Below are 130,716 nucleotides of genomic sequence, written 5' to 3'. Positions count from 1 at the left end.
ACAAAGAAGAGAAAGGGAAATCTCTCCCAGCAGCCTCAGAAGCAGCGGATTAAATCTGCACAATCAACTTGATGTACCCTGCATCTGTGGAATATATGAATAGACAACAAATCATCCCAAATTGAGGAGGTGGACTTTGAGAGCAAGATTTATGATTTTTTCCCCTTTTCCTCTTTTTGTGTGTATGTGTATGCTTCTGTGTGAGATTTTGTCTGTATAGCTTTGCTTCCACCATTTGTCCTAGGGCTCTATCCATCCGTCTTTTTTTTTTTCTTAAAAATTTTTTTTCTTAATAATTATTTTTTATTTTAATAACTTTCTTTTATCTTCTTTCTTTCTTTCCTTCCTTCCCTCTTTCCTTCCTTTCTCCCTCCCTCCCTCCCTCCCTCCTTTCTTTCTTTCTTTCTTTCTTCCTTTCTTTCTTTCTTTCTTTCTTTCTTCCTTCCTTCCTTCCTTCCTTCCTTCCTTTCTTCCTTTCTTTCTTTCTTCTTTCTTTCTTTCTTCTTTCTTTCTTTCTTTCTTTCTTTCTTTCTTTCTTTCTTTCTTTCTTTCTTTCTTCTTTCTTTCTACTTTTTCTCCCTTTTATTCTGAGCCGTGTGGATGAAAGCCTCTTAGTGCTGCAGCCAGGAATCAGTGCTGTGCCTCTGAGGTGGGAGAGCCAACTTCAGGACACTGGTCCACAAGAGACCTCCCAGCTCCACATAATATCAAACGGCAAAAATCTCCCAGAGATCTCCATCTCAACACCAGCACCCAGCTTCACTCAACAACCAGCAAGCTACAGTGCTGGACACCCTATGGCAAACAACTAGCAAGAAAGGAACACAGCCCCATCCATTAGCAGAGAGGCTGCCTAAAATCATAATAAGTCCACAGACACCCCAAAACACACCACCAGACGTGGACCTGCCCACCAGAAAGACAAGATCCAGCCTCATCCACCAGAACACAGCCACTAGTCCCCTCCACCAGGAAGCCTACACAACCGTCTGAAACAACTTTAGCCACTGCGGACAGACACCAAAAACAACGGGAACTACGAACCTGCAGCCTGCAAAAAGGAGACCCCAAACACAGTAAGATAAGCAAAATGAAAAGACAGAAAAACACACTGCAGATGAAGGAGCAAGATAAAAACCCACCAGACCTAACAAATGAAGAGGAAATAGGCAGTCTACCTGAAAAGGAATTCAGAATGATGATAGTAAAGATGATCCAAAATCTTGGAAATAGAATAGAGAAAATGCAAGAAACATTTAACAAGGATCTAGAAGAACTAAAGATGAAACAAGCAACAATGAACACAGTAAATGAAATTAAAAATACTCTAGATGGGATCAATAGCAGAATAACTGAGGCAGAAGAACGAATAAGTGTCCTGGAAGATAAAGTAGTGGAAATAACTACTGCAGAGCAGAATAAAGAAAAAAGAATTAAAAGAACTGAGGACAGTCTCAGAGACCTCTGGGACAACATTAAACGCACCAACATTCGAATTATATCGGTTTCAGAAGAAGAAGAGAAAAAGAAAGGGACTGAGAAAATATTTGAAGAGATTATAGTTGAAAACTTCCCTAATATGGGAAAGGAAATAGTTAATCAAGTCCAGGAAGCACAGAGAGTCCCATACAGGGTAAATCCAAGGAGAAATACACAAAGACACATATTAATCAAACTGTCAAAAATTAAATACAAAGAAAACATATTAAAAGCAGCAAGGGAAAACCAACAAAAAACACACAAGGGAATCCCCATAAAGTTAACAGCTGATCTTTCAGCAGAAACTCTGCAAGCCAGAAGGGACTGGCAGGACATATTTAAAGTGAGGAGGAGAAAAACCTGCAACCAAGATTACTCTACCCATCAAGGATCTCATTCAACTGAAAGCATTTCCTCTAAGATCAGGAAAAAGACAAGGATGTCCACTCTCACCACTGTTATTCAACATAGTTTTGGAGTCCTAGCCACAGCAATCAGAGAAGGAAAAGAAATAAAAGGAATATAAATTGGAAAAGACGAATTAAAACTACCACTGTTTGCAGATAACATGATACTATACATAGAGAATCCTAAAGATGCCACCAGAAAACTACTAGGGCTAATCAATGAATTTGGTAAAGTTGCAGGATATAAAATTAATGAACAGAAATCTCTTTCATTCTTATATACTAATGATGAAATATCTGAAAGAGAAATTAAGGAAACACTCCCATTTACCATTGCAACAAAAAGAATAAAATACCTAGGAATAAACCTACCTAGGGAGACAAAAGACCTGTATGCAGAAAACTATAAGACACTGATGAAAGAAATTAAAGTTGATACCAGCAGATGGAGAGATATACCATGTTCTTGGGTTGGAAGAATCAATATTGTGAAAATGACTATATTACCCAAAGCAATCTACAGATTCAATGCAATCCCTATCAAATTACCAATGGCATTTTTTTACAGAACTAGAACAAAAAAATCTTAAAATTTGTATGGAGACAAAAAAGACCCTGAATAGCCAAAGCAGTCTTGAGGGAAAAAAGTGGAGCTGGAGGAATCAGACTCCCCGACTTCAGACTATACTACAAAGCTACAGTAATCAAGGCAATACAGTACTGGCACAAAAACAGAAACATAGATCAATGGAGCAAGATAGAAAGCCCAGAGATAAACCCGTGCACCTATGGTCAACTAATCTATGACAAAGGAGGCAAAGATATACAATGCAGAAAAGACAGTCTCTTCAAGAAATGGTGCTGGGAAAACTGGACAGCTACATGTAAAAGAATGAAATTAGAACACTCCTTAACACCACACACAAAAATAAACTCAAAATGGACTAGAAACCTAAATGTAAGACCAGACACTATAAAACTCTTAGAGGAAAACATAGGAAGAACACTCTTTGACATAAATCACAGCAAGATCTTTTTTGATCCACCTCCTAGAGTAATGGAAATAAAAATAAACAAATGGGACCTAATGAAACTTCAAAGCTTTTGCACAACAAAGGAAACCATAAACAAGACGAAAAGACAACCCTCAGAATGGGAGAAAATATTTGCAAACGAATCAATGGACAAAGGATTAATCTCCAAAATATATAAACAGCTCATGCAGCTCATATTAAAGAAACAAACAACCCAATCCAAAAATGGGCAGAAGACCTAAATAGACATTTCTCCAAAGAAGACATACAGATGACCAAGAAGCACGTGAAAAGCTGCTCAACATCACTAATTACTGAGAAATGCAAATCAAAACTACAATGAGGTATCACCTCACACCAGTTAGAATGGGCATCATCACAAAATCTACAAACAACAAATGCTGGAGAGGGTGTGGAGGAAAGGGAACCCTCTTGCACTGTTGGTGGGAATGTAAATTGATACAGCCACTATGGAGAACAGTATGGAGGTTCCTTAAAAAACTAAAAATAGAATTACCATATAATCCAGCAATCCCACTACTGGGCATATACCAGGAGAAAACCATAATTCAAAAAGACCCATGCACCCCAATGTTCATTGCAGCACTATTTACAATAGCCAGGTCATGGAAGCAACCTAAATGCCCATCAACAGACGAATGGATAAAGAAGATGTGGTACATATATACAATGGTTTATTACTCAGCCGTAAAAAGGAACGAAATTGGGTCATTTTTTGAGACGTGGATGGATCTAGAGACTGTCATACAGAGTGAAGTAAGTCAGAAAGAGAAAAACATATCGTATATTAACGCATATATGTGGAACCTAGAAAAATGATACAGATGCACCAGTTTGCAGGGCAGAAATTGAGGCACAGATGTAGAGAACAAACGTATGGACACCATGGGGGGAAAGTGGCGAGGGGGTGGGGGTGGGGGTGTGATGAATTGTGCGATTGGGATTGATATGTATACACTGATGTGTATAAAATGGTTGACTAATAAGAACCTGCTGTATAAAAAAGTTTTTTAATTTTTAAAAATTAAGAAAAAATTTTTAAAAAGAAAAGAAACCACAATCTCAGTACCATAGACAATCATAAGCAGTACACAACTCACACCCTAAGCTTAAATTTAAAAAAAAGAGGTTTATTTTGAAATTGTTTTACTTACAAAATTTTTGCACAAATAGCACACATTTCCCATCACCCAGCTTCCTCTAATGCTAACATCTTATATAATTATAATTCAATTATGTAAACTCAGAAATTAACATTGGTACAATAGTATTAGCCATTTTACAGATCTTACTGAAGTTTCACCAATTGTGCCACTAAAATAGTACAAAGACCTCTAAAACATTACTCAAAGTTGTGGCAGACACAAAACACATATCGTTCGATTCCCTTTATATGAAATGTCCAGAAAAGACAAATCCATAGAGACAGAAAACAGATCACTGGTGGCCAGGGGCCGGGAGCATTACTGGAATGATGAAAATGTACTAAAACTGAATTGTGGTGAACTTTGCACAACTCTGTAAATTCACCAAAAATCGTTGAATTTTATACTTAAGATGGGCATATGTTATGGTATGTAAATTATACCTCAATAAAGTTGTTTTTAAAAAATAGTACAAAAGCCAGGCAGCCGGAGCCCTCCAATGTACCGCACCGCCGCCTTGACGGCGGGTACGGTGCGCCGCCTCTTGGCCGTGTCAGCGGTAACGAGAGCGGCAGGGGACGCGGCGCCGCGCAGTCCCCTGGGGACCCCAGGAGGCAGCCACAGCACACTCCACCAGGCCCCACAGCAGTCGCTGGAGCCGGCCGGAAAGGGCGGAGGCAGGGGCTCTAGCAGCGCCCCCTGCCCAGCCGAACCCTAGACCCCTCGTACCCCACGGACTTGGAGGGCTCGGCTTCACCACCACCCCAGGCCCCCGCTGACTTTGACTTGGCCTCTCAGTCTGCGGGTGAGGGAAGCGATCAATGGCCTTCCCACCGCACCCACTCCGGGGGCCTTCTCAGCGCGCGAAGCGCTTCCTCGCTAGGGAAGGCGGCGTAGGGTGCAGGAGGAGGGAGCACATAGAAAAAATATTGACTGGGACTTCCCTGGTGGTCCAGTGGTTAAGCCTCCGTGTTTCCAGTGCAGGGGGTCTGGGTTCCATCCCTGGTCGGGAAACTAGATCCCACAGGTCTCAACTAAAGAGAATGGACTTGAGGACACAGGGAGGGGGAAGGGTAAGCTGGGAAGAAGTGAGAGAGTGGCATGGACATATATACACTACCAAAAGTAAAACAGATAGCTAGTGGAAAGCAGCCGCATAGCACAGGGAGATCCGCTGGGTGCTTTGTGACCACCTAGAGGGGTGGGATAGGGAGGGTGGGAGGGAGATGCAAGAGGGAGGAGATATGGGGACATATGTATATGTATAGTTGATTCACTTTGTTATAAAGCAGAAGCTAACACACCATTGTAAAGCGATTATACTCCAATAAAGATGTTAAAACAAAAAGTTAGCATGTTACATAAAGACAGTACTTTGATTAAAACCAGGAGACTAACATTGATCCAAGACTATTAATCTACAGACCTTAACCAAATTTCAGTATGTTGTCCCATAACATCCTTTTTCTGGTCCAGGATCATGTGTCCTTGGTCTCCCCCAATCTGAGACAATTGGATGGGTCTTCAGTGTGCTTTCAGTGATCTTTCATAATCTCAACACTGATGAAGAATGTGAGTTATTTTGTAGATGACTCTCAATTTGGATTTTCTGATGTCTTTACATGATTATACTTTTTAAAAAGATTTTATTTTATTTGTGGCTGTGTTGGGTCTTCATTGCTGCGTGCAAGCTTTCTCTAGTTGTGCCGAGAGGGGGCTACTGTTTGTTGCGGTATGTGGGCTTCTCATTGCGGTGTCTTCTCGTTGCGAAGCACAGGCTATATGCGCGTGGGCTTCAGTAGTTGTGGCGCATGGGTTCAGTTGCTCCGCAGTGGGATCTTCCCGGACCAGGGCTTGAACCCATGTCCCCTGCATTGGCAGCTGGATTCTTAACCACTGTGCCACCAGGGAAGCCCTCTTTACATGATTAGACTGAGGTTATTCATTTGGGCAAGAATGCCACTGAAGTGATGTGTGTCCATGCTTCTTATCACAACCCTAAGCTTTCTGCACAAGGAAATAACATTTGTTATGATGGCACGTCTTGCTCTTGACTTAGCCCACTTGTTCCCAGCTCATGCTCCACCCTGTAGAATCACCTTGCAGATTCATGGCTCTGACCTTAGCCCTCCTCAGCCTGATTCTGTTTGGGCACCTGGGGTCCCTTATGCACCCCCAGGATCCCTGAGCACCCTTCCCGGGCAGCCCTGTCCCTCTCTGTTTTCCTTGTTGGATTTCTATCTCCCCACCCTTCCAAGAGTACCTGGGAGGAGATGACTGCTCTCTGCCTGGTCCCCAAGTCCCACATGTTGTTGATGCTCAAAGAAACATACCGATGAATGAGCAAATGACTGACTATCAAGTTGGCCTGGCTGCCTTCCCTCTATTCTCTCCCTGGAAACCATTGAACTTTTCACCAGCTCTACAGCTTTACCTTTTCCAAAATGTCATATGATTGGAATCATACAGTATGTAGCCTTTTCATATTGGCTTCTCTCACTTAGTAATATGCATTTAAAGCTCCTCCATGTCTTTTCATGACTTAATAGCTCATTTCTTTTCAGTGCTGAATTATATTCCGTTATCTGGGTGTATCACAATTTATCCATTCACTAGTGAAGGACATCTTCGTTGCTTTCAAGTTTTAGCAATTACGAGTAAAGCTGCTATAAACATCTATGTGGAGGTTTTTGCCTAGATGTAAGTTCTCAACTCATTTGGGTAAATACCAAGGACTACGATTGCTGGATTGTATGGTAAGAGCATGTTTAGTTTTGTAAGAAACTAGCAAGCTGTTTTGCAAGGTGGCTGTACCATTTTGCATTCCCACCAGCAATAAATGAGACCTCCTGTTGCTCCACATCTTTGCCAGTATTTGGTGGTGTCAGCATTCTGGATTTTGCCATTCCAGTAGATGTACGTGGTATCTTGTTTTAATTTGCATTTCCCTAATGACATATGATGTGGAACATCTTTTCTTATGCTTATTTGCCATCTGTATATCTTCTTTGGTGAGGTGTGTGTTAAGGTCATATGACTGTTTTTTTAAATTGAGTTGTTTGTTTTCTTACTGTTGAGTTTTAAGAGTTATTTGTACACTTTGGATAATAGTCCTTTATCAGATGTGTCTTTTGCAAATATTTTCTCCCAATCTGTGGCTTGTCTTCTCATTCTCTTGACAGTGTCTTTGACAGAGTTTCTGCTCTGTCAAGGACAAATTTTAATGAAGATAAATTTTAAAGAAGTCTGTATTATCAATTATTTCTTTCATGGATTGTGCCTTTGGTGTTGTATCTAAAAACTCATCACCATACCCAAGGTATCTTCTAGGAATTTTATAATTTTGCATTTTACATTTAAATCTATGATTCATTTTGAGTTAATATTTGTGAAGAAGGTAAATAAAGTCTGTGTTTAGATTAATTTTTTTGCATGTGGATGTCCACTTGTTCCAGCACCATTTGTTGAAAAGACTATATTTTTTCCATTATATTGCCTTTGCTCTTTGCCAAAGATCAGTTGACTACATATATATATATATATATACATATATATATATATATATAAACATCTTTATTGGAGTATAATTCTGATAAAGATGTTAATATATATATATTTTTTTTTTTTTTTTTTTTTTTTGCGGTACACGGGCCCGTCACTGTTGTGGCCTCTCCCGTTGTGGAGCACAGGCTCCGGACACGCAGGCTCAGCGGCCATGGCTCACAGGCCCAGCTGCTCTGCGGCATGTGGGATCTTCCCGGACCGGGGCACGAACCCGTGTCCCCTGCATCAGCAGGCGGACTCTCAACCACTGCGCCACCAGAGCAGCCCTGGAGTATATTTGCTTTACAGTGTTGTGTTAGTTTCTACTGTATAACAAAGTGAATCAGCTATATGTATACATGTATCCCCAAATCCCCTCCCTATTGCGTCTCCCTCCCACCCTCACTATCCCACCCCTCTAGGTGGTCACAAAGCACCAAGCTGATCTCCCTGTGCTATGCAGCTGCTTCCCACTAGCTATCTACTTTACATTTGGTAGTGTATATATGTCAATGCTACTCTCTCACTTCATCCCAGCTTACCCTTCCCACTCCCCGTGTCCTCCAGTCCAAAGATCAGTTGACTATATTTATGTGGGTCTATTTCTGAGCTTTCTATTCTGTCCCATTGATAGATAAATAGTTTGTTCTTTCACCAATACTACACTGTCTTGATTACTATAGCTTTATAGTGATTTTTTTTAATTTTATTTTTATTTATTTATTTTTTGTTGCATTGGGTCTTCTTTGCTGTGCGCAGGCTTTCTCTAGTTGCGGCAAGCAGGGGCTACTCTGTTGTCGTGCGTGGGTTTCTCATTGCAGTGGCTTCTCTTGTTGCAGAGCATGGGCTCTAGGCATGCGGGTCTCAGTAGTTGTGACACATGGGCTTAGTAGTTGTGGCTCGCGGGCTCTTGAGTGCAGGCTCAGTAGTTGTGGCACACGGGCTTAATTGCTCCGTGGCATGTGGGATCTTGCCGGAGCAGGGCTCGAACCTGTGTCCCCTGCATTGGCAGGTGGATCCTTAACCACTGCATTACCAGGGAAGTCCTATAGTGATTCTTGAAGTCAGGTAGTGTCAGCCCTCCAACTCTGCTCTCCTTCAATATTGAGTTGGCTATCTGGGCCTTTTACCTCTCTATGTAAAATTTAGAACCAGATTGTTGATGTCCACAAAATAATTTGCAGCAGTTTTTACTGGAATTGCTTTGAGTCTATTGATCAAGTTGGGAAGAACTGGCATCTTGACAATATTGAATATTCCTGTCCATGGACATGGAATATCTCTCCATTTATTTAATTCTTCTTGGATTTCTTTCATCAGAGTTTTGAGTGTAGCTTTTTAGCAAGTTTTGAAACCAGGAAGTGTGAGTCCTCCAAATGTGATCTTCATTTTCAACATTGGGCCATTCTGGAGTCATTGAATTTCTCTATGAATGTTAGGATCACCTTATCAATTTCTACAGAGAAGCCAGCTGGGATTTTAATTGGAATTGTGTTAAATCTGTATATTAATTTGGAGAGTATTGTCATCTCAACATATTAAATATTCTGATCTGTGCACATGAAATGTATTTCCATTTATTCAGATTGTCTTTAATTTCTTTCAACAATGTTTCATAGTTTTCAGAGTATAAGATTTGAATTTCTTTTGTTACATTTATTTCTAAATATTTTATTCTTTTTGATACTACTGTAAATGAAATGGTTTTCTTAATTTCATCTTTAGATTATTCAACAAAATGTATGGAAATACAACTAATTTTTGTGAGTTGCTCTTATATTCTTCAGGAGCTTATTTATTAGTTCTATTAGCTTTTTTTAAAAAAATTGATTAATTTTTGACTGCATTCAGTCTTCGTTGCTGCAGGCGGGCTTTCTCTAGTTGCAGCAAGCGGGGGCTACTCTTCATTGTGGTGCACAGGCTTCTCATCACGGTGGCTTCTCTTGCTGTGGAGCACGGGCTCTAGGCACGTGGGCTTCAGTAGTTGTGGCACATGGGCTCAGTAGTTGCGGCTCACAGGCTCTAGAGCACAGGCTCAGTAGTTGTGGCACATGGGCCTAGCTGCTCTGTGGGATGTGGGACCTTCCTGGACCAGGGCTCAAACACATGCCCTCTGCATTAGCAGGCATATTCCTAACCACTGTGCCACCAAGGAAGTCCCTCTATTAGCTTTTTAAATGAATTTCTTAGTATTTTCTATATACAAGATCATGTCATCTGCAAATAGAGATAGTTTTTCTTCCTCCTTTTGCATGTTTTCATTTTCTTGCCTAATTGCCCTAACTAGAAAATCCTGAAGTTGCAAAAGCCTTATCTTGTTCTTGATCTTAGGGGGAAAGGATTCAGTTTTGCACCATTAAGTATGATGTTACCTGTGGGTTTTTGTAGATGTCTTTTATCAGGTAGTCCTAGTTCACTGTCTGTTTTTATCATAAAAACAGTGTTGGGGGCTTCCCTGGTGGCGCAGTGGTTGAGAGTCCGCCTGCCGATGCAGGGGACACGGGTTCGTGCCCCGGTCCGGGAAGATCCCACATGCCGCGGAGCGGCTGGACCCGTGAGCCGTGGCTGCTGAGCCTGCGCGTCCGGAGCCTGTGCTCCGCAACGGGAGAGGCCACAGCAGTGAGAGGCCCGCGTACCGCAAAAAAAAAAAAAAACAGTGTTGGATTTTGTTAAGTGCTTATTTTACATCTTTTGGGATGATCATATGTTTTTTTTCTTTATCGTATTAAAGTGATGTATTACATCAATTGATTTTTGAATGTTAAACTAACCTTGCATTCCTGGTATAATTCCCACTTGGTCATGATATATAATCCTTTTTGTATGCTGCTGGATTTGATTTGTTAGTATTTGTTGAGGATTATTAATACTTTTCTTTAAATCTTTGAAATAAACTTTATATCATCACCTTTAGAATAAAATCAGTATTATTTTTCATAAATAGAAAACAAAACAATGTGATCAAATTCTGGCTAGATATTATTGTTTGTCCTGGGCTTAAAGCCCATGCTTTGTCGTTGTTGTTGTTAAAAACAGAATAGAGGGGACAATGCATGCATGCATCGATTAAAAAAAAGACTGATTTTTTGAGATATCAAATATATGAATATTTAAACATTCATGAATGTGTAATGATAGTTGCTTGCTAAAGGACTAACTTATTCTTCTGACAATTGACAAATACAAAGAAAGAAGTAAGCATTTGTCTTGTGTACACTTATGTGAGGGTCAGTCAGGTGTGGCCACAGGAGAGGCTCAGGAGAACAAAGTTCATTATACTCGCAGGTCCTAGAGACAGGAGGCAGGGCACCCCACACAGGGCCACATGGGAAAGCAGCAGAGTGGTCAGGAGGCAGAAGATAGCAGTGAGGGAGAAAAGTCTAGGTCCTGGGGTTCCCACAGGAAAGGCAAGGCAGGGCAGGGTAAACAGCTTATAACTGCCTAGTTGGGATACTGTTAGCAGGCTCTAAACTGTAGGGGTGGTCTCTAGCTGCCTGATGCCTGGCCCTGGGATGATTAAGGCAGAAGAACAGTGCCTCCTGAGGCGTGGGGCCCAGATAGAGGAGCTATTTCTCTGGATTGGTTAGTTTGCATATCAAAGGTAAGAACCCAGCTGAACTTGCTATTGAAACCATGTAACTCAGATTGGGACTTGAACTCATGGTCTTTTAACTGAGATCACACGCCTGGTCTCAGGACTTAATGAAGGTCAGGTTCTTGATGTCTCATCACAGAAAGAATTCAGTGAGAGACAAAGTGATAGGTAAGAAGTGGATTTATTTAGAGAGAAACACATTCCACAGACAGAGCGTGGGATATCTCAGAAGGCAAGAGAGACACCAGGATATGGAGTTGTCAGCTTTTATAGGGGTGGGTAATTTCATAGGCTAATGAGTGGGAGGAGTATTCCAGCTATTTTGGGGAAGGGGTGTGGATTTCCAGAAGTTGGGCCATCGCCTACTTTTTTATCTTTATGGTCAGCCTTGCAACTGTCATGGCGCCTGGGGGTGTGTCATTGAGCTTGCTGATGTGTTACAATGAGGCTCAAGGTCTAGTGAAAGTTGATTCATCCTCCATCTTGGACCTATTCGGTTCTAATCAGTGTATGTTGTGTCCTTTGGCTATGTCATTCTTCTAAAGGTTGTGCCCTGCCCCCTTCCCTGATGTTTCACTGTGGGGCCTTTAGGGACTTTCCACCCCCTCACTTGTTCCCGTAAACCAATTCTTCTCCCTATCGTGCGCCACTCCTTCTCCCTATCGAAACCAATTCTTCTCCCTATCGTGCGCCACTCCTTCTCCCTATCGAAACCAATTCTTGGAGTTTTTCAGTTGACGGGGACTTGCCAGACAGCGGGTAATTTTCCAGTTGCCCGTAACAGGTATACGCCCTAACCGCCACAATGAACAAACAACTATAACGGCCAGAAGGTGGGACAAAAGTTCCTAAGCCAATGAATTCAAAAGTCACCACATTTTCCCAATCATTGTGAGAATATACCCGCCCTATGAGTAAATAAACCTATAAAAAGTATGTGATTCCGCTTTTAGGGGTTCCACATCGGCCTCCTGCGTGAGGTTCAGGGAACCCCGATGCATCGGCTCCTAATAAACCTCTTGCGTGTTGCAACGGCTCTCGACTCTTGGCGGTTCTTGGGCGAGTTGGAATCCCTCGTAGACCGTTTGGGTCTAACATTTGGGGGCTCATCCGGGATCCCCGCTCGCCCCCGGGTCACAAGAACATCGGGAGTCGGAGGTATCAGGTAGGCTCGAGCCCAATTGTCTGTTTGTTTGTCGTTTGTTTGTTGCTAGCCGCCATTAGGAAAAAGCCGTGCGAACCGGCTTGCTGTGAAATCTGTATTGGACTCCTGGCTAGGCAGACGTGCCGAAAGCTGGTGTCCACGGGCCCCGGGGGACGCCCTGGTGGTCCATCTGGAAGGAGAAACAAATTTTGTCTCCCCTTCATCTGGTTCTGGCAGGTTATATAAGCTGCCATCTGAATTTGAGTTGGTTTCGGGTTTAAGTTCGCGGCGGCAATATCAATGTGTGTCTTTTGAAATTTTATTGTTTTTCTGTACTATTATCTTTCTTTTGACGGACGACAATGGGACAAACTATGACGACTCCTCTTTCTCTTACCCTAAGCCACTGGACCGAAGTTAGGGCTAGGGCCCACAACCTTTCGGTAGAAGTAAGGAAAGGAAAATGGCAAACGCTGTGTACCTCTGAGTGGCCTACATTTCAGACAGGGTGGCCACCCGAAGGATCTTTTCTGTTAGATAAGGTTGGGCTAGTCAAGTCTAGGGTCTTTAACACAGGACCCCACGGACACCCAGACCAGATACCATATATCCTGGTCTGGGAAGATCTAGTTCTCTCCCCGCCTCCGTGGGTCCGGCCCTTTGTTTCCTCAACAGGCACGTCTGCATGCGCTCCAGCACAATCGGAGATATTGGCCCTGAAGAAAACCCCAGACACGGAAAAGTCATCTGCCGCCCCGGACCCGCCAAAGGCGATATATCCTGACCTGCAGTCTGATTTGCTTCTTCTAGATTCCCCACCTCCTTATCCTCCGGCCCTAAATCCCATGTCGCCCCTAGGACCCCCAGCTTCACAACCCTCCGCACCAGTAGGGCCACCTGTTATGGCGGAAAGGGGGGGGGTCCCTCGGCGGGCACCAGAAGCCGGAGGGCTGTTTCCCCGGATTCTACTGCTTTACCCCTTAGAGAATATGGCCCCCCCGATAACCACGGGAATAGGCCCCTTCAATACTGGCCCTTTTCCTCTGCAGATCTTTATAATTGGAAGATGCATAACCCTACTTTCTCTGAAAACCCACAGGCTCTTACTGCTCTAATAGAGTCTCTTGTCTTCTCCCACCAACCCACCTGGGATGATTGTCAACAGCTCCTCCAGACTCTCCTCACAACTGAGGAGAGGCAACGGGTTCTCCTGGAGGCTAGAAAGAATGTGTTAGGCGCCAATGGACAACCTACCCAGTTGCCTAATGAGATTGATGCCGGTTTTCCACTCGTCAGGCCGAATTGGGACTTTAATACCCTGGAAGGTAAGGAGCACCTGAAAATGTATCGCCAGGCTCTGGTGGCGGGTCTCCATGGAGCGGCCAGGCGCCCCACGAATTTGGCTAAGGTAAGAGAGGTAACTCAGGGGCCCCAGGAATCGCCAACCGTGTTCCTAGAACGCTTAATGGAGGCTTTTAGATGATTCACTCCTTATGATCCAACCTCTGAGGAACATAAGGCCACCATAGCAATGGCCTTTATTGACCAGGCGGCCCCTGGTATTAGAAAGAAGTTACAAAGGCTGGATGGCCTACAAGGTTTCTCCCTTCAGGACTTAGTAAAAGAGGCAGATAAGGTATATAATAAGAGGGAGACAGAAGAAGAAAGGGAAGAAAGAAAGCAGAAGGAACAAGAGGTTCGTGAGGTAAGACGAGATAAGAGGCAAGAAAGACATTTGAGTAAGATACTGGCCACTGTAGTCAGAGGAGGAAACAGTAGAGACAGAAATAGACAGGAAGGGCGAACAACGGATAGAAGGCGGCCATTAGACAAGGACCAATGTGCCTACTGTAAAGAAAAAGGTCATTGGGCAAGAGAATGCCCTAAAAAAAGGAACGGAGGAAGGCCAACCAGAGATAAAATTTTAACATTGGAAGAGGAAGATTAGGGAAGTCAGGGCTCGGACACTCTCCCCGAGCCCAGGGTAACTCTTAAAGTGGAGGGGGAACCCGTCCAGTTCTTGGTGGACACCGGAGCCCAGCACTCAGTCCTCCTCCATTCAAAGGGCCCCCTTTCAACTAAAAGGTCATGGGTCCAGGGGGCCACTGGAAATAAGCAGTACTCATGGACCACCCGAAGGACAGTAGATCTTGGGGTGGGATGAGTAACCCACTCATTCTTGGTCATACCTGAGTGCCCATACCCTCTGCTAGGTAGAGACTTACTCTCTAAGGTGGGGGCCCAAATCCACTTTCAACCAGAAGGGCCCACCATAACTGACAACCAAGGGAGATTACTCCAAATCTTGACCATGAAACTGGAAGATGAACACAGGATATATGAAACACCCTCGCCTCCACAAGCTGACATGCAGGATTGGATGACTAGGTTTCCACAGGCTTGGGCAGAAACTGCCGGTATGGGAATGGCAAAATATCGGCCCCCCGTGGTGGTAGAACTTAAAACAACCGCCACCCCAGTGACGGTCCGCCAATACCCCATGAGTAAAGAAGCCCGAGATGGCATCCGTCCTCAAATACAAAGGTTGCTGGAATTAGGGATCCTGGTAAGGTGCCAATCTGCATGGAAAACCCCTCTTTTGCCAGTTAAAAAGCCAGGAACTAATAATTACCGACCGGTACAAGACCTACGAGAGGTAAATAAGCGGGTGATGGACCTCCACCCCACGGTACCCAACCCCTACAATCTCTTAAGTACTCTTCCACCTCAGCACACTTGGTACACTGTTTTGGATCTTAAAGATGCTTTCTTCTGCCTGAGACTTTCTTCTCTCAGTCAGCCTTACTTTGCCTTCGAGTGGAAGGATCCAGCCTCTGGGATGTCAGGCCAGCTGACATGGACTCGCCTGCCACAAGGATTCAAGAACTCCCCCACCATTTTTGATGAGGCTCTCCACCAGGATTTGGCATCTTAATAGAGAATCCAATCCCCAGGTAACTCTACTTCAATATGTCGATGATATTCTTTTAGCTGCTGAAACCCAAGAGGACTGCATCAAGGGAACTGAGAGGCTGTTAACAGAACTGGGAACATTGGGATATCGGGCTTCAGCAAAGAAAGCACAAATATGTCAACGACAGATTAGTTACCTGGGGTACTTGTTAAAAGGAGGACAGAGATGGCTTTCGGAAAGCAGGAAAGACACCGTTGCCCGGATACCGGCCCCCAAGAGTCCCAAACAAGTTAGGGAATTTTTGGGGACGGCCGGATTTTGTAGGCTATGGATTCCGGGGTTTGCTGAATTAGCAGCTCCTTTATATCCCCTGACCAAAAATGGCATCCCTTTTGCTTGGGGTGATAAAGAACAACGGGCTTTTGACCGAATTAAACGAGCCCTACTATCAGCCCCGGCTCTGGGGCTACCAGATGTTACTAAGCCTTTTCATCTGTACGTGGCCGAGAATAAAGGCATCGCAAAGGGAGTACTAACTCAGAAACTGGGCCCCTGGAATCGCCCGGTTGCGTACCTATCAAAGAAATTGGATCCTGTGGCAGCAGGATGGCCCGCCTGTTTAAAAATAATCGCCGCGGTGGCCGCTTTGGTCAAAGATGCTGACAAACTGACTTTGGGGCAGAACTTAACGATAACAGCCCCCCATGCATTAGAAAGTGTAATTCGCCAGCCACCCGACAGATGGCTAACAAATGCCAGGATGACTCATTACCAAGCCCTGCTGTTAAACTCAGATCGTATTAAGTTTACCTCAGCCACAGGACTCAACCCGGCCACCTTGCTACCCGACCCTGACCTGGAAAGCACTACCGTCATCCATGATTGTCAGGAAGTACTGGCTGCAGCACACGGTAGCAGACCAGACTTGATGGATCAGCCCCTCCCCAACGCCGACGTTACCTGGTTTACTGACGGAAGCAGTTTCCTAGAGGAAGGTAAGCGTCGGGCGGGAGCTGCCGTGGTAGACGGGAAAGAGGTCATCTGGGCAGCCGCATTACCGCAAGGGACATCGGCCCAACGGGCTGAAATAATCGCCATGACTAGAGCATTGGAACTAGCAGAAAACAAAAAGGTAAACATCTATACGGACAGTAGGTACGCATTTGCTACCGCCCATGTCCATGGGGCCATGTACCAACAAAGAGGGTTGCTCACCTCGGCGGGCAAAGAAATTAAAAACAAAGAAGAAATAGTGGCACTGCTAGCTGCCCTCATGCTCCCCACTAAAGTCAGCATCATTCATCGCCCCGGACACCAGAAGGACAATACCCCGGTGACAAGAGGCAACAACATGGCAGATAGGGTGGCACGAGAAGTGGCTCTACGGGAAATCATACTAGAACTATCAGATGAGAGTCCTGGGAAACCAAATGATAGGGGAACAATTACCCCAGCCATAACTAAAGTAACATTATCTCCTCAACAAGCAAAATCCATGCTACAACAGATTCACAGATGGACACACTTGGGAACCAAAAAGATGGTGTCCCTACTACACAAGACAGGTTATGATACCTCTGGATTAACCAAAATAGCTGAGCAGATTGCACGAGAGTGCATTCCATGCCAACAGGTAAACTCCCATAAAGGAAAACTTGAGGTCGGAAAAAGGCTCAGAGGAGACCGCCCAGGAGCCTATTGGGAGGTCGACTTCACTGAAATACGCCCTGGAAGGTACGGTAACAGGTATCTTCTAGTTTTTATAGATACCTTCTCAGGATGGGTAGAAGCTTTCCCGACGAAGGAGACAGCTACTGTGGTGGCCAAAAAGATCTTAGAAGAAATTTTCCCCCGGTTCGGGGCACCAAAGGTAATAGGATCAGATAATGGTCCCGCCTTCGTCGCCTAGGTAAGTCAGGGTGTGGCCAAATACCTGGGGACTGATTGGAAATTACATTGTGCCTATAGACCCCAGAGTTCAGGACAGGTAGAGAGAATGAATAGAACTCTAAAAGAGACCCTAACTAAATTGTCCATAGAGACTGGCGGTACAGATTGGACGGTGCTCCTTCCCTTAGCCCTGTTCCGGGCTAGAAATACCCCCTCCCGCTATTATCTTACTCCATTTGAAATACTATACGGGGCCCCACCTCCTCTTTTTACGCTAAGGGAAAAATTAAGTCCTGACTGCCAGAATAACACTGACTTATATGCTAGGCTGTTGGGACTCCAGTTGGTCCAAAAGGAGGTGTGGTCCCAGCTGGCAGAGGCTTACCGACCAGGAACACCAGCAGAGGCTCATCCCTTCCAAGTCGGAGATTCCGTGTACGTCCGTCGGCACCGAACCCAGACTCTAGAGCCTCGGTGGAAAGGACCATACATCGTCCTGCTCACCACCCCCACGGCTATAAAGGTAGACGGCATCGCTGCGTGGATCCACGCTTCACACGTGAAGGCCGCACCAGCATCTGCAACATCGGAATGGCGAGCCCAAAAGACCAGCAACCCGCTCAGGCTCAAGCTTCTGCGATCATCAGATTTATAACTTTAACTTTGTTACCCCTACTGACTGTGAGTAATTTTAGTCCTCACCTGCCCCAGCGTTTAACCTGGCAGGTAATTTCCCAAACTGGAGATGTAATATGGTCTGTTAGCCATACTGCTGCTCCTTGGACCTGGTGGCCAGACCTTTTCCCCGATGTTTGTAAATTAGCCATAGGAGCTCCCAATTGGGACACAGCACACTCCCATGATCGTCAAAATGCCCCATCCATACCCGGTCGGGCTGGCCAATACGGCTGCCAAAACTCGGGTACGCGACAGAAACTTAGCAACCCTACCTTTTATGTATGCCCGGGATTTCATCGCCATAGGTCCCTAAATTATCAATGTGGGGGAAAGGAACATTTTTATTGTAAAAGCTGGGGGTGTGAAACCACAGGAGACACCTATTGGAAGCCCACCTCTAGCTGGGACTTTATTAAGGTGACAGCCAATTATACACACCCAACCAACCCCTTAACTTATAGGCCTGAATGTACTAAATGGTGCCATCCCCTTAAGATCTCTTTTAGTGAACCAGGAAAAAAGGATAAAAACTGGATAAATGGCCATTCATGGGGAATCAGGTTTTATAAAGAAGGATATAATGATGGATTACTAATGACCATCAAACTAAAAATTGAAACCCCTACTCCAGTTCCTATAAGCCCCAACCCTGAGATAGGGCACTCTTCGCTACTTTTGGCCCCTCCCACAGCGTTACCAGAGATAAGAAACCAAACTTCTGAGCCAAAAGGAATGACAATCAAGCCCAAGACCCCCCCCCCCCCCCCCCCCCCCCCCCCCCCCCCCCCCCCCCCCCGGGACTGAATGCTCTCATTGGTCCAGGCGGCTTTTGAGGTTTTAAATGCCACAAACCCGGAGGCTACCAAATCATGTTGGCTTTGCTATGCTGCTCCTCCCCCTTATTATGATGCTATAGGATATAATTCTAATTATAATAATGTTAACACTCCAGATCAATGTCGATGGAAACAAGAGGGAAATAGTAAATTGACCCTGGCCTCAGTATTAGGAAACGGTACATGTGTAGGAACGCCCCCCTCGTCCCACCGACATCTTTGTGCCAATTTAAGCCTCCCACAGGGCTCAGGGTATCTCCTCCCTCCTCCGGATGGATGGTGGGCATGTAACACAGGATTGACCCCCTGCATTTCTTTAGAGGTCCTTAAAGCTTCAACCGATTTTTGTGTGTTAGTTCAGCTGGTCCCCAGACTCATTTATCATTCAGATTCATCCTTCCTAGATGAATATGAGGGCAGAGGAAGGTTTAAGAGGGAACCCATAACACTCACCCTGGCTGTACTCCTAGGACTAGGAATGGCAGCCGGGGTAGGAACGGGTACAACAGCCCTCATCCAACAACCCCACTATTATGATGCCTTAAGACAAGCTGTAGATGTTGACCTCCGGGCATTAGAAAGTTCCATAACTCAGTTAAAAGAATCCCTCACCTCCCTTTCAGAGGTGGTAATGCAAAACAGGAGGGGATTAGATCTGCTGTTCCTTAAGGAGGGCGGACTATGTGCTGCACTAAAAGAAGAATGCTGTTTTTATATTGATCATTCTGGGGCTATCACCAAAACTATGGACAAACTTAGGGAGCGCCTGGACAAAAGAAAACAGGAAAGGGAAAATCAAAAAGGATGGTTTCAATCATGGTTTGATAAATCTCCCTGGCTTACTACTTTAGTTTCCACCTTGTTAGGGCCCCTCATTATTTTATTGTTGCTTTTAACTTTCGGACCATGCATTCTGAATCGTCTGATAGCCTTTATTAGAGAACGCATTAGTACGGTACAAGTTTTAATGCTAAGGCAACAATACCAAAACTCGCAAAAAGAAACTGAAATTCCATGATTGAAATTAGTTACAAAAAAAAAAAAAAAGGGGGGGGGGGAATGTGGGGCCTTTAGGGACTTTCCACCCCCTCACTTGTTCCCGTAAACCAATTCTTCTCCCTATCGTGCGCCACTCCTTCTCCCTATCGAAACCAATTCTTGGAGTTTTTCAGTTGACGGGGACTTGCCAGACAGCGGGTAATTTTCCAGTTGCCCGTAACAGGTATACGCCCTAACCGCCACAATGAACAAACAACTATAACGGCCAGAAGGTGGGACAAAAGTTCCTAAGCCAATGAATTCAAAAGTCACCACATTTTCCCAATCATTGTGAGAATATACCCGCCCTATGAGTAAATAAACCTATAAAAAGTATGTGATTCCGCTTTTAGGGGTTCCCCATCGGCCTCCTGCGTGAGGTTCAGGGAACCCCGGTGCATCGGCTCCTAATAAACCTCTTGCGTGTTGCAACGGCTCTCGACTCTTGGCGGTTCTTGGGCGAGTTGGAATCCCTCGTAGACCGTTTGGGTCTAACATCACTATCTCCAAGAATTGGCTACCCCAAGGGGCAGTCTGTCACCTGCCAGAAAGGGATTTTAAGATGTCAAAACATTATAATAAACAAAAAAAATTTTAATACATACATATAGATATACACACGCAATAGAGCATTTATCTTGCTTTGCTTGTCAAACTGAGTATCGGGGCAACTAAAGAATAGATGAGAGAAAATTCTTTCTTTACAGATGAATTCTAGATACTATATGAAGTAGGAGTGAGCCTGTGATGACATCATAGATCTAGATCATTAACAGCTCCTGAAACCAATAGGTGGCAGGTTGAAAGGGACCTTTATAAGGGAGGAGACAGGCTGTCATCATCTGAATCCCTCAACAAACGTAGCTTTGCTGATAGTGGAATAACCAGTGATCACATTGCCTCCAGAGGTGTTGCAACAGAAAGCTCTCTTCCTCCCCTCCGAGGTCTTTTGGATCAAACTGCCTGTGTGCTGGAAGTAGGCAGGATAGAGGGCACCACAAGAAGCCCAGACAAACCCAGAATGTGGGTCCATTATAGAGGAGATTTGGAGACAAAAAGAAGTTCCCTGCTAAGTGTGCTGTACTGAGGGGTCATGTTACACTTCCTGCGGGGTACACACCAGGGACCTTGCTTTGCAGAAGGAATAGCTGAGGCTCAGAGGTGAGAAGTTTGTGCCCAAGGTCACAGGGACCAGAGAAGCCAGGGGCAAGCCAGGGACTTCCACAACTTGGCGGTTTGGGGTGGGGGGCTATGTCTGTCCTGCTCAGCACTGGGTGCCCTCAGCGTGATACCAAGCAGGGACATGTGGGGCTCCTGGGCACAAAGCCTTTCTGTGTCCCCCATTTCTTTGATATCAGGAAATAGCCTTCATTCAACCTCCATGACGTTCCCTGAGTTCCAATGGGCAGATTCAAGCAGTTGTTAATTAGGGAAGGGAGGGGATGCAAGATCAGGGAGAAAACAGTCAAGAGAAACAATAGTGCAGCCTTGGGGCAAGGTCCTGGCTCCCCATCAACGGCTACATGCAACAATAACTTTGAGCTGTTTTGCAGAATCCGAAACCCCCTCCAGGTGGGAGAAGTTATCAATTAAAATGACGGTATGCTGTCCACAAGCACGGAGACCCCAGACCAGTTGGACGTGAAGGTTGATGATGCTGACTCCTACTTACCTCACCACCAACCAGTCAGAAGAATATCCATGAGAAGATCACACCACGCCCTCTTTGAACCATTACTATTAAACTTCTCACTACCCTCTCCAAGATGGAACATACAGTTTTGAGGGCATTAGCCCGCTGTGGCACCATTTGTCTGGCAAAACAATAAAACTATTCTTTTCTACTTCATCCAAAACTCTGTCTCCAAGATTTAATTTGGTGTTGGGGTACAGAGGCTGGATTCGGCTTCAGGCACTTAGTAGGTGCCTGGTTCTTGACGGATGAGTTCAGATCCAGTGACTGCCATGGCTCATGCTCTTAACTACGACAATAAATCTTCTCTTGGAGGAACCTCTAACTTGTACAGGGTGACAACAGTAGACACAGACATCTTCCACAGAAAGCTCTTCTGACTGACCAGCAAATCTCTGCTCTTTGCAGCCATAGGTCCCAGGCTCCATGCTGGGTGCTAAGGAGCCTGAGGGATCCCACTCTGCAGTCTCCTAACTCTCCTCCTCACCCTGACTCATCAACTGGAAATTTCCTCTTCCTTCTGCTCTTCCTCCTCTTCCTGCCTCTCCTATCTTCCTCTTCATCTCCCCCTCCTCTGAGCATTAGCTACTCCTTGGACAAAGCAGCATCCCTGATGTGCACCCAGCAAGGAAACATAAAAAGACTTAGTGAATGAGACCCCTCAGCACAGCAACACTTAGCACAACAAGACTTTAGTATAAAGCTACAGTAATCAGAACGGTATCGATGCCGAAAACTTCTCTGTACACCGGCGCCAAACCGAATCTCAGAGACACAGTTTTGGGTGAATTAGAAAAGGATAGCTTTATTACTTTGCCAGGCAAAGGAGGACAAAGCAGGCTCCTGCCTCCAAAAACTATGTGTCCCCACCCAGGAAGATTCGATGAGGAGTTGTTGGGGTTTTTTTGTTTTTTAAAATTAATTAATTAATTAATTTTTGGCTGCGTTGGGTCCTCGTTACTGTGCGCAGGCTTTCTCTAGTTGCGGAGAATGGGGGCTACTCTTCTTTGTGGTGCGCGGCGTTCTCATTGCAGTGGCTTCTCTTGTTGCAGAGCATGGGCTCTAGGTGCGCAGTCTTCAGTAGTTGTGGCACACGGGCTCAGTAGTTGTGGCTTGCGCACTCTAGAGCGCAGGCTCGGTAGTTGTGGCGCACGGGCTTAGTTGCTCCACGGCATGTGGGATCCTCCCGGAGCAGGGCTCGAACCCGTGTCCCCTACACTGGCAGGCAGATCCTTTTTTTTTTTTAACATCTTTATTGGAGTATAATTTCTTTACAATGGTGTGTTATAACAAAGTGAATCAGCTATACATATACATATATCCCCATATCTCTTCCCTCTTGTGTCTCCCTCTCACCCTCCCTATCCCACCCCTCTAGGTGGTCACAAAGTACCAAGCTGATCTCCCTGTGCTATTTGGCTGCTTCCCACTAGCTATCTATTTTTCCTTTGATAGTGTATATATGTCCATGCCTCTCTCTCACTTCGTCCCAGCTTACCCTTCCCCCTCCCCGTGTCCTCAAGTCCATTCTCTACGTCTGCATCTTTATTCCTGTCTTGCCCCTAGGTTCATCAGAATCACTTTTTTTTAGATTCCATATATATGTGTTAGCATACGGTATTTGTTTTTCTCTTTCTGACTTACTTCACTCTGTATGACAGACTGTAGGTCCATCCACCTCACTACAAATAACTCAATTTCATTTCTTTTTATGGCTGAGTAATATTCCATTGTATGTATGTGCCACATCTTCTTTATCCATTCGTCTGTCGATGGACACTTAGGTTGCTTCCACATCCTGACTATTGTAAATAGAGCTGCAATGAACACTGTGGTACATGACTCTTTTTTTTTTTTTTTTTTTTTTTGGTACGTGGGCCTCTCACTGTTGTGGTCTCTCCCGTTGAGGAGCACAGGCTCCGGACGCACAGGCTCAGCGGCCATGGCTCACGGGCCCAGCCGCTCCACGGCACGCAGGATCTTCCCGGACCAGGGCACGAACCCGTGTCCCCTGCATCGGCAGGCGGACTCTCAACCACTGCGCCACCTGGGAAGCCCCATGACTCTTTTTGAATTACGGTTTTCTCAGGGTATATGCCCAGTAGCGGGATTGCTGGGCCGCATGGTAGTTCTAGTTTTAGTTTTTTAAGGAACCTCCATACTGTTCTCCATAGTGGCTGTATCAATTTACATTCCCACCAACAGTGCAAGAGGGTTCCCTTTTCTCCACACCCTCTCCAGCATTTATTGTCTGTAGATTTTTTGATGAGGGCCATTCTGACTGGTGTGAAGTGATACCTCTTTGTAGTTTTGATTTGCATTTCTCTAATGATTAGTGACGCTGAGCATTCTTTCATGTGTTTGTTGGCAATCTGTATATCTTCTTTGGAGAAATGTCTATTTAGGTTTTCTGGCAGGCAGATTCTTAATCACTGCTCCACCAGGGAAGCCCTGATGAGGAGTTTTATAACCATACTCCCTAAGGGTGGGGTTGCTGGCAAGATTAGGGTGTGTGCAGGGTCTCAGGTGGTCCAGGTCTCCTAATCTTGTTGAGCTTCTTTGGTCCCTTTAATCTTGCTTCAGGTGGTTTATTGGCTGCTCCTCCCTTGATTAGCAACTGTTCAAATCTGCCCCTGGAACTTAGGGAAGATCATGGAGGCTAGAGTCTTGCCTACAAGAAACAGGACAAAAAGTCCTATGTGCCTGGGAGCCCACAGGGCCTCGTTCAATTTTACTATGACAAAAAATTAGACAAACTAGTGGAATCTAACAGTCTAGAAATAAGTTCACACATCTTAGGGACAATTTGTGACAAAACTGAAAGACAATGTAATGCAAGATGTCTAGACTTTTCTACAAGTGCTGCTAGTGAAACAGGAGGGAAGAGGGTAGGGCACAACGTTTAAAAGAATGACATAGCCCGAGGACACAACATACACTGGTTAGAACCGTATAGGTCTAAGATGGAGGACGAATCAATTTCCACTAGACCTTGAGCCTCAGTATACATTCATTGCAACACATCAGCAAGCTAAATGACACACCTACAGGTGCCATGACAGTTCTGAGGCAGACCATAAGGGTCAAAAAGTGGGCAGTGAGGGGCTTCCCTGGTGGCGCAGTGGTTAGGAATCTACCTGCCAATGCAGGGGACACAGGTTCGAGCCCTGCTCTGGGAAGATTCCCCCATGCCACGGAGCAACTAAGACCATGTGCCACAACTACTGAAGCCCGCGTGCCTAAAGCCCGTGCTCCGCAACAAGAGAAGCCACTGCAATGAGAAGACTGCGCATCGCAACAAAGAGTAGCCCCCGCTCTCCCCAACTAAAGCAGCAACAAAGACCCAACACAGCCAAAAATAATAAATAAAACAAATAAATTTAAGAAAAAAAAAAGTGGGCAGTGGCCCAGTTCCTGGAAATCCTCATCCCTTCCCCAAAATAGCTGGAATACTCCTCCCACTAATTAGCCTGTGAAATTACCCAGCCCATAAAAACTGACAGCCTCATACTCTGGTGCCTCTCTCACCTTCTGAGATGGCCCACACTCTGTCTGTGGAGAGTGTTTCTCTCTAAATAAATCCACTTCTTACCTATCACTTTGTCTCTAACTGAGCTCTTTCTGTGACGAGACATCAAGAACCTGAGCTTCATTAAGTCTTGAGACCAGGTGTGATCTCAGTTAAAAGACTGTGGGTTCAAGTCCCAGTATGGGCTTTGGCTGGGTTCGAGTCCCAATCTCGAATGGTTACATGGTTTCACTGGGACACAGGGACATACAAATGTGCAAAAATGAAATTGCATCCATACCTCACACATATCCGAAAAGTACCTCAAAATGGATCATAGACTTAAGTGTAAAACATAAAACTATAAAAGCTTCTGGAAGAAAACACGGGAGAAAGTCTTTGTGACCTTGGCTCCAGTGATCCATAAAAGAAAAAATAAATTGGACTTCATCAAAATTTAAAACTTTTGCTCATCCAAACATACTACTAGTGCTGACTTAAAAAAAATGCACAGGGACTTCCCTGGTGGCGCAGTGGATAAGATTCCACGCTCCCAAGGCAGGGAGCCTGGGTTCGATCCCTGGTCAGGGAACTAGATCGCACACACATGCTGCAACTAAGAGTTTGCATGCCACAACTAAGGAGACTACCTGCCGCAACTAAGGAGCCATGTACTGCAACTAAGGAGCCAGCCTGCTGCAACTAAGACCTGGCACAACCAAATAAATAAATAGCTTCTAAAAATGCACAATGTGAGAGTTGCAAGTTAAGTTTTATTTGGGGCAAAATGAGGACTATAGCCCTGGAGACAGCATTTTGGATAGCTCTGAGAAACTGCTCCAGAGAGGTAGGGGAGGGGGTTTCCCTGGTGGCACAGTGGTTACGAATCCACCTGCCAATGCAGGGGACATGGGTTCAAGCCCTGGTCCGGGAAGATCCCACATGCCACGGAGCCTGGGCTCTAGAGCCCGCGTGCCACAACTACTGAGCCCACACGCCTAGAGCCTGTGCTCCACAACAAGAGAAGCCACAGCAATGAGAAGCCCGCACACCACAACGAAAAGTAGCCTCCACTCACCGCAACTAGGGAAAGCCCATGCATAGCAACAGAGCCAAAAATAAATAAAATAAAGTAAATTAATTTTAAAAATAATATATTAAAAAAATGTAGGTAGGGGAGGAAGCTCAATATATATGTGATTTTGGTGAAGGGGGAGTACATGCAATCAAGCACTTTTTTTTTGCAGAAGGTCTTGTGAGGGTTACTGCTAGTCATGAGGAGCAGACGTCACCATGAAGGAATTTAGTGCTTTTCTAGATATGAGGGGATGCAAGAATTGGGCTCATAAAGTCAGGTCCTGAGACTATCCAACTATATCTGAAGACCTGATCTGCCAGTTTTTCCAGAGCAGAGAGTGCCTCATTCCTGATCTCCACCCTGAATTCTTTTATTTATTTATTTTTGGCTGCGTTGGGTCTTCGTCGCTGAGCACAGGCTTTCTCTAGTTGTGGCGAGTTGGGGACTACTCTTCGTTGCGGCGCATGGGCTTCTCATTGCGGTGGCTTTTCTTGTCGCAGAGCACAGACTCTAGGCACGCAGGCTTCAGTAGTTGTGGCTCACGGGCTCTAGAGCGCAGGCTCAGTAGTTGTGGTGCATGGGCTTAGTTGCTCCGTGACATGTGGGATCTTCCCGGACCAGGGCTCCAACCTCTGTCCTCAGCATTGGCAGGCAGATTCTTAACCACTGGGCCACCAGGGACGTCCCTCCACCCTGAATTCTTTCAGGGGGTGTTGAAGGTCAGCAGCTGCAGTGGCAACTGATTTAACTGATTTGTAGAAGTAGATGGCAAGTGCCCATGGCAACTGCCAATTTGTAGTTGACACTAGAATAAAAAGATAAGCCATAGACTTAGAGAAAATATTTGCAAACATATGTTTGATAAAGCACCTGTATCCAGAATATATAAAGAACTCTCGCGTGGTGATCACTTGTAATGTTTAAAGATATTGAATCACTATGTTGGACACCTGAAACTAATATAATATACTGAGTCATTTATACCTCAAAAAAAAAAAAAAAAACTAAAAAAACTAAAACTCTCCTACCCTGTTAGCAAGAACACTGACCTGGGTAAATCAGGCAGATCCCTTTAGGGGCGGATGGAGGAAACACTGGCCATGCATTGCAAAGTTTTGACGAGGGCCCTGGCCTTGACTTCAGTCCGTAGGTTCTGGGTCTGAGAAGTGATTCAGGTCTGGAAGTGGGACAACAGATCGTGAATTTTCCCGGGGCGGCTAACTTGGCTTTCTGCTTATCCATCTCTCTTGGCTGCAGCTGTTTAACTGTCCACCCCGTCGACTGCCCATCTCTCCCGTCCCTAGGATCATTGTTCTGTGAGCTGTCCCTCCATATCCCAGCATCCTGATCTTGCTGTGACCATCATGGTCATCACTGACACGTTGTTTCTGACAGTTCTGTGCTGCCATCTAGCCTCTGTTATTTCTGATTGTTATCATTTCCATCTTTCCCATGGTACCCAGTTCTATAATGGCATTTCCTATCATCCATCCCAGACTGCAGAGGATGGCCACTATGGGCTTTTGAGCAATGTTCCTGCCCCCTCACCAGTGCATCCCTTGTTGCCTTGGTAAATGGCATTCTCTAGGGAAAGAGCAATACATACTCTCGGGTCTTTGAGGACTGTGGGATAGAGAATTGATTTAACACTGACACTTAGGGACCCAAAGCACCATCACTGGCTCCATTATTAGTGCAGGGATGTACTGTGGGGGTCAGGTGACAATCCAAGCGTGTTCCAGGCCCTCCAAATAGAGTCCTAGCCCAGGTCCATTTCACATGAACCTACTGGGTCCAAGACCTCTGGGTCATTTCCCTGGTTTCTGGATGTATCGTTAGAACGGTCATATGAGGCAGTTGGCAGTGTACAAAACACAGCAAACATAACAGTCCTGAGACTAATGCCCTTGCAACCTGCTTGCAAGGCTGGCCCTTGGCTGGTGTCTGGGAACTTCGATTTTGGGAGCGTTCCCACTACTAACTGATAAAAATGGCTCACTGTGCCAATCTGTTTGGGTTTATGTTGAACAACTGCTTTCCTTTTGGGACTCGAATTTTAGTTCATGCCAGCAGAGGGTACTTAGGTGACCAGCTGCCAGTAAGAACCCTGGGTGCTGAGTCTCTTATGAGCTTCCCCGGATGACAACATTTCACACGTATTGTCACAACTCATTGCTGGGGGAATTAAGCGAATCCTGTGTGACTCCTCTGACAAGGGATTCTTGGAAGCTTGAGTCTTGAGTTATCATATTGATGATGTGGTGTGAATTGGCCTGATGAGCAGGAAGTGTTGAGCACATCGAGGCTTTGTTAAGACACAGGCCCTCTGGAGGGTCACGGGCTTGTCCCCTCGGTGAGGTCACTAGGCAGCGGCATGTCAGACATCCCTCGGAATTAAATGCTATTGCACTTTGTACCTCCCACCACGATAAAAGGAAGACAAGACTTGGGTTTTGGATGCAGCATATTCCACACTTGGGGACATTGCCAAGACACATTTATCAAGTGGCACAGAAGGCTGTCAGCTGTGAATAGGACCCAGAGGAAGTAAAGGGCTTTGCAGCAGGGCCAAGCTGCAGGGCAAGCAAACTCCTGCTCAGTCCACAAGGTCCAGCAGGTCCCCTGGTACTAGAAGTAGACAGAGATGTGAGGTGTTTCCGGCAAGTCCCAGTAGGAGTCCTAGTGCACACCCTCAGGGTCCTGGAGCAAAGCTGTGCCTTACCCAGTGACTGAACACTGTTCCAAAAATGAAGCTAAACTTGACCATGGGACCTTGGGACATTGGGGCACCAAGTGACTATGTGGCCAGAGCAGCCTGTCACATGAGCTGGTTCTGTGGGACCAAACATTCACAGCAGTGGCCCATCACACCATGGAACGGCTGGCTTTGTGGCACAAGTAAGAGTCACCCACCACTGTGGCCGCAGCACTTCTCCCTTGGCCACTGTCCAAAGCCAGCTTGGGGAGGCACTCCCTCTGACCGGAGGCTAGTGTCCACAGGGTCCACATGGTGGCTTTTGGTACAGGAGCTCTTAATTTTACTATAAGACATTAATCCATGTTTTACATTATGGTTAACTCTTTTCCCATCTTGTTTAAGAAATTCTTTCCTACCCTCAGGTCATCAAGATATTCTCCTACATTACCTTATTGTAAAAGCTTGATAACTTTCACACTGACATCTTTAATCCACTTGGAATTAATTTGCTTATGATGTCAGATTGGGCTTGCATTTTTCCCCCCAAATTTTTTTAAAACATAATTTCATACTTAAAGAAAGTTTGCAAGAAGAATACAAAGGGGACTTCCCTGGTGGCACAGTGGTTAAGAATCCGCCTGCCAATGCAGGGACACAGGTTTGAGTCCTGGTCTGGGGAGATCCCACATGTTGCCGAGCAACTAAGCCCGCGAGCCACAACTACTGAAGCCTGCGTGCCTAGAGCCCATGCTCCGCAACAAGAGAAGCCACCGCAATGAAAAGCCCATGCACCGCAATGAAGAGTAGTCCCCGCTTGCTGCAACTAGAGAAAAGCCCTCACGCAGAAACGAATACCCAACACAGCCAAAAATAAATAAATAAATATATAAATACATAAAAAAGAAAAAGAATACGAAGAATTGCAATATAGCCTTAACCCAAGTTTCTATTGTTTTAATACTCTATTTGATCTGTCTCTTTTTCTCCATACACACAGACACACACATTATCTTTCTGAGCAATTTGAGGGTAATTTGCAGACAAAATACATCTTTGCTCATCAATACTTCAGTGTGTATGAACATTCTCATATAGCTACAGTACAATTAGCAAAATCAGGAAATTAATATTAAGACAATACTATTATCAATATACACAAATATTGAATCATTATGTTGTTACACCTGAAACTAATATAATGTTATATGTCAGTTATGTCTCAATTTTTAAAAGATAATACCATTATCTAATCAATAGACCTTAGCCAGATACTGCCAATTGTCCCAATGCTGTTTTTTTTAATTAATTTATTTATATTTTATTTTTTGGCTGCATTGGGTCTTTTTTGCTGCGCACTGGCTTTCTCTAGTTGCGGCGAGCAGGGGCTACTTCTTGTTGCGGTGTGCAGGCTTCTCATTGCGGTGGCTTCTCTTGTTGCAGAGCATGAGCTCCAGGCACATGGGCTTCAGTAGTTGTGGCACGTGGGCTTAGTTGCTCCACGGCATGTGGGATCTTCCCGGACCAGGGCTCGAACCTGTGTCCCCTGCATTGGTAGGTGGATTCTTAACCACTGCGCCATCCGAGAAGTCCCCAATACTGCTTTTATGGACTCCAGGATTACATGTTTGTTCAGCTGTCAAGAGTCTTCAGTCTCCTTTAGTCTGGAAGAGTTCATGAGTTCATGGATCTTTCTTGGTCTTTCATGATCATAGGTCAGTTATTTTGTAGAAATCTACCTATTGGGGTTTATCCAAAGTTTCCACAGATTATAATTGATGATACTCTTTGGGCAGGAATCTCAGAGAAGTGGTGTCTTTAGAGCACCAACCGTAATGTCAGTCTGTCCCATACCTGGGGATAAACCTGTGCTGTTAACATGGTGTCTGCTGGTTTCTATACCATAAAGTGAGAACTGCAAGAACTCTCAGCCCACCCTCCCTGGACAAACCCCTCACACTAAGAGGATTTGCCCAATCTCAGCCTAAGGCTGCACATGTCCCTGGGATGACCCAGCCCCCTTGAGTGCCAGGAAAACTCAAGGCTGACACAAGAATTTACCATTTGTTCCAGCCAACACCTGAAGCTAGGCTCTTGATCTCCCTGTTCCTAGAGCATTTATTTAAAAACCCTACAATTGTTAAGAACTTCTTCTTTCCCTTTAAGATGTATTTGTATCTCCTACAACCCAGGAGTGTCCTTCTCAAGGAGCTGAAAGTCATCCCCTTGAAAAGTCATCATGAGCTAGGCTGGGGCCTCTGTCTTCCAATCTCTGAGGGAGGAGAGAAATCTAACTTCAGTAGTGCCAGCTAGCAGACAAGGATGGCCTAATCACTTTGACATTGGCCAACCCTCTTACCGGCTTTTTGTAATCTTTCACTTCCTGTACTCTCCTGGAGTCCCCACTCTGTTACCTCCCTTACCTCATGTCTGACTTTGTTTATCTTTGACAAAAGTAACTTTTTTCCCACATTGAAATAAGTATCTTTGTAGGGCCACAGTTTGAGATTGTGTAAAAAATTCTGTTTCTTCTCAAACATTCACCCCTCAATTTTAACAAGTATTGGTGATTCATGCCTGAATCACTTATTATTTATTATTAGATGATTGCCAAATGGTGATTTTCTAATTCCATCATGCTTTTTACCTTTATTACTAAGAAAGAGCTTTCCCTTCCTCTCCACTTAATTACTTAACTGAATAATTGTGGATTCATAAGTTCTTAAATTAAAAATAAATTCTTATTTTACTTAATGGGTTATAATTCTTTATTGCCATTATTTATTTTGATGTACATATTGTCCCAGATTTGGCTAGTGGGTACACCTTTGAACTGGCTTCTGTATCCTTTTTACATGTCCCCATCTTCCTTTGAGCATTTCCTTATTTTCTATCACAACAGGATTCTCAGAGTGCATCTAAGTACTTTCCTTATTCCAGCTCTGGAATCAGTCATTCCTCCGAGGACAAGAAGACCTGTTCTTTTTAGTGGACAATGGTATTTAGAAACCAAGATCTGGGTCCAGGTGTGCTCACTGCTACTCTGATCTCATTGCTTCTATGCCTTCTCAGGAGAAAAAACTGGGAAAGAGATGTATGTATACACATACACACATACATACAGGTTGTGTGTATGTATGTATATATATAAATATATATAGTGTGCATATGTATATACACACAGATATATATAGAGATACATATATTTACATATATCTCTATGTACGTTAAAAACCATGAGTTTACACTAAGTTTTAGTTTTAAATCTAAAACCACAGGGTGCATTCTATCCCTCCTCCTTTCCATATTTATAACTCTATCTTTCTCTACTAGTGAAAAATCTGGCTCCCATTATCCACAATGTTATTTACTTACTTGCACAGGCAAGAGTTTCAGAATTGGTAACTTATGCCTCCAGAAACCTACAAGCTAGAGTTGTGTATTTGTTTAGCTTTCCCTTTGTCTTCAGCCTGAGGGTATGTAGTCCAAATGTTATACATTTGAAAAACTGGTTCATGTGTTTGTCATCCTTGTTGACTTTATTTATTCTCTTTTATTTGTGAATGTAAAACATTCACAAGTTTCCAAAAATCGGCTCAGAGAAACATCTCTGCTTCCATCCCATTTCTTCAGTCTTTTCATTCCATCCCCACCCGCACTCCTAGTAACTATCCCTTCAGTTTCTGGCTTATCTTCCCTTTTTTTCTTTTTGCACAAATGAGCAAACACATGCAAATTTTCTTATTTCCTCTTTTTTCTTATACAAAAGGTAACATACTAGATATGCTCTTCTGCACTTTGCTTTCTTTCCTAAGGAAAGAGATCTTCTTAATTCTTTCTTACGGCTACGGCTGCAGGCAACCCCATTGTGGGGAGATCCTGGAGTTTATCCAAAGATCCTGCTGCATGGGTAGTTAGGGTGATTCCAATATTTCGCAATTACAGATGAAGCTTCAGTGAATACTTAGTTGTATTTTTTTTAATATAATGATTTTAGAAAATTTAATTTTTATGAATAGCTAATACATTCACTTGAATAAAATATAAAAATACAAAAACCAGCTATCTTTATAAAATGAAATTATATCGATACTGATTTAAACATCATAGGCAGTAAGACTTTTTGATGACGTTCACCAAAATTCTCTACCTCGCAGTTTTCTTTTCTTTTTTTTTTTTTTGGCCACGCTGCATGTGGGATCCTAGTTCCCCGACCAAGGATTGAACCCGCGCCCCCTGCATCAGAAGCTCAGTCTTTTTTTTTTTTTTTTTTAATTTATTTTTTGGCTGTGTTGGGTCTTCGTTGCTGAGCGTGGGCTTTCTCCAGTTGCGGCGAGCCGGGGCTACTCTTCGCTGCGGTGCGTGGACTTCTCATTGCGGTGGCTTCTCTTGTTGCAGGGCACAGGCTCTAGGTGCATGGGCTTCAGTAGCTGTGACGTATGGGCTCAGTATTTGTGGCTCGCGGGCTCTAGGGTGCAGGCTCAATAGTTGTACAACGGGCTTAGTTGCTCCGCGGCATGTGGGATCTTCCCGGACCAGGGCTCGAACCCATGTCCCCTGCATTGGCAGGCAGATTCTTAACGACTGCGCCGTCAGGGACGTCCGAAGCACAGAGTCTTAACCACTGGACTGCCAAGGACGTCCCTACCTGACAGTTTTAAGAGAGTTTAAAATCAGAAGGAAACATTCCACAACACTGAAAATGTTCATTTCGCAGAAGCCCCACACACATGCTGGGAGGCCACAGTGCTGGGAAATAGCTGTTCTCATTCCTGTAGGCTATTCTAGAGGCTGAGGAGGGTGGGCTTTCAATTGACCTGTTTTGGGCCACAAAAGCCTTTGAAATGCTGATAAATCTACCCTCAACAAAAACATACTTAAATGTAAAACCTTCCATTTTTATGGATTGAGTTCCTCAGAAACAGAGGATTCGCGTGCGAGGAATTTCTTAGGAATTGGGCCTGGAAACATCAGCTGTAAAAGACAGGAGGAGAGTAGGGCAGGTCACAGGGAGTGTTGAGCTGTGATGTGGTTGCAGCCAAGCTTCAGCTTGCCCCAGAGAGGGCCCTGGAGCTGGAAAGTCCTTCAGAGTGGCCCCAAATTGGGGCAAGCAGGTTGGGCCTGTGCATCCCCCACACAGGGACCAGGCATTGTACGCGGGCGGCCCTGGGTCGGAGTTGTAAACTGGGGCCAGACAGCTCCCTTGCCAAGGTGATTCCCAGGGAAGGGATCCTGCTGCCATGTACCCATGGTAGCACTGCTGTGGAGAGGGTCCCTTGGTCCAAAGCAACATAAGATGTATTCTGTACTGGCAGGTCAAACACTCTGATCCCTTGGATAGCAGTGCTGGTCCCCACTCACCTGCAGGACAGGCAAAGCCACACCCGGACTTTGTGCCCATTCCAGGAGATATGACTAGCTGGTGCCAAGAACATAAACAACAAAGACATAGGAACTGTCACAGACTGGGGATACTAAGGAGACTTGACAACTCACTGCAGTGTGATTCTGGATAGGATCCTGGACCAGAAAATGGGCATATGAGACATTTGGTGAAATTTGGATAAGATCTCTCCATTTGGGACTTCCCTGAGCCTACAAGCCACAACTACTGAAGCCCGTGCGCCTAGAGCCTGTGCTCTGCAACGACAGAAGCCACTGCAATGAGAAGCCCGCGCACCACAATGAAGAGTAGCCTCCGCTCACTACAACTAGAGAAAGCCCGTGTGCAGCAATGAAGACCCAACGCAAAAATAAATTAATTAAAAAAACACATTTGTCCATTAGTTAACAGTCTTTGTTTCAATATTAAGTTCCTTTTTTAAAATAATTGTACTGTTGCTATAAAAGATGTTAACATATGGGGAAGCCAGGTGAAAGTATATAAGCATTCTTTGTACTATTTTATTTTTTAACTTAAAAAATATTTATTTATTTGGTTGCATTGGGTCTTAGTTGCAGCAGGCAGGCTCCTTAGTTGTGGCTCGTGGGCTCCTTAGTTGTGGCAAGTGAACTCTTAGTTGTGGCATGTGGGATCTAGTTCCCGGACCAGGGATCAAACCTGGGCCCCCTGCATTGAGAGCATGGAGTCTTAACCACTGTGCCACCAGGAAAGTCCCTCTTTGTACTATTAAAAAAAAAACTTTATTGAGGTATATAATTTATATACTATAATATTCAGCCAATTAAAATGTACAGTTCAGGGCTTCCCTGGTGGCGCAGTGGTTGAGAGTCCGCCTGCCGATGCAGGGGATGTGGTTCGTGCCCCGGTCCAGGAGGATCCCACGTGCCGCGGAGCGGCTGGGCCCGTGAGCCATGGCCGCTGAGCCTGCGCGTCCGGAGCCTGTGTTCCGCAACGGAGAGGCCACAACAGTGAGAGGCCCGCGTACCGAAAAAAAAAACAAGTACAGTTCAATGACTTTTAGTAAATTTACCCAGTTGTGCAAGCATCGTGATAATCTGATTTTAGAACATTTTCATCTCCCCCATAAGATCCCAGTCCCAGGCCACCACTGATCTGTTTTCTGGACGTTTCATATAAAGGGAATATACAATATGTGGTCTTTCATGTCTGCCACAACTTCACATAATGTTTTTGAGGTCTTTGTATTACTTTCACAACTCTTTTTGTAAGTTTGAAATTATTTAAAAATGAAAAGCTGCAGGGAGGGAAAAAAGAAGGAAAGGAAAGAAAAAAAAGATGAATGTCTTCCCCTTTTCAGCATGGAAGGGACCAATGTGCCACCAAGTAGCTAGTTGGTCTCCTCGAGGGATAGATTGACTCAGAGGCTTGGCATTGGTCTCTGTCACTGGCAGGATGGACATTCAGCAGTGACAGAGCTAGAGTAGCCTTGGTGAGTTGGGGCAATACTGCTGGGATCACGTGGAGCCTCCACCACTGCCATCATAGCTAGTCCATTCATAAGCCCCTTTTTTCAGCACCAGGGTGGTTGATGGCAGAAGTTGCCTGATGTTCATCGCAGCTGCAGTTTGGACTCAACTAGGCTGAGTTTGCAGCAGTCCAAGTTCTCTGGCAGGGACTATCTGCTATTTGTAGTGGCTGGTGGATTAAATGAGCATATGGGAGGGAGACCACCACCTCTGCATCCTATAAGGCTTTTAAAACGGTGGCACTAATCTCTACTTTTCCCTCTGGAATGCAACATTGTTTTTTATATACTCTCTTGGCTGGGAGGAGCAGTTTCCAAGGCTTCCACTTGGCCAGTGGGAGGGTTCTGTAATGATAAGGTGTGTCCACTCTGATTAAACCTCAGGGCTAGGGAAGTAGTCAGGTGCAGCTATCGATCCAGTGGTCCCATCGTGAGCTAGACCTGGGCCAGGGCTCCATTTCATGTATTGCTCTTACACCCCTAACCTAACTTGGGAGCCACGAAGACTCCTGGCACCCCCAGTTGTCAACGTCAACTCAGACTTCATATCCAAGTAACCTAGCAAAATCTAGGTATTCCTCCTCCCTGGGGTATGGTTCTCTGAGTAAATGACTATGGGTCCCTTTGGGGAGGACAGGGAGAATCATTACTGTGTCACTCGCAGTGATGGCTGCCTTTCTGGAAACTGGGCAGTGTTTTGTAACTTTTGTTTTGGGACAGCTTCCCTCAGCCAACCAATGACCCACTGTTGATTCCTTCTGCTTGTATAAAGGAAGCCAACCTCTTGTCAGCTGCCCTGCACTACACTGTGATCCATTAATAGCTCCCTAGTTCTCTGTGGGTTAGGTCCTCCAACCTGGCCGCTCATTATGATAACTGTTCACATCTGGCTTCTGAAATGTCCATGCTGCCACCTGGCCCTATTGCTTTAGGATTCCCCACAACCCCACTGCTATCAGGGAGGCTGGTTCTGTTATGCCTTCTACTGTCAGTCTGGGCCTTGGAGGAATGGCCACCCAGCTTCTCAGTGATGTGGTGCCCCTCTCCAGTGTGCCTTCTCTTTTGGGTAAATGGGATGTCCTCTGGGTCCTCTTGCAGAACATAATTGGCTGGTAGGTTTTGTGGCCCATCACAAATATAGTCTGTCCACTCTAGCATGTCCTTCACCGAGTGTGTGGAGCCCTGCCTCTATTGCCTGCTGCAGCAGCTCCTGCATTTCTACTTCCCTGAGCACAGGCCATGGCTTTCTCAAAGGTTCCAAGAGCCAAGCTAGGGGCGTATTATCAATGTTTCCTGGGAGTGTAGCGTTCAGGGTAATAAGTCCTGTGTTACAGCAGGGCACTCCCATATGGATAAAGCCCTCCCTGGACCGATTTCCTGTTAGCACTGCCTTCCCCCCACCCCAGCCCTTTCAGTCCCACACACTCCTGGCTCCTGCCCATCCATCTTGGCAAGGTCCTTCAGTGCCTTCGGCATATTGTCCCTTTCCTCTCTCAACAGGCCCACTTGCCGAGACAGGTTGTAATTACATCACCCTCATTATTGATCCAGTGGCCAGAAGGGGAGGTGGGGAAGAGGTCTGTGCATGATTTTTAAGCAAGACGAAGGCACCGATCCTTAAGAGGGAGAAGCAGGCTGTGTTTGCAGGCCCAGGGGTTGCAGGGGGACCTGGGCTTCCAAGGCTTTCTAAGGCATCAATCAGATGTTCCTATCCCAAGTGTCAGGGACCCTCTCCTTCCTAATGAGGACAGTGACTTTTGTGTAGGAGATTTGGTGGGTTGAAAGTTCAATCTGCCCTCTTAACACCTAAGGCCTGGCTTGATCCCCTCAGCTTTGTCTGCCCTTCTCAGAGCCTGCCAAAGAGGCCCTCTGATTTCACACTCAGTCTTTTTTTTTTTTTTTTTCAGCCGCTCCATGGCATGTGGGATCTTCCTGGACCGGGGCACAAACCCGTGTCCCCTGCATCGGCAGGCGGACTCTCAACCACTGCGCCACCAGGGAAGCCCCTCACACTCGGTCTTAAGCTGGTGCTTAATCATCCTCAGCTTTTCATTGTCTTTCTTCAATATATTGGTGACGGGCCCTAGGAATAGCCCCCTGACACCACAGTTCTTTTAAAAATTTGATTGTGGTAAGAAGACTTAACATGAGATCTGCCTTCTTAAATTTTTAAGTGTATAATACAGTATTCTTTTTTTTTTTTTTTTTTTTTTGCTGTACGCGGGCCTCTCACTGTTGTGGCCTCTCCCGTTGCGGAGCACAGGCTCCGGACGCGCAGGCTCAGTGGCCACGGCTCACGGGCCCAGCCGCTCCGCGGCATGTGGGATCCTCCCAGACCGGGGCACGAACCCGCGTCCGCTGCATCGGCAGGCGGACTCTCAACCACTGCGCCACCAGGGAAGCCCAATATAGTATTCTTGACTGTTGTTATAGAGCAGATCTCTAGAGCTTCTTAGTCTTGCTTCACTAAAACATTTCGCCTATTCATTAGCATCTCTCCATCTCCCCTCCCACAGCCCCTGGCAGCCACCATTCCACTCTGATTCTGTGAATTTGACTATTTTCAATACCTCATCTCATGTAAATGGAATCATACAGTATTTGCCTTTCTGTGGCTAGCCTTTTTCACTTAGCAAAATGTCCTCAAAATTCATCCCTGTTGTTGCATATGGCGGAATTTCTTTTGTTAAAGGCTGAGGATATTCCATTGTATGCATGTACCGCACTTTCTTTATCCATTCATCTATGGGTGGACATTTAGATTGTTTCCACATCTTGGCTACTGTGAATAGTGCTGCAATGAACATGGCTGTGCTAATATCTGCTGATTTCTGTACTTTCGGATAAATAAATGGCCAGAACTGGTATTGCCTCATCACGTGGTAGTTCTGTTTTGAGGGACACTCATACTGTTTTCCATAGCTGCTGCACTATTTTGCATTCCCACCTTCTCCACATCCTAACACTTTTTTTGGCTTTTGTTCCACAGTTCTTATAATTACTCCTTCCCTTAAACTTCTCGGAGGCGTAGGACATTGCATTCCCTTCTCCAGTATCCTATCCCGGTATCACCATGCTGAAAGCCTGTTAACTTCAGCAAGCTAGTGGCTTTTCCTGCCCCATGGTTACCAGTGATGGGGCTCTCATGGCCAGAAGCCAGCTGCAGCCAGCTCTGAGAGCACTCCCCACTCCTACTGTCTCAGGTTGGCTTCCCCAGAAGCAGATTTTGGTGAGTAGGCAAGGGCAGCTGGACTGGGCAGAGGGGTGTTGAACCGAGAGGCAGTCACAACAGAGGCCTCAGATGGTCCCACTGGCACCGTGGATCTGGGTGGCCCTTTCATGCCCCAAATTGAGGAAAGGGGCTGGGCCTTTGTACCCCCATATTGGCCAGGCTCCAGATGTGGGCTGCCCCTGAGTAGGGGGCATAGCCACAGGCAAGGCAGCTCCTTTCCACTGAAGGCAATTCCCAGACTCAGCTGAGAGCTGGCAGCAGCCAACATTCCTGGCATTTGATGGAAGGAGCCCCTCGGTCCTGAAGAGGCAGCTGGGCTCACACCTTGTCTGTAGTGACAGGATTGGGCTCAGACAAGCCTGTTCTCTTGTTCTAGTCTTCCTATAACACTATGGCAGGGCTAAAAAGTTGGATGGATGGAGAGAGGAGCCAACAGAGGAGGCTGGATAGGTTCAACAGAAGGAACGAGAGGCAGCAGCAGAGTTTAAGCGTCTTTTACTGCACAAGCAAGTATCAAAAAGAAGAAATGGCATGGGGGGAGATATAACTAATAGAGCAGATTTGGATTTTTTTTTTACTACTTGGGTGAAGGATTTTCTTGGGCCTCCAACTCCAAGGGTAACATGACATAGTAGGAAGGACGGCAACATTTGCAGCTCTTGACTTTGAAGATGACTGTATGTGGTTGGGCTTCGCCCTGCGTTAAAGAAGTGGGTACTTAAAGTATACAACCTATCTAGAGCCTTAAAACTCAAGATGAGAGATGGTGGAGGTGTCAGTAGTGATAAATCCAAAGGTAGGGCAGCTGCGTCAAGTGGAGCTAGATCCTTCACAACTTATTAAGAATATGTATCTCCAGCTTTTTTTCTCTGTAACCTTGAAAAATTCTGCTTTCCAGATACAAAGACAAATGGAGCCTTCTGCTTGGACTCCCGGCGCCGACCACCTAACAGCCCCGGAATGCATGGTGTGCCTGTCCGGCCAGGACCCGCCGTGTCACTTGTAGCAGAGGACTCTTCCCACCCGGCCTCATTAGACAGGAGAGGGAATCCTAAACCCCCTCACCCCACCCTCGGGCAGCTGTTGTATTTGTTGCCATATCTGTTTTTGCAGCAGATATCTTTTTCTCAGACACCATCCTATCTTTTTCTCGCACAGGTTACCTCTCTCAGAGTTTGCATTCCAGAACATTGATATCGAGGTGGAGCCGTGTGTTCTGTCCTTGCCATGCTGGATTTCACTTTGAGTGAGGGTCTGAAGCTACTTTTTCCAACTTCCATGAAATGGTCTGCAGGTACTGACTAGGGTCTGCAGCCCAGCTAACCGCAACCATTCAGAAGGCAAATTATCTTTGCCACATAAGCAAAGCCTATCTGAAAAGTGGCAAGTGCATCACCAGCTTTCCAGTAAGGCAAATTGATCCCATGTGCAGAAGAGCTGACCTGTTTCCAAGACATCACCTACCATTCTTTGTGCTGGTCCCGGAGTACCTGGAACTTTTAGTTGACTAGCCTTGGACCAAGTTCACAGGCAACCACCATTTTGCGTCTTGCAACACCTTTACCACTTCCACACCCTCATCAGCTGACTGGCCTTAAGGTTGTCTAATTGATAAAGCTGCTAATGATGGCAGGAGCAGTCCAACCCCAGGGATGAACGTGGGACCCCATCTTACCTTCAGCATCTCCTTGGGCTGGGCTGGCAGAGGCCCCAGAGTAGCACAGGCTTGCACTGCGGATGCTGCAGTGCTGGGGTCACCTGGCAGAGGGGCAAGGGCTCACTCTCCTACTATATGCAACATACGTCCTTTGTGCTTTTAATTGAACATGTGTTGGGCATCTGTTGATTTTACTTTCTCAGCGTTCCTCCCTTCCTGTTAACAGCAACCTCTTCCTTTGGGGAATTTCCTTTCCTGTTCCATGTGGCTGTGAACTGCTCTTCCCCAGAGCTCTGGCTGGCTCCCTTCCAGTACTCGGCCTCAGTTAGGTGTCTCCTTAGAGGGGCCTATTCTGCCCACCACATCTAAAGTCTCTCAGGCCTCCCCTCCCCCACGGCAGCCTCTACCTCATGCACTGCTTTAGTTTCTTCCTGACACCATTTTGAAATCATCTGTCACATGTTATGACATCCCCTTCACATGAGACTGAAGGTCCACAGAGCAGGGCCCTGCTCTCCTATACTGCTGCTACTTTCCCTGCTCCTAATACAATGCCTGGACATAGTGGGTGCTCTATAAACATGAGCTGACGGAGCTGTGCCTCAAGAAGCCTGCCTCGGTCACCACATGAGTCTGGCTTGTAACTCTCGACAGACTTGGGAAGGTGGCCAGGAAGCAGAGACTGGAACTGCCTGACCCTTGGCACTCCTGAGGCTTGGCTTGTTAAACACCTCCTCTGATTCTGGGAATTAGCCGGTAACCTAAAATACAGACTGGGGGCAGGGAATGTTCAGGGTTTTATTAGCCAGTTTTTCTGTTGGCCCCCAACAGGAAGCCCAACAAAACCAGCATTCCAAGTTGCAATGTTCAAAACCTTCCTAAATATTTAAAGTAACTATATTGTATCTCATCAAGAGGAAGTACTGCAATTTACTTAACCAATCCCCTCTGACAGCTCTTTAGATTCTCCTAGTTTTCTGCAGTTATAAATAGTGCTACTAGGAACACCGCTGTGCTATATAACCGTTTTCTGCACTCAGAATTATTTTCAAGGATGGCTTCTCAGAATTGGAATTTCTGGGGTGGACAGACGGCACAAATATTTTAAGGTGCTTGCTACCTTTTTCAAAATTTCTTCCCACAAAAAAGTTGTACAGCAGCCTGCCTCATCACACTGCAGTCAGCATTGAGGATGACTGAGGTAATCTGACAAGCAGAATCATCTCCCTTTGGCTCTGTTTTGTACTTCCTTCACCACTCATGAGAGCGTGTCCCCCACCCCACGCCAAACAACACACACATTCTGTGCATTCTCAGCCAAGACTTCATGAATCTTGTGTTCTTCCCTTCACTGTGCCTTATATACATGGCTATGTTAGGCTTCATTAGAGTAATTAAACCTTTTAATTCCATCACATGACAGGCTTCCTCCCTGAAGGGTGCTCTTTCCTGCCCTTCTAAGAGCTCCAGCTTCTCTAGGTCTGACCCGCTTCCAGCCTATGGCTGAGGTGAGAGGTCACTGAGAAGACTTGCCTTCCAGGCTCCCGGTGTGGCTTCTGTCATCATTTGATGCCCCTTCACAGTGTGACACTGACAAGAGTGGGTGGGTGAACATGCCAGAGCACACACTTTCTTACAATAAAAAAGAAAACGACACAAGACCTAGAGAACTGCACTGACAGTAAATCTAAGGGTTTAAGTAAAACATCTGAACTGCTAAGGATCTAAAGTATCCCTTAAGTCCAACTTCCCTCACATTAGACGTAAGGGCATGGATGAGGTCTAGAGAGGGGAGAGACTGGTGGCCCTGGGCAATGTCAGTGCTAATTTCCTAGGTAACACCAAAAACCAAACCAAACACCCCCACCACCAATGTGCATTAAGAAAGCAGCTAAATCACAAAGGAAATCAACTACCAAACAAAGCAGCTGTGTACTGGTCCACCTCCTGCCTGTGGCACAGCCATGTGAATTGAAATACATGGGCAGTTTCCATACTAGCAAAATAGTTTTATTATTTTATAATGATAAAACAGGAAAGTAAAGATTTCTTTTTGGTGTATACCAGAGTTAAGGGAAGTAGAAGAATAAGGGAATTAATAGGACTTTTATGTACTTTGATGACAGTAAAAAGTTAACAATACCGACTGTTTGACATAAAACTTATAGCCCCCAAAACACATATATAAAGGATCATAGTTTTAAAATCTATAAAAGTAAAAAATATACAGTCAGAAGCTCTAACGCTTATTCATTCTTTAATATAAAATTGTAAACATTTATTTACACAAAGCAAGTGTGTATAACAAAAGTCCAAGCACCCTTTTCTTTTGAGTCATGGCTCCTGGAAGATGGGGATTTGCACTGAAGTGGAGTTGTCTCCTTCCCTGACTACCCAAAAACCAGATTCATAAATAAAGCCACAGGCAGCTCCCTGGGGGGACTCCAAGCATCACATTTTATTGCTCTGACACTGCAGCAAGTGAGAAGCCTGCTGTCTGTCTAGGTGGCCCCAGGACTAAGGCAGGGGCAGCCCTCCTCACAAGGGGGAGGCAGAGGCGCGAGCGCCCAGGGATAGAGGTGAGCAGCAGCCAGAGGGAGACCAGGAGAGGAGCAAGGACCCACCACCAGCCTTCTGCCTGCTATTTTTGGTAGAAAACCCGCTGAAGTCACCCTCTTCCCCTTCAGATTGGGGAACTCACTCAGAGGGTGGAGTCTTCACTGGCTTTATGATTCATTCCCTTCTTTGAGAGTTATATTCAGTAACTGGGGAAGGCAGGGAGGGTGTTTAAAGGGGAAATGGCCCAAACACCACCCATGGTGGCAAATGGCTATTAGAGAAGAAGATCTGAGGGTCCAAGTACCCCCATGAAAGGCACTGCTGGTGCAAAATAATTACCAATGTGTGTACAACCCTTTGTCCCCTCAAAGCCACTCAAGCTGGTTGTGTGAATATTTTCCTTGGCTCAATTCTTTACATATGATACTCCTTGAATTATCCATTCTGAGGCTCCAGGGAAATAAAAATGGGGTTGTGGTTTTGCCAGAGACCACTCTGTATATACGCCACTCTTTTCAGTGTACTATTTTCTCTCCGACACCCCATTTAAAAAGGTCTCACCTTGTGCTTACCATGTTGCTTTCGTTACATCGAAGTGCTCTCTCTTCATTTCCCATAAACAGCCCACAGGTTGTTGTGGACTCTTAGCTTAGTCAAGACCTAAAAAGTCACAGACCTTAAGAGAGAAATCCATTTGAATCTTTAGAAAGGATGTATTAGTGTTACAAAACAATTCTCTTTAAAAAGTGCAAGTCATCTGACAAGGGAGTGGCAGAAGTAGTAAAACAAAGTGGAATTCCTTCCTCTGGCCCGGCCTGCGTCCTCCCTGCCAAACAGGGCACACCTATTTTTCTCCTTCCCACAAACCTTTGCTTTCTGGGGAAGGGATACCCAGCTCCTTACTATGCTAGGCTTCCCTAGGGAATTCTAATGACTCTTTCTTTTTCTCTCCAATCCAGTAAATCAGTGGCTTAAGGAGTTTTTCCATTTGGGCTGGAGAGAGAAAGAAGGGGAGGCAGAAAGAAAGGTTATGGGAAATGAAGACAGGGTGCAGGAAAGACATCTGTTCATAACTCGACAATGATCACCTTCCTAACACATTAAAGATGAGTTTTCGGAGAAACAACAAAAGAGGACACAGGAATCCCAATTGTTTCATTTCAGCATTTGGCCTGGGGGCCACCTGGGGTCTTGCTACCAACACATGGGAGGAAGGGATTCCTCAGCCCACATCCTCCTAAATGCCAGCCTGGAAGAACAGCATTCGGGGAGGAGGAGGAGCTGCTGGAAAGACCAGATCTGTGTCACTAACTGCTTTCTCATGGCATCCTGTTCCTTTTTGGCACATGCAGTCACAGCCTGCACTTACGGAAATGATTTTCCAGTGAGCCTCCCTTTGCCCTGAAAGCTGACAAAGAGCAGGAATAAAAAAGGCTCTTAATCAAAAGGAAACCCTAAGTTTCCAATGCCACTTATCAATTTAAACCACCACCTACCCTAATCTGTTTTAAAATCTTAAAAAAAATTTTAAATCTTTTCTATGCTACAAATTGCAAATAGTTCTGCTATAAAGTTTCAACAAAAATGTGTCCCAAAATTGGGGCAAGTGGAGAAATCTTGGATTAAGTCAACATGATAGCATAGATTTTTATAAGCCTGACATCGTGGGGTTTCACTGTTGGTTTTTTGGTCATTTGGATAGAAAACCACCTGCAGAACCCTGTCCTGCTGTCCCAAAACCAGATAACGACGCCAGCAGATGGGGTGGGGCCAGCCCAACATACCACAACTGCTGGCTGGGAGCCCTGGGCCCCACAGAGCCTGGGAGGACCAGGCCTCAGCCCCATGGCTCTAGCTCTACCTGCCCAGCTCCCCGGGCTGTGGGCTTTTGGTCCAAAGTAGTTGCTCTTTCTTGAATTTGAGAAGAAAAATATAGGCTGTATGAACACTGAAAACACCACAAATCCTCCTGTTACTGAGGCCCTAGAAGGTCGTCCAAATCATTCATCCACTCCTCCGAAGTCCTGTTCTTCAGCAGGGAGTCGATCAGGTCGGCATCTCCCGCCATGCTGGCCAGCCCGCTGCTACCTGGCTGCCCACTGTAGGCAAACGGCAGTTCTTGGCCTGCGGTCCGCACAGGGTAGGCTTGGGCGCAGTGTAGCCCTGCCCGGCCGCCCACTGTTGGGGCGGGGCTCTGGCTGAAGGCCCCCAGCTCAGGCCCAGCTGGGCTCAGGCCCGGCAAGGCCTGCTGTGGGGCTCCCTGGGGAGGTGCTGGGGCAGGGGCACTGGTCCTCTGCTGTGTGCTCACAGGGGGCAGCATGGACCCTGCTGCAGCTGCTGAGCTCATGGGGGCCATAGGCCTGCTGGGCATCGCCTGGGAGAACTGCGGGCTGGACATTTTCAGGTGGGCCTGCTGCATGTGGAAACTGGAAGCTGCAGTGAAGGGACTTACGGAGTTGTTCCCTGGGGTCTGGCCACTCAGGTTCGGCATTCCCTGATGTTGCCATGTGGAATTCTGGCCTCCCATGGTCGCCGATACCCTTGGGACCTGTGGCTTAGTTAAACCAGAGTTCAGGGTCCCCTTATTGTGCTGTTGGGAGATACCCGAGTTCCCCAGAGAGTTCTGCCCATAGGCAGCTGAAACCGAGGTGTTCGGGCCCACACTGGTCTGCCGTGGAATGTGGGCATGTCCATTGGTGGCCTGTGGCGGGGCCTGGGCAACTCTCTGGGTCATACCAGAAGCCATGCCATAGAGGCTGCCCTGTGGCATGCTTTGCGAGCCAGTGAACTGAGCCACACCCCGGTCCTGCTGGCCTGAGCTTGAAGGGAGAGAGGAAACCGAAGTGTGTCCAGGACCCATTGGTATCAGATTCCCGGCCTGAGGGAACACTCGAGGACAGCTGGAGTTAGATGGACCCAAGTTGTTCATGCCAGGTATGGCAGAAGAGGACCCTAGAAGACAGAGAAAATTCTGTCAGCTAAGCTAGCATTTCTTCACCACCACTATGGAGATACCTCCAAGACCCATGCTGCAGCTGCTATCCCACAGGCCTGAAAGGCAAAATCAGAACACCAGATACCTCATGATCCGTGGAACCTCAAAGAGAACCCTGGGGACAAAGGTTTCCCACAGGGTGGAATGGAGGCCGGTCTGGAGCAAAAAGGAGATTAAGACAGGCACAGAGGAAGGGGCAAACTCTATGGCTAGAATGTGGGGAGAGTATCTAGAGATAAAAGGAAGAGATGGTCCTGGCCAGATTCAGAAGAGCTGCAGCCACCATAGGAGGGGACAGGGTTGCAAAGCCAAAGGGTAACTGGACTGTGACTCTGGTTTAGACCTAGCTCGGCAGGGACTGTCAGGATCACTTAGATGAGGCCCACACAGTGTGGCACTGCAGGGCGGTGAAGGGAGGAAGGAGTCTGGACTGAAATCAGAAGATATTTACTGAGCACCTGCTCTGTGGTAGGTTCTGTGCTGGGGAGACAGCACAGAATGGGACAGAGAGGTCCTGTCCTCAGGGAACTTGCTATTTGGGACTCTGTCTTAAGCAGTGGATGCATGGTGACAGCCCTGACTGAGATGTTCTTTTGTTGGTAGGTGAGCGATGGTTCAGGGGTTGGCCATAACTGAGTACACTTTGTTTCTCCTCTTCCTCTCTCCATCAGCACCTAAACTAAAAACTGAGTTGAAGACAAAAGGGAAATGCTGAAACAGTCCACTTCTCTACCACTGATAGCCCATAACAACATCAGATGGGATGAAGGTAGGAAAGCTGGCCAAGACCCAGGCTTCTGAGACACCCACAGACTTCAACCCCTGGTCTCTGTTAGCACAAGCATAAAACCCCACTTAAGGGCTTTCCTGGTGGCGCAGTGGTTGAGAGTCCGCCCGCCGATGCAGGGGACACGGGTTCGTGCCCTGGTCCAGGAGGATCCCACATGCCACGGAGCGGCTGGGCCCGTGAGCCATGGCCGCTGAGCCTGCGTGTCCGGAGCCTGTGGTCCACAACGGGAGAGGCCACAACAGTGAGAGGCCTGCGTACCGCAAAAACAACAACAACAACAACAACAACAACAAAACCCACTTAAGTCTCCTCTGGAATGCACAGCTGTGGTCAACTTCTCTGGGACACTTTATAACGAGAACCACTGACCAAGAGAAGCACAGGTTTCGAAGATATTCCAAGAGCTAGGAAGGCAGGTATGGCCTAGATTTTACTGCATTTGTCAACTGAAATCTCTATTTCTGGAGCAACAGCCTGAGCAATGGCTGTCAGGTTCCCTCACATATCTGAGACAAGACAGCTGAGACCTCAGAATGCTTCCTGCCCCTTTCTGGTCAACTGTCTGCTGCTGATACTGCCATCCGTGACACCAATATGAGTAGACAGGAAGAAAGAAAAGAAGCAAAAGGCCATACAAGTGCATTAAGTCTCTCCTTATCTGGAAAATAGGAGAGGGTCATTTTTTGAACAGACACATAATGCTAGAAGCAAAGAACTTTCTTAAGAATTACAGAAGCCACTTCCTATTGATATTTTCCAACTACAGATGATTTTGCCTCAAAAGATTATACAGCCAAGGACCCAGCCAAAGCACTTAGCCAAAGTAGTCTGCCTCTATGACTTTCTTCTCCTGACGTGTAGAGTAACCAGAACGCTAGGCTCCTTATGCAGAATGGAGTTACAGGAGCATATACATCCATTTAGCATCTATAGCATAAAACTGGGCAGATAGCAGGAACTCAGCATGAGTGGAACAGACTACCTGCTCTGTCCAGTGCCTGCCTTCCCTTGCCCCACTCCACTGCCTCAGACACTCCTCACCTGTGAACTGTCCAACCTGTTGTGGGAAGGTGCTCTGTGTTGGGTCTTGGTACTGGGGTGGCGGGCGGGTCAGATGGCGCTGAAACTGTTGCTTCTCCTAGAAAATGCCAAGAACAACAGAAAATTACAAGACCCACATAAAACAAGAACAAAGTGATTAGAGAAAAGTAAACTGTCCAAGTTTGTTACTCAGAGGGACTCCTATGTAGATAATGCTCGTAATCTCATTTGGGGGGCTCTTAATAAATTGTAGTATGAGACAGAAGGATGGGGCAATGATTTAAAAAAAAAAAAAGGTGATGTATCAGTTAAAAGAAAAAAGAATGGCAGACCAGGGAAATGCAAATCAAAGCCACAATGAGATAGATATCACTTCACACCTACTAGGATGGCTAGAATCAAAGACAGATAAGCGTGTCAAGGATGTGGAGAAACTGGCCCCCTCACACACTGCTGTGGGAACGTAAAACTGTGTAGCTGCTTTGGAAAACAGTTTGGCAGTTTCTCAAAAGGTTAAACTAAAGAGTTACCATATGGCCCAACAATTCCATCCCTGAGTGTATACTCAAGAGGACTGAAAACCTATGTCCACAGAAAGGGGAAACAGCCCAAACGTCTATAAACTGATCAACAGATAAATAAAATGCAGCATATTCATATAATGGAATATTATTCAGCCACAGAAAGGAGTGAAGTATGGATACATCCTACAATATGGTTGAATCCTGAATGCATTTTATATGAAATGTCCAGAATAGGTAAATCTATAGAGATAAAAAGTAGATTAGTGGTGCCCTAGGCTTGGGAAGATGGGGGAACAACTTTTAATGGGTACAGGGTTTCTTTTAGGTAATGTTCTAAAAGTGGCTGTGGTGATGGTTTGTATAACTCTATGAATAAACTAAAAACTATTTGAATAATACACTTTAAATGGGTGGATTGTATGTCATGTGAATTACATCCCAATAAAGCTGTTATTTAAAAAATGGCAGAATTGAGGCAGTAATGTGGGCTTTAAAGTCATCCTCAATCAACTTTATTCTCTGGGTAGCTAGTTCTCTTATGTCTTAAGGATGTAATTTAAAATCCTGAGAACTCCTGTAACCTTGGTACCTGAACACTACATTTGGTGACCAAGTGGGTGAACTGCAGGACTGGGAGGGGGCTTGTCAGTCCTGATTCTTGAACCCCAGGACCTCAGGGATGTCTTCATTTCCCCACTTTATGTTCTCCCTTATAGCAATCTCTACCTTTACAAAAAAGCTGGATCCCACAGCAAACTGGTGGACCAAGTGAGCTCAGTGCTTTGGTAGCTGCTGACAAGGGACATGGAAAAATGTTCCTAACACATACAGTTTTAGCCACAGATTCGGCCTTCATTAATCCCCACTAAGTGACATAAAGCTGCTCTGACACAGGCTACCACTGTCTGAGAAATGTCACACTCCTGTTTCAAGGATACTCTAATACCGGGCATACAAACAATCACAAATCCACATACATACACACTGGAGCTTGTAGCCACTGCAGTGACTTGGGAGGCAGGAAAACATGGGAAGGGATGGTGGGGTTTTCTTCCACCTTTCCCTTTACCTGTTCTGCCAGAAGGTGCTGTTGCCTTTGCAAAAACTGCTGTTGTTGCAAATGCTTTTGTTGCTGCTCCCTCTGTTTCTGTTGGTCCAAAAGCAACTGATGCTGCTTCATTACAGCTGCCTGCTGCTGGTTACTGAGAAAGGAGGTGCTACTGTGAGTGCTGGCTACGGACACAGCAGGTGGCTGAGTCCCCACACTGGCAGCCTGGGTTGGTACAGGGACGCTGGGAGGGTTCTGGTCCTGTCAACACAGAAAAGGGGGTCTCAAGTCAGGTGGGACATACTGAAGACTATAAGCCCTGATCAGAGAAGATGAGCTGCATCCAGTGAAAACCTGGCTCAAGGCTCTCTCTTGAAGCCTCTTCTTCCCTGCAGGCGACTCCAGTGAAACCACCCTCCAGGGCGGGGCTGGAGACCAATAGCACTAACACCTGAGTATCCAGGCATGGCAATGAACAGTCACTAGCTGCATGTTAGGTTTGTTTCCTATGATTCACCAGTGGCAAAGGTGTGATTTTACATTTAAGCTTGTATATTTGTATACATAGTTCCAGTGGCAACTGTAGCTTATAAATGCTCCCTTACTGGAATGCATGGGTGTGGATAGGCCCCCAGAGGAGGAACTTCTGAGGGGCTCTGGTTGATGGAGATGCTACATTCTGAGTGTGCAAACCTTGGGCCCCTGGTGGCAGGGCTGTCCCTGAACCTCCTGAAATTATATGGTTTGTCCACATGTGTACAGCATTTTCCTGGGAAGAGACTGCTTGACTTTTGTCAGATACTCATGCTCAAAAAATACTGAGTACCAATGAGAATTTTAATGGATATTCTCTATTAATACCTGGACCTAAAGTGAGAGTCATGTCAAAGGTTACCACAATATTACCCCAACATCATTACTTACCTTTAAAAGAAAAGGAAAAATTTTAACTCATACAGGAAAAAGGCAAAAAGCAATTATCATTTGAACAAATTCAACTTTTTGAGCTTTTACCCAGTCTTTATTTATTTGTATGTATGTATGTATGTATTTGGCTGCACTGGGTCTTAGTTGGGGCATGTGGGATCTAGTTCCCTGACCAGACATCGAACCTGGGCCCCCTGCATTGGGAGTGTGGAGTCTTAACCACTGGACCACCAGGGAAGTCCCTCATTTGTATATTTAATCTTTCTACAAGATTCTAATCTTAGAGTAGACAGATTCTGAAGTAATCTCCTCACTCCAATCACCAGAAGCTTATGGACTACAAGAGTGCCTTGTGAGGTGCAAAGTACTACTGAAATGGCAGACATCACTGTGCCGCTCTTTCTTTAGGATGCTCTCAGTGGCTGTGTAGCAGTTTAGTGGCTGAAATAATTAGAAGTATGAATGTTTACACATGCATTCTTCTGCTGACAGATGCTTAGACTGCTTCCAGTTTTTGGCTATTAGAAATAATCATGCAATTAGTATCTTGTATGTAACTTTCTTCCTTTTTTTGGATTATTTCTTGCGGGGGTATATAATGTGTCAATGCTTACGAACATTTTTATGGCTTATGAAAAATACGAAAAGTCAAATTACTTTCCAAAAGCATTGTGCCCATTTACACACCCTCACTACTATCTGAACATGTCAATTTCCTCATGGTATTACTAGCATTTTTTTTAATTTTTAAAATTTTAGAGTGTGCTACAAATAGACTGCAGGCTTACAGTAGTGAAAGAAAGGAGGCAATGCAATACACCCAACTGCATGTGACACAACTATTGTCACACAAGTGTTAAAAAGTATCAATGGATCTATATATATATATGTCTTCTATAGATATAGAAGACAATCCAGGACACACTGTGTAGTAAGAAAAGCAAGTGCTAACTTTGAGGAAGTCCGGGAACACTCTGTGTTTGTTTACTATACAAGCCCTAGCCATGAGAAGGCTTCCAGTGGGGAGACATTTTAGAACATATTTGAATGTGAGCAGAAATGCAAATAATGATCATCATAGAATGGTACTTGACCATTCTCCACCCTACAAAGCCATGTGATTCTGCCAGGCTTGAGTGTTGACTGAATAACCTGTTAGGAAGCAGCATTCACCTAAATGTTATAAGCTTACTAAAACTTAAGGTATTTTGAACACACATGTTTGAAAAGTGGTATAAAAAAAAAAGAGCAGAGCCTCTAAGGACATTAAATGTGATCTTGCCACAAATAACTTAAGTTGTATGGCATGAAAGAGACACTAGACCAAGTGCAGGGGATTCCTCAAATGAGTATACAGTTAAAACCAAGTTACACTAGGGAATTTTACCCTATTTTTGTTTATTAAGAATCAATCCTCGTTTGCTTGGTCAATTTTCACTCCCAAGGGAGTCAAAGGACGAAAGTACCAGCTCCCTCCCTCCCTTTGTTCCACAAGTACCTGGGACCTGGTAACCACACTAGGATGGATGTGGATGCAGAGTAACAGAGTAAAGCCCCATGCTCACCTGGCTAGGTGGAACCAGTGATCGGAAGGGCAAATTTCCTGGCTTTGGTTTCATTAGAAATAAGGAGTTCTGCTCGTTGTTCAGATGAGACAGCTGCTGGGGAAGATAAGCCATCAGGGCCGGCTTGCTCTGGCCAGCCCCAGGGCCACCTTGCCCACAGTCTGCTTTGTAGTGAGAAAGGGGTTTGGTGTTGCCGTAGTCCAGCACGGATCCTTGGTTAGCCACGGGATTCTGATTCAAGTTACTTGGTGGCTGGTGACTCAGCAGGTTCACATGGCTGGGCTGGAGGTAGGGGCCTCCTGGCCGAGGGGAGCTCTTGTTCACACTGGGTATCATGAGCAGTTTGGAGCTAGTGAAGTCTTGCTTGTAACCGGGAGGGCTGGCAGGTTTTTCCATGGAATAAGGGACATTTAAGGGACTGTGGGAGGGGCCTGTCTGCTGCCACGTGGACATCTGGCCTGGAGCTGGTGCTGGGGCAGCCTGCTGTGGGTTCTGGAGCATCTGCTCACGCTTCTGCTTGGCAGCGATCTGCTGGAGTTGGTGGGCAGAGGACAGCTCTGAGCTCCCGCCTGGGCCCTGGCTAGGCAACACCACACTGGAGAGGGCTCTTTGTGCATTCTGGGCTTGGGCTGATGCTGACATCAGGTTGGGACTGGGATTGTCCACCCCAGGCTGACCAGAGGTGTGGAACAGGGGCTGAGAGCCCCCTAGGCTGGGTGAATCTGTGTTCACAGGGCCAGATGAAGGCCCCATAAAGGTCTGTCCTGCAGACCCAGCCCTCACTTGTGGAGAGCCTAACTGTTCTTGTTCAAAGGCTGCTGGAGAGAATTCTGTTTTAATATTAATGTCCTGTGCCAAGGGGGTCTGTGTGGCAGAACCAGAAGACTCTGGATCCTTCTTCTCTTCAAAGTCCTCATTAAATAGATCCTTCATGTCTTCATCAGGCACTGACCTGTTCAGCTCCTCGATGAGCTCCTTCCACTCCTGCTCATTAAGGTTGAGGTCAGGCATGAGGTTGCTCTGAGATATGGAGCCTCCGGCCCCTGTGATCATGCAAGGCAGGTCGTCCACGGGCTCCTGCTTCAGTTCTTTATTCAGGCTCAGGGGAAATGGCTCACTGGGGTTGCTGCCTCCATTCAAGTGGAGGCTCGAGTCTGCCAGACACTTCTTGTTGATGGAGTCCAGCCCCAGTGAATGCTTCCCGCTGGCCTGTAGGGCCTCTGTGCCAGGCTTGTCAGGCTGACCAAGGGGGGAGGCTGGAGGCAGGCCATTGGAAGAGACGGCAACTCCCAGAGGGGCCTCCCGGCGGGTCTTCTTATGCCCAGGAAAGAAGTCTCCATAGCCATTCTGTTGATCACCATTCTGAGGGGATGTGGCACTATCAAGATTCCTCTTCACTGTATCATGGAGATGCTGAAAAACAAGAAAAAGAGTGACTTATATATACACCACATATGAGGCCCGTCTGCTTCTCATGGTGACTTAAACCAGGGGCCTGTATCCCTGCAGTGTTCTCCTGCCGATTTTGCTTGCCCAGTTTACAACCCTCACTTCTGGGAACACACCCCCATTCCCCCTCCAGGGTTGTCTCTGCCTCTTCCTCTCTTGTGGCCTTGCCTGAGTGAAGACTAGCTCAGCTGTGGGAAAGTAATCCGGCTGCAGTCAATGTGTCAGTCCCTCGACTCTTGCAGCTCTTTTTGCAGGACACAAGCCTGATGCAGCCCACAGTCGTCTAATCTGAGGGTGTGACTGAGAATGGAGCTAATGAGAAAGAGCCAAAGGATACATATACATTCTTGAAGACATCATTTGCATCCCAGATCTAGGTTATACACGAGACCAGCCATCCCCCTGGACTTTTCACTTATGGGAACCAATAAATTCCTCCTTGTGTTTAAGCTGGTTTAACTTGGATTTCTGTTGCCTTCAGCTAAAGGAGACTGGGCTAGTATAGGCTCTTTTTCAGGCCTTTTTGGGGGCTGATCACAAGCTCCAGGCCTCCATCTTGGTGCACAGGCATTTTCATGCCCTTCCTCATCTTTCTAGGTGCCCTTGCCCGGCTCCACCCCTTCTCTCCAGGCTAGGCTGCTTCCTCATATGCCTTACAGGCCTCTGCCTTTTGGCTTTTGTCCCACTCTGCTCCCCACCAACCGTGAGCATCTTCTAATCCCCTGCACCCAGTCACCAGCCCTCCCAAACCCTGCCACTTCTTAACAAGACCATTAATTTGAACACAGTCATGTCTGTCTGGCAGTTACTTACTTCCCCATGTTCTCCTCAACTGGATTTGTTCAACTAACCTTATTAAGAGTCTACCGTGTGTCAGGGACAAGTGCTGTGGGGATATCAAGACAAATGAGGTGGTCCCTGCTCTTCATGGGCTTCCAATCTTCTAGGATATGGGACATACATGGACATGGCTACAGAATAAGACAAACACCATATGCAAGCCATAGAGCAATAAGCACCCTGAGAGTTCAAGGGCAGGAGTTTCATGGAGAGAACATGACAGGGAAGAGAAGAGGTGGTATCTTTCCGTTATTTCCCAGCCTCGTTTTCAGCTACCAGGACACAACTCTTCCACTAACAGAGGCACCTGCACTCAGGCTCTATACATGTCTGCTCCTTTCCTATGTTTACTTCTCCTACATTTTTGTCCTTTATCCCCCACTCTCAATTCCAACCTCCCCCCCAACCACTGGCCCTAAGCATTTATACTGGTGCTATTTACAACATTCCAATTACAGCTTTCATTATTAAAGATAAGCAGATTTCAGAGGAATCAGAGAGTAGCACAGGACACTCTGTGCTGCTTTCTTCTGCTGCAGAGAAGGGCCACAATGACCCACCACATCCACCCCAGGAGGCTGAGCACAGAAGTACCTGACCCCCTGGGCGGGGGTGGAGGGAAGGAGGGGGCCAAGGGCACCAGCTCTCAGCAGCAAACTACCTGTAGACACAAATGTGTAATGAGCAAGAAAACAAGGAGGGCTATTTTATCACTCCCTGAGTTCCAATTTTAATGTTCCATTCCCTCTCCTTCAAGATTTTCTTATTTCTTAACTGTTAAAGCTGACTGCACAGTGTTCTATAAATCCTGGCTAAGTATTTCTTTAAATGCATATCTGGGTACTTAAGTTAGCTCAGAAAAGGTTAGGAATGCTCAATAAATGGAACTGTAGGGCAGAAGTATAAGCAAAACATGATCTTAGGACTCAACTCAAGAACACAGCCCCTACGTATAGAGGGAACATATCTCAAGATAATAAATTTATGACAAACCCACAACCAATGTAATATTCTGTGGTGAAAAGCTGAAAGCCTTCCTGCTAAATTCTGGAACAAGACAAGGATGCTCACTCTCACCTCTTCTATTCAACACAGTACTGGAAGTCCTAGCCACAGAAATCAGACAAGAAAAAGAAACAAAAGGTATTCAAATTGCAAGAGAAAAGGTAAAATTGTCATTATATGCAGATGATATGATACCATACATAGAAAACCCTAAATACTCCACATAAAAACTACTACAACTGATAAACGAATTCAGCAAGGTAGCAGGATACAAGATTAACATACAGCAATCAGTTGCATTTCTTTACACCAACAATGAAATATCAGAAAAGGAATGTAAAAAAAAAAAAACAATACCTTTTAAAATTGCACCCCCAACAATAAAATACTTAGGAATAAACCTGACCAAGGAGGTGAAAGACATACACTGAGAACTATAAAACATTAATAAAGGAAACTGAAGATGATTCAAAGAAATGGAAAGATATCCCATGCTCTTGGATTGGAAGACTTAATACGTTAAAATGGCCATACTACCCAAAGCAATCGACAGATTTAATGCAATCCCTATCAAATTACCCATGACATTTTCCACAGAACTAGAATAATCTTTTTTAAAACATTTTTTTAAAGATTTATTTATTTAGTTAGTTTATTTTTGGCTTGAGTTGGGTCTTGGTTGCGGCACATGGGATCTTCATTGCAGCACATGGACTCTTCGTTGCAGCATGTGGGCTTCTATCTAGTTGTGGCATGTGGGTTTTCTCTTCTCTAGTTGTGGCACGTGGGTTCCAGGGCGTGTGGGCTCTGTAGTTTGCAGCACGCAGGCTCTCTAGTTGAGGCGTGTGAGCTCAGTAGTTGTGGCACATGGGCTTAGTTGCCCCACAGCATCAAACCCATGTCCCCTGCATTGTAAGGCAGATGCTTTACCACTGGACCACCAGGGAAGTCCCTAGAACAGATAATCTTAAAATTCATATGGAACCATAAAAGACCCAGAATTGTCAAAGCAACCCTGAGGAAAAAGAACAAAGCTGGAGGCATAACCCTTCCAGACTTCAGACAATACTACAAAGCTATAGTAATCAAAACAGTGTGGTATTGGCACAAAAACAGACATACGGATCAATGGAACAGAGGGTCCAGAAATAAACCTACACACCTACAATCAATTAACCTTCAACAAAGGAGGTAAGAATATACAATGGGAAAAAGACAGCCTCTTCAGCAACTGATGTTGGGAAAGTTGGACAGCTGCATGTATATCAATGAAGTTAGAACACACCCTCTCACCATACACAAAAGTAAACTCAAAATGGCTTAAAGACTTAAATGTAAGACATGACACCATAAAAATCCTAGAAGAGATCATAGGCAAAACATTCTCTGACATGAATCATACCAATGTTTTCTTAGGTCAGTCTCCCAAGGTAACAGATATATAAACCAAACCAAACAAAAAACCCAAACAGGACCTAATGAAACTTACAAGCTTTTGCACAACAAAGGAAACCATCGGCAAAATAAAAAGACAACCTATGGAATCGGAGAAAATATTTGCAAACGATGAGACTGACAAGGGCTTAATTTCCAAAATATACAGACAGCTCATACAGCTCGACAAAAAATGGGCAGAAGGGCTTCCCTGGTGGTGCAGTGTGGTTGGGAGTCCGCCTGCCGATGCGGGGGACGCGGGTTCATGCCCGGTCCAGGCGGATCCCGCATGCCGTGGAGTGGCTGGGCCCGTGAGCCGTGGCCACTGAGCCTGCGCATCCGGAGCCTTGCTCCGCAACGGGAGAGGCCACAACAGTGAGAGGCCCGCGTACCACAAAAAAAAAAAAAAAAAAGGGCAGAAGACCTAAATAGACATTTCTCCAAAGAAGACATACAGATGGCCAATAGGCATATGAAAAGATGCTCAACATGGCTAATTATCAGACAAATGCAAATCAAAACTACAATGAGGTATCTATCACCTTACACCGGTCAGAATGGCCATCATCAAAAAATCTACAAATAATAAATGCTGGAGGGCTTCCCTGGTGGTGCAGTGGCTGGGAATCCACCTGCCAATGCAGGGGACACGGGTTCGAGCCCTGGTCCGGGAAGATCCCACATGCTGTGGAGCAACTAAGCCTGTGCACAACTACTGAGCCTGCACTCTAGAGCCCGCGAGCCACAACTACTGAGCCCACACGCCACAACTACTGAAGCCCCTGTGCCTAGAGCCCATGCTCCGAAACAAAGAGAGGCCACCGCAATAAGAGGCTCATGCACCGCAATGAAGAGCAGCCCCCACTCGCCGCAACTAGAGAAAGCCCGCGTGCAGCAATTTAGACCCAACGCAGCCAAAAATAAAATAAATTTATCAAAAAAAACACAACACCCTTTAAAAAATAAAATAAATGTTGGAGAGGGTGTGGTGAAAAGGGAACCCTCCTATACTGTTGGTGGGGATGTCAGTGCAGCCACTGTGGAAAACAGTATGGAGGTTCCTCAAGAAACTAAAAATAAAATTACCATATGATCCAGCAATCCCACTCCTGGGTATATACCCAGACAAAACTATAATTCAAAAAGATAAAAAAAAAAAAAAAAAAAAAAAAAAGAAACATGCACCACTATGTTCACAGCAGCCAAGACCTGCAAACAACCTAAATGTCCGCTGACAGATGAATGGATAAAGAAGATGTGGTACACATATACAATGGAATACTACTCAGCCATAGAAAAGAAGGAAATAATGCCATTAGCAGCAACATGGATGCAACTAGAGATTATCATACTAAGTAACGTAAGCCAGAAAGACAAATGCCATGATATATCACTTATATGTGGAATCTAAAATATGACACAAATGAACTTATCTATGAAATAAACAGAACCACGGACACAGAGAACAGACTGGTGGTTGCCAGCGGAGAGGGGTTGGAGTGGAAGGTTGGGGTCAGCAGATGTAAGTTTTTATATACAGAACGGATAAGCAAGTTCCTACTGTATAGCGCAGAGAACTATATTTACTATCTTATGATAAACCATAATGGAAAATATAAAAAAGAATGTATATATATATATATATATATATGTATAACTGAATCACTTTGCTGTACAGCAGTAATTAACACATTGTAAATCAACTATACCTCGATTAAAAAAAAAAAATACATGCTCCCAACGCAGGGGGCCCAGGATGGATCCCTGGTCAGGGAACTAGATCCCACATGCCACAACTAAGAGTTCACGTGCCACAACTAAAGATCCTGCTTGCCGCAACAAAGATCCCGCGTGCTGCAACTAAGACCTGGCACAGCCAAATAAATAAATAAATATTAAAACAAAACAAAACAAAGAACACAGCCCCTACAACACAAGGACATGTGTGCTTTACTTTCATGTAGGTTTTTCTGCTTCCTGCTGCCACCTAGGGGTGAGAGGGGGAAAGGAACCATAATCCTAAAATGGACCCTTTATAAGATCCTTTGTTTTAAAAGTTTCCTTCTGGGAAGGTAAATTCATACCCATTTAGTCCGTCAGAAGGAAATAAAAATGAGTTGCTAATTTTAGGGGGGGTTATTCTTTCTATTATTATTATTATTTTTTGAAAATCATTTGTTCCTTAGTGTCAGGTTTGGGCTCTGTAAACCTGGGAGCTCAGTTTTCTATTTTCCTAAGGAGGAAGATGGACACCTAAGAGGTCAACGCACCTGATGAGTCAGCTGATTGTCCCAGATTAGAAACAGAATCCTTCTTTGCCATAACAGTTATAAAAGTTACCACGTCCTCTTTCAATATCCACATGCAAACAGCTGCAGACAAGTTCCAAAGTAACAACTTAATTTTGCAATACCGAATGCTTTTAGCCAAAGGAAACGCCAGGTCATTTTCTCAACTGTGCAAAAAATTTAACTGGAATGATATAGGTGGGCTTGGGAAGTGTGGAATACGGTGGCTCTGGCAGATTTTTGAGTCTTGATCATTTGCCGGAGTGCCTGATATGTGCAGGGCACTGCAGAGGAAGACAAAGATGAGTAAACCATGGAACCTGATCTCCAGGAATTTATAACAGATGGGAAAATGGTCTGAACTGATTATAAATTATTTAAGAACAAACACAGTAAGAGCTATAAAGCATACAAGACTGGCTGTCCTTGTGCTTGCCCTCAGTGTATCTGGTACTTCTGGGTACTCAGCTCAGAGGTTTCTGTTGTAACTACCTAATGGTCTCCTGATGCACAGGGTTTCAGGAGGATTCTGGGATAATGTGTTCTGGTGCTCATTTCCTCCACAAGGGGGTTTTGTTGAAGAATACTTCATGCTTGATGGTAAACTGGAGGCCTTGCATGCTCACCCAGTCAGTCCTGACTCCTACCCTAGCCTCCTAACCCATCATCTTCTACTCTGCGAGAGGGGCCCCAGGATATCAACGGTGAGTCAAGCTGGAGTTGCCACACCTTATGGACACCAAATCAGTATACTGTACCCACACACCCACTAGATCTCACTTAGTGAGGACAGTCCCTCACCTAGTCTCTACTTCCACCACCCACCAATGAAATTCCAGTGTGCTTTGTGGTAAAACTTCCCCAAATGAGAGTTCTCCCACTCTGAATTAACAAACAGATGTGGCTGTTTAAGACAGGGGTGGCTCTCTCATCAATGTTCCTTATGCACAATGTTCCTTATGTAGATGAAAGTATAGGTTGACAGGGACTTCCCTGGCGGTCCAGTGGTTGGGACTCTGCGCTTCCACTGCAAGGGGGTGCAGGTTCAATCCCTGGTCAGGGAACTAAGATCCCGCATGCTGTGTGGTGCGGCCAAAAGACGAAGGGAGAAAAAAAAAAAAGTACAGGTTGACAATATAGAGGTTCCTCAAAAAACTAAAAATAGAGTTGTCATATGTTCCAGCAATCCCACTCCTGGGCATATATCCAGACAATAATATAATTCAAAAAGACAGGGACTTCCCTGGTGGTACAGTGGTTAAGAATCCGCCTGCCAATGCAGGGAACACGGGTTCGAGCCCTGGTCCAGGAAGATCCCACATGCCGCAGAGCAATTAAGCCCATGAGCCACAACTACTGAGCCGGCGCTCTAGAGCCCGTGAGCCACAACTATTGAAGTCCGTGTGCCCTAGAGCCCATGCTCTGCAACAAGAGAAGCCACTGCAATGAGAAGCCCACGTACCGCAACAAAGAGTAGCCCCCACTTACTGCAACTAAAGAAAGCCTGTGCACAGCAACGAAGACCCAACGCAGCCAAAAATAAATAAAAAATAAATTTCTAAAAAAAAAAAAAGGAAATAATGCCATTTGCAGCAACATGGATGCAACTAGAGATTATCATACTAAGTAAAGTACTGCAGAAAGAGAAAGACAAATACCATATGATATCACTTATATGTGGAATCTAAAATATGACACAAATGAACCTATCTACAAAACAGAAACAGATTCACAGACATAGAGAACAGACTTGTGGTTGCCAAGGTGGGTGGGGGGTCGGGAAGGGATGGATTGGAAGTTTGGGGTTAGCAGATGCAAACTATTATATATAGAATGGATAAATAACAAGGCCCTACTGTATAGCACAGGGAACTACATTCAATATCCTATGATAAACCATAATGGAAAAGAATTTTTTTTTTTTTTTTGCCGCAGCGCACGGCATGCAGAACTTCTCCGACCAGGGATTGAACCTGTGTCCCCTGCATTGGAAGTATGGAGTCTTAATCACTGGACCACCAGGGAAGTCCAAAAAGGATTTTATAAAAAAATGTAATATATATGTATAACTGAATCACTGCTGTACAGCAGAAATTAACACAACATTGTAAATCAACTAAACTTCAAAAAAACAGAGTATAGGTTGAAACATATAAAATCATTTAACTTTTTAAGGTAATATTGGTAATTTCAACCTAATACCATGCTCACCTTTCTTTCCCCCATGAGCTCTTCTAGTACCCTGTATATACAGTGAGGACACTCAGGAACCCCGACTGTTGTTGGAAAAGATCCTCTAAAGGTAAAGTGGATCTATTTTCATGCAACATTAAAGGTTTCAATGATTTGAGGAAAAATCAGTGAGGTCCAAAGTAGCAACTCTGATAAGGCACTAATCTGAGCCAAATGCTACAAGGACAAGTCATTACTTCCTTAGTGTGCCTCGAGGACCACTCAGCACCTGCACCTACTATTCCCCACTGATTCAGAATCTCACTCAATCTTCAAAGGTACCCTGAAGATGAGTATCACTGTTTCTGTTTTACGGCAGATTAAAGTCAGATTACACGAGGTTTCCTAAAGTTTGAGCATTCAGAGGTCTTGGGAAGGATCTGCAGCAGATCCCCACAGCCCTGCCCCTCCCCTGGTCAGTCTGAGATTGGGCCCAAATTAATCCCACCTCCACCTGTGAAGCTAAAAGAGTTTGGTAAAAAACAAGCAGCAGGGAGTGAGTCAAGAGTTTCAAACTGTAAGGAGAACCTCCCTGAGACCAAGCACAAAGAGCCCTGTTAAGACGTTACCAGAAAAATGGGCTGTGCTGAAAAATATCTCACACACCAAGGCTACAAAAGATTCTTTGTAAAATATTTAAAGAAAAAAATGTTACAGAACCTTCTATAATTTGCTACTAAAGATTCCCACTCTTAAGACATTATGTCTTAATAGTTTGGTATCATCACTGATTAGAAGCACACTGAGTACTAAGGAGATCTGTAAGCACCACTCCTTGCCACTAAATCTGCCTACAAGGACATACTGAAAATGCCAAGTTTTGAGAAATGTATTTTCCAGAAAACTTTATAGTTTTGTGTCTAGACATTTTTATCACCTTAAAAATTTTTTTTATTTTGAAAGAATTATAGATTCATAGGAAGTTGCAAAGAGTACAGAGGGTCCTGTGTACCCTTCACCCAGTTTCCCTCAACAGTTGTATTTTACCTAATTATAGCAAAATATCAACCAGGAAGAAGATATGGGTAGAATGTGGGTGTACAGTTCTATGTCATTTTAGCAAATGACTATCACCTTTTTAAAAAAATTTTATTTAAAAAAGAAAAATTTTTATTTTATATTGAAGCATAGCTGATTAACAATGTTGTGTTAGTTTCAGGTGTACAGCAAAGTGATTCCGTTATACATATACATGTATCTATTCTTTTTAAAATTCTTTTCCCGGTTAGACTATCACCTTTTTTGATAAGAAAACTTTTAAAAAGCTCTTTTATAAAAAGCTTTTTAAGAAAGCAGGACTATGTATTTAACACAATGTAATCTCTTCCTGCAATGGTTATAAAGCAGAAAGTTAAAATTCACACTGTATACTGAGAATCAAAATTGATAAACAGATTGGTTCTCATGCTTGGCAAGCAGTCCGCACATTCTCTTTGCTATAGAAAAACCTATTTGGGAAGCCACGTGAGGCTCAGAAGGTTGCATGGTGTACATGAAAACAAAGCAGGCTACTGCTAACTGGCTGTGTGATCTTGGTTAAGATGCAATTCTTCTAGGATCTGCTTTCATGCCCTATAAAATTAAGATCCTGGGTAAAATGACCTAAAGTTCCACTCAGCTTTAAAGGTCCACATTGCTGTCCTGTTAATATCGATCAATGCCCTGTAGAGGGAGATACCCTCACGGGTTCATGCAGTGCTCATTCACCGAGATCCTACTATTTGACAGATAACGCCCTATACAGGCTGTGCACAAAATAATGGTGAATTCAGATATTCACTAGGTTTTCACTACATGCTAGGCAGAGCACTAGTTACTGGGGATAAAAAGGTAAAGAAGACATGGGACTTCCCTGGCGGTACAGTGGTTAAGACTCCGTGCTTCCACTGCAGGGGGCACAGGTTCCATCCCTGGTTGGGGAACTAAGATCCCACGTGCAGCAAGGTGCAGCCAAAAAATTAAAAAATAAAAATACTTTCACTTAAAAAAAAAAAAGGACAAGACATAGTTCCGGCTCCACCCCCAGAATCTGATGGAGAATCAATGAAGGCAGGCCCGAGTGTTATGGGAGGAAAGAGAACAGAACAGTGTGGGGATGGCATGCTAGACTTTCCGGAGAAGGGGATGCAGAGAAGTCATCCAGAAGAGGCGGAAGGCACTTCGGCTGAGAGGCAAAGGCAAGGATATACAAATGAGCACTGAATGGCAGTAGATGGAGGGAGGTAAGCAGAAAAAAATGAGTTGTTTAATGTTGATGAAGCATAAAGGGCACAACAGGGAGTACTGAAAGGGAAAGGCTGGAATGGACTATGACTGTCCCAAATGTGATTTAATGAAAAATGTTTAAAAATACACAAAACTAGAGAGAACAGTATAATGAATCCTAATATGCCCATCACTCAACTTCAACAACCATTAGTATTTGGGCATTTTGTTTCATTTCCATCTCCTTATCTTCCCCACCCCCCAAAAAAAACTGGATAATTTAAAAAACAAACCATAGGCATAACATCATTTAATCCACAAATACTTCACTATGTATCTCTAAAAAGTAAGAACTCTTAAACATATATGCATGTAACAACACAATGTCATTATCACACCTACAACATTAATAATTCTTTATCATCACCACCTCAAACCCATTAGAATGGCTACCATCAGAAAGCCAGAAAGTAACAAGTGTACAGAGAAACTGGAACCCTTGTGTACTACTGGTGGGAATGTAAAATGGTGCAGCCACTATGAAAACAGTATGGTAGTTCCTCAAAAAAAAAAAAAAAAAAGACTTACTGTATTAGCCAGCAATTTAATTTCTAAAAGAATTCCATTTCCAAAAGAACTGAACAGGATTTGTACATCCATGTTCATAGTAGCGTTATCCACAATAGCCAAAAGGTAGAAGCAGCCCAAGGGTCCATCAATGGATGAATGGATAAACAAAATGTGGTATACCCACAGAAGCCTTAAAAAGGAAGGAAACTTGGACACATGCTGTAACATGGATGAAACCTGAGGACATTGTTAAGTGAAATAAGCCAGCCACAAAAAGACAAATACTATATGATTCTACTCATATAAGACACCTGAAGCAAATTCGTTAAAGACAGAAAGTAGAATGGTGGTTACCAGAGGCTGGAAAGAGGAGAAAATGGGGAGTTATTGTTTAATGGGTATAGTGTTTTCAGTTTTGCAAGATAAAAGAGTTCTGAAGAGGATGGATGGCGGTGTGGTTGCAGACAATGTGAACATACCTCATGCCACTGAACTGTACACTTAAAAATGGTTAAGATGGTAAATTTTTATGTTACATGTATTTTACCAGAATTTAAAATTTTTAATTCTTTATTATTATCCTATATCCCGTCAGTGCTTACATTTCCCTGTCTCATCAATATCTTTTGCAAACAAAACAAATAAAACAAAATTAAGCATAATAAATTATGGAAAATTTCAAACATACAATACAGTAGAAAGAAAGTACAATGACCCCCATGTACCCATTGTCCAGCTGAAACAACACAGCCCATCTTGTCTTATTCACACCCTACCCATGCTCCCTGGACTAACCTAGGAATCACACCATTTCTCCTTAAATACTTCAGCATGTATTGCTAAAATATAAAAGCTTTTTAAAAGACCATCACCAAAGAACTCTCCAAGCACTTTAAAAATATGATCTAAAAAACGTTGGGACTTCCCTGGTGGTTCAGTGGTAAAGAATCTGCCTTCCAATGCAGGGGACATGGGTTCGATCCCTGGTCAGAGAACTAAGATCCCACATGTCTTGGGGAAACTAAGCCTGCGCGCCACAACTACTGAGCTCCCGCGCCTCAACTAGAGCCCCCGTGCTGCCAACTACAGAGCCCACACACGCTGGAACCCACGTGCCACAACTACAGAGCCCACGTGCCGTGAAGCCTGTGCCGTGGAGCCTGTGTGCCACACCTAGAGAAGAGGAAAAAAACCCCACACACCACAACTAGAGAGAGGCCCACACACCACAACGAAAGACCCCGTGTGCCACAACTAAGACGCAACGCAGCCCAAAATAAGTAAAATAAATTATAAAAATCTTATAAAAATAATAAAAATTAAAACGTTATTAGGGATAATCAAGCCACTTTACAGATGGGGATATCAAGACTTGGAGAGAGAATGTATGTTGCTGAAGGTTGCATAGCAAAATTAATGGACGATCTGGACTGCATGATGATGTTTCAAAAAAATATGGTCTACACAAGGATGATTCTAGTTAACTGAACCTTAATCACCTGTAAGCAGCATGGTGTTAGATTTTTAAAAAATACACGCTTTCAAATAATATAGACCTCATTTAAAATCCACCTCGGTCGCTAACAAGCTATATGATCTTGGGCAATATGCTTTACCTTTTGAAACTCATTTCTTTCATTTATATGCAGGGACTAATAATACCCATTCCACAGACTTGTGAAAAATAAAGTATGTTAGAAAAAAATTATGGTTAAGTACTTACCTTAAAATTTATGGCTAACTACCAAAATAATAGAAATATGGTTTTTAGCTTTAGAACCAGCAATAGAACAAAAGGGATCACAGAAAACACTATCAATCTATCCAAAAGTAGGAAAGAAAAAAGGAAGAATCAAAGAAGGGAGACAATAAACCAACAAGTACTAAAAGAACAGAAATAATTTCAAATATGTCAGTGATTATATAAACGTAAATGCATTAAATTCTCCAATGAAAAGTTAGAGACAAAAAAAAAGATAACCATAACACCATTACTGAATGTTAAAAAAAAAAATTGTTGCTACAGTTGGTTTATTCAAATCAGTATCCAACACACTGCATTTGGTTGACATGCTCATAAGACTTTCAATATGTTAACAGTTCTTTCTCCCTTTCTTCCCTTTGTCATTTATTTGTCCAAGACGCTTAGTCACTTGTCCTGTAAAATTCTCCACTTCCATAGTTGGCTGACTGTGGCCCCATGATGTCCTTTACAAGTTCTATCCTCTGTATTTTCTATAAACTGGCAGTTAGAAGCTCGATCAGATTCAGATTGGGGGGTGGGTGGGGCATAAATACTTATAGGTGATGTGTTGCATGTCATTTTAATGGGACCTTAGCAGATGAGGTCAGATTTGTCTTTTTATAAGCTCTCTATAATGACTGTGTGGTGAATGGATTTCAGGGAGGGAGGCTACAAGCCAGAGTAAACAAGTAGGTAATTGCAGAAATAGTTCATGAAAGAGATGAGGATCTGACATGGGTATGGGAAAAAAGAGATGATTTCAGATTTAGGGAGGAAGAAAAGTCAGCAGATACTGGAAACCGATTTCAAATTGAGGGTAAGGGAGAAAGGAGTTTCTATCTAGTTTGCATACATGGGTAAGATAGAGAACAAAGGAAAAGCAGGGTTTTTTGGGGGTGGGGGAGGGTTCCTTCAGTTTTAGCCACAAAGAAATGACTGGACCATCCAGGTAATGTCCATGAGGCAGTGAATAATACTGACTATGAGTTCCATGGAAAGACGGTCAGCAGCAACACATGCAGCTAAAACCAAGAGCAGATCCATTTACTCAGAAAGAGTGAGAAGCCAGCCAAGGGGCAGATAAAGAGCCCATACTGAAGACAGAGCACAAGGGACAGTGATGGGTTAAATGCATCCGAAAAGTACATTGGGTCTGGTCACTAAACGATCACCGATGTTGTTGCCCAGAACAGTTCCAGAAGAATGACTGGAGTAAAAACCCTTGACTTGAGACGTGAGTTAAGTAGAGAGAATACGGACTGTTCTCTTCCTAGTTTAAAAAGGGAGATACAGAGGACTTCCCTGGTGGCGCAGTGGTTGAGAATCCGCCTGCCAATACAGGGGACACAGGTTCGAGCCCTGGTCCGGGAAGATCCCACATGCCGTGGAGCAACTAAGCCCGCGAGCCACAACTACTGAGCCCACGTGCTGCAACTACTGAAGCCAGCGCGCCTAGAGCCCGTGCTCCACAACAAGAGAAGCCACCACAGTGAAAAGTCCGCACACCACAACAAAGAGTAGCCCCCACTCGCCGCAATTAAATGTGAAAGGGTTAAAGGAGGGTTATTTTGGAATGATACATGAGCTCACTTAAAGAACAGCAGATAATTACTTATCGATTAGACTAGATCTCTCTGAAATTCTCTGGAATTCTGTTATTCTATGAATGCAATCAGGCACAGGAATATGAATATGAAAAATGTATCATAACAACTACCTAAAGCATAAACACCATGATCTTCCTGTTTATGGGAAATTCTGACTTAATTAGGGACTGTGTATATAAAACCAAGGCTATGCCCTTCCGAAGCCAAGCCCTCCTCCACTTGGGTTCTCTACCCCATTTGGCCTCCTCAAGGTTCTTGCTCATTCAATTACCACCTTCTTCTCTATTTCCCATTCATCTCACTCTTTACCAGTTCCTTCCTCCCCTGAGCACTGACACATGCTCAGTACCTCCCATCTTTTAACTTCCATCCTACTCTCCATACCATTTAGCACAGTGTTAAGAGCACAGCTAGGCTGGGTTTGAATCCTGGTTCAGTTGCTTAACTGCTGTGTGCTCACAGAGAAATTGCTAAACATCTACAGAAGCTCTGGCTCCTCATCTAAAAAATAAGGGGTGGCGGTGGTAACAAGAACCACTTCCAGGGGGTGGGGAGGAGGGGCTGTGAGGCGCATCACTACCAGTTATTGAGCAGCTAACGTTCTTACTGTTCAGCTAATCCTCTTCCTTCGCTTCAGAGCTTCTTCAAAGAGCAGTCTCTACTTTGTCATACTCACCAAGGTGATCTCCTGGTTCTTAAATCCAAGGAACTCGTTTCAAACTGTATCTACCTGACCTTTTTCAGGCACTGAGCTCTGACCTTCTCCAAACGTCTTCCTCCCTTAAGGCCCACACAACCACACTGGACCTGCTCCTGCTTCCAAGGCCACTGTTTGCAGGCTGCTCCTTCTCATGCCTGCTCCTTCAGTGATGACACCTGCAAGGCATTCGTTCCTCTTCACTGCTGTCACCTCACCAGGCAACCCCGTCCACGGCCTGACAACCTGGCACAGGCACGCACTCAAATATTTACTAAGTGAACATTTCCCAAATCATCACCTTTGGGCCCAGCCCTCTGTCCTGTGCTCTAGACAACTGTAAACTGGTAATCTCCAAGTGGATATCAGACAGGATATCCTCCAAACTCAGCTCTTTGCCTTCCTCCCCAAATCCGTTCCTTCTCCTTACTCCCTGACTCGGTGCATGGCTCAATCCTTGACCTCTTGGATGATCAGGCATTGATTTCTGCTGATTCTACCTTTTTAATCGCTCTCCAGTAAGATCCCTCCACACCACCTCCATCTTAGTTCAACTCCTCATTATTATTATTTTTTTAACCTAGATTACTGAAGTAACTTCAGGCTGATCTATTCTCACTCTGTTCTAACCCACTCTTTATGATGCTTTCAACGTGCTCTCTAAAAAACACACATATTTGAACCATTTAAAATTCCTTACTTCCCCATCACTTACACATGAAGTTCCAATTCCTTAACCTGGCATGTACAGGCCTGTTTGATCTGATCTCAATAAACTCTGTTCAATCCTCTGCTGTTCCCTTGAAGCCTAGACTTAAATGAACTCCTTTCAGGACTGAGAATATATCTCTGGCCTGGCGACCTCCTACTAATCTTTTAAGATTTAGCTCAAACCTCAACTCCTCTAGAGCATTTTTTCCCTGGCCACTTACCCCAAACCTGGTCAAGTTCCTTATTCCATCCCTTAGTGCTCTAACAAACCTTTGTACTTGTATTCCATGACGAGTCATACTGCAAATACTCACTGATCTATTTCTCTACGTCTCCCTCCATCCGTGGAGGGCAAGAGCCCTGCCCTTTTCACCCCCAGTACCAAGTCCAATGCTCAGCAAGTTACAAGCACCCAATGAACATTTCTAGAATTAACCCTCCCACCTTCGCCATCACTCCCTTTCACAGTCAGTCTATTGTTCTTTAGCCCAATGGATATTTGTCCTTCAGTTTTGTGGGATCTCTGCCCAAAAATGGAGGCAGTACTGGTTCACCTAATCTCCACAACTACCTATGGGGTGAGCTTACAGTGAATGGAAAGTGAGTGCTGAACCAGGATTTGAACACAGATCTGTTTGATTCAAAGTCATTTCCCAAAGTTCAACTTCTGTGATTCCTTCAAATGTACCTCTTTTTCACCTCAAAACTTAATGTCTTTACGGGCTTCCCTGGTGGCGCAGTGGTTGAGAGTCTGCCTGCCGATGCAGGGGACACGGGTTCGTGCCCCGGTCCAGGAAGATCCCACATGCCGCGGAGCGGCTGGGCCCATAAGCCATGGCCGCTGAGCCTGTGCGTCCGGAGCCTGTGCTCCGCAACAGGAGAGGCCACAACAGTGAGAGGCCCACGTACCACAAAAAAATAAATAAATAAAATAAAATAAAATAAAACTTAATGTCTTTACTTATCAACTCTCTTCTTTCCCTCTTCTCGGAGAGGGAAACATCTCTCCTTGCAAAAATTAACTCCCTTCAGCTGCACCTTCTTATTCCCTCTGGACCTGCCTCATCTGAGACTTTTCCCCTTCAAATTCTTCCCCTCCCCACCTCAAAAAATAACTTCAACCTGTTTTGTTCTAGAGCAGTGGTTCTCAAAGTGTAGTCCCAGACCAGTAGCATCAGCATCACCTGGGAACCTATTAGAAATGCAAATTCTCAGGCATCAACTTCGGTTAATGAGACCCACTGAGTGAGAAACTTGGGGTTGGGCCAAGGAAACAGTTTTAAAAAGCCCTCCAGGCGTAGTCACATCAAAAATAAACAGGTGAAGCTAATTTTAATAATTTATTTAACCCAATATATTCCACTTCAAATGTAATATTTAAAAAAGATTTTGCATTCTTTTTTGGTACTCAGTTTCAAAATCCAGTACATATTTTACACTTTTGGCACAATTCAATTTGGACTAGACACACTTCAAGCACTTAACAGCCCTCCGTGGCTGGTGACTACAGCACTGTACAACGCAGCTCTAGAAATTAGCTTTGAACCTAAGTGTTCAGGACAGCACTAAGACGAAAGGGAGCGCCCCTAAACCTGCTGCCTGCTTCTGGCAGCAGGCTCCTCACTGCACACAAGGCTCCTCGTCACAGCCTACCCTCCTGTGTCAGGAAAGCTGAACTTCAACATACCAGGACCCTTTGTGCCTCTGCATGGGCGGCTTCCTGGCTGGGAAGCCTCTACGTTGCCCCTTCTCACTTTCTCCCAAACTGCTTCTCATTATCTCATTCAGGGTATTCAACCAAAATCTACTTAGAGCTCATCAAGCCAGCAACTGTCTGGGCCTTGGGGATATAGCAGGGAAGGAAACAGACAAATCCCTTGCTCTCCTGGAGCCTACATTCCTATCAACTTGTGCTCCCAAGGAAATAAAGCACAGAAAGGGAGTTTGTGGGGGCTTATGATTTTTTAAATGTGCTCAGTAAAGGCCTCACTGAGTGTGAGAAGTTTGAGCCAAAATCTGTGAGAGATGAGTAAGAGGTGCCATCTCTGGAAGAGGGTCCAAGCCTAGGGAACAGTGATACAGAGGCCGAGTGGGAGCGTGCCTAGTGGTGGTGGTGATGGGGAGCCTGAAGTGATGGTGCCAGAGGGGATCCAGGGGGAGGAGACCGAGTGAGAGAAGGCAGGAAGGACAGGAGTACCAGACTGCACAGGGTCTGTGGGCCCTGGTTAAGGGTTGGTTTTATCCTCAGGTGAGATGGAAAACCTGTGGCAGGGTCCAGCAGGGGAACAAGATCACTCTGGCTGCTGGGCAGAGACCAGATCATAGGAAGATTAGGGCAAACAGGAAGACTGATTAGGAGGCAATAATCCAGGTAAAAGAAACAATGGCTTAGACTGGGGTGGTAGCAGCAGAGGTGGTGAGATGTGGCCAATTCTGAATGTATGCTGAAGGTGGAATTGTTGAGGTTTGCTGATAGGGTTTTGCCCAAGGGTCTCTGGGAAAAGAGTGTCCCTGGCAGGCTCATGTGTGGCTAGAGCACAGTGAGTGATGACAGGTGGCAGCAGAGAGGTCAGGTTCACTGGTGCTATTCTGATGGACTCTGAGGGGAGAGGCCATGGGTGTGTGGCAATAAGGATGGAGGTGAGCAAGCAGAAAAGTGGATGTGCCAGGAGCACAGGGAGCTGTGTGGGCATCCCCCTGCACTCAACAGTAAAGAGCACCTAGTGCCCACCTTAAAGTCTTCCTCAATTCCCAGAGGCGACTGCAGAGTTTGCCACTGGCTTTTCGTGCCACCCTCTAATGCGGCACACGTAACACAGCACAGTGATGTCCAGTCCAATCCCGCATCTGTCTCTGCCAGCTCCAAAGGCAGGGTCACTCCCTCATTCACCTCTGGTCTTTTCAGCACCAGAACGGGACCTGACTCATTAACACTGCTCAGTAAACAGACCCCTAAATTTTGTTCGTTGGGATTGGCTAGTTTGCCAAACCAGCTCATACCTGATTTGATGAAAAGAGGCAGGCAGGAGATCAAAAACAACAAAATAAAAACAAACATTTAAAAAGAAATCTCCTAAACCAGTAAGAGCTACCATTTATTAGGCACCTATTCTGTGCTAGGCAGAGCAACTCTGCAAAGCAGGTATTATCACCATTTCACAGGGAAGGGAACTAAGGCTTGGAGAGGGTAAAGAGAGCAAAGAGGAAGAAGATCGGCAGTAACTGTAGCTCAGAAGCAGTATCAGAGTGTGTGTGTGGAGTGAACATGGGAGTGATAGCTGCTCACATCTTTTTTGAAAAAAATTAATTCATTAGTTTGTCTTTGGCTGCATTGGGTCTTCATTGCTGTGCGCGGGCTTCCTCTAGTTGCGGCAAGCAGGGGCTACTCTTCGTTGTGGTGTGCAGGCTTCTCATTGTGGTGGCTTCTCTTGTTGCAGAGCATGGGCTCTAGGTGTGTGGTCTTCAGTAGTTGTGGCAGGCGGGCTCAGTAGTTGTGGCTCGCTGGCTGTAGAGCGCAGGTTCAGTAGCTGTAGCGCATGGGCTTAGCTGTTCCGCAGCATGTGGGATCTTCCCGGATCAGGGCTCAAACCCATGTCTCCTGCATCGGCAGGCGGATTCTTTTATTTATTTATTTATTTATTTAATTTTATTTAAATAAATGGTGCAGTGGTTGAGAGTCCGCCTGCCGATGCAGGGGACGCGGGTTTGTGCCCTGGTCCAGGAAGATCCCACATGCCCCGGAGCGGCTGGGCCCATGAGCCATGGCCGCTAAGCCTGCACCTCCGGAACCTGTGCTCTGCAACGGGAGAGGCCACAACAGTGAGAGGCCTGCGTACCGCAAAGAAAAAAAATAAAAAATGTTTAGGACAAAGGTGTAAAAAGGTTATATTCTTTTTGCTTATTTTTTGGTTTTCCATACATTTGTCAACCCCTGATTCTATGCCAGTGTTCTAGATGTCTCTCGGGATGTGCATTCACATAAGACATTGTCTCTTCATCTTCTGGCAGAGTCTGTCCAGGAGTCCTCTGACAAGCTCTTGTGTGGACTGGCTACTGTCATCCTAAGGTCCCTCTTATCTCATATCTTCCTCCTTCTTGGTTCATTCCTTTGTTTTATGAAACACACTCTCCCATAATTTCCTAAGAAAAAGCATGTAGATTAATTTTTCACATGTCTGAAAATGTCTTCCTTCTACACATGCCCTTGACTCGTATTTTGTCTGGATAGATAAGTCCAGTATGGAGATCATTCTTCAGAATTTGGAAGGAACTGCACCATTGTCTTTTAGCTCCCTGTGTTGCTGTTGAGAAATTCTAAGTCATTCAATTTCTTAACATTTGTTCATCAACCTGACTGGGCTATGGGGTGCCCAGATATTTGGTCAAACATTATTGTGGGTGTGGCTATGAAGGTGCTTCTGGATGAAATTAATACTTGCATTAGTAGATGGAGTAAAGCAGATTGCCCTCCTGATTTGGATGGATCCAATCAAGTGGGATCCTGAACAGAATAAAAAGGCTAAGCAAGAAGGAACTCCTCCTGCCTGATTGCCTTGAGCTGAGACATCGTTTTTTTTTTTCTTGCCTGTGAACTCAAACTGTAACACTGGCTCTTCATGGGGTCTGGAGCATGCCAACATTCCAACTATTGGTTCTCCGGGGTCTCCAGCTTGCCGACTGCAGATCTTGGGACTTGTCAGCCTCTATCACTGTGTGAGCCAATTCATTACAATAAAACCAATCAATACTCCCCTCCCCTCCATATATATATGTCTCCTAATGGTTCTGTTTCTCTGGAGAACACTGACTAATACAATAAAGTACGCAAGGCTTTTATGATTTGACATGTTTACATCTCCAGGATTTTTGCTCAATACATCCTTCTCATATTTTCCTTTGCAATTAAAACCTTTTTGTTGTGAAAGGTATCACACATACATGCATACATCAAGAGTTAACAAGAAAATGAACACTGTGCATCAACTGCTCAAATTAAGAAACAACAGTAATGGCACTTTAGAACACTGGCACTCAAAGTATGGTCCCAGGACAGAACTAGCATCACCTGGAAGGTTTAAAAACTGCTGAATCTCAGCCTCCCCCTGCTCTGGCTTAGAATCTGCATTTTAACAGGGTCTCCAAGTGATTCACACGCACATTAAGTCTGAGGAGCTCTCCTTAGAAGCCCCTGTATCCCTTCTCTTCAACCCCTGACACAGATATCTAATATCCTGATTTTGTGTTAATTGCTTTTAATAATAGTTCTACCACCCTCATTTAATCTATCCCCAAACAACATACCACCTAGTCTTGAAAAGGGAGGGCAAGCAAACACTAGCCATGCAAGAAGCAAGCTGCACTGATCTCACTGGACAGAGGCTCCAGAAGGAGGTGAGCAGAGCAGTCTTGGGTCATGGTCTGACTTCTGCTTCTATGGAAGTTGACAAGGTCCCCTCTGAGGAAGTTGCAAGCGAGGTCATGAGTGAGTCTTGGGAAACACAGGTTTCTCCACAGTTGGGCACATGGCAAGACATGCAGCATGTAGACCAGGCGCTGGACATGCAGCAAGTCTGGTCAGTGAGAGTGGGCTGCTCTGTACTTCTGCTTCTGACCCCAACGTGGCCTACCTCCCACTCTCAGGGAAAAGCTGAAAACTTCCATGAGTGTCCTTGGCAAAGCATGAAAGGAGAGACATGATCAATACAAGCCACCCTGGTATCACTTATCATCCTCCTCCAAGTGAACCCTTGTCATTTTTTTTTTGTTGGGTCTCCTGTTTTCTGTATCTAATGTCTTACTCTTTCTTGATTTATTCTTTCAATATTGATGGAGTATTTCTTGCAGTAGCTTCTTAAAAAGGGTGACAGGTAAAATTTTTTAAATCCTTAATTTCTGAAAATGACTTTATTCTATATTCATTCTTGTTGTATACTTTGCCTAGGTATAGAATTCTAGGTTGGTAATCATTTTACTTCAGAATTTCAGCATTGTAATGTTGTCTTCTTGATTCCTATGGTGCCGCCAATAAGTCCAAAGATACTCTGATTCTTGATATATGACCTAGTACCCTACCCTCCCCATGCTGGAAGTTTGTATCTCTTCTTTAAACTGAATGTTCAGAATTTATAACTGGCGTGGGTCTATTTTCTTCCCCAGTGCTGGGCACAGTGTGCCCTTTTAATCTGGCAACTCATGCCCTTAAATTCTCAAATTATTATTATTTTTAAAATATTTATTTTCCTTATTTTTTTGGCTGCGTCAGGTCTTAGTTGCGGCACACGAGATCTTCGTTGAGGCACGTGGGATCTTTTGTTACAGTGCGCAGGCTCTTCGTTGCAGCGCTCGGGCTTCTCTCTAGTTGTGGCGCTCAGGTTACTTTCTAGCTATGGTGTGCAGGTTTTCTCACTCTAGTTGTGACGTGCGGGCTCCTGGGAGCATGGACTCTGTAGTTGTGGTGCGCAGGCTCCAGAGCACGTGGGCTCTGTAGTTTCCAGCATTCAGGCTCTCTCGTTGAGGCATGTGAGCTCAATATTGTGGCGTGTGGGCTTAGTTGCCCCACAGCATGTGGGACCTTAGTTCCCCAACCAGGGATGGAACCCACATCCCCTGCATTGGAAGGTGGATTCTTTACCACTGGACAACCAGGGAGGTCCCTCAAATTATTTTTTAAATCATTTCTTTCTTCTAGTAACTTCTATTTTTCAGATGTTCAACCTCCTACACTGGTCCTCTAATTTTCTTCTCTATTTTCGGCTTTGCCTTCTTTTTCTTTACTTTTTGGGAAAATTACTCATATTTCATACATATAGTTCATGCACATATTTCATATTTTTATAATATTTCCAAGATTTTGTTTTCTGAATTAAAAAATTATTGTTTCATAAATACAATATATCCTCCTATCCCTCTCATTAACATCTCATTGGCCAAAGCAAGTCATATATCCAAGCTCCAAATCAAGGAATGGGGACGTATACTCTGCCTGCTCTGAAACTATGGCAAGGGTGTAGGTGTATAATATGACCCAAAGAGTGAAGAATTGAGACCAAACCTCCACACAAGGGATATGACATATCCCCATGAATAACAGTGACTCATTCTAGCAGTGATAAGGGATGAAAGTCAGGGGAGAGGTGGAAAAGGGAGGGCATCAGTAGGCAAGAAGATATATAGTTAAAAAGTGCCCCAAGTACAGTAGTTCCCCCTTATCCAGGGGGTTGCACCCCCAGTGGATGACTGAAACCGGGGATAGTACTGAAATCTATACATTTCACTTAAAGGAAGCACTTTACACTTTCTCTTTGGCATCTCTGAAATTCCGGCATCACCACTCTTGTGTTTTGGGGCCATTATTAAGTAAAATGAGGGTTAGATGCACTTAAATACCGTGACTATCAATCTGATAACCCAGATGGCTAAGTGACTAAAGGGTGTATAGGGTATACAGCGTAAATATGCTAGACAAAGGGATGATTCATGTCCCCAGGGGGACAGAGCACAAGATTTCATCACACTACTCAGAATGGCACCTAATTTAAAACTTATGAATTATTTCTAAAATTTTGTACTTAATATTTTTGGACAATGGTTGACCTCAGGTAACTGGAACAGTGGAAAGCAAAACTGCAGATAAGTGGGGACCGCTCTAATTCTGATATACATGACACTCTGCCACAGAGTATCCTTTTTTAAATACATTTATTTATTTGTTTGTTTATTTTTGGCTGTGTTGGGTCTTCATTGCTGCGCACAGGCTTTCTAGTTGTGGCCAGTGGGTACTACTCTTTGTTGTGGTGCACAGGCTTCTCATTGTGGTGGCTTCTCTTGTTGTGGAGCACGGGCTCCAGGCGCACAGGCTTCAGTAGTTGTAGCACACGTGCTCAGTAGTTGTGGCTTATGGGCTCTTGAGCTCAGGCTCAGTAGTTGTGGTGCATGGGCTTAGTTGCTCCACGGCATGTGGGTTCTTCCCGGACCAGGGCTCAAACCCGTGTCCCCTGCACTGGCAGGCGGATTCTTAACCACTGCATCTCCAGGGATGTCCTGATATGCCTTCATTAAGAAGCCCTTATTAGGGACTTCCCTGGTGGTCGAGTGGTTAAGACTCTGTGCTTCCAATGCAGGGGGCACTGGTTCGATCCCTGGTCGTGGAACTAAGATCCCACATGCCAGCAAGGTGTGGCCAATAAATAAATAACTAAAGCCCTTATAATTGCTAAAAATTTTCCAAGCATATGGTTTGGAAAATCATAGTTTTTGTCTTGTAATTAATTTTTTAAAAATTGTGGTCACAAATGAACCTATCTATGAAACAGAAGTAGAATCAGGAACATAGGGAATAGATTGGTGGTTGCCAAGGGGTTGGGGGGAGAGGGTTGGATGGGGAGTTTGGGATTAGGAGATGCAAACTGGTATATATACTGGGAACTATATTCAGTATCCTGTGATAAACCGTAATGGAAAAGAATATGAAAAAGAATGTATATGTCTATGTACAACTGAGTCACTTTTGTACAGCAATAAGTAACACAACACTAATTCAACTATACTTCAAAAATAATTTGTGGTCAAAAACCATATCATAAAAGTTACCATCTTTTTTATATGTACAGTACAGTAGCGTTAACTATATGCACACTGTTGTGCAACAAATCTCTAGAACTTTTCATCTAGCAAAACTGAAACTCTACGTCCACTGAACAACTCCCACTCTCCCCTTCCCTCCAGCCCTTGACAACTACCATTCTACTTTGTGTTTCTAAGAGTTTCACTATTTTAGATATCTCAGACAAGTGGAATCATGCAGTATTCCTCTTCCTGAAATTGGCTTATTTCATTTAGCATGATGTCCTCAAGGTTCATCCATGTTTCAACATACGACAAGATTTCCTTCCTTTATAAGGCTTAATAATAGTCCACTGTATGTATACACCACATTTTCTTCATCCATTCATATCTGTTGATGGAAACTCAGATTGCTTCCACCTCTTGGCTATTATGAACAAGGCTGCAATGAACATGGCAGTACAAATCATGGTCTACTGTCTTACCTCTGTCAACTCCACCTCTGAAATGATCCCAGCCTAAAAACATACAGCTTCTGACTCTCAATTCAGAGCTCCTTCCACAATATCATTAACATTCGTTCAACAGATGCTTGCTGACTGCCAAATATGTGTGAGGTCTGGTGCTAAACTACTGGTCTTGCTCTCAGATTGCTCATAGTCTAATGGAGAGCGGCAAACACGCTAATTAAAGCTCAGTGTGATTGTTCTGGCATAGGTTTAAGTACCTAGCCTGGCTAGAGGAGGGACTTAGGAAAGAGGTCCTAGAGGAGATGGCACATGAGCAGAGTTCTGAATGGTGAGCAGGTGTCAGGCATTATGAGACTAGGGAAGGGCATACGTGTAAAGACACCTAGAGAAATTAGGCCATTTTCAAAGAACTGCATTCAAAGTATTTTAGGGACCTTGGAGTGTTGCACATGGGTTTCATTCCCATGGTGCCAGATGCCACCCCAATGACATGCTGCTCCAAATGTTCACAGTATACCAGTCTCTTCTGTTGCTCTGCTAGGCACAATGGTTCTTCACTGACTTAAGGGCCTTGAGCACTTAAATTGCCAAAGTTTGGCCTGCGAGTTGGGATGCTTTGAATTAAGACTGCCATAGAGTGGGCAGCAGGAGTGGTGATATTTTTCATTTAAAAACATCATTCTTCCATCCTCAACTAACCAAATAACATATAGCTCTTCAAATGAATGAATAAAATACATGCAGGCAATGCACAGTATTTTATGCAGGCAACAAAACTCACGACAAGGCTCCATGCTCTTGAACTCTCCCTTAGAATTCAGAAGTGAGATGGTACTCACAGGGTTGTATAGTATTATTTGTATTTGAAAAATGAAGCAAACTTTTTCTGACAGAAAGCTGATTAACTTGAAAATGGAGACTCATTTTGCCAATTAGGTAGACATTTTTCATACATTAAACAAGCTACAGTCACAGCTCTAAGGTTCTGATGAAAATATATCTAAAGCAAATAAAAATATTTTATCAAAAAATACTGTATTGGCAAAGGTGTATTGAAATGAACAGTATTTTGATTTTCCCAACCAATTTTGAGTATATTAGGTTAAACAAGGTCCTTCTAAGTGAAAGAATAACAGGTATAATCAACAATCAATTAATAAATGTAAAGCCTTTGTGTTTCATTTCTCCATAAATGAGAAAGTGAATGACTGATGACTAGATTATCCTTTTTTGTAAGTGAGATGGTTTCTAATTCTCTGCTTTCATTAAAGTTGAAAGTGTACCAAACCAAGCTGTCGTCTAATTGGTAAATTAATTTTGATGATACATATCACTGTGTGATTTTTGGCATACCAACTCAAATTTCAAAAATTTGATTAACATTGTATAATTAAATTTCTTCCTTTCTTTTATACTTATATGAACAAGGATTACTGGAACTTAAATGTATAAAAACAAACAAAAAATAGGAAAAGAATTAAGAACTATCATTTTGTCAACAAGTAATAATTCATCCACAGTTATGTGAACAAATTGAGGTGGGAAAAGCCTCATCCATCTCATTAAGGGAGGCATGTATAATAAACCTGTACTTTTTTTGCTTAATTATTTATAAAAATTTATAATGTGCTTGTTATTTGTTGTATACTAATTTACTGTAATTCTACTTACTGAAATAAGAAATATATATAACACACAGAACCTATAAATGCTACATACATTCTTTTGTATAAATCGACTTTTTTTTTGGCCACGCTATGTGGCTTGTGGGATCCTAGTTCCACGACCAGGGATCAAACCCGGGCCCTCAGCAGTGAAAGCATGGCGTCCCAACCACTGGACTGCCAGGGAATTCCCTATAAATCAACTTTAAAAAGAGCAAAAAGGGAATTTACTGTATAGTAATAACCTATAAGAGAGAAGAATATGAAAACGGACATATATGTGTGTAGGGCTGAATCACTTTGCTGTGTGCCTGAAACTAGCACAGCATTGTAAATCAACTATACTCCAATTTAAAAAAAAAAGAAAGAAAGAAAGAAAAGGAAAAAGAAATGCAAGTTCCAAGAAAAAGGAATGATTTAACATTTGTGTTAGGACTTCCCTGGTGGCACAATGGTTAAGAATCTGCCTGCCAATGCAAGGGACATGAGTTCGAGCCCTGGTCTGGGAAGATCCCACATGCCACGGAGCAACTAAGCCTGTGCGCCACAACTACTGAGCCTGCGTGCCACAACTAGTGAGGCCTGCACGCCTAGAGCCCGTGCTCCACAACAAGAGAAGCCACTGCAATGAGAAGCCTGCGCACCACAACGAAGAGTAGCCCCCGCTCACTGCAACTAGAGAAAGCCTGCGCATGCAGCAACGAAGACCCAACGCAGCCAAAAATAATAAATTAAAAAAACAGGGACTTCCCTGGTGGCGCAGTGGTTAAGAAACCTCCTGCCAATGCAGGGAACACGGTTTGAGCCCTGGTCCGGGAAGATCCTACATGCCGCGGAGCAACTAAGCCCATGCGCCACAACTACTGAGCCTTGCTCTAGAGCCCGCAAGCCACAACTACTGAGCCCGCGTGCCACAACTACTGAGCCCACGCGCCTAGAGCCAGTGCTCCGCAACAAGAGAAGCCACCGCAATGAGAAGCCCACACACCGCAACAAAGAGTAGCCCCCGGCTTGCCGCAACTAGAGAAAAGCCCACACGCAGTAAAATAAATAAATTAATTTTAAAAAAATAATAAATAAACCTTCTTAAAATAAACAAAATTTCTGTTAAAGAAAAGCATTCTTTAAATGGTTGATGAAAGCATATCACTAAGGTATTCAGGTTCCACTGGCGACATTTTAAAAAATGATATAACCATTTTATTTTTAAATGTTAGTATTTATAATTCTCTGGAAGTTATATCCTCTGCAACTATAAACAGCATTTTTACCCTTTTTCTTTTCTCTTTTTAAAATAGTTGATTCACATTAAACATATGTAGCACTTATGTGTTACATAAATTTATTTCATACATTTCACTTAATAAATTGTTACAGTAATTTAATATACAATTGATTAACACAACCAATGCATTATAATTTTTCATAAGCTTAAAAACTTAGGATGAAAAGTTCAAAATGTCAACATAAAATGTGTGAGGCAGGATTCACAATGTTTCAAAATTATTCAGTCCAAACACCCAGTATCAAACACAAAGCTTTTCGTGATATGACTCCTACCTTTCCAGTTTTATCTTCCAGCTTCTCTGGCACTTTAAGCCTTAAATTCAAAGATTTACTCACTGTCATAATTTTGTGCTTTTGCTTAGCTTCTCAAAGAAATCAAAATCCTATTAGATGTCCCCTGATAAGAGCTCAAGTCCGCATGCATATTAGCCTATTAAATGTTTGGAAATATCCTAAATAAAGGAAACTTTAAATTTGTTTATCCCAGTGTCACCCAAATTTGCTCAACTCTAGAACTGTTTTAACAGCCCATGAAATTAGCGTTTCATATAACGCCCTTTGGGAAAACATCTGGCAAAATATTAAGACCCATTTTAAAAGTCAAGTCTTTAAAACTTTCCCAACTTCACCCAAGGGGCATCCCTTTTCTAGTATTCCCACAGGCTTTTCAGCCCTCAACAGGGCTTTGCAAAGAACTGTTTACCACCTACTCCCCAAGAGACTGCATGACACACAGGTCTGGCACCACCACAATTTCTGGCTCCCAGCAGGAGCTCAATGTTGGTTGAACAAATAACCAACTTAAAGATGGAAATAGAGACTTCCTTGGCGATCCAAGTGGTTAAGACTCTGCTCTCCCAATGCAGGGGGCACTGGTTCAATACCTGGTCAGGGAACTAAGATTCTGCATGCTGCAGAGCATGGCCAAAAAAAAAAACCAAAACAAAACAAAAACACCCCCCAAAACACAAAACTCAAAAAAACAGGAAATGAAGAAAAGGAGTGGATAATTCCCAAGTTTCTACTTTGGATGACTAGACTAGGGAAAATACTCTTAAGAAACATAAGACTGGCAAGAAAAAGGGAGAGTCCCTTTTGGACATGTGGGAAATCAAAGTGGAAATGTCCAAGAGACAGCTGGATCTGAACCTTGGTAGAGATATCTGGTGAATCTCATTATTACAGGTGATAGATGAAGCCATGAAAGAATCAATGACAGGGATTTCCCTGGTGGTCCAGTGGTTAAGAATCCGCCTTCCAATGCAGGGGATGAGGGTTCGATCACTGGTCGGGGAACTAAGATCCCATATGTCGCAGGGCAACTAAGCCCGCAAGCCACAACTAGAGAGCCCACGTGCCACAACTACTGAGCCTGGGCGCCCTGGAGTCCGCACACCACAACTAGAGAGAAGCCTGTGCCCTGCAACGAAGAACCCGAGCGCCACAATCTTAAGATCCCACATGCTGCAATGAATATCCCACATGCCACAACTAAGACCCGACGCAGCCAAATAAATAAATATTAAAAAAAAAAATCAATGACATTAACCCAGGAAAAGAAAACTGAGTGGAAAAAGTAGAGAATTTAGTTGGTTGGGGACCATGAATGTTTAAAAAGTGTGCAAAGAAAGTTTCTCAAGCCAAAAAAATTGGAATTCCCTTCAATGCCTCTCATTTGCCCCCATCCAATCCATCTAGTCCATCAGCAACCTCTGTCACCTCTGCCTTAAGAAGCTGTCCAGAATCCATCTCCTCCTCTCCATCTGCACTACTACCACCAGCCCCAGCCTAGACATTGCAAAAGCTTTAACTGCATCCACTCTTGCCCAGACCAATCCCAGACATCCTCCATCTAGCACCAGAATGGCCTTTAAAAAATGTTAGATCATGTGATGTTTTTGCTTAAAATCCTGCTATTGCTTCTCACTGCACCTGATCTGATCCTTGCTTACTCATACCAACTGCATACCTGCTGCTCTGGCCACACTGACCTCCTTTCTGTCTTCATGCAAGCTCAGAAGGTTCCTGCCTCCGAGACTTTGTGCTGGTGGCTCTAACTGGAATGTTCTTTTCTGAAACTTTCAGCTGATTCATAAACTCCTGTCATTCAGGCCAAATTAAGACAAAGCTGCTACTACCATATCTAAAGCTGCTGCTACAAATCACTTAGTATCACATAACTCTTAAAATTTTTTCTTAGCATTTATTATAACTTAAAATTAATTTAAAAAATTATTGATCTCTCTCCGTAAGAACAGAGTTTCAATTTGTCTTGTTCACTGCTGTATCCCTAGCAACTAAAATATGCTCTGGCCCACAGTAGGTACTCAAATATTTGTTGCATGAATTAATAAGGGAAAGCAGGAAGGAGACAGAAAAAAAGTCAGAAAGCTGGAAAGAAAATCAGAAGAGAGTAGAAGCTAAGAGAAGAGTCTTAGGAAGGAGGAAGTCAAAAAGAACGATGACTAAGAAGCCACTGAATTTGGTAATTCCATCTTTGGTGTCCTTTAAGGGGGCAGCTTTGGAAAAGTAAAAGAGGTAGAAGGCAGATTACAATGGGGCAATGAGTAAATGGGAAGTACAGTGGAAAGCACAAAGGGAAGGAAGGAGATAGAATACTATTTTGAGGGTGAGAAAAGACAAAAGAAAGGAGAATATGTGCTCCTGTTTCAAGCTAAAGGGAAGGACCCAGTGGGAAAGGGGATACTGAAGATAAAAAAGGAAAGATGGTACTATGACAATGTCGCAAATGTTATAGGAAGAAATGGGATTCTAAAGCCACATTAGTCATCTTTTCTCTAAAATTATCCCACATGATTATAGAACAATGTCTGTTTTATGTTTAGAAAATAATTTGTTATTTACATAATTCCTACACAAGTTTGGTCTACAAAATCATTATTAAAATTTCACACATCTTTCTTAACTCTTAGAAGGTACACACTGGGTGCTTGGGGTAGAGAGCCATATGACAATGGATAGAATCTAAGAGGAGGGTATGCAGATGTTCTTTGTATTATTTGTGTAGTTATGTATAGATAAAAGTTAAAAAGAGAGAAGAAAGAAAAAGAGGAAAGAGAGAAAGGAAGGAAATTACACACTAACATTTTTCATGAACTTAAATGCAAAAAATCCTCGACAAAATATGAACATTTTGAATCTAGAGATGTATAAAAAGAGTTCTTAAACATAACACCAAAACACAATTCATAAAACAAATGATTATAAACTGGATTTTATCAAAATTAAATTTTTCTGTCCTGTGAAAAATCTTATTAAAAGGATAAAAAGAAAAAGAAAAAAAAGAGAGAGAGAGAGAAATACTGCATGCCTAAACTAAGCAGGAAAGGCAACTTCCATGAATGGTTGGCATGCAACCATCAAATTTCTTGGTAGACTATCACAATGACTTAAGGAGTAAGCAGCAAAAGTGTGACAATGGTGGATAAGGGGATGTGGCATAAACCTTTATAACATTTTACTAAAAGAAGGATTTCCCTGGTGGTCCAGTGGCTGAGGCTCTGCACTCCCAATTCAGGGGGGCCCGGGTTCGAGCCCTGGTCAGGGAACTAGATCCCACATGCATGCTGCAACTAAGAAGTCCACGTGCCATGGCAAGGATCCCGTGTGCTGCCACTAAGACCAGGTGCAGCCAAAATAAATAAATATTAAAAAAAAAATTTTTTACTAAAAGGAAATGTTCAAGCTATTGTAGAAGACTATTTTCATGACAGAATGAATGTATAAAGTGAGTGGATAATTCTCTATTATCTGGCATCCCTAATACAAAGAAGTCAATCTGGACTTCCCTGGTGGCGCAGTGGTTAAGAATCCGCCTGCCAATGCAGGGGACACGGGTTCGATCCCTGGTCTAGGAAGATCCCACATGTCGCGGAGCAACTAAGCCTTGTGCCATAACTACTGAGCCTGTGTGCCACAACTACTGAGCCCACGTGCCACAACTACTGAAGCCCACATGCCTAGAACCCGTGCTCTGCAACAAGAGAAGCCACCGTGATGAGAAGCCCGTGCACCGCAATAAAGAGTAGCCCCCACTCCCTGCAACTAGAGAAAGCCCCCGTGCAGCAATGACGACCCAACACAGCCAAAAATAAATTAATTTAAAAAAAAAGTCAATCCTATCATTAGAAAACTACTATTTGGTTTTTAATGAGCACACACAGTATGAAGAAAACCTAATGAGGTAATTCCTTGACAATTAGAGTAGAAAAAAGTCTGAAGCACTGTTTCTGATCCATCTCTAACAGTATCTACAGTAGGAAGATAGTGGTCAAGGTTTTGTTGTGGTGGAATATCCTAAGAAGGGGAAAAACATAAGCAGGAGGTGTACTCTACTAGTAATTTGACTTGATCCCTTTTCACTTGTACAAATGGTTTACCGATGGTTTCTGCTATGAAACGACTGCTTAAGAGTACTACAGGACATTTGGAAAAAAATAATAATAATATTCCTTATGCAAGGAATATTAATTAGATCAAATACATACACAGAATTGTCAAAAATAACAATGACTAAGAGGTACTTTCTCCCCTCCATTTCTCTGGCAAAGCTGTGCTCTCTCTCCAAGCCAAAATCCTACCAAGGCAAGGACTCTCCCCCTCTCTGAACTGAAGGAGCCACTAAAATGGAACAAGCCACTGTGTTCTTAGTGACACTGATCTTCCATTCCTAAAACCCCACTCCAAGGCCAAAGAGCTCACCTAGAATCACTTGGAGACTGAAGTGAAAAAGGTCCTCCTTCCTAGTAAGGAGGTTGAAGAGCAATTCCATTCTAAAGTTTAACTCATGAAATCCATGGGTCAAGGTTTAATGTGATAAGACATCAACATAACATGGCACACCTAATCACCCAAAAGAATGACTGACAGGCCAGACTCAAGTTCTAACACACTCAGAATTAATTTCTCTTCAAACAGCATGTCCAATTTCTCTCTAGTAGTTTAGGACTAAAAATATCATAGGGGATCTAAATTCTTAGTCTCTTTAAACAAACTGAATCACTACTAATATACATTCTAGGGGGTGGTTCAAGGTAACTATGTGAGTGTAAAATTGAGATTTTTATGAGCTTTTACTATTTACTTACACGGAATTACCACCCACAACTCTTTTTTAAAATTAATTAATTAATTCATTTTTGGCTGTGTTGGGTCTTATTGCTTCGCGTGGGCTTTCTCTAGTTGCGGTGTGCGGCCTTCTCAATGTGGTGGCTTCTCTTGCTGCAGAGCACTGGCTCTAGGCGCACAGGCTTCAGTAACTGTGGCACGTGGGCTCAGTAGTTGTGGCTCGCGGGCTCTAGAGAGCAGGCTCAGTAGTTGTGGCACATGCGCTTAGTTGCTCCGCGGCATGTGCGATCTTCCCGGACCAGGGCTCCAACCCGTGTCCCCTGCATTGGCAGGCGGATTCTTAACCACTGCGCCACCAGGGAAACCCCCCCCCCAACTCTTAAAAGTCTTTCCTTTGACTGTGAGCTGCACCCCTCCCTGTCTCCCAGGGCTTACAGTCTGTTTGCAAGACATGTCCTAAAGTAGTATGTGACGTTGTGCTTAAAATAAATAGCATAGACAATACATTTCCTAAATGTTTTGACAAAGGAGATTCTAACTGTTGTGGGGTAGGGTGGAAACTGGTTTTAAAGAGGAAGATGAGATGGCCCTGAAGGATGTCAGGATTCTGAAAGGTGATGGGGGAGGGTCCTGCAGGCAGCCTTTCCATTTATGAAATATTTTTCACATCGACACTCATTTCTTTTGAGTCTTACAAAAATCCTAGAGGAAACCAAACACATCCTCAGTTTACAGACAAGAAAAGTGAGGATGAGAAGACTTGACTATGTAAGACTTGATAACAATAAGCAATGAGATGTCCAGTAGCCCAAGCTAGTGTGGGAGAGAATAAGGAAAACAATTCAAACAGAGCATAGGGGCTGTGACACACCTAGCATTTAAAGGGTGAAAGAGACCGAACACCTTAAGACTAATTAGGGAAGAGTACTGCAACAGCCCAGGTGAGACCTTAACAAAGGCATGAATTTAAAAACACACAAATTAAATTGGCAACATTTGTTCTAAACTTTAAATTACCAAGAAAACAACAGCAAGGAACCTTATAATCAGTCTCAGGAAGGAAAACCTCTAACCAACAAATTTCCCGAATATCTACTGAGAACCCAAAGGGCATAATACTTTACCAACAAACTCTAATATCATCAGAGGTTTTAAACAGGCTTATAATGAAAACTGGCTTTGTCAACAGTATTGCTGGAATCACAAATTCACAAATTTCAGGGTTGCCTAAATAAAGAATACCTTTGTACACCTCAATGAGCAGTACTATGTCTTTACTAAGATTTCCAAAGATTCTTGATTTTCCATGCAGAACAGTTTGGTCAACTAAAGGCCGTTTTATTTCCATATTTTAAGCCCTGACCCTGCAAAGAGCAAGGACCCAATGAACATTTGCAGAATAAATGAAGCCACTATCACAGGCAACTTAAATGCCAGTCTCTTCCAAAATAAAGTTCTCAAAATTTCGGAATCCAGTCTGGAAGAAAAACCTTTCACCGACAGTTCGCCAGCCTTCCCACCCGGGACCTTAATGTAAGGTCCTTAGGGTCATGTTTTCCCAAAGTAACGCCACAGTGCCATTTCCCGCAGATGACAACCACTCAGTCCCTGCCATGTTAGCCTCCCCTGAGTCAGACCAGAGAAGTTGCGGGCACTAGGGAAGTCCCAAAGGGCCCTGGGCGGCGTCAGGGGCAGCATCTCCCGGGAAGGGGCTGCTCCCCGAGCCCTACTTACCGCGACCGGGAGGCCGTGCTCTGGGCCATCGGCGGCGTCGAGGCGGGGGGCCGGGGCGGGCGCCGGGGCCGGGGCCTGAGCTGGGGCCGGGGCGGGCGGCTGCCGGTGCTTGCCGGCGCGCTTGGCCTTGGCCTGGATGCAGCGCTGGTGGAGGGCGAAGGTGTGCTGGCGCTCGAGCTCCAGGCGCTCGGGCGATACGGCCTCATAGCGGGCCTCGCAGGTGCTGTGGTGGCGCCGGCACAGCTCGATGCGCCGGCGGAGGCGCTCCATGACCGCGCTGTGTCGCGGCAGCGCGAACTCCGCCATGGGGCAGGTGGGCAGCACCATGGGCCGCGGGCTGCACAGGCCGGGCCCGAGGCGGGCCTCTCGGGGCCGGCTGGCACGGCAGGCTCCGCTCCCCGCCGGCTGCCCGGCTGCCTCACGGCCACGCCATGGCCCCGCGAGCTGCGGAGCGGGCTCGCGCGCGGCGGGGGTCTTCCTCTGGGCCCCGCTCGGCCCAACCCAGGCAGTCGCTCGCTGCCCACCTCAGGCCTCGGCCTGTCCCCGCCGCCCCGGCCCCATTGTTTTCCGCGTCGCCGCCGCCGCCGCCATCTTAAAATTGTTTTCAGGGCTCTCGGAAAAGGGCGGGGCTCCGGCAGGCGAAAGCGGCGTCACAGCTGATGAACAGGGACTGCGGCCAAACAGAGAAGGAAGAGCGGGCCGCCCGAGGGGCGGGGCCTAGCACGCCAGAGGCGCGCTAGGGCTGCTCCCGTGCGCAGTTTAAAAGGAACTCTCAAGTGAGGCGGAGGGAAGCAGGTGGGCGGGCTTCAGTCCTCCTCACCCATGTAAGTGACCGACAAGAGCCGGCTCTAAACGCCGCCTCTAAACGCCGCCTCACGCGGACAGGCCCTTCCGGGTCCGCCGCGGAAAGACAGGCAGTCGGCGCGGCGTAACCCGCTAGATCCAGATGCTCCCGGCACCATAGCGCTTCATAATTTTATTCCTCCTGTAGCTTCTTAAATGGGGTTTTGATAAGTTAAAAAGTATCCAGGGTTTTTCAGTGTCAGCTGTTTTCGTTCGACCTCACGGCTCACATTCAGCCTCACAATTGGTAAGAATTGTACACGGGTGAGGTGAAGAGGTTTCTTCTCGCGCTGTTCTGAATCGAGACTATATAATCTTCCCTTATATAAATTTTGAACAAATTTCAGAAGTTCAATTACTACAACAACAAAAGCCCTAGCAGACAGGAAGAAGAGGATGTGAAGGAGTCTAGCTCCTTTTCTGGTGTGTGTGGGGGGGGTAGAACTGCAAAGGATGATGCTTCAGTAAAAAAAACAGGGAGCCTGGCCTGCAAGCTTTACATTTAAAAGATGGTCTGTTAGGTAAAACTGAATCTCAACAAAATACAACTAAAGACAATTACACTCTAGTATTATACCTAGTAGGCAAAGGGAGTGGGAGACTGTAGGGGAAAAAACAGGAGCAATGAAACTACAGACCGTCTCTGTTGGGCCAAGACAAACTAGAGACAGGTATTGGCACCCTAACTGCTAAAAAGTTAACAGGAGGTGCCAAAAGGCTGCACAATGAGAGACACCATAAACAGCTCAAACTTTGGTACAGTAACTTATTACTAAGCCAATGAAAATGTTTTATTTTAAAATCAGAAGAAAAAATTGAGTCCTTATTCAAATAGTACTTGTTCTTATACAAATGCAGTAAAAAATACAAGTTGCCCACCAAGGCAATCTCATGAACGCCATAACATAGTCTTGCTTTTACCATTCTTCAAACAAATTTTACACCAGAATTAAATAAATTTCTTTTCTAATGGGAAAGATAATTGTAACTAGGAGCAGTACATTTTGGGTACTCTTCAGTAAGCAATTCAAAAGCCTAATAATACTGCATAAAAAAGTTATGGCCTAATGTTCAAAAATATCCCTGAAATATGTAGGAATATATAAAAGATGGAGTCTGATTCTGAACAAAGATTTATTTTCTAATAAATGTTTAAAAGTCGAATGGTTCCCATAAATCTCAAAGAATAATCTACAAATTACCATTCCCTTTCTGAGCTGCTAAACCTATTATAGAACTGAAATACTGAACCCCAATCCAGCAGGAAAAGGATGCAAAGCCTACTTTGAATTATATTCAAATCCACGTGGTGAGATGTAGTAATTATTTCACCATCCATAATAGTTTCTGCAATATTAGAAAATTTCATGTAGTAGTCAATTAAAGGAAGATCAACCCACTATTGAACCAGTAAAACACACAAATTGAAGGTTATTATGAAAGAAGGTCAGTCAAAAGCAGATGCTTAACACAGGGCTTTAATGTAATACCATTTAGTAACGCAACAATTGGAGAAAAATGAAGAGTATTTTATGGATGAGAGAAACTGAGGAACACATCTGATGGAGTGGGCATTTTACAACAATGGGACAAATAACCAGCATGTAAAATCATAATGTAAGTGCCTTTTAAAGAGCTGAATACTGCTGCTGGTCATTCATTAATGTGTCAGACTTCTAATCAGAAGGCTGCACCTTCAACAAAGAGTGAAAAGAAAACCAAGAAATGACTCTTTGTTTTGTCTTTCTTTTTTTGGACAAACGTTGCTAAATTACCCTTGGAAAGGCAAATGAACAGTCTACTGATTTATACTTGTTATTCCACAGCTCAGCTGGAAGAAACCGTGATGTCAATGGAGGGTAAAGAAGGCAGATTTCTGGAAATGCAATGATCCCACACACTTGCTTCAAGGAGAAACCTGCAGACATATTTTCAGGTCTTGCTAAGTAACTGTTTATTTGCACTCAATACATTTGGGAAAGTCTGCTACATAGCTAAGGTCACTGTGACCACAGAACAACAGATGAAAAGATAAAGCACTGAACAGTAAGAAAAATGCATCCCACCCTCATAAGAATTTAAGTGAACCAGTAAAAAAACTGAAGATAAACAAAATAAACAGATACAGCCTTCATCTTTTATGAATATACTTCCTCCCCAATATCTCCCCAATATAAACACTCTGGAGTGTTTATATATTCAGTGCAAGGAACAGTATCATCGGTACATTTGAAACACCTCTGAAAAAACAATAAAGCTAAAAAAAAAAATCTAATTCTGAATACATTTCAGTGTGGTGTAATAATGATGTTATTACACTATAGTGATGGGGGAGCGGCTCTGATAGCACCCATCTGCATTCCACATGAAAAAACAAACCTAAGATTATTTCTTAAAAATTATACAAGCCACATACTTAAAAAAAGTTTTGAACAGGACTGCTTTATCATGTAATTTAAGACAGAACTGTTACATGAACTGCAAATAAAGACTTAAAAGATTTAGCAGCTACAAAAATCAGAAAACTCATGCTAAAAGTCACTTCTCCATAAATACTTTTAGCCTGTGTTCAATTACAGTCAATTCTGAATTGGCTCGCCTCTGGATTAGACTTCTAAAGTCTTTACACGGAGTAAAAGAAATGGTAAAGATGAAGGACACTATTCTATCGTGTACTTTGACCCTGGAAAGGTGTGGGTCTGCTTAATAAAGGAAGAAACATACACATAATCACAGTAAAGCTTAACACTATGCAGAGCTTATAAGCATTTTCAGCAACGGACCGCAAGCTGTGCTGTGAAGACAATGCATAGCAGAGAAGAAAGCTGGGAATTTGGGGAAATTGAGAAGGTAAAACAGTGTCAACACAGTGAAAGATGTGATGAAAACATCTGCCTTTACTCTGGTAGCGTTCCTTAAGAAGCCACCTGCTTGAGAAGGCTGGAGCCCAGACACTCCCAGGGTGTGAAGAATGAATGCCCGAGCGCCACATTATGCTACCTCCTCCACTAACTGCAAAGCTGTCTGGGAACTGAGCTGTTCCAAAGGCAAAAGAACACACATACTTCATGGCCTAACCAACATCAAGTGAAAAGTTTTTTTCTTTTTGTATGTCTATTTTTAATACAATTTTAACAGAACCTTTATATAAATTTGGGCTTCCATCCAATCACTCTCCTCAATTTCCTTAGGAGGAATTGAATAATGGAAGCAAGCAAAACAAGATTATAACCACAAATGACTGCACTTTAAACATGATTATCAATTTTAAGGGACAAAGACACGTGAATGTTTTGTAATACCAAACTTAAAAGACAAAATCAGTTACTTCAAATTCAGCCCCCTAGCATTTTTAAAGGTTGGTGTTATTTCTGCATGGACAGATTAATATATTAAATTAAGCCAAGATTTTTAAAGACTGACAAAGTTCTATCACTCTATTTTAAAAAACAAAGATGTTTAAAAACAAAAAAATACAAGTTAGTTGCTTCATGTTACATTTCACAACCATTATGTTAAATGCTTTCTTTCTACAGAAACAGGGTCCTTTATGTCACAACTGCAATTATTTACTGCTAGATGTTTAAAATTACACGGGCTAGTGTTCAGCTGGAACCTGTTGATGGTGACTCTGAAGGTTTTCTGAGTTTCAACCTAAGATGTGCCAGGTCCTCTCCTAGGACCCACACTTTGCAGGGGAAGGGCAGGGAGAGGAAATCACAGATCAAGTTCTTAAGATTGTTTCACTCTCTTCGCGGCTTTCTGTTTCTTGGTGATCTGTTCAAAATTTCATCCTCCTGTTGGTTGAAAAAACAAGAAATTCACTATAATTAGCATATTTTTTTAAAAAGTAAAAGTTCACCAAGTTTTCAAATGAGCCAGGCTGAGTATAACCCATCTGAGGAAAAACAGGAAAAGAAAAATGATTGGAAGAAAATGCATCAAAAACAATGTTGGCTCAAAGGTGGTGGGATTGTATGTGTTCTAATTCAGTCTTTGTTTTCTAAATCTAACCTATAAGCATTTTCTTTAAAAAGGACCAGACACCAGGCTTTCACATGTTATCCTGCTTAATCCTGAATAACTACTGGCCTGTGGACACATTAGTCGCACTTTGAGGCTGAGAAAGCCTCAAAGATTCATGAGGACTAAAGGCTATCAAACCTGAGTCCCACATAAAACTCAAGACACAAACTCAGTGCTCTTTCTACTCTACACACACTTATTGTGTGAGGAAGTTTGGGGTATATAAAAACAGACTGGTCCCTACCTAAAAGAACTATGCATTCTAGTTGAGACAGAATACGTCCACTGAAAATATAAACAACATTGACCTTTATCAACAGAAGGGCAGAGTTGTGGTAGCTGTAAATGGAAACTGGGTAGTTTCCAGAAAGGATCAGAATGAAACAGCAGTGCTTAGAAAAGGGACCTTGGTAGACTATTCTCTTTCCCTCATACCTCATATCCAATCCACCACAAAATCCAGATCAGAAGCTCACATCCTTCTCTCCTATCACCCTGCTCTGGGCCACCATATCTTGGCTGGATTATTACAGTAATCTCCTAACTAGGCTCCTTGATTCTCCCTGGTCTGTGAAAAACATAGCAGCCAGAGTAATCAGGTCTGATCACTCCTTTGCCCCAAAGCCTACAATGGCTGCCCATTTCACTAGGAGGAAAAGCCAAGCCCCTACAACAGCCTAGGAGGCCTCACCTAATCTGGAGCCTTCCCCATGTTCCTTTTCTCCACCCTCTTAATCTACTGACCGTACTGGCCATCTAGACTACCACTTCAGGCCCTTGTACCGGCTGTTCTCTCTGCCAGGAATGCTCTTCCCATGGACATCTCCATGGCAAAGTCCTTTATCTCTTTCAAGTCTTTGCTCAAATGTCACCTCTCCACTGAGGCCTACCTACCATCTTTTAACATTACATACAACACACCCCGCCTCCAGCATTTCCAATACCTTTTCCTGTACAACTTTTATTTTTCATACCCCATTGCTTTTTAACATACTGTTCTCATTTACTTCCTTATAACGTCTACTGCTTACTGTCTGTTTCCTTCCACTAGAATTTAAGTTCCCCAGATGTAGCGTATCTTTGTCTGTCTTGTTCACTAACAATACCTGGTACACAATGGGTACTCCACAAATATTTATTGAATGAACGAAAGAATGACTCCATCAGCAAAAGGGACAAAAATTTTAGAATGCAGTGATTTGTCCAATAAATATTTTTAAGGGCACAGTGAGGAGAGGTAGATGATGACACAGAACTGTAAAATAATAACCTGAAGTTGCCATCTTAGAAAGCGTTTTGTTAGTCTTTCCTTACCTTCTATTTATTACAGAAAACCATTTTCAGCACAGAAAATACTTTTGAGATTCAGATATTTGAAATTTAATTTTTTAGTGCTAAGAATTCCACTTTTACAAAATTGGCTGTAATGGAATTTTTACTGCCACAGCCATTGAAAATTACCCTATGAAAATACTCTCTACTTAAACGTACCTTCACTGAGTTGCTTGAAACATTAAGATACACTCTTCCCCTTTCTATTACCTCTGCTTTAGGTTTCCTATCTTCCTCCTCTTGACTGACAGTGCCACCATCTTCTTCAACGTCACTTTTTTGCTTCTCTTCTAAGACAGAAGACAAAGTAAAACAACTGAGCAAAATCTTATACTTGTTTTTGGTAACTAGAAAATCAGCATTAGAACACACCTCTAGAGTCTGAAACAATCTTGACAGTAACTTGCTTATAAGGGTTTGAAACGTCTTCTTAGGATGTTGGTTTAAAGCAGATATTTTGGGGTCTACTTCTTACCAAGTTTCTCTTCACCTTCCTCCTCCTCATCTCCCTTTTCCTTTTCCTCTTCTTTTTCTTCTTCGTCCTCCTTCACATCTGGTTGAGGAGCATCAGTCTTCTTGTACTCCACAGGACTGGGCTGTTTCTGAAATATTCCCCCAAAGCATGACAGTTTTGTTCACATTTTATGTATTACGTTACCATATAATTACTGAAGGCCTATGAGCAAAGTCCTGTACAAAGGCTATATGCTGGGGTAGATACAAAGAAATGAGTAAGATGGAATTCCTGCTTGAGAGCTTCCTCTTCACTGAGCATGTGTATGGTTCAAGGTAGAAGGAACAGTAGAAGCTAAGGGGTCAGGCAGGAATGTGCAAATCTAACTAGTCAAAGGTGACTGAGGTACAGATATGCAGAATAGTGGTGGGGGGATAAGGCTGGAAAGGAAGATTGGGGATCAGGTTACAAAACATCTTGAATGCAAGGTGAAGCATAATCCTCATTTAGTAGAAGTAGAGGGTCTAAACAAAATTTTCTTTTTTTTGATTGCATATAACAAAGGCTAAAGAATAAGGCTGTATCAGCCCTACATGTGTTTTGCAGGGGAAGGGAGGGTAGGGATGCTGAGGGAAAAATGGATAATGAGAAATCAAAGACTGAATTATAAAGTATTTGAATAGAAACAGCTATGCCAGAAGGAAAAGCTAGTTTGTGCCCAGATGGCTCAGTTTTATATCTCTAAGTTGTTTTTTTCTTTTCTTTCAGAAAGCTTCTGTCAAATGTGAAGGAGAGTAATATAGTAGGCTAATACTATTAGAAACCGAGGGGCTAACAATCCTACTTCCATCTGGGCACAATAAATTGCCACTGAAAGTAGTGAACAGGGTTTCAGAAGTCAACACCAAATGTGGCCCAGTCACTACTGAGCTGCTACAAAGAAAAACCTCAGGCAATGTATCTTAGTTATTTTTAACAATATAAGAGTGAATCAAAATAAAAAAACAAAGCAAAAACAAACCAGCAACAACTCATACCTTTCCAGAACAGCAGAAGAGGATGACAAGAAATACGGGCAGAGCTACAGTCAAAATGTAGACCACCCAGAGCCATGGGCGCTCCTCAGCTGCCTCAATCATCTGCCCCACTACACCTGGCTGAAAAACAAGACAGGACTCATTTCAAGTTTTGGCTTTTGACACTAAATACAGGCTGTACTGTCCCACTGTTCAATTACCGCATGGCACTACTCAGGCACCTTTTTCAGAGGATTCAAGCCTAGATGTTCACACAATGTAAAAAGGAAATAAGAGAAACATTTCGATTTTCCTGCTCTCTTTATCATCAAGGGGATTTCCCCTTCCTAGGTGTGAAAGTTGGCTTCTTAATCACCTACAAAGGTTTCCTTAACCTCAGGGGCCAGTGAATGAAGAATTTCTTGATCTCAATGTCTCTCCAATTCCCATCTTGGCCTTATGACCAATTATGTGAAAATTCCATTTATTGGGTAAACCAAGATTCAGTATTTAAGAGTGCATTAGCATATACCCTAAATGGCAAATTTTGTTAAATATCTTAAAAAAAAATTTTTTTTAATTGGAGTATAGTTGATTTATAATGTTGTGTTAGTTTCTGCTGTATAGCAAAGTGAGTTAATTATACATATATCCACTCTTTTTAGAGTCTATTCCCATATAGGCCATTACAGAATAGAATTGAATAGAGTTCCCTGTGCAATACAGTAGGTTCTTTTTAGATATCTATTTTATACATAGTAGTGTGTATATGTCAATCCCTGTTAAATGTATCTTAACACAATTAAAAAAAAAATACCCTACACATACCACAAATACGGACTCTAAAGCCATTATATTGGCCTAATGAAATCATGTCCAAAGCCCCAGTATTTTGTCTTTAGCAGACAAAGGTCACACTTTCTATGCCAACATCCCCCAAAAAGGGAAAAGACAAATCTTAGAAGATAGCTTTTCACAACAGAAGCAATTAGTTACCTGTAATAAAAGACATAAATGCACAATAAACAAGCAAGCACAAACCTCAGCAGCCCCATCCGCAGCTTTCTTCAGACCCCATCCATCATTGGCCCAATCGTCAACTACTCTTCTATCACCAGAAACAATAAAGTTGTCAAAAAAAATGTCTGAGGTCATAGACCACAGTTCTAAACCAATAGCACTAAAAGGAGTCATCTTGAAAGGCTCCAGATCTTCAAAGAAATCTGGATTTGGTATTTTCCGGGGTTTCCAGATTCCCTAGAGAAAAATATTTTAAAAAATCATTTCAGATAATGATCACCACAAATTTATGGTGAACCTAAATAAGAATTAAGATGAATTCTGTATTACCTGCGAGTTAAGTGCTGACTTTGTAAAACTTAAGTAACAGGAAGAAAACAATAAATGCTACTGATGCCTCTAAGACATCTGGACTCCAGCTACTTTCCATTTCATCCATGACCTTGATCCAAACACCTTGCTCTACCTGGCACATTCCAACAGCCTCCACTCTTATCAACTAACTGCTGGTAGGAGTGGGAGCATAAATCAGTACAGACTCCTTCAGTGGTGATTTAAAATGTACACAATCTTCAACCAGATATTTCACCTCAGATAACTACCTAGAGAAATAGTTACCACATATACTCAGACATTTACAAGGAAAATTACTGCAGCAAGGACTCTAAAAGCAAAAATGGCAATTCACCTAAATGGCCATCAACAAAACAGCTAAAGCGCAATTTTTACCTTATCTTATTGCTTGCACAAGTACATTTAAAAACAGAAAAGTATATACATAGTAGATACATAGAGATACAGACCTACACTTTACATTTTGAAGTGTGACAGAGTAGAAATTAATGATTTTAAATAATTTGACTAGAACAGAAACAGAAGTGAGACCAGGGTCTGAGTTGTTACATTTCCATAGTAAACTTAAAGCTTTAAAATATCACCACCTGTATTACCATCTCATTTGAGCCTCACAGTCTTTTTATAGTTGAAGATACTGAGGTCAAGCAATGAGCTGACTTGTGTTCCCTGACTTGTGGTCAGGGAACCAACTCCCATCATAATCCTCTATCCACCCTACCACAGAGATTGCCAAGTTGGATCCACATGGTAGCAGGGTGCCCAAACCACAAGTTTTCCATTTTTTGTTTGCTTTTAAACACAAGTTACAAAGCAATTATGAAAGTTCTTTCTAGTTTCTAGGTTTACCTTTTCAACACTTAACACATAAGTTTTCTCTCAATTTTGAAGTTTACTTTGTTTTCAATTCAATAGTTTGAATACAGGGGATCAACCTGGCAGCCTCACTATAGACAAAACTTCTATCTGAACACAAAGAGATCTATGAAACCACAGAGAGGTACAAACCTGGTAGTTAGGATTGTCAATCATGGGCGGCTTCCATTTGCCCTTATAATTAGGGTTGTCAATCATAGGTCGCTGCCAGACACCACACCCAGGAGCCGACTCACACTTAGGGTTGGCAATCTGAGGAGCCTCCCATTCTCCATCCATATCTTCATCCCTGTGGAGATACAAACAAACTACAAATGGGTTCTGCAGGACTGTGCAGGACTGTGAAAAGCTGCCCCAGGGCTTCCCTGAAATCCTGCAGAAATACTTTCACAATGTCGTACTACAGAGCATCATCTTGTTTCCACATTTCCAGTAGTAAGGGTTTTTCATGACAGATGCATTTAAAAAAAGAGATGAAAATGTAATCAATTTAGTTTGTTGAGCTCTACACTTAAATTTGAGCAGTTAGCTGTATTTAAATATTAACTTTTACTTCAATAAAAAAGCAGGCAATTTCAAAAGTTAACTAAAGCTCATACCAATCCTCTGGCTTCTCTGCATCTGGGTCAGGTACATATTCAGGTTCATCATCTAACCAGCCTTCAGGCTTTGTGGCTTCTTCATCTGGAATCTTAGCAGGGGCATCTTCATCCCTTAAACACAAAAGAAAAAGCCAATTACTGACAACATTTGGCCGGAGAATCACAATGTGGTCCCACTTTGTGAATCTTAAACAGTGCAATCTAAAAATATGTAGGCCTTACTTAATCAAAAAACTTAAAATAGTTCCTCCTATAAATATCTAAAATCATATACAAGGGCCTAGTATGCAGAATTTATAAAGAACTCTTACAACCTAATAATAAAAAGACAATTCAACTTAAAAACCAGCAAAGGATTGAATAGACATTTCTTCAGACATAGAAATGCCCAATAAGCACATGAAAATATGTTCAACATCATTAGCCATCAGAGAAATGCAAATCAAAACCACAATAAGATACCACTTCATACCCAGTAGGATGGCTATAATAAAAAAACTGATAAAACTAAGTACTGGCAAGGATGTGGAGAAAATGAAACCCTCATACATTGATTGTGAGCAAGTAAAATGGTACAGCCACTTTGGAAAACAGTTTGGCAGTCCCTCAAAAAGTTAAACATCATTACCATATGACCCAACAATTCTACTCCTAGGAATATACCCAAGAGAAATGAAAATGCATATTCACCCAAAAACCTATACATGAATGTTCATAGCAGCATTATTCATAACCACAGCCAAAAAAGGGAAACACCCTAAAGGTCAATCAAATAAGGAATGGATAAATAAAATGTGGTATTATCCACACAATGGAACAGTCTTCAGTCATAAAAAGGAATGAAGTACTAATCCATGCTTCAACATGGATGAGTCTTAAAAACATTATGCTGAGCAAAAGAAGCTAGACACAAAGGACCACATATTATATTATTCTATATCCAGAATGGGCAAATCCACAGAGACAGAAGGCAGATTAGTGGTTGCCAGGGGCTGGTGGAAGGGAGAAATACGGAGTAACTGCTTCATGGGTATGGGCTTCTTTTTGGGTGATAAAAATGTTCTGGAATTAGACAGTGGTGATGGTTGCACAACACTGCAAACATACTGTAAAACCACTGAACTGTACACTTTAAAGGGTGGATTTTTAGCATGTGAATTATGACTCAAACAGTTACTCTTAAAAGTTCATCAAGAAGTACCTAATTTCAAAGCTTTATGCAGTTATTGTTAGAGCCACTTTAGCTGGTAAGCAGAGACATCTTCTATTCTTGGTCAGGATTATGCTTGGTTTTGAAATTTGCTAGTTTAAAATTGTGTAAGAACTTAAACTTGTATATCATTCAGCTGATCTTTCAAGCTGAACATTCACTTCTCCACCCCCAAAATAAAACAGCTAGTTAAGGAATACAATACTGAACAAGGCTGAGTCGAAATATACAAATAAACTCACCTACTACACCAGTGCAGCATAAAAGTATCAACTAGAATTTAACTGTGAAGCCTAAGAGGATACTTACAAGTGGAAGATCAATTTTATCACTTCTCTTTGTTCACTTCCTGACATTTCCAAAAGTCACCATACCAGAGTTCAAAGATGGTCACATACAAGAGTACAACCCACCTGTTTTCTTTTCTTACCACTCTCCAATTTGCACCTTATGTAAAAGGCTACTCAATTTCCCTCACACGTGTTAAGCTCACTCCTATTCCTCTACTTTTGCACATGATATTCTCCTTCAACCAGGGAATACCATTTTCCATCTTCACCAGTTAGTTAACTCTTGCCCACTCCAAGAAACTACTGAAGTTAGGTATACCTGGTGCTCTGGTCACAAGTAACACATATTAGACCATTCACCCCATGCATGCCAACTTCAAGTGCCTGTCTCACAACTAGACTGGGAGTTGTGTAGGCAGCTGGTGTGCTTGTGGTTTTGTATTCCAGTGCTTAACACAGAGCAGAGATCTCCTGAGTATTGTTTAAATAGGAAAAAGGTTATTTTTCAAATTAAAATTTACAATTTTAGGACTCCAGCTTTAAATGTGAATTCATAGAAGCATTGGAAAGGCCAGGCCGAAAGATCCGAGGTTCTGCCACAAACCAACCGTGTCACCACAGGCAAACTCTATCATCAGTTTCAGCATTTGGTGGCTTGTAAAATGGTATGAGGCAGCCCAGATGATCACGATGGCCCTAGTAATCACTAGGTGGTCACTACTATTTTCAGCTATAGTAGTCTACATTTTTCCTAACATTTAGACTGCATCACAGATTATCCAAATTATCAGATTTCAACCACCATTCAATTGTTCAAGCCAAATGGAATGTATGAAATGCTCCACTGCATTCAAAGACAGGTCCCAAAGACTCACCAGTCATCTGGCTTGACAGCATCAGGATCTGGTATTTTTGGTCTTTCATCCCAATCTTCAGGCTTCCGGTCTTCTGGGTCCTCAATTTCACGTGAAGGATTTACAGGAGGCGTCATGTCATTTAACAGATTCCCACTGTTTACAACAGACTGGTCCACTAATATTTCAAAACTATTATCTGGATTCAAGACTGAAAAAATTAAATGCAATTTAAAAAAGTTAATTAGCCACTCATTCCCAAGCTCTCTTTACCACAACACAAACAATCATATTTCTAACAGAAAGCAGAAGTATGGAGTAAAGACCTTGGGCGTTAGAACATGGTCATGGAGCCTTAGGCAAGTTAGCACGCTTTTTCCTTATCTGTAAGTCGTAAATGTTAGTTCTTCAGGTTTTTAGGAATTAGAACAAATGACAGGTAAAATTTTTACACACCAAAAGATTCCACGTATGAACATTAAAAACATCAAAAAAAACAAAGGTACATAAACTAATGCAATATTGGTTTGACACAAATGGTTACACACCAGTCAACAGGCAAATAAGTTTATTTATTATAACTGTCCCCCAAGAGAAAAGGCCCATTTCCTCATTTTTTGAGTTGGTATTACCACTATGTTGCCCAAATTTCAAATTACACAAAATTTCAATTACATGTGGTTTATTAAACCACATGTCTACTCAGATTGTACTTTTGGAATCCAGTGAAGAATGCAAACATAATTTTAAATCCATAAAGGTATCTTAAGTGTGAATTATGCTAAAGCCTGGATCCTACATCTAAATGCCTAACAGGCAACTGACTAGGTCACAGCACATCCACAGTACTATGGAAAATGACAGAGTACTATGCTGCTATCCTCAATGACAATGAAGGTTATCAATGTTATCAGTGATATCTACTCTCACAGAAAGATTCTCATGCTTTTGTGAAGAGAAAAAGTGAAATATAGCATACTTAACTTCTAATAAAAATTACATGTGTCTATACATATATACATGTTTATTCACATATAGCCAAATACATCACAGTGTTGATATTTCAGATAATTTTAAATGTTTTCTTTTTGCTTTCTTTTTCCTTTTAAATTCCTATGCTGAATATATATTACTTTTGTTATAAAGAAGAAAGGTTATTGCATTCTTTAGGAAAAGAGGCATGTCTATATGTGATCTCAAAGCAGCAGGAAAAACTTCATTAAATAAAAAGACCCATTCCAATGTCCAAATGATTAAACTCAACTGTCTAGGTGTTGGAGCATCCAAACAAGTTCAACTAGAAGATACTTTGAAAAAAACTGTACACATATTTCTATTGTATGCCCTATAACTTAACATCCCATCAACAAGAAAATAAACAAAGGGAGGAAATGAAGGGTGAGGATCAAGCAAAGAAGCTCTTTATGGGACACACAAGCTTATTCTTAAAATTGTTTCAAACCCTAGCTCTCAATTCAACCTAAGGAAGAGACATTTTAGTGCTGAGAAATTAAGTTCTTCTCATAACTAAGATATTAAGTCAACAGAGATTCTTATTTGCAGGCTTACAATCTTTAAATTAAATGGATGATAAATGTGTAGTGCTATAAAAACCAAAATTTATTAACAGTTTTTCTTACTTAATGTATAAAGATGTGTTTTCTTATCAGTAAAATAGGTCTTCAGATCTGCATCTGGCCTCTTAGCATGCTTTTCTTCATATACACCCGTTTTGGGGTTTTTGTGGCGAAAGATGAAGTGCAATTTATAGTCCTCTCCACATTTATCTGGACCAAACATAATCGTGTAAGGGGTCTTGTCGTGGAACTGATCCTTCAGAAACAAAAATGGATTAAGTAACTCAAAGTGTTGAAAAGCAACCTTTCAAAAGTGTGATATGTCCTCTTATAAAATCCCAAATAGTGTCCTATTAAAGGAAAAGTTTATTCATTTATGAGGTTTGTACAGATACCAGTGAAAAGGAATAACCAGAAATTACCGGGAAATTTTACATGAGAATATATGAAAGTGCTTAAAAACACAAAATAATGCATATACCTAGATAGTTACTGCTTCTTTCATAAAACAAAGAAATAAGTTTGCTAAAACTAAAAATTACACAGGACAGAAACCAAGGATAAAACAAAACAGCTTTGAAATTTACATTTCAAATAAAAAGCACAGAAATGTCAAGGTCAGTATTTCCAGCCTCCAAAATATTTCAACAGCAGGAAAAATGGCCTTATTTTCACTGGTCTTAGAAAATTTTCTTTCCTTTTCTCTGAGATTCTTAAAAGGTAACTGTGGGAGGCCACATAAAGAAATAGGAAGTACCTACCAGGTTGAGCTCTGGGGTTTTGGAAAGTAGTTTCACATAGGCACCACCACATTCTATTCCATTTTGGAAATTAACCTCATACCTAATTTCAGAGAGAAAGGCAGAGACCAGACGGCATTTTGAAAGATCAAGTTTCTTAATTTATTTCCCTTTCCCCCACTTTGGTCACATGTTTTATCACAGGTCATATGTGAAGATTCCATCTTCTATTGTTATACTTACCCAATCCCCCAAAATTAAATAAGTAAAAGAAAATTAAATCTTAATGCAGATTCCCAGTAAATACTGTTTGCAAAATCCAGAAGTTCATTTGCTATCAGTAGGAAAAATAGCTGATTTATTTCAAAATAATTTACTGGGCATGAAAAAAATTTTACATTACAGGATGCTTAAATACATCCTAAAATTCCTACTGTAGCATGTAATTATTCTCATAATTTTTTTTTACATAGAGTAATAGTTTTATAATATAATGTCTTCACTTCCTAGAAAGGGTCTATCAAGCAATTGTTTCACTCACTGAATAATGAGAGGCTTGGTATCAAAGATGAAGGGCTTGTTCAGTTTAGCAGAGATAGCATGATGCTTGGCTCGAGACATCAATACAAGTCCTTTATCGCCTGGAAGTTTTGTTTCCTTCATTTCATCTACCTCCCATTTTCCTGCAAGACAACAAAAAAGGTCCCACTCCCTAATTAGACCTCTGAAGATCCTGAAATCGTAACAAACAAAACTCCAAGTTGTGCAAATCCATCATACTGACAAATGTTTAACATGTTCCATTTACCTCTGAGAGCTGGTCTATAAATATCAAACACACATAATTGACAAATGTTAGGATATGGTTTTTAAAAACCTATAGCACATTCATTCTACCAATGCCTAGAAAAGACCTTCCATTTCCAAAATACAGCACCATGGGTAATAAATCTCCTTCCATTTTATGGTGTAAAAATAAACATTAAACAGGTCTAACCCTATAAAATACAATAGAACACACAAAGAAAGCAAACTTCCAGTGAAAGATCTTAAAATGTATACATACTCTTTTTTTTTTTTTTTTTCCCCGGTACATGGGCCTCTCACCGTTGTGGCCTCTCCCGTTGCGGAGCACAGGCTCCGGACGCGCAGGCTCAGCGGCCATGGCTCACGGGCCCAGCCGCTCCGCGGCATGTGGGATCTTCCCGGACCGGGTCACGAACCTGTGTCCCCTGCATCGGCAGGCGGACTCTCAACCACTGCGCCACCAGGGAAGCCCTATACATACTCCTATTAAACTAGTCTTGAGAGATACTATGGAAATACATCAAACCTCAATCTGCTATTATATCTAAATCAAATGCAACTCTCACCATCATATTTGGCAATTTCGTCATCAGTGTCATCTTTCTTGGCTTTGGATAAAATCCACCTGTAATTAAGACATACCCCTAAGTTAAGATTCAAATTATAGTTGGCCTGTAAAAAGAAACAATGTAAACAATAATAAAAATAGGAACTATCCAGCTCTTCTTAGCTTACCTAACCACTCTACTTTCAAATTTTAAATGTCATTCAAGTAGTGATAATATATTGTACTCAACTCAAAAATCTGTAAGAAAAAGTACCAAACCCATGAAATAATTTCACCTTTTAAGACTCAAGAGAAAACAACTTTCTCAAAGAACAAAATACAGGGTGAAGGGAAAAGAAATGGAAGCAAGAACCACATGTTCTAAATCACTATTTTCCTAAAAGGGATGAAAGATATAAAATAGTTAAACATTTCACTATATAAAATAATATCCAAAAAGGAATATACTATTCCATCTTATTTATATGATGTCTGCCTCTAAGATTTTTTCCCCCTAAGAAACACTTACCCTGACAGAGTTCCTCTGTCAAAGCAATCAGCAAAATACACTTCCCCTGTTGGAACTGGAGCTTTGTAGGTGACCTGTGTTAAATATAAAAATGAATTAAGAATTGAAATATTCAGCAACACTCCTTTCTCAGTAGGATCTATTCTCTTGATTTGTTTTCAAACTTTCATAGCTGGCCCTTGAATTCAATCCATATAACTTATCTTTGGGACAATATAACAAAGGCTGACAGATCAATAAAAATTTTAGCAAATTTTGCTTTCCCTGTGATAAGGATCCAAAATTTACCTTCATCCTTTGGTTATCTCAAGAGGCAAAATGAATAGATTCAAAGACCACTTCAAACCTTTGGAGATGGAGGAGTGCTGGTATCTGCTTTCGGTTTTGAGTCTTCTACCTCTTCAATGACATCATCAAGGTCATCCTCAATGTCAATCACATCATCTTCATGTCCATCATGAGCCTGAACAAGAGCAGTTCCAAGGACCAGTAACACACACAGCAACCACTTCCCTTCCATGATCTAAATATAAAAAAGGGTACAGTTAAATGCATCACCTCCTTTTAAAAAAATTTTGTAAGACCACTAACCCCTCTCTTATTTATTTGTTTTTGTTTTTTTTTCTTTGCCGTACGCGGGCCTCTCACTGTTGTGGCCTCTCCCGTTGCAGAGCACAGGCTCCGGACGCACAGGCTCAGCGGCCATGGCTCACGGGCCCAGCCACTCCGCGGCATGTGGGATCTTCCCAACCGGGGCACAAACCCGTGTCCCCTGCATCGGCAGGCGGACTCTCAACCACTGTGCCACCAGGGAAGCCCTAACCCCTCTCTTATTTAAAATTAAGGCTTTCAAATCAGAACTTCATTGTAGTTCACTTTACAGATAAAGAAAGTGAATCCAGAATGATAAAGCGGTTTTCCTAAAATCAGTTAGTTAAAAGATTCAATTTCAATAAAAATTTCAAAATAAAACTCAAACATAAACAGGTGTCCCCATATAGAATATCATGTTGGCTACACAAATTTATGGTGTTCAGATACAATTTCAAACTAAATTCCTGCATTTGTAAAGAGCTCTACAATGGACAAAGCCCCTTTTACAGGTTAGTTTAAATGAGTTAAAACATTACAATGAAGTAACAGAGGAGCTAACTAGTCTCACATTAAACACTTAATTTAGATGCTGCTCCTCTTGTCCAAAGACCATCAAGTGTAGATATGGTTGTAAATTAGTGTTTTAAGACTCAACGAAAAAATATATTAAACCACAGACCAGCTATTTTTACCTCTTATTTTCTAAGCCTGTAAGTGCCTTATGTATTGTATTAGGCAGTCATGAATGGTAGTCGGTCCTTTTCCCAAAACCACAGACCTAAAGATACAAAAACTGAGCCACATGGATGCACAAAAATATTTGGTAGTGGGTAGTATAGAGTTTCAATTCTGCAAGACGAAAAGAGCTCTCTCTGGAGATGGATGGAGGTGAAAGCTGCACAACAATGAGAATGTACTTAATGCCACTGAACTTAATAATGGTTAATATGGTAAGTCTTATGATAAGCGTTTTTACTACAATACAAAAGATTTTAGGGGCTTCCCTAGTGGCGCAGTGGTTAAGAATCCGCCTGCCAATGCAGGAGACACGGGTTTGAGCCTTGGTCCAGGGAGATCCCACACGCCATGGAGCAACTCAGCTTGTGCGCCACAACTACTGAGCCTGTGTGCCACAACTACTGAAGCCCACGTGCCTAGAGCCCGTGTTCTTCAACAAGAGAAGCCACTGCAATGAGAAGCCCACGCACCACAACGAAGAGTAGCCCCTGCTTGCCACAACTAGAGAAAGCCCGCACGCAGCAACGAAGACCCAACACAGCCAAAAATAAATAAATAAATAATAAATAATTTTTTTAATTTAAAAAGGAAATAGCTTAATTTTTTTTGGTGTCTTATACATCAACTTATTCCAATGCTGAATTTGATGCCTAATTCCTTATAAACTCTATAATCCTTTAAAGTGAGTAACAGTATGTAGAACTAGATTTTCACATATCATTTGGTGGTATTTGTTTTATTTACATATCTTGGGTACTGTTTTCACAAAATGAAAGAAGGTAAAGTTCACTGGATTCCTAAATGCTTAGCATTTAGGCAGTGCAGAAAATAAAAGTGCTAAAAAAAAAAAAGTGCTAAATAAAATCATTGATAATGTTTCCTAGGACTGGTATTAGTTTTTAGGAGAAACTCTCAATGTCAACATTCTGCTCTAGTTTCTAATATACTAGGAATATCAGTAATTTCATTTATTCACTGGAAAGGCCTCTATTCTCTAATATCAAAATAATATACAATGGCACAGCAACATTGCTTTGATTTACAACTACAAGGAATTCTCTAAAACTAAACAGGTTGATTCAACACTTTTATCTAAATCAACTCTATACAACTCCCAAGTCCTCACAGAAACAATGCTATAAATGGTAGCTGGGTTCCCAGGGATAAGCTACAAAACCAAATTAGCCCAAAACATAGCTAAAACAATATATGCATACAATTGTTAAAACTTTTTAAAAGACAAAATGTGGTAAGCCTAGTAGTAATTAAATGAAGCAAAAAACCAGTGGATTAATCAGGACTAAGTACTGATGCTGGAACATCGCTGCTCAAGGAAAAGCTAATCAGGGAGATGAGCTAACTACTTACCTTTTAAAAAGGTAAGACTGATTTTTTTTCCCCAATAATTTTTAATTTGTTGATACATTACTGTTGTGGGCTTAACTGTGCCCCCCTCCCCCCATTCACATGTTGAAGTCCTAACTCCCAATGTAATATTTGGAGATAGGACCTTTAGGGAAGTAATTAAGGTTAAAAGAGGTCATAAGGCCTAATCCGATAGGCCTGGAATCTATATAAGATGAAGAGAGCCAGAAGTCCGTGTGCACATCAGTCCATGTGAGAGGACACAACAAGATGGTGGCCCTCTGCAAGCCGAGGAGAAAGTCCACACCAGAAACCAACTCTGCCAATGCCCTGATCATGGACTTCCAGACTCCAGACTGTGAGATAATAAATTTCTGTTGTTTAAGCCACCCAGCCTGTGGTACTGTTACGGCAGTCCAAGCAGACTAATACAACTGTCCTTAGGTTAAGCTTAATTTTATATAAGGCAGTGCTTCTCAAACTTTAGCATGCATCAGGGGGCTTTTTAAAACAAATCACGGGCTTCCCTGGTGGCGCAGTGGTTAAGAATCTGCCTGCTGGGGGTGGGGTAGTGGTGGTGGTGGTGGTGGGATGAATTGGGAGATTGGGATTGACATATATACACTAATATGTATAAAATGGATAACTAATAAGAACCTGCTACATAAAAAAATAAATTAAATAAAATTCAAAAAGAGAAATCCGCCTGCCAATGCAGGGGACACGGGTTTGAGCCTTGGTCCAGGAAGATCCTACATGCCGTGGAGCAACTAAGCCCGTGCGCCACAACTATTGAGCCTGTGCTCTAGAGCCCACGAGCCACAACTACTGAGCCCGCATACCACAACCACTGAAGCTTGCGCGCCTAGAGCCCTTGCTCCGCAACGAGAGAGGCCACCGCAATGAGAAGCCCGTGCACCGCAATAAAGAGTAGCCCCCGCTCGCTACAACTAGAGAAAGCCTGCACGCAGTGACAAAGACCCAACACCACCAAAAATAACTAAAATAAATAAATTTATTTTAAAAATTAAAAATAAATTTTAAAAATTGCTGATTCAGTAGATGTGGGCTGGGCCCAGTGGGCTAGGACTTCACATTTCTAACAAGTTCCAGGGGATGCAAAGGCTGCTAGCTCAGGAATCACACTTTGAGAACCACTGATTAGGGTTTATGAATAATCAATTTGTGCTTTGTTTTCCAGTTAATAAAAGCACTTTCACATAGGCACACTGTTTCGCATAAACCTCCCTTGAGGTACTACTCTAATTTTACTTTACATATTAATAACTAAGACTAGTAAAATGAAAATAACCCAATCATTTACTCATTATCACAACCAATAAGAGTCAAAGAATTCATATCCCATATTTCTATTACGCTAGACAAAATGTAGTTGAATACTGAGGAGGTGTGATAGAGACAGGACAGGAAGACTAGTCAGTAAGGGTACTAAAGGGAGTGGTCTGATAGGGGATTCAGGTAGGGTTTAGTGAGGGAAAGTGCAACTGCAGAACAGCTAGCCCTGGTTGGTGGACCAAAGATCCTGGGAAAGGAGGCATCTGTGTGGGGGAGGCAGAATGACCCAATGAAAGGAAAACAGTTTTCAGGTAGCAGAAGGCTACCATCCCTGTCAGGAACAACAAAGGGATAGGGAGTCTCCAGCAAACTTCAGGAAATGCACTTCGCTCCACCACCGTTTCCCATACACCCTGAGTTGCAGGACCCAGTTTTTCAGAAGTCTTAGGCACATATCTGTTAACTTTCGCATTATCCAGAGGGTTGTAAAGCTGTGGAGGAACCACTACTGCCAAACCATGGTAAACTGATTCTCATAGCTGTGCACTGATGATCCTAAGCCACTGCTAGTTTTACATGTGCTATTTCAACATTTGTAATTTGCCAAAACTCCCGAGAAATTGCTACAGCAAACAGGTCTAGTCCCAAGAGCCACTATGAAGCCAGCCCAAACATTTCAAGTTTTGTTAAAGACCTGATCACACTTACAAATAATTCAAGACAATATATTTTAAGGTGATATTAATTCTCTGCTTCATTAATGAAAATCCAATATTACCAAGAAACAAAATCTACCCTCATTTCAATCCTCCTACCCACACTCCTTATATCAAATGGAGTCCAAAAAGGATGTTGCACTATTACGCTTTCCAGATGAAAACATAGGAGAAATTTTAAGTGATCTTGGGTTTGACAATGAGTTTTCAATACAACATCAAAAGCAAGATACATTATTTGCACAGTATATCTTTTCCAATTCTTTTATTCAACCTTTTTGTACCATTATGTTTTGTTTTTTTAATAAATTTTTAAAAATTAAAAAAAGCAAGATACATGAAAGAAAAAATTGGTTAAACTGAACTTTATTAAAATTTAAAACTTCAACTCTATGAAAGAAACTTAAGAGAATTAAAAAACAAAACAAGGTAGGAGAAATATTTGCAAAATACATACCTAATAATGAACTGGTTTTCAAAATGTACGAAGAACACAACTCAACAATAAGAAAACAGGGACTTCCCTGGTGGTCCAGAGGTTAAGACTCCATGCTCCGGGACTTCCCTGGTGGTGCAGTGGTTAAGGATCCGCCTGCCAATGCAGTGGACATGGGTTCGAGCCCTGGTCCGGGAAGATCCCACATGCCGCGGAGCAACTAAGCCAGTGCGCCACAACTACTGAGCCTGCGCTCTAGAGCCCGCAAGCCACAACTACTGAAGCCCACACACTTAGAGCCCGTGCTCCTCAACAAGAGAAGGTACTACAAAGGCCGTGCACCACAACAAAGAGTAGCCCCCCACTCATTGCAACTAGAGAAAGCCCACGTGCAGCAACAAATATCCAACTCAGCCAAAATTAAATAAATTAAAAAAAAAAAAAGACCCCGTGCTCCCAACGCAGGGGGCCCAGGTTCAATTCTTGGTCAGGGGGCTAGATCTCACACACCACAACTAGGAGTCCGCATGCTGCAACTAAAGATCCCGCATGTCACAACTAATACCCACAGCCAAATAAATTAAAAAATAAATATTTTTTAAAAATAAGAAAACCACTCAATTATAAAATGGGCAAAAGATCTGAACAGATACCTCACCAAAGAAGATATTCAGATGGCATATGAAAAGATCAAACATCATTTGCCGTTAAGTAACTGCAAATTAAAACAACAATGAGGGCCTTCCCTGGTGGTGCAGTGGTTAAGAGCTTGCTTGCCCATGCAGGGGACACGGGTTCAATCCCTGGTCCAGGAAGATCCCACATCCCGCAGAGCAACTAAGCCCATACGCCACAACTACTGAGCCTGTGCTCTAGAGCCCTCGAGCCACAGCTACTGAGCCTGCGTGCCACAACTACTGAAGCCCGCGAGCCTAGAGCCCATGCTCTGCAACAAGAGAAGCTACAGCAATGAGAAGCCCGCACACCACAACGAAGAATAACCCCCACTCGCCGCAACTAGAGAAAGCCCGCACGCAGCAATGAAGACCCAACACAAAGATAAATTTTAAAAAATAAATAAAATAAAACAAAACAATGAGATACTACTATACACCTATTAGCATGGCTAAGATTAAAAAAACTGGCAAGGATGTGAAGTAACAGGAACTCTCATTTCACTGCTGGTGAAAATCCAAAATAGTACAGCCACTCTGGAACATAGTTTGGCAATTTCTTACAAAGCTAACTATAGACTTAGCACAGGATTCAGCAATCATGCTCACAGGTACTTGCCCAACTGATCTGAAAGCTTACAAATGCACAAAAACTCGCACACAAATGTTTATAGCAGCTTTATCCATAAGCACCCAAAACTTGAAGAAACCAAAATGTTCTTCAGTAGGGGAATGAATAAACAAACTGTAGTACACCCATATGATGGAATATTGTTCAGAAATTAAAAGATGAGCTATCTAAAATGAATTACTTTGCCATACAGCAGAAATTAACACAACATTGTAAATAAACTATAAACTATACTTCAATTTAAAAAAATGAGCTATCAAGCCAAAAAAAGACTTGGATGAATCTTTAATGCCTATTGCTAAGTGAAAGAAGCCAGTCTGAAAAGGTGACATGCTATAGAATTCCAATTAGATCACATTCTGAAAAAGGCAAAAACTCTAGATACCAAAAAAAAAAAAAAAGTCAGTGGTCGTCAGAGGTTTAGGGGAGGGGGTCAGGTTGAATAGGTAAGCACAGGGGACTTTTTTAGGCAGTGAAACCATTCTGTTATGATGCTATAATTATGGATACACGACACTATCCATCTTTCAAATCCCATAAAACTTTATAGCACGAAGAATGAATCTTCATGTATGAAAAACAATTTTTTAATATATTTTTAAAAACTTATTTTATTTATTTTTGGCTACATTGGGTCTTCGTTGCTGCACGCAGGCTTTCTCTAGTTGCGGTGAGGGAGCTTACTCTTTGTTGCAGTGCAGAGGTTCCTCATTGTGGTGGCTTCTCTTGTGTGGAGCATGGGACCTAGGTGTGTGGGCTTCAGTAGTTGTCACACGCAGGCTCAGTAGTTGCGGCTCGCAGGCTCTAGAGCACAGGCTCAGCAGTTGTGGCACATGGGCTTAGTTGCTCGGTGGCATGTGGGATCTTCCCGGACCAGGGCTCGAACCTGTGTCCCCTGCACTGGCAGGTGGATCCTTAACCACTGCACCACCAGGGAAGCCCCATGTATGAAAATTTTTAAAAAAATCACTGAAGAGGTTGAGTGATCCAAGGATGGCACACAGGATGTGACAAAACAATCTAACTGTATTACAAACATACAAAACAACCTCACTGAATGGGATGGAGGGAAAAGATGTCAACCTAAGTAACTCTGGAAATGAGTGGAGTCTGTAAAACCAGACTGTACAAAAGCACTGTTCAAGTTGAGTAAGTTGTTTCACGTGAATATACAGGTTAAGAATTCGAATACTGCTATATATGTATATCAAAATTTAACAACTAAATAAATGGATTGTGGGAGCCACTTTCAGTGTTGGGTGTGTGAATTTTACAGATAAGCAAGGGAAAGAGGCTAAAATAATCCTCATGGTAATTGGCGAGAGACTATAGTATGAATTCATGTTTATCTTAATATACAGAGGGTTACACAGAGAAGTATTTATAGATATGTGCATATATACCAGTTAGTATACACACATATATTTCCTTGCTCTGTCAGCTAAGAAACTGCTACACCCCAGTAGCAATAAATACACCTAGTAGCAAGGATCTTGGTTTCCAATATCATCTCGAATAAAAGGAAACAGTGTTCCTTGGCTGACTCTAGGATTAGGGCAGGAAATATACAAGAGGAGCCTGGAGCATCTTGTGGTGCCAGAAAGGGAAGTGTTCAAAACAAAAACAGGACACCCACAGTGATGGGGGCTATGTCAAAGGAACACAAGAAAAAGCAATGGCCAAAGCTGGAACAATACAAGCAACAAAATAAGTGGTACTGGATTATACCTCAAATTATAAAATAAATGCCCATGAATCTACACAATACAAATATATTATTGAGTAAATAAATAAATGAGGAAGAGACAAATTTCCCATGAAGAAATATTCCAAGTAACAGATGTAGATACTCCAATGTCAAGGAGGTGGAACATAACCCCCCACTCCTTACGTGTGGGCTACACATAGTGATATTGATATCCTTCCAAAGAGCACAGTATGGAAAGGGGGAAAAACAAAAACTTTACAGTGGAGAAACCTAGCAAACACTACCTCAGCCAGCTGATTAAGGTCAACATCCAAAGTAATAGGTCATGTTGATAGTATGTACCCTTGATAAAATGTGATGAAAACAGTACTTTAACCTCTGTGGTCTTCTTCCCAAAAATCCATATTCCCTCTCGTCATGAGAAAAACATCAAAGAAATCCCAATAGAGGGACATGCTACAAAATAATCTGACCAGTAGTCCTCAAAATATGTCAAGGTCATCAAAAAACAAAGAAAATCTAAAAAACTGTCACAGCCAAGAGAAGCTTAAGGAGACATGATGACTAAATGTGATGTGGTATCATGGAACAGTAAAAGGGCAGCAAGTAAAAACAAAGGAAATCTGAATTAAATATGGGCTTTAGTTGGTAATTATTTATCAATATTGGTTCGTTAATTATAATAAACGTACTATACTAATGTTGTTAATAATGGCAGAAACTGGGTATGGGTTATATGGGAATACTCTGTACTATCTTTATAATCTTTTTGTAGATCCAAAACTATTCTGTAAAAATTAGTTTATTTTTTTTAAAAAGATGTTCCATTATTATGCACCAAATGTGATTGATTTGCCAAAAACCAGTTATTGGCAGAATCAGGATCAGAGGACAAGTCTCCTGTCTCCCAATACCTTACTTGCTAATTCTATTCTGGTTTTGTCTTAGAAACACAAAATAATTTTTCACATTTTAGTGTCTAAAAAGATTTCAGAAGCTTTTTTCTCCCTTTAAAACCCTTCATTTGGGGACTTCCTTGGTAGCACACTGGTTAAGACTCCATGCTCCCAATGCAGGGGGCCCAGGTTCAATCCCTGATCAGGGAACTAGATCCCACATGCATGCCACAACAAAGAGTTCGCATGCCACAACTAAGGAGCCCACCTGCTGCACATAAGACCCGGCACAACCAAATAAAAATAAATATTAAAAAAAGAAAACCCTCTTCATTTGTCTTAACATTTACAGACTCCTAAGCAGAGAGCGTATTTCTCTGTTGTCACCCACTATTTCTAGGATTATCAATAGGAAATACGTAACAAGTAGCTCAACAAAGCAATTATGCTTTTAAAAAACAAATAGCACATCTCCCCCACCCCCAACTTGCCCAAAGCCACAGAGCAAGTGATTCCTAGATCCAGAATGCTCAGGAATAAAAGTGAATAAAGAAATTAGGTACCTTTAAACCGAGTAACTTTCCAGCAGTAAATAAACATTTACTACATTTTCTAAGTCTCTTCTACTTCACAGTTCATGCTCACTAAGCTACATTAGCTCTTCTAGTACAAGATTTCTCATATTCCTGAATGCCATTATAGCAGTTTCTCCCATAATTTTACTTTCTGCTTGAAAGCCATCATTTTCTTGGAGCACTTCATTTCCTGGTTTTCTTCCAAGAGCCATTTTCTCGCTCTAATTTTTTTATCACTGCAAGACCGTTACTCTACAGCAGTGCCCCTTTTGAGCTAGGGTACAAATGCTGGGTGGATGTCTAACTCATGACTAAGCTACTTAATGCCACAAACTGTCCCACAGTAGGCCCATTTAAATTCCTGTCTTGGCCAAATTACAAATTACTTACAGGCATAGACCTCCAGAAGAGCCAGCAATTAAAAATCAAAACCACGAACAAGAAAATCTTTTAATATTTATGAGTCTACTGAAGTGAACTTTTCTTTAAAATACCTTAAGTTATATGTAAATTTGAGTTTTTAACTAGAGCAAAGCCTAAGTCAATAAAACCAATACTATGAGGGCCAACACTATATAGTCCAAGTTCTGATTTCTGTTAATCCAGAACTTGATCTACAAATAAAACTTACAATTTCTAGGTTCTAGAGAAGTGAACAGACTGCACTTCCTTCAAATACTCATCAATAAATCTCTCAACTGGACTTTATCTTTTTTTTTTTTTGGCCGCACTGCACAGCTTGCAGGACCTTTGTTTCCCCACCAGGGATCGAAACCTGGCCCCAGCAGTGAAAGCAGAGTCCTAACCACTGGACCACCAGTGAATTCTCTCAACTGGACTTTTAATAAATGCTGGGTGGCAAAGTTCAAGACTGTTTTCTGGCAGTCACAAGACTGAACTGTCAGAATTCTGTGTTACAAAGGGTTAAAGGAGAATATATCTGATGCCCATCAGAAAACCCAGCACATGTTAGAAACTAAATGAATGTTTGCTGATAGTGGTCAATTCCATGAGTGTCAACTAGTTACTAAGGATTAAAAAAAAAAAAAAGTCTCTGACCTTCAGGATCAATCTATATAGGGTGTCCTTAAAATCTGGAAACATAAAAAGTATTTGCCCATGTTTTCAGAGTTTATGAATATTCTGTAGTATTAGTTCTATTAATCAAATGTTGGGGGTTTTGGGGGGATAATACCAAAATAAACTCATAACCTTTTATCTAACTAGGAAAAAAATGTGCATAGGTATGTTAGTACTACTTAACGCTCTAGCTTGAGTATTTTCCTTATATTAAAAAAAAAGTCAAACAAGTAAAAATTTCAAAAATGAATTAGTGTCATGATAAAATTGCACATAACTATGTACACACAAGGGCATATAAAACCTAGAGAAATCTGAATAAGGTCTATAGACTGTACCAGTGCAATTTTTTCCTAGTTTTGATATTTTACAATAGTTATCTATCTATACTATTGGGGGAAGCTGGGTGATGGGTACAAGAGACCTCTCTGTACTATTTTGCAACTTTCCGTGGGTCTATAATTATTTCAAAATTAAAAGCTTCTTTTAAAAAATTTATTACTGGATCAGTATAGATGGTTCTTTAGACTTGATCAAAGTTGTCTAGAAAACAGCTTTAAATTCTAAAGCACAGAAGTACAGAGGAAGACTCAGAAATGAGTTGTATTAGAAATATGAACCTCTTACTCCCTTCCTTCCAATTAATAAGTGTTTTGTTTTTAATAATAAAATATAATTATCAACCTATATCCAAGTCAGAGAAGCTCTACCCTCTGGGATCACATAGACAAATGTACACAAAGCCAAGAAAACAGGAGCTAAACATATGCACACTTGTAATATATATTTATAAATAATATAAATGACTTCTGACTTGCTTCTCAGTTTCCCAAGGACAGAGCAAAAAACCCAGTTCTCAAAATCTGAGTCAGAAGGATTCTTCAAGAGAAACTAATCTACTCATTTTTAATGTTTCAGTTCACTCTTTTAACTTTTCAAAGAGTGAATTTATCTTGAATTCTAGAGATGGAAGTTTTCTATTTTAAAAACTAATGATTCAGAAAATGAACTCCTTATACAAAAGGCAGTATGGTGTATGTGATGGTGTAAACTGTCAAGTCAGAGAAAGCTGGGTTCTAGACTTTCCTGATCCTCTTTGTGGCCTTGGTCAGCTTACTGAATTTCCATGAGTCTTTTTTCCCTATTTTATAATGTAGCTAGTAGTATTAGTGGCTCGAAGGCTTGCTGTGAAAATATAAAAAGATAATACAAAGTCTATCAGAGTCCAGTACTTCATAGGAGTTCCCAAATGGTTTATTCTTTGATACAAAATTAGTACAACCACAGTGAATACATTTTCAATTCCCAGAATGGGCCAAAAGGTGTTAACTGTGCCCGTACACCTCCTATATTTCAACAAAGCTGAATGATTTTATGTAACAAGAAACACTAGCTTTCCTCTGATTATATTCTATGATTTCGTCTTTAACTCTTCCTTGCAACGGTGTATATATAATTATAGCATTTGGACAGGGAAATATCCCTATTTATCTGTGATTTTCTTTTTTCCTGCTCTTCCACCAATTTTCTTTATGAATTCTCCCAAATTTAACTTATTTTTGGTTAATGATAATTCTGTTCTCAACACACATTCTAAAAAAAGTCCGTATTATTTTACTATACACATTTAATAATGTACATGAGACTTCAACTGAACACAAAATTTTCTATTTAATGGAAACAGACACATTCTGTATTGAATTTTAACAAATCCAAAATTGATCAACTTTAGGAATGGGCAAACACTAAAGAAATATTACATTTGTCACCTCTCATTGGCAGAATCTTTATGCTCAGTAAGGGTCCATTCAGAAAAAAAATCTTTAAAACAAAGGGAGGCTCAAATTATTATTTTTTTTTTCAAATTATTTTTAAATTAAATTTAAACTTTAATATTTTCAAGTTAGTCTAGTTTTGCATCTATTTTCTTAAAAGATATATCGGTCTACGGTTTTCTTATGAAGTCTTTGTCTGGTTTTGGTATCAGGGTAATATTGGCCTCATAGAATGAGTTGGAAAGTGTTCTCTCTTGTATTTTTGGAAGAGTTTGTGAAGGACTAGCGTTAATTCTTCCCTAAGTATTTGGTAGAATTCACCAGTGAAGCCATTTGGTTCTGGGCTTTTCTTTGTAAGACTTTGTTTCTTAAAAGTAGTTAGGAAATTTCACCTCTAATTCCTTTAATCCATGAGAAATTAGAAAGAGGAACAGAAGGAATCCCACAGAAGGGATTATTTGTCTCAAGAGGGCTGAGGAAGTTCCTTTCTATTCCTAGTTTGTTGAGTGCTTCTATCATGAAAGGGTGTTGCACTTTATCGACTGCAATGATCATGCGGTTTTTGTCCTTTATTAATGCAGTATATTACATTCTTTATTATAGTTTGGTGAACCAACCTTACATTTCTGGGATAAATCCCACTTGGTTGTGGTGTGTATTTTTTTTTTTAATTTTTAAATTTTATTTATTTACTTTTGGCTGCACTGGGTCTTCGTTGCTGCACGCGGACTTTCTCTAGCTGTGGCAAGTGGAGGCTACTCTTTGTTGCAGTGCGCAGGCTTCTCATTGCTGTGGCTTCTCGTTGCAGAGCACAGGCTCTAGGTGCTCGGGCTTCAGCAGCTGTGGCACTCAGGCTCAGTAGTTGTGGCGCACAGGCTTAGTTGCTCCACGGCATGTGGGATCCTCCCACACCAGGGCTCGAACCCGTGTCCCCTGCATTGGCAGGCAGATTCTTAACCACTGCGCCACCAGGGAAGCCCTATAATTCTATATGTTGCTGGATCCCATTTGCTAGCATTTCGAGGATTTTTGCATCTATTTTCTTAAGGGATACTGTTCTATGGTTTTCTTTTCCTGTGAAGTCTGTCTGGTTTTGGTATCATGGTAATATTGGCTTCATAGAATGAGTTGGGAAGTGCTCCCTCTTCTATTTTTTAGAAGGGTTTGTGAAGGATTGGTGTTAAAACCATTTGGTTCAGGGCTTTCCTTTGTGGAATTTTACCTCTTAAAAGTAGTTAGGAAATTTCACCTCTAATTCCTTTGATCCATGAGAAATTAGAAAGAAGAACAGAAAAAGTGGCCTAGCTGGTGTTCTAGGTTTCTTGGGGGGGGGGGGGGAAGATTTTTATTTTTTGGCCATGCCGCATGGCTTGTGGGATCTTAGTTCCCCAACCAGGGATTGAACCCCGGCCCCCTGCAGTGGAAGAGCCAAGTCCTAACCACTGGACTGCCAGGGAATTCCCAAAAGTGATTTTTTTTTAAAAGGCAGTAATAAAAAATGAGGCAGTCTTTCTTTCATGTAGGCTATCCATTCATCTATTAATATACCCTTTTATTTTTTTTAATGTATTTATTTATTTATTTATTTTGGCTGCGCCAGGTCTTAGTTGCAGCACGCAGAATCTTCGCTGCGGCATGAGGGATCTTTTAGTTGTGGCATGCATGTGGGATCTAGTTCCCTGACCAGGGATCAAACCCGGGCTCCCTGCATTGGGAGCAGAGTCTTAATCAATGGACCACCACGGAAGTCCCAATATACCCTTTAAAAATGTTAAGTCTTACCTTAGGTTGTCTAATTTAACCCTCAGAAGAACCCCAGGAAGTTCTATCATCCCCATGTGACACACGACAAAACTAAGGCTAAGAGAAGTTACATAAGCTGTCCAAGGTCACAGTTAGGCGTAGAACATAGAATAGTGTTATGAGCAGGAACTCAGAAGTCACAATCCCTAATCGGCTACTTAATAATTTCAGGGCCTCAGTTTCTTCATCTCTAAAATGAGAATAACAACACTATGTACTTCTTAGGATTGTTATATAAATAAAATGCATGTTAAGTGTTTATGTCAGTACTTGGCTTACAGTAAATGCAACATTAGCAGTGATTTCTACTATTACTAGGTATTGCCTAGTGACACCATTAAGTTTTGATGGTTCTAAAACGCTGAGTTTTAAGGCAATAAGAAATTTGAAGTCTTAGATTGAAAAGGAACCACTTAAAAGGAATTTGATTCCAGTCGCAGATAACCATTTTAATACTACTACTTTCTGTCCCTCTGATATTACTACATGTGCATCTAGTCAAAATATAGAAGCACTTAAAGGGGGGAAAAAAGTACATAAAATTCAAAGTGGTCTTTATTGTAAATGATCATCCACTTAAAAACAGATATATACTACTGCCTAGTTTACAGTTTTGAATTTTGCTTTTCACTGACAGGAACATTAAAATCTATTTTTCCATAGCACTTTCTTTTCTCCTATAAACTAAGTAGGTTTAAGATGTGGATACGCAAAACATTGCTGAAGATTCTAAATTATTTAAAAAACAAAATTCTCCAAATAATTTTCACAGCGCACAGTTAAGCTTAATTTAAAGGCACATCTGTTTTAGTTAACAAAGCATTCAACATGCACTCTACTGACAAAGTTCTACGGTAAGCTATATAGGTTATAACTATGTTCAGGCACTTTTATTATTTCCTAGGAGTTGTTATGAGCTGCCAATTCTTCTATTTGCACAGTTCACTATGCCATTCAAAGTAATTTCACGTTCACCATCTTATTTGTCCCTCCTGGTAAGGTATCCAGGGTACTCTTCATTCCCATTTTAAAGAGGTGGAAACCAATGTAGTTCATTAAGCGAGTTACCATGCTGGGCCTGGAATTCAAGTCTCTTGAGCCTGCATTTATGCTTACCAACTGTCACTTCATCCCCTTAAGCTACCTCTCAGGGCAAAGTGAACTCTGTAACTGAAAGGATGCAAGAGCATGATTGCCAAAACTGCAGCAACAACTTCCGTCAAAACGTTTACCCCTCGAGGTCCTTGAAAGATAATGTGCTAGTTGAAACTGCTGAGTTAAGATAGTAAGGTAGGGAGGGATGCTAACACCCATTATCAGATAGGTCAGAAAATCTGTTTGTTGTGCGACACATTTACTCCAATACAAAGTTCATTCTGGCCATCTCATAATCCAGTTCCCCCGCTTATTTGCTTGTGTACCCTGGGTGGTGCACAGAACTCCCCACACCATCTTTTACCTCTGCTCTAACTATAGCAAATGTATAATTCAGCAGTGATTTTATTCATGGCCCTTAAACAGCACTGTCAAAAGACTGAGATACAGAATGATTTTAAGATCAATACAGTTCCTCCCTTAAAAGAAACTAAACCAAAACAAATCAAATCCTCCCAACCCACCAACTCTACTTATTAAAAAATTAAGCAAAATGTTCCATTTCCTAAATTAGAGGTAAAGAGCCTAACTGTGGCTCACCTTTGTCCTCCCAACCTTTTAATATCCAGCTCAGTTTAACTTCCTTCAGCCAGCATTCACTTGTGTCCTGCCCAGCAGTTAATCCACTAAATCAGTTTCTTCCTCTATCTCCATAAATGTGACTTTAGGTCCCAGGGCTTAACCAACTCAAAAAGTAGGATGCTGGTGTAGTGGACCAACATCATTCAGACCATAACAATTTATTTCAATCGTTTATCAAGCAGTTAAAGTCCTTTTTTATACACAATTTAATTCTAACAACTCCACCAGGTATTATACCCATTATTTGGAGAGAACTGGGGCACAAAGGGGAAGTAAACTGTCCAAGTTCACATAGCAACAAATTGCTGATGAAGGACTTGAATCAGGGCTTAGCCTTAACAACTACACCAAATCTGCCTCAACAGTAATTCCAACGTGATCATAAAATTAATCGCATGACCTTGAGCCAATCATTCAGAGACCTGGGCCTCAGTTTCCTCCACTATAAAACAACCTGCCCACAGAGAGCTTTTGGGAGCTTTCCTGCTTTATAAATCCTGTGAATTTACTAGTTTACTTACTCCCCATCCCCGAATAGATGTAAATGTTAGGACTGAAATTTTTCAACCACTGCGTGTTCTAGCACATTCTCCATACTCGTCAGGCTACTAGAGTCCAGTCTTCACTTTGTGGTTTTAATTTTCAAATACTAAACCTGTAATGCTAATCCTAAACATTCTCTCTCGGCCCACTATCACCCTTCCCCACTACTAGGGATACCGACTAGGCCCGGTCCTATTCTAGACCTTTACCCGGTTACACCAGAACACCTCGCAGCTTCACAAGCAGCCAACAACAGGCTTAAGAAAGCCCTAGAAGCAAAGCCAGAAGGAGAAGTTAGCTTTCCCAGAGGTCAAGAGAGGCTCTAGAACACCTGCCACGCCTCCCGACCCCGCCGGCGCGGCTTGGGCCTGGCTACCCAACTCAGGCGGCCCAGGTTCGGGCCTCGCCCTTCATGGCCCGAGCGTCCGCCTGGGCCTGAGCTCTCGAAACCCAGCCGGACCCCTCGGGCCCGGCCACGCCCGGCTCCTCGGGCCCTCGGCCGCGGCGCCGCGTACCCAGGCCCCCAGGGGTCCTCACAGGCCCGAGAACACAAGCAGGCCTCCCGTCTCACCTCGAGCCTCAGGGGGACCGCTGGCGGCGCTGCGTCTCCTCCCGCCCGCACACCCGGCCCCGCGCTGCAGTAAAGACAGCGGCTGAGGCAGCACAACCGTCACGTGCTGCTGAACCAAGAGGCCTTGACCACCGCGACCGCCGCGCGAGCGAGCCCCACTGCACGAAGCCCGGCCCTGCGTCCGCCCCTCGCTCCTGAGTAGCTGCGGCCAGCGCTAAATCCCGCCCCCCCGCGCAAGCTCCAAGATTCGGTTGGTCGATGAGACCATCGCTCTCTTCACTTTCCCATACGCCCCCTAGGGCTATTCTTCGTGGAGAGTGGGGATTGGCTGGGAGTGAGGCAGGAAGTGGCCGTTGGTTGGGCGGGAGGGAAGGGGTCGGGCTGCGGCGGAATGGAGTACCGCCCAGGGCGCGCGCCCTGAGGCGGGGCCGGCCGGGCCGGCCGGGCCGGCGTGCCGGCGTTCCCGCGCTCCCGCGCTGTGTTGCCTTCGTTCCTTACTGGGCCCGCTGCCCGGCATTGCATCCCGGTCTCTGTGGTTCCGACCCCTTCTGGGCCTGGACCCGGGTCTTGGGGTCTGGCATCCCGTTTCTTTCTCTGGAGGGGCAAATGGCAGCTGGCAAGAAGGGGTGGGAAGTCCGGTGAGATATCGGGAAGGGCCTGGTCCCCAATCCAGCGAGTGCGCGGCGCTGACGGAACCCGTCACGGCTCCTTAAGTCAGGCCTGAGGTCGACTGCACCACGCTGTGTAACCAGGCGCCACCGTTCCTGCAGAGTCACTGCTCTGGGCCCAGCAGCCTGAGGCCACCCTGTTACCCAACATCAAATACAGTCCAGAACACTACCCTCCAAGGTTATTTCATCTTTCAATTTGTGATGTTTCCTTAAGTAACATTAGACAAAGAGGGCACAAAGACACACTGACAACAGGATTGAAAGAAAAGGATGGTGCAATGGAAAAATTTCAAACACACCACAATTTTTGTAACTCACCTTTAGCACATCTTCAGTTTTCAGTATACTGAGAACCTCAGAAAATGGAAGTGGTCTATGGTTTTTCTAGACCTTTATAGGTCCTGGTCTCTGTCTTCCATTTGTTTGGATACCCAAAGGCTGAAAGCTAGGCAGGGAAAAACTAGACTCAGTAGGTGTATCAACTACCCCAGGAGCCAGCTTTATTCCCTCCTGCCATCTGAAAGGGAAAATGAGAAGTCAAGAGTTTGGTGTTTGCATGAGTTTAGTATTCTCCAACTCTCATCCCCCAAATTTGTGTTAAGAGCATTTGCTTCCTTTTTACGTGGGGAAGTGGATATTCGAGGCAAAATGATGTTCTGGATGTCACAGGTTCCAAACAATGAGCTTAAAATGTAGTTACAGGAACTGTATGTGACCAAAAGAGCTACTGCAGCAAAGGTAACTGCTAAAACATGGTGGTACTGAAGAGAATTTAATGGGATTTTGAGTTGGGAGGAACTGCTTTCATCTAGAATGGACAGGGAAATAGGTAAGACTTGAGCTGGGCCTGGTAGGATATGCAGGATTTCTATAGGTGGAGACTTGGAGAAAGGCTTCTTTGGATGAGGGAATGGCATATGCAAAGGCAGGGAAGTGGGTATTGTGTTTGGGGACACCATGTATGAGAGTATTTTGGCTGGAGAAAGGTGTTCAAGAAAGTAATAGGAGCTCGGTCAGCTCCAGAGTTGGGTTAGGACCTAGCCAAGGAGTCTGTAGAGAGATAGTTTAAATTCTAGGTTTGGGTTATGATTTAGATATTTAGGGAAGCTTTTTTTTTTTTTTTTTTGGTCACACCACGTGGTATGCAGGATCCTAGTTCCCCAACCAAGGATCAAACCTGCCCCAGCAGTGAAAAAGCCGAGTCCTAACCACTGGACCGCCAGGGAATTCCCTAGGGAAGCATTATTTTAATATTATTCCAGGGAGCAGTGGATAAGAATCTGCCTGCCAATGCAGGGGACACAGGTTTGATCCCTGGTCCGGGAAGATCCCATATGCCGAGGAGCAACTAAGCCTGCGTACCACAACTGCTGAAGCCCGTGTGCCTACAGCCCGTGCTCTGCAACAAGAGGAGCCACCGCATGGAGAAGCCCGCATGCCGCCACTATGAGGCTGGTTAGGAAGCCACTTCTTGAAGTTGATTAAAGGGCAGAATTAGGGAATGACAGGGTGTATAGGAACAAAAGCATTAAATGTTGATGCTGAAGAATGCTCCACTGGATTCAGGAGGCTAGGGAAAGAGAAGAACCAAAGGCAACGATGAGAGTATGAGCCTGAGTGACTGGTGGTAAAGTATAGAGCCCCTAAAAAAAAGGGAATTCAGGTTTAGCTGATCCTGGGAATCCTGGGTCTGGGCCCAAGACAGAGCAGGACTGTAGGTCCTGCCAAGAATCTTGGAATTCTAGGGGTTTTTCTGCTAAAGCATAATGTTCTTAAAAAGAAGTTGAGGACAAATCCCTGCAGAATGAGTTTTTAATTTGTTTATAGTCTGAAATCAGTCACTGTTTATTAACTGACCAGATTACAAAAATAATCATGGTAGACACACCTCAGTTCATCCGTCTAATAAGCCTGTTAGATCTGTTGATCTGGGCTCCTGGAGAAGGTAATTTGAAGGGCCACAGGAAGCCCTTCAAATTAGATCCTCCATGTAGATGATGCCATATTTACCGAGGGATGGAGCAAAGTGTTATCTGTCAGGGCAATTCTCTTCTTGTTGATTTTGCCATAACAATAATTGTAGATGCATTCATTTTCTGACTTCAGGTTCAGGTACCCCCATGAAATATGTGGTTCCACATTCCTCAAGTCTTAACTGAAGCCTTGCTGAGCTTAACAAATGTGCCGTTGAAGATGCAGCGAAAACGAAGAAGCTGTAACACCTTTCAGATCTTCAGTGGGCGATCCTGATGAGGAATGCCCATTTGGGTCCAGCAGGTACACCAAACTTGCCCGCTTTTCTTGTCATCCTTTCCTTCTGAATCTCAGTTCTATCTGCCTATATTCCTTGTGACAGTGATTAGCTTTTTCATAGATAAGCTTCTTCCTTGCCTTTTGAAGCATCTTTTGGGCAAACTTCTTTCTCAGGCACTCGATCTCAGGCTCTGTAAAATCCCTCCACTTGTTTCTTAAGGCTTTTCCTTCTCTTCTACACCCACCATGGTTCCAGTTGGAAAAAGGCATAAGATCTTTTCTTGATAATGCAAAAGGTACTTTGAGGTATTGGAGTATTTCTTTAAAAGAAATAATCATTTTATAATTAGATGTCGAACGTGTGGGAGATTGGGTTGAATGTATTTTGACCTTATAATCTGCAAGATGATTTTCAAAATAAATTATTTATATTCATTTAAAAATGCACATATGGGAACTTCCCTGGTGGTCCAGTGAGTAAGACTCTGCGCTCCCAATGCCAGGGGCCTGGGTTCGATCCCTGGCCAGGGAACTAGATCCCACATGCATGCATGCCACAACTAAGAGTTTGTGTGTTGCAACTAATAGTTCAAATGCTGCAACTAAGAAGCCTGCATGCTGCAACTAAAGATCCTGCATGCTGCAACGAAGATCCTGCGTGCTGCAACTAAGACCCAGAGCAACCAAAATGAATAAATTTTAAAAAAAACTTTAAAAAATAAATAAAAATAAAATAAAAATGCACATATGCTTTGGCCCAGCAATTCTACTCCTGGGAATATATCTGTATCTATATCTAGGTTTGATAGAATATTCACATGATGTACTTGTGTTTAAAAATACACACGGGCTTCCCTGGTGGCACAGTGGTTGAGAGTCTGCCTGCCGATGCAGGGGACACGGGTTCATGCCCCGGTCTGGGAAGATCCCACATGCCAAGGAGAGGCTAGGTCCTGAACCATGGCCGCTGAGCCTGTGCGTCCGGAGCCTGTGCTCCGCAACGGGAGAGGCCACAACAGTGAGAGGCCCGCGTACCGCAAAAAAAAAAAAAAAAAAAAATGTATATATATACACACAATGATGTGCATTGCAGCATTGTTTGTAGTATCCAAATCCTAGAAACAACCTAACCACCATCATAGAGAACTGGTTAAATAAAATATAGCTCATCCATATAATGGTTCTGCATTGGAAAGCATTCGGTGAACACATATGTATATAGATATGATTGCCAAGATTTAGTGTTATGTGAAAAAGCACTGAGAAAAGTATGTTTCCTTTCATGTTGCAAAGGGAGCTATATTCTCATGGATATGAGCTTGGACAAACAAGCTTTCTGGAAAGATGCAGGAGAAACTGCTAAGAGTGGTTGATGCCCAAGAGGTGGCTAAGACTTTGGATATGGAAAGGAGATATTTTTATAATGCGTATGTTATTTTTTCAATAAGTAATCAAATTTCTGCTTTTGTGCTTAGTTTTCAAAAAAGATAGAATATATATTAAAAATCCACCATAGGGCTTCCACCGCAAGCCTGGAGCCCATTCTCCGCAACAAGAGAAGCCACCGCAGTGAGAAGCCTGAGCACTGCAATGAAGAGTAGCCCCCACTCACTGTGACTAGAGAAAGCCCATGCGCAGCAATGAAGATCCAACACAGCCAAAAATAAATAAATAAAATAAATTTTTTTTAAAAAGTAATCTTTTGATGTTCCGACTACCTGGTTTTTGTTGCAAAACCCCCTATATATCTTGACTCCTACCTTACCTCTTTGGAGCAGTCCCTCTGAGCTACCTGAGAGGCTATCCCCTGGGCTTAAGTCCTCAGCAAGCCCACCAAATAAAACATAATTCTCAACTTTTAGGTTGTGCAATTATTTTTTTTCAGTTAACAGACTGCTCTTCAGCCACTGTCACTGGACCTCCTTGTACCTCCTCCTGGGTTCAGATCTCCTGTTTCCTCAACTCCTAGATCCCACATTTTAAAAATTCAACTTTATTGTATAGTTCCATAATTTTGGTAATGTACAGCACATACCATGTAACCACTACATAATGAAGATACAGAACATTTCCATTACACCATAACTTTCCTCTGAAGTTCCCCGACACCAAATATGAGTTCTCTTCTGACACCACTTCTGTCAGTTCAATTCAATTTTGACACTAACTACCCAGTTAGTCTCAGACACCACAGGTTTAGAGGCTAAGACTGCCCCCACATCAGATGCCCAGCTGCAAATGAGGTGCACAGGCTACCCACATGTCTGCTTGACCAGCTACAAATTTGGGGGTTCCATGACACCCCCCCTTCAGGTTCAGTAATTCAAGAGAATAACTCACAGAACTCAGGAAAGTGCTTTACTTGCTATCACAGGTTTACTAAAAAAGCTACAACTCAGGAACAAATGGAAAAATGCATAGGGCAAGGTATGGATGTGTATGTGTGTGAATGTGCAGAGCTTCTGTACTTTCTCTGGGCATGCAACCTCCCAGCACCTGCATGTGTTGACCAAGCTGCAAGCTCTCTGAACACCATTATTTAGGAGTTTTTATGGAGGTTCCATTAGTAGGCACAATTGATAAATCGTTGACCATTGGTGATTGTACTCAATCTCCAGTCCCTCTCCCCTTCCTAAAGGTCAGAAGTGGAGCTGAAAATCCTACTCCTCTAAATCACTTGGTTTGGTTTCTCTAGCACCCTTATCCTGAATTGATCAAGGGGCCCAGCAATAATCACCTGATTAGCATAAACTCAGGTGTTGTTGGAAGGGGACATCATCATAATGACATGAATGATGATATGATATTCATAATGATATGAATAACAAAAGGCTCTCATCACTCAGGAAATGCCAAGGGTTTTAGAAGCTCTGTGCCAGGAACCCAGAATAAAGACCAAATGTATTTTTTCTTATACCACAGTTTCCTCATATCCATTCCCATTCCGTCCCCACCACCAGCATCAGGCAAAAAATTGATCTGCTTTCTGTTACTATAGAAAAGACTGGTCATTTCTAGAGCTTAATATAAATGCAATTATATAGTATATAGTGTTTTGTATCTGGCTTATTTCACTCATATTGTTTTGAGATCCTCATCTGTGTTGTAAAATGTATCAGTAATTTGTTGCTTTTAATTGCTGAGTAGTAGTCTATTGTACAAGTATGCCACAGTTTGTTTATCCATTAACCAGGTAATAAGACAACTGGGCTGTTCTCAATTTTTGGCTATATGATATACAACTGCTATGGACATGGTGTACCACTCTTTGTATAGACATATATTTTATTTTTCCCTTAAAACCCAACATTTTCACTTTTTCTTGGTTTACTACCTCAATTAATAGTTACATCTATCCCAAGAAAGACTGTGTAGTAATTTTTTTTGAAATCTTGCTCATGTAAAAGTATCTTTATTCTACCCTCACATAGTTTATTTAACTTTATTGAAATATAATTTACATACCATAAAGTTTTCCCACTGTAAGTGAATGATTCGTTGATTTTTAGTAAATTTATAGAATTGTGCAACCATTACCACAATCCAATTTTAGAATAACTCCACCACCGGACTTCCCTAGTGGCACAGTGGTTAAGAATCTGCCTGCCAATGCAGGGGACACAGGTTGGAGCCCTGGTCCGGGAAGATCCCACATGCCGCGGAGCAACTAAGCCCATGCAACTCAACTACTGAGCCTGTGCTCTAGAGCCCGTGAGCCACAACTACTGAGCCCGTGTGCCACAACTACTGAAGCCCACGCGCCTAGAGCCCGTGCTCCACAAGAGAAGCCACTGCATTGAGAAGCCCGTGCACCACAACGAAAAGTAGCCCCCGCTTGCTGCAACTAGAGAAAGCCTGCGTGCAGCAATTAATACCCTATGCAGCCTAATTAATTAATTTTTTTTAAAAAAAAGAATAACTCCACCACCAAAAAGTTCCTTTGTGCCTATTTGTAGTCAACTCCCAACCAACCCAAGGCAACCATAGAACTGCTTTCTCCCACTATTGATCTCCCTTTTCTAGATATTTCACATAAATGGAATCATTATCTGACTTCTTTCACTTAGCATAATGTTTTTGCACTTCATGTTGTAGCACGTATCAAGAATTGATTCTTTTTCCATTATTGAATAATATTACATTGCATAGATATACATTTTGTTTATCCATGGCCACGCCGTGCAGCTTCCAGGGATTGAACCCCGGGCCAGGGCAGTGAAAGCGCCGAATTCTAACTACTGGACCACCAGGGAACTCCCTGTATACAAGTCTTCATATGGACAAGTTTCCATTTGAGTAGTACATAGGAATAGAATTGCTGACTTGTATGCTAAGTTTATGTTTAACTGTTTGACACTACTAAATTGTTTTCCAAATTGGCTGCTGATTTTACATTTCCCATGTAGGAGGATTTGTTTCTCCACATCATCGCCAATAGCCATTTTAGTAGATATAGAGTAGTATCTCACTGTGGTTTGCTTCGGATTCAGTGAGCCCCCCTCTGGCAGTGAAGCTGTTGGTTTGTGCAGCCTCCCCAATTCTGGGACAGCTAGCTTGCTGACCAAGCTGGGGGAATGTTAGCAGCCTCAGACAAGAATGCCACAGACTCTCACTGTTCTAACCAGAGTTCAGAAGTTTTTCATGGATAAATGCTTCTCAATTTCTCATTTACTTATGGTCAATTTCCAGAGCCCTAAATCTTTAAAAAAAATCTTTTTTTCCAGTTTCATAATTGTTTTCTGGGGAGAAAATTTGCTCACTACTTTTGGTTGAAAATTTTTTTCTCTGTATGTTTTCGCTGTTTCCTTTCAGCTGTTTTCTGTTTGCTTGCCTTGGTCTCTATGTTTTACATTGCAAGGCTATTTTTGTTTTTGTTTTTTGTTTTTTGCCTTGTCTGCACATTGGAATTACCTGGAAAGCTTTTAAAATCCTAGTGCCCAAGCTGTACCCCCAGAACATTACATCAGAATCTCTGGGGGAGGGCCCAGCCAGCTGAGAATCAAAATAATTAAATGAACTATAAACCACTGAAAAAGAGAACTGTAAACAAATTTTAAAAAGGAAAAGAAAAGTAGAATTAATAAGTCTATACCTGTAAAGAAAAAACTTACACTCCTCCTGTGTTGCTTTTTTTTTAAATAAATTTATTTACTTTTTATTTATTTATTTTTGGCTACGTTGGGTCTTCATTGCTGCGCATGGGCTTTTCTTTAGTTGCAGCGAGTGGGGGCTACTCGTGGTTGCGGTGCGCAGGCTTCTCATTGCGGTGGCTTCTCTTGTTGCAGAGCACGGGCTCTAGGCACGTGGGCTTCAGTAGTTGTGGCTCGCAGGCTCTAGAGCGCAGGCTCAGTAGTTGTGGCGCACGGGCTTAGTTGCTCCGCGGCATGTGGGCTCTTCCCGGACCAGGGCTCGAACCTGTGTGCCCTGTATTGATAGGCGGATCCTTAACCACTGCACCACCAGGGAAGTCCCCCTCCTGTGTTTCTTCTTTACTGTCACACTACTACCACATTCACATCACTTCCTACACCAGATGTGTGGGAGTTTTCCCCATTGCAAGCAATTCTGTGACACCAGCTGGGTGTCCTACAACTTAATTCTGACACTAGCTACCTGGAGATAGCTAGTGTCAGATCCCACAGGTTAAGGGCTTAGTTCTGTAAGACTGACCCCACTTCACATGCTAATCGCAAGAATTGGATCCTCAGCTTACCCGCAATTTCTGTCCAACTTGGCTATAAATCAGAGGTTTCCATGACTTCCTCCCCCTTGGCTTCGATTATTTGCTAGAACAGCTCACAGAATTCAGAGAAACACTTACATGTATCAGTTTATTAAAGGATATGATAAAGGATACTGATGAGCAGCGAGATGAAGAGATACACAAGGCGAGGTCCGGGAGGGTCCCAAGCACGAAGTTCTGTCCCCGTGGAGCTGGATGTGTTACCCTCCCAGTACATGGCTGTGTTCACCGATCTGGAAACTTTTTGAAACCAGGACTTAGGGGATTTTTATGGAAGCAGGATCAATCATTAACTCCATTTCCAACCCCTCTCCCCTTTGG

General features: G+C 43.0%; 2 protein-coding genes and 1 pseudogene across 6 annotated transcripts; all 3 read right to left on the bottom strand.

Annotated features, from left to right (window-relative positions):
* Positions 1-42,471: 42,471 nt before the first annotated feature.
* Positions 42,472-88,115, bottom strand: MAML1 (mastermind like transcriptional coactivator 1). The gene is made up of 5 exons (XM_032627139.1): positions 87,514-88,115; positions 51,927-53,339; positions 49,456-49,695; positions 47,863-47,959; positions 42,472-45,988 (listed from the first exon to the last, which is right to left on the bottom strand). The coding sequence occupies exons 1-5, from the start codon at positions 87,838-87,840 to the stop codon at positions 45,009-45,011; spliced, it is 3,057 nt and encodes a 1,018-aa protein (XP_032483030.1). The 5' UTR covers positions 87,841-88,115; the 3' UTR covers positions 42,472-45,008.
* A 1,700-nt stretch (positions 88,116-89,815) lies between these two features.
* CANX (calnexin) lies at positions 89,816-122,004 on the bottom strand. 5 transcript variants are annotated; one of them, XM_032626062.1, is made up of 16 exons: positions 121,729-122,004; positions 109,757-109,891; positions 104,937-105,113; positions 104,591-104,664; positions 104,081-104,139; positions 103,249-103,390; positions 102,729-102,810; positions 102,031-102,223; positions 100,412-100,601; positions 98,034-98,147; positions 97,567-97,723; positions 96,226-96,441; positions 95,206-95,325; positions 94,190-94,316; positions 93,925-94,004; positions 89,816-92,153 (listed from the first exon to the last, which is right to left on the bottom strand). In XM_032626062.1, the coding sequence occupies exons 3-16, from the start codon at positions 105,108-105,110 to the stop codon at positions 92,100-92,102; spliced, it is 1,782 nt and encodes a 593-aa protein (XP_032481953.1). In that variant the 5' UTR covers positions 105,111-105,113; positions 109,757-109,891; positions 121,729-122,004; the 3' UTR covers positions 89,816-92,099. The 5 variants fall into 5 exon arrangements, with proteins under 5 accessions (XP_032481953.1, XP_032481954.1, XP_032481952.1 ...); XM_032626063.1 differs by having other exon boundaries at positions 109,757-109,864; positions 121,729-121,899; XM_032626061.1 differs by lacking the exon at positions 109,757-109,891 and having other exon boundaries at positions 121,729-121,932.
* A 2,367-nt stretch (positions 122,005-124,371) lies between these two features.
* On the bottom strand, positions 124,372-124,922 carry LOC116750989 (annotated as a pseudogene).
* Positions 124,923-130,716: the final 5,794 nt, after the last annotated feature.

This window comes from Phocoena sinus, chromosome 3 (genome assembly GCF_008692025.1).
Source record: "Phocoena sinus isolate mPhoSin1 chromosome 3, mPhoSin1.pri, whole genome shotgun sequence".
Lineage (NCBI taxonomy): Eukaryota > Metazoa > Chordata > Mammalia > Artiodactyla > Phocoenidae > Phocoena > Phocoena sinus.
This window is presented reverse-complemented; position numbering and strand designations above follow the sequence as displayed.

Coding starts and splice junctions, on each gene's coding strand:
- MAML1 (XM_032627139.1), bottom strand. CDS start 87,840: ATGGTGCTGCCCACCTGCCCCATGGCGGAGTTCGCGCTGCCGCGACAC. Junction 47,960..49,455: donor AGCACCTTCTGGCAGAACAG/GTAAAGGGAAAG, acceptor GGCATTTTCTAG/GAGAAGCAACAGTTTCAGCG. Junction 45,989..47,862: donor ACAGGTTGGACAGTTCACAG/GTGAGGAGTGTC, acceptor TCTGTCTTCTAG/GGTCCTCTTCTGCCATACCT.
- CANX (XM_032626059.1), bottom strand. CDS start 105,110: ATGGAAGGGAAGTGGTTGCTGTGTGTGTTACTGGTCCTTGGAACTGCT. Junction 104,140..104,590: donor GACAGAGGAACTCTGTCAGG/GTAAGTGTTTCT, acceptor TCTTAATTACAG/GTGGATTTTATCCAAAGCCA. Junction 95,326..96,225: donor CTGCGGATGGGGCTGCTGAG/GTTTGTGCTTGC, acceptor CTTGTTTTTCAG/CCAGGTGTAGTGGGGCAGAT.